Source organism: Pipistrellus hanaki (assembly GCF_964339955.1).
Source record: "Pipistrellus hanaki genome assembly, chromosome: 6".
NCBI lineage: Eukaryota > Metazoa > Chordata > Mammalia > Chiroptera > Vespertilionidae > Pipistrellus > Pipistrellus hanaki.
Genome location: NC_140508.1, coordinates 61,207,451 through 61,333,002, shown reverse-complemented (window position 1 = coordinate 61,333,002; position 125,552 = coordinate 61,207,451). Strand labels below are relative to the sequence as shown.

Sequence of the window (125,552 nt, the reverse complement as noted above, 5' to 3'; positions counted from 1 at the left end):
ATGTCAGCTTTCTACCAGGTCTACAACAAAGCCAAATCATAAGTACATATACTTACAAGTGTACAAATATAGCCACTTAAAATCTTATATAAGTAAAGTTGTTTTGTCATCCATTAGCTATTTTTTGTAATTTATTAATGTTTTCGTATTTGGGATACAATCTCAATCAGAGCTATATTTTTCTGGACAAGTTTTACATGCATGAATATTGTTTCATCTCCAGGTAGGAATGCTTTTTGAAAAACAGAAGCACATTGAGTTGTGGAAAGTTCTGGAATAACTTCCTTTGACTCCCTGTGCCTTTGGCTCACTGACGGTTCCGCTGGACTGCTCCACACAGCACACTCTCCCCTCTGCGGCCCAGAGGAGCTGCCCAGAACTTGACCTCTGAAGCTGCCAGCACATATGCACAGTGGTCCATGGACCAGACCATCATAAAACACTAATGATGCATTAGGAAACTGCATACCAACAGCATTAAATTATGAATTAGACTGCTTCGTGGCACCCAGACTGATGCAAGGCAGTGAATTATTAATGAACCTTGCAGATGGCTGTGTCTCACATTGTTCAGTACTGCCCTGAGCCTGCAGCAGTTAATAGCAAGCAGCTCTCTCCTGGGACAAAGAAACTTGGGACAAGAAATCCAGAAAACGTTAAAAAATAAATAAATAAATAAAAGAAAGAAAAGAAAAACAAGGGGAAAACCCAGAAAACATTAAAAATAAAACTTATGATATCAGTTTATATTCTGAAAACAAAATCTTTCTGAGGACCCTTGCAGATAACAATCATCTTGGGAACCTAACCATGCCATCAGGCTGCCTCCCCAAGCTAGGGTTTGGCCAGAGAGAATACAATGGAGTCAACCAGTCTCCACAGGAACACCAAAGGGGAAATGAGCCACAAGATTCAACAAGAGAGAGGTATGAGGTCTGCCTGTGGATCGTCAGGCTCAGGACAGCTATACGGGATCCCTCATGAGAATGACCTAGGAAATGAGCTACAGGAGGGATTACATATTCCCAGGAACAAACGAGAAGGAAGAAGATTACAAACTTGGAAAACCTCTCCATTAAATAGCTCATATTCCTTTCTCTCTTTTCGTTCTGGTGTTGCTAATCTCCACTACATGCTAAGGCACTAAAAAGGTATAGGACTTGCTTCAGTGGGGCTTTGGTGCTCACCAAATCTGCCCCTTGAGTGTGTTCCTTATGGATGTGGACACCACCCAGCATGAGCTCCAGAGCAATCTGCAGATGTCTGCTACTTGTTTTAGGCTTGGAGGTGCCCCGGATAGCCAAGCTGTGAACCAAGGCAGGCTGCTGTGAGTGCTGGACCTGAGGCCCCTTAGTGGAAGGTAGGGGAAACACTGAGGCCAGCTGCTGCTTGTTTTCAGATTTTAGAAGAGTCTCTTCTCCTCACACAATTTGAAAGTTCTATTAACCATGAGATAAAGTGTAGGCCAGATATTCCAAAGAGGATGAGTCAGGACTCGGGGCAAGAACTGAGGAAAGGTCAAGGTGACTTAATGAGGATTTCTGCAGACCCCATGCCTGCAGCTGGTTCCAGGGGCTCCCCTCCCAGTGTGAAGTCAAACTTATGTTTTTCAGTCAGCAGTCGGGTTTCTATTGATAAAGCAGATACATCTCTCCAGAGTTCTTAGGTCTTTCCAAGGTAACCTGAGCCAGTTTCTCCCATCCACCCCAACCCCATGATGGATCACTCAGCCTGATTTATGGGGGAACATCTCCAGACCATGAGTCCCTCCCCAGGCAGTGCTGTATCAACACCAACACCAGTCCTGACTGAGGCTGTGCCACGGGGAACTGCAGCTCCTCAGGATTCTCTCTGCAGCAGCCTCTGGGAGGGGGTGAGGTGCAAGGGGGTGTTTGGGGAGAGCCTTAAACATGGAACCCAACTCCTGCAATGGCCTTTGGGTATGTCCATTTAATGAGGCTGTAAGCCAAGGTTATTTAAATACCCATCCTCCTAAAGACAAACATTAATTCTCTGAGACTGGCTAAACTCAGAAAAAGAGAAATGTTATCCTAATTGCCTCATGATTCACAGGGGCATCGCAGCCATGGTAGAATAGATATTCACGTGCACTTTCAATGTTAGTTTCTTTCCTTCATCCCTACCCCTTCTAGTTGACTTTCAGACGATGTGCCCTCTCGCCTGTAAAGAACGAAATGAGCCATGCAGCTCCTGTGGGCTAGTTCCCCAGCTGCCACCGACGCGCTGACATTTTAATCACCGTGACAGAGGCTGACGGGGTGTGCGGACATGGGCCAGGCTTTTCCAGAGCTGCCTTGGCTGGGAGCCTGGGAAGAGGGAGATTCCATCTCTCATGCTGTCCTGGGGACTTTGTTCACATCATGACACATATTTTAATTTCTTTACTCCTATACTGAAAAAAAGAAAAAAAGAAAAAGAAAATGTCACCTTGACAGCAATGAAGGTTCTCTCTTGCAGGTCCCAGCCTGAATTCCTGATCCGCCATAAAGTCAGGCCCAGGCAGTTCTGAGATCCCACAAAGGGGGCTTCATGTGCTTGTGAATCAGCTCTTTATGTGTCTCCTTGACATTGGTCTGTGTCCTCTCCCCCTTGAAGAAAGTCTATGAGGCGGCAGGGTGGCCCTGCAGCCCTGGAGTCCTTGATGCCCACAGGCCTGGCTCCTGGGGAAATAGAGAGACGCCCCCTTTCCCAGGCAGTCTTCCTAGTCACTGTGTCTGTATGGACCACTGACGTGCTACCTTAAACCCTTGACGACACACAGAAGCTACAGAGCAGACGTCTTGTTTTTGTTTTGTTGTTGGAGTTCATCCTCTCCTTGGGACTCAGCTGTAGACTCTGGAAAGACAAGGCCGTGATCAAATCTGTGAGAGCTACTTGGTTCTACTAGAGCTGCCCTCTGGGTACCTCTCAGCAGGAAAGCCCTTTGGCAGGTAACAAGGTAAACCACTGGACAAAATACTGAGGAGGGAGAGAAAGAAGGAGAGAGAGGGAGGGAGGGAGGGAGGGAGGGAGAGAGAGAGAGAGAGAGAGAGAGAGAGAGAGAGAGAGAGAGAGAGAGAGAGAGAGGGAGAGAGAAGAAGAAGAAGGAGGAGGAGGAGGAGGAGGAGGAGGAGGAGGAGGAGGAGGAGGAGGAGAAGGGAGGGAGGGAAGGAGGGAAGGAGGGATGGAGGGAGGGAGGGAGGGAAGGAGAAAGGAAGGAAGGAAGGAAGGAAGGAAGGAAGGAAGGAAGGAAGGAAGGAAGGAAGGAAGGGAAGAAGGAAGGAAGGAAGGAAGGAACCCAGCTCAAAGGCACTGACTAGCACAGGAATGAAATAGGCTGGCATTTGAAGAATGGAAAGGCAAAGGGTAAGCCTGAGGCCCAAGTACAGAGCAACTCTCTGTCTTTCTGACTTGAAGACAAAGAGGTCTGGGTTCAGGGTTCCTGGAGAGGACAGTGAGGAAGGGGATCCTGGGAAGGAGAGAGCCAGAGAGGTGAGTGTGAGATTCCCTGGCCACTGGGATCTAAGCACTGCAGAGAGGCAGCCAGTTAAAGAGGAGAGAACCAAACTGAGATTGGAGCTGCTGTTCAAGAGACAGAGTTTGTGGTCTAAAACCAACCAAATTAATTTTGATAAAACAACACACACATTGGAGGAATATGTCAGAATCCAAAGTCTCCACAGCAGGCCATTGACCATGATCAGAACACAAACTAAAATCATCTGCATGTTAAAAAAAAAAAAAAAAAAAGACAATAGAGACTACCCTGATGTGAGTCAGATGTCAAAATTAGCAGACCAGTTTAAATCAGTGATGACAACTAGGGCCAATAAATAGCAAGCATCTAGTCATGCAAAGAGGAACTCTCAGCAGAGGGATGGAAAACATTAAAAAGTCCAAGTGGTAATTCTGAAACTAAAAGATAGTATACCTAAAATAAAATAAAAAATGGACATATTTATCAGCTTAATTGGAATGAAAGTGAAAACAGTCAGTGAACTTGAAGAAATATTAGCAGAAATTATCCAATCTGCAGAAGAGAGAAAATGGGTATGGAAAAACATTGACAACTTAAATAAAATGAGCAAATTCCTTGAAAAATAAGGCTTAGCAAAACTGGCGACAGGTAGTAGACAAATAAATCTCTGCATTGTCAGGTGTGGTGATCTGTGTGTGTTAGAAATATGGACCGAAGGCTTCTGACCAAGGACAGAGGGGTTCAGCAACTCAAGCCATTTCCACCCAAATCCCCCTCCTCCTGCTGCCTCACTGCCCCAGAGCCTTCTCTGTTCATATCCTCTTAATTCTTGAGGCTTAGTCCAAATTCTTAAGGCATGAGGTCTTCTTTAGCCATGCTGTTTTGTTTTCTTTAGAATTCCAAGCTTAAAATAGTTATAAAATAGATAAGGGATAGGTGAATGGAAACCTACCGGCTCTCACAGTGCAAGCTTTAAACTAAAAATAGGACCATCTAGTAAATTGCATTAAACGCTCTATCCCTATAACTGTGTGTGTTTTACCTCTTTATAAGCCTTCTACCTAACTCTGTAGGCGCTGCTGGTAACTCTGTAGGCTGTGCTGGTCACTTCGCAGGTTGTGATGGCAACTAGCACATGAAGGAAAGGGAGATGCAAAGCACATGAAGGAAAGGGAGAAAATGGTGACCCAACCTCTCTCAGTCATTACGCCACACATCCTCTTTGGCAGACAAACAAAAACTCTGCACTTCTGAGTTCCCCTGGAGCCCGGCTCACCCTCCTCCAAGGAACTGAGCCAATGGACACTTTTGTCCACAGCCTCTTGGCTGCCAAACCATGCAACTGACTATCTCCCCACTTCCTTAAGGAATGAAAATGGGCTGGCGTGTTGGCTTGAAGTTGGTAAATATTCTTTACTCTAGGACACATGTGTCAAACACAAGGCCCGCGGGCCAAATCCAGCCCGCCAGGCCTTGCAATGTGGCCCGCACCGCGCTGTCATCACTGCACTCCGCTGTCAGTTTATGACATTGTCAGTTTATGACTGTTCAGTAAATCATTCGGCCTGCGATTTAGGCTGGATTTTAGATTTTGGCCCCTTCTCTGATTGAGTTCGACACCTCTACTCTAGGAGGTAAAGGTGCATTCCTAGCATTGGGGACCGCGTGCCCCTCTATGATAAAAAACAAATGTAATTAATGCGTTGCCCTTGAGTTTGAGGCTACACGAACGAATGTATTTCTGTCTCAGTTGGTTGGGTTGTTTTTGTTAGCTTGACATTTTTCCTCCCAGTAACTAGAATATTAGCTATCAAGACAAAGAGGACAGGAGTGAGAAGATAGGGAGAGAGAAGGAAATTGAAAAGAAAAGGAAAGAAAACAAGATAGGAAAAAAGGAGGAAAAGTGGATGTGAAAGAAGAGGGAGGGAAAGGGAAGAGAAGGGAAAGAAATGCAAGGAAGAAAGAAGCATGAAAAGGAGGAAGAAAGGGAGGAAGGACAGAAGGGGGAGAGTAAAGGTAAGGAGAGAGAGAAAGGAGAAAAGAAAGAAAGCTTGATTTTGATAGACCCAGGCCTCTAATTTTCTATTGGGTCATGGGTTGCCCTTTGCATCTCCACCATGCGGCAAAGACATCAGTAGCCTGCCCTGAGTTTTACCCCCGCTGGGGAGATAAACGCTCTGGATAATAATTTGCAATTTGTTAAAAGCCTTGTCCTCTCCTTGTCACCTTCCCCATAAGTGAGTCTCTGGGCTTATACATAATTCACAACCCTTTTCTAGCTCTTAATCATATTTTTTTCAAGCCAAATTCAGGATTTACAATCAAAACAACTTTTTAACCCCCCCCCCCCCCGCAAAAAAAAAAAAAATCCATTAACTTGCTTTGGTATTTGTCCAAACTGAATTTGATGGACAGCATAATTGGAGTTATTTTGCCTTGAGTCTGAAAAAATAAATGGATTTGTATTTTCACTAAGTAACTAAATTCTCTGTGGTACACTGGTAAGGAAGTGTACATGCTGGTCATTTCCCTGAGATGTTCACTTAAGCCCCAAAGCGATGGCCAGAGGTGAGGATTTGCTAATTTCCAGCATTTACAGAGAGTCAACTGCATTCGTTTTCGGTGTTTTATGTAGCTGACACCATGGGTGACTGACAGTGGGGCGTTCCAGTCAATCTCTTCTCATCATTTGCTTCCCTAGTGAGGATACTCAGCATAAAACTGAAGCCATGGATGGCTTAGGATGGACCCCACAGAGCCATCTTGTGGTGCTGAGAGAGAACTGTCACCCAGGGTTCCCATCTGTGCCCAGTCCTGCCTGCTCTCTCCACATCTGCTGCCCTTGCAAAGGTCCCAGCAACACATCCTGCTGCTCCGTTTCAGGCCCTCCCATGCACTATGCTCAGGGAGCTGCCAGAAGGCAGAAAACAGCATGGAAGGCTTCTCCCCAGGGCCCTGCTGTCACCTTGACAGTGGGATTCTAGTCTCCAGAGCTGCAAGAGAGTACATTCCCATTGATTTGAGCCATCCAGTTTCCGGTTCTTTGTTATAGCAGCCCTAGGAACTGGGACACACACACACACACACACACACACACACACACACACACACACACCGCCCCCATTGTTTGGGCCCCATTATTGTCCAGGCTACTCATTTCCCACCAGGGTGTTTGTGATGGGGAAGGGCCGTGGGAATGGAAAGAGACAGTCTTACCCAATTGTATTTAAAATGCTTTACATTTGGACATTTTGCAAAAACTTATATGTGCACCGTGTTGAGGACCGTAGCCCAGTCTTAGAAGACCCCAGACATAAGCTGCTTTGGGAAACAAGCCTGGGACACTCTGCCTGGGAACCAAGCGCAGCTCTCTAGAGAGTATCTGTGTGAGGTTTGGATCGCAGATCAGCACTGCAGCTGTCAGGGCTCATGGGGCTAAGCCTCAAAGGTGGTGCACAGACTCTCGGAGGGAGCGGGTGAATGAAAAGGCAAGTTGACAGTACAACCTAGTCCCTGTCCTAAGTCCAGACAGTCTGACTGTATCATAGATTTTACCTAATTGTATCTAATTATCAGAATTAGATAAATAACACAGAGGGCACCTGTGCGAATGCTAAAGTGACCAGATGTCCCTATTTTTAACAATTTGTCCCGCAGAGTTTTAAAAAAGTCCCGATTTTGGGGGGGAAAAATCGAGACTTTTTTAAAACGCCGCGGGACGCAGGACAAATTGTTTGAAATCGGGACTGTCCCGCCAAAAGCGGGACGTCTGTTCACCATAGCGAATGCTCGTGGGAAGAAGGGGCAGGTGTGGGAGGTAGAAGCTAGACACAAAACCTTAATAAATGGACAAGTTTTAACGGGAGGTGCTGAGGCCCTTCCTCCAGCCTGACCCAGCGTGTTTCCAATACCCTAGCTGGCCGAGTCCCGGCTCTGCAGACCTGCCACTCTGCAAAGGGCCTTATCGCAGGCTTCCTGCAGCCACCTGCATGGAGAAGTCTGGCATGATGCCTAATGCCACCTTTAGTTCTTGAGCAGGGCTTACAGGTGCCGTAAATGTATGTGAGACGTGAGGAATGGAATTTTTATGCCCGTGAAAGCAGAGGGAAAATAACTTAACGCTGGACTGAAGAGGGCATGAGGTCATTTTTTTCATAAATCCTCCATTTTCAACATTTAGGGACCTTGAAGTGCACCTGGCCGCAGCCCCTCTTCTCACAGAAAAGTGAGACCCAGGGGTCCAATGCCCCCCCCCCGTCACAGCTGGAGGGTCAGTCCCTGCTTGATGTGCCTCTATTGCTGCTGTCACTCCAGACCAGGCGAACCCTGCAACACTAATGATTGCTTTCCCTGCTGTAGATTAATTAGAGGAGTGATATATTTTGAGCTTAATTTACCTCTGTATGAAGGAGGTGTTTTGTGGTGTGTTTTTTTGGCAGTTGTATTTTGCTTGTTTATGCTGAGTCTAGGGCAGGGTTCTTCAAACTACGGCCCGTGGGCCACATGCGGCCCGCAGAGGAGTCTGATCCGGCCCGCCAGGTTTTTTGGGCAGTGAGCGCAGCCGAGGTGTTACAGTAGGAATTAGTAGTTCATATAGTCCGGCCCTCCAGCTCTCTGAGGGACCGTGATCTGGCCCCCACTTTAAAAAGTTTGAGGACCCCTGGTAGGGCTTTGCTACTGCAGACTGATAATGTCTCCGTTTCTTTGCCTTAAACCTCTCTTCTCTCCCCATAGCTATATTTTCCCTTTACCCCCACGGCATCTCTTGGTTTAATTATTCCCAAAGCTGGATTATGAGAAGGGATCAATATTAGCACGAGGAAGGCTATTTGTGTTTATTTACTCGGCAGCAGGTCCTGGAAGGCCTTTGCCCACCCCTGCGTAGAACCGTGATCATCGGGCTGTAAGGATCCACCTCCACCCTCCCCCGATCGGCCCAGGGTCCACGGGGAACCCCTCTAGGATAAAAGAATATTGAGGGTGGGGGATACAGGGGGTTCCCTGGTGCACATCCTAATGTAGAAACTGCAGGCCCGAAGGGGAAACGTATAGCTGCCCTGAAGGCCCTGCCTGCCTGCTGTTTTGGCTTTGGGCAGGGAACCACTACAGCTGCACAGGGCACAGTCAGAGGGGCCCACGCCTGGGGTCATCTTGCATTTCTCCATCATTTTATCTTCGTATCTGTGGTTTTGTAAGCAGTCTGTGGGGACAGTGGAGGGTGTGCCAGGGACCCACCTCTTCCCAGGTTGGGTTCTCGGTAGTCCACTCCCTGTCCTGCCCTCCAACTCGCTGCTGCCCTCTGCTCTGGTGACCTGGGCATGAGGAGGGCCAATGTCATGGCAGGGCCCAAGCCCCCAGGAGAGTCTGCTCCCAAAGGACTGAAATTGAATAGCATGTGCAAAATACTATAATTGGCAGAGAGACACAGAGGAGCGAGGCTTTGTCTGGTATTTTCACAAAAAGCCCTGCGTTTTTATTTTGTAGCGGCCTCTCCAAATCATGTAACTGGTCTTGGCCGGAGAGCACCTACCAAGTCCAGATTCAGGACTGGCCGGAGCTGGGTAGGAGTCACGAGGGCTGGGCTGGGATCTTGGGCAGCTGTGGGGAAACTGCTGGGAGCCCTGAAGTTCTAGGTCACTCGAAGGATGGCATCTAGGCATATCCTGGGCCTGGATGCTCTGCAGCACAGAGATGATACACAACTTCCTCCAGATGCTCGGGCCAGTCTGCCTGCCACTAGGTCATCCTGCCCCTGACTTTGATTTTGTGGCAATCAACAGGACAATCTGTGCCCGTAAGTTTCCTGCCTTGGCTGCAGCTACACACAGGCACCCAGCTGATGCAAGGGGATCAGAAAATGGGGAGCAGGCGGAGTCAGCTAGACAGTGAGCACAGACCACAGCTCACTATTCTTTGTAGTCACATGGTTCCGTCTCAGTGTTTACTGAATGATTCAGAATTGATGGTGTAAGGAGTCTCCTGGGCTTCCATGGCAGTCAGGCCTTGGTAAGTTGTAACACTTCCATCCCACTCATTTCCTCTTGTGCATTCTATACTCTTCTCTGATAACAGATATGTAAGATCGCTGTTTTGCCAAGAGACTCTGGATTATGGCATTAAATTACTTAAGCCCATGTTCAGCTCTGAAAATAAAGTTGGATATCCCTCTTAAACATCCATGCAAGATGGCAGGATCATCTGGCTGCCAGTGGGTGTTTACCTGTTTATATGCACAGCTACGCCATGGGTATGGACCTCGGCCTAAGCATTTTGGGTGGAGGTAGGGGTGGGAAAGTTAAGGCTATGAAGAGGAAACATTCGGGGGAAACCCAACTCTGTTACAAACCACCCACTGTGCACACACATTCTACTGTTGGACAGGACAGTTCAAATCAACTTTGCTTCAGATTTCTTTTTTCTTTCCTAATCACCATTCCTCCAAAGTATCTCCCCTGTGAAATCACATGTTAGCTTCAAGCAATAAAACAACTTCATTGTTTGGCTCTGATATTTGGAAAACTTGGGATCCAAGAATCACCCGAGAGACCCTTGCTGGGCTCTGGGAGGCAGGTATCTGAATGCATTTCCATGTGCTCACTCGTTCCTCTGAGCACATCCCCATCCTCAGTGTGACTTGTCTGATGTCCAGTAGGGCATGTGTAGTCCCTCTAAGTCAGGCATGGGAGGTGGGAGAAGCAAAGAATTCTGTAAGTTAAAGAACATTTTCATGACCTTAGTAACGTTACATCTATTTGGTTTGAAAAGTGTGGATAAATGCTGATTAATAGAAATTAAGAGTGACGAAGAATATGACTAGGAGACCAGCCCATTTTAATAAACACAGAACAACATTCGTTGAGTGCTTCTATTCAAGTTAAGTGTTAATACGTATCCAATGCCCACTGTGTGCCAAGCACTGTTCTGGAAGATTCACTGGTGAGGAGGAGCATCAAGGTCCTCCTTTTATGGAGGTCGCATTTTAATTTAATGGAGCTCACATTTTATTCACAAAGTCTGAGCCAGGTCTCTAACGTTTTTAACAACACACTGCTCACAATCCTACTTAAAAATTAATTAGAAGCTCAAACTCCATATCCTCTCCAGTTTTGCTCTGTGGTTAGAGCATTGGCTTGTAGACTGAAGGGTCACGGGTTCGATTCCAGTCAACGGCACCTGCTGTGGTTGCAGGCTCAATCCTCATATGGAAAACATATCCTCATGTGAGGATTTAAAAAAAAACAAAACACAAAACTTAAATTCCAAGTTGGCCTGCTGAAGTTGTTTTTCTTTTCAAATAAATGATAGAAATTCAAGAAGCCAGTTCAAGCAACATCTCCAATTAAGAAACTTTACCGTGAAAACATTCAGAGCAAGTTAATTCCTCTAGGTTTGCTTACTCACCTGCAAATGGTGAGAGAATGCTTGTCAGGGCTACACGTGATACATGTGAAACCACTCTGCATGTTTATTTGAACTTATTTCCTATTAAAATCCTATAATGAGTATTAGGAAAAACCCATAATTGACCACAAGTGCTTTAAGGCTCAAGTAGACTTGGCATCCCCACGGTGGGTGAGTGGAAGGAAGTCAGTGTGTCACTTTGGGGAGGGACTGCTTAGAGCTGGCAGGATACTCGAGTTCCCTTTCCCCTGCCACTGTGATCCGTCATGGCCTGGCCCTCAGAGCGGAAAACAGGGAGCAGAGCCCTCGCTGACCCGAGATGCACATGGAGCATGAGTAAAATGAACCTTTGTGGGTTTAAACACAGACGATCCTCAGGTTGGTTGTTACTAAGCATGATCGGGCCCTTCCTGACTGGTTCACTTTTCAGGAAGTCATGCCTTTCCTATAATCCAGATTACACTATCATCTGTAGTAGCAATTGTTTCATTACGTTTATTAAAATGATGCCTAATGAATTATGAGTTTATCAATATAGAAACTACTGAATCATGGCCTAATCCATAAAATAGGAAAAGATGCAGAAACCAAATGTAACACTTCAAATCAAGGAGAAAATGATCTTCAAACTAGTTATAGGTGCTGAACTATATTCACCCAAATGAAGACTACAAAATGTTGAAAGAGGTTATAAAAACAAAACAAAACAAAAAAACAAACAAAAAAAAACCCCTAAAAACTGCGCAGGATAGTTCTAAAAATGCCGAAAGGGTGTGTGGTCCACAGTGCTGTGTGACTAAACCCTGAGCCAAAGTAAAGGCTTGCTGCCTTCTGTTGACTCAGTACAAGAACCGAAGGAAAGGCCAAGTTTGCTCCTCTGTGCTATGTGCCAACCATCCTACAAATATTTAGCAAACCAGGGCCGCATCTTAGTCTCCCAGACATTTTGGCCTATCCAAGATGGCAAATCTGTTCCCCTGAATTGGAACAAATTGGTAAGTTAGATGATTTACCCTTGGTAGACGAAGAAAAAAGTATTTCAAATTGACAAAGTAAGTCAACCCCATGGTGATCATACTTTATTAGGCTAGACATTTTATAACTAATGTGATAATCGGTGTATGTTTATATTTAAGGTTCCTGAAACATTTAACAGAACTTGACAAATTAACCTTCTGATTTTCTTTTGAAATATTTAATTGTAATTAATTTGAAAATTTAAGTTCACAAGCAGTACTTGAAAATTTGGAAACTTTATTTACTATACATTTAACTTGAATTTATTAGCTTTACAAGTAGTTAAGTGCCTGCAAAGATTTTGAAAACTTTAAGACTATCCTAATTATGTCCCTTTGAAAGCTTTGGAAAAATCAATTATAAAAAAAAAAAAAAAAAAAAAAAAAAAAGTTGTAAATGTAATTTAAAATGTTTAAGGTTTAAACTATATGGGGATTTAATTAACCTAGTTTATTAGCTGGAGCTAATTATTTAGGGAAATTTTATTCAAAGCCTTTTAATGTAACTAAAAGCCCTATAAGGAACCATTAAATAAAACAAAAAAAAACTCAAATGGAAGAGGTTTGCTCTCTTTTTCAAAATTGATACTGTATTTGCTTCAGTTCTTTTTATTTCAAGACATTTTTAATGTTCTTAAATTTAGCATCAAATTAAAGTCAGCATTGAGCCTTTTATTGATACTAGCCTAATAAAAACAATGGGGGGTTAGGGAAGAGGGAGACTAGCATTAAGATGAGACTACCAGTGTGACCACAGAGCAATTCAGAACAATCCAAGGTGTCCTCAAAGAAATGCAAAATCGCATTATGGCCAAGAGCTATTGCTTTCCCTGCATTTCTTCTATTAAGTCCAGTTATTAAATCATATTGATTCCCAGTCTATAAAAACATGGAAAAATGTCTGATTAATTATAAGCAAATCCACTGGTTTTTAATGTGCTAACTATGCTTAAATGTAAAAAAGAAATGTAATTTCACTTAGTTTTTTTTTTTAACATCCTAATCATGTTTTTTTATTTTTTTTTTACCTCACTTAATGAAAAAATTATTTCTTTTGGAAGATGTATTAAAGTTGTCCATCTCACCAAGTAACAGATAGTGCAGTCGTATATACAGTAACCGGATAACCAGAAGTCTGTGTAGTTCAAAGTTACTCCTATGGAGCAGAATATACAACTCAGACAAATACTGTTCTTGTAAAATATAACTGGAATCATATAAATAACAATGTGTCCTTTAAAAAAGGAAACAAGCAAAGCAAAATGAAGAACAATAAAAAGAATAATCGTATTTATATAGTTTCAGATTTTATTTTCATAATTATCTTATCATTAAAGCAGTAATCTGCATTTCCGTAACAACACATTTAATATCCTACTCATCAAAGAGCTGGAAAAAAATAGGAATAAAGCACAAATACTCTGCATATATACAAATAAATTCAATATATTAAATATATTTTGCAGGCTGGCTGCACTTACACTATAACAGAACATTGAATATTAGATTCTGAGCATGTTCATGCAGACTTCCACTTCGGTAAAAGTAATGACATGAGTTCTAGAAAACAATTTTTCCTTTTGTAAACACAAGTTATCCACTCTATCCTCCGAAAATAAAGACTTGTATAGGTGGAAAAACTGAATGCATAAATGTGGAAGCAATGCTTTTTACTGGACACCATAGAGAAATAACCCTGAAATCCACAAGTCCTTATGGTTCTGAGTTCTTAAATGTGGGCAGGGAGGGTGGTGAGAGGTTGTGCTTATGTAAACCTTTAACATTAAGACTCACTTGCATTGCTGGTACAGAATGCATTGAATCATTCTCACTTTGCTTAATATGTAAGAAAAGAATAAAAGTAAACAAAATTTTCCGAGGCTGTAATGGATAATATGGTCTATAAACAAATGGTATATCTTCTAAGCACTTCCAGGTCTGTTTAAACAGATTGCTAATTAGCTCAAATGAAAGCTTCTCACTGGATCTATAGGGTACAATAGCAATGATAGGATACTTGAAATATTATCATTCAACTCAACTGCCTAACAATAGTTTTACTGAGGTAACTCAAAGTTAACATCCAAACAATTGCTGAAAATTAGTTGCTACCTGCTAAATTATGCAAGCAACTTAAGGAAACAAAACATCAAATTTATTAGTGTTTTGAATGAGACCTTCAAAAAAGATTTCTATCCAAATATCCTCCCACCCCAAGCACACAAATAAGGAGGTTATACTATGTAAGCTCTCCCACAGAACCAACCGTGACTGAAACCACTCGTGTTAGAATCTTCCTTAGTGTTTTCGGAAGTCCAGCAAAGCTAAGCAGACTGCACCTGCATCAGCTAGGACTCTATGCAGAGAGACAGGGAGTGAATGAAGAGGAAACCACTCTGGGTAGCATCTGCCTGCAGAATGCACACGGCTGGTGTTTGGAGCCCCTTTCAAATGAATAGGTTGGGAGATGGATTTAAGCCACACAGGCTTAAAGAGGAATGCTTCAAAATACCTTTCAGGAAACATCAAAATATTGGCAGCACAGTACTTTTAATGTGCTGTGCATCGTCTATTCCCAAAAACGACTCACCCATTTCAGATAAATGGGGTACACAGTATTTCCCATGTCATGTTACCGTCCTATTATAACCCTAAGAGAATCAAATTATTTTGGAGGGAAAAATAAGTATATACAAATTGACAGAAACATTATTTCTTTGTTAGGATGCATAAAAAGGTCCAGGTTAGTTCTCATTTAGTCAAGAATCAAGTGATTTTGGAGACAGTAACTATGTGGGTTTTTTGATGGGACAAATACCCATATTTCCCAGAGAACTGAAGACACTGACAGAATTATTTTCATATGCTACTTTAAGAATGTTCAAACTTACATAGAAGACTTTAAATGCATCCTTTATTGGGCTAATTAACATCGTAAAGATCAAAATAGCTTCCTATTACAATCTCTCATCTAAAAAGATTTAATTTAAATGTAGCTAATATTACGGGAGATAAATTTCCTTTTCAAAATATAACAAAACAAATGTTTAAAATATTTTGTTTAACTAGTAAACTTCAATTTTAGCAGCAATTGTTTTAAAAAAATGCAAAGAAAATTCTCTAACAATAAATCACAAAAAAAAGAATATCTATACCTATTGGCTCTTTTGTTTTGCTTAGAACATAATTTGTCTTAGAATTTGGCTTGCAAACTTTAAAATCAACCATTAAAATGTGACACTGCTTTTTCCTGTTAATTCCTTCTGGTGTATTTAGAAAGAAAAAAGTGCTTCACAGGTAGCAGGTACAATGGGTGAGCTGAGGAAATGGTAAACAAAATTTACCTTTATTAGCATTCAAAGCCATGACTGCAATGAAATGTGGGTACCCTTAGACAAGTGCCAAGTCCATGGATGGAGTATGACCATGTTTCCCTTCGGCAAAGCCTAGCACAGCCCTCCCGCATATTCATCCTCCTCCTCGGTGGCAGTGGGAGCAGTGGTGCCTTCAGGTGTGGCCTCCGGCGCTGCTGCAGCTTTCTTCTTGATTCCTCCTCCCGGGACCACCAAACTCAGGCCCAGCTTAGCATACTGTCAACGACAAAGCAATGTCTCAAAAGCTGGGTAACTAGAACCTCCGCATGTGATCTCTCAACAAAAGGCAGATCCTAGCTTTCTACCTCATGAAAACCAACACTACCATTTAGACGGAAAAACAACCACAAGAAAACTCAACATTGCTCTGCCCTCGGATGGCTCATGACCATAATGTGACAGGTGCACAACCAGCAAAAATGTCAATTATACACTTAGAAATGAGATAATCGGGACACAGTGAGTTAAGTAACACTTATAGTTCATATGAGATACAGATCTTTGAGTAAATGAAGAGTATAAGCTATGAACAATTTTTTTTTAAATTTGCAAATTCATAAAACCTATTAAGAATTTATCGAGAGGAAAAAAAGTTTTCTCTATATACATTGTGGTAAAAAATAGAAGATCTTAAGCTGATCTGATGCCATAAAACTAAAGTTGCAAAATGAAATCAAACGAATTGGTGCTGTCCAGGTGGTGGGGCTCAGTGGTTGAGCATTGACCTATGAACTAGGATGTACTGAAGTTGTCCATCTCACCAAGTAACAATTAGTACAGTCATATATAGTAACTGAATAACCAGTATCTTAAGAAGCCCAAGTAGTTTAAAGTTACTCCTTTGGAGCAGGAGGTCATGGTTTGATTCCGGGTCAGGACACATGTCTGCATTGCATGCTGGATCCCCAGTGTGGAGTGTGCAGGAGGCAGCTGATCAATGATTCTCTCTCATCACTGAAGTTTCTTTCTCTCTCTGCCTTCCTCACTGAAATCAATAAAAATATATTTTAAAAAATTGGTGCTCACAAATCTAAAAAGGGAAATCTGAAAGAAGAGATACCCACTGTCATGGCTCACATTCTGTATATGGCAGCACAGGAGGCTGTTTTGGGAACACAGCCTAATCTACACATCACTACAGGATGGCAAGACAGAGATCAGTCTCTCCATTTCTCTTCATGAGTTAACTGAGGCTTACAGATAGTTAATTAATAACCTGCATCACACAGTTAGTCATCACTGAAGTGAGATTCCAACTAGTCTACTGAATTTCAGGCCAATAAATGATGGGTCTCTTTCAGACAATGAGTCTATAAGAATGGAAAAAAAAGCAACACTAAGTAACCTATAGAGGCCAACAAATGAAAGAAGCTGGAAAAATGGGGATGAATTAAAAAAAAAAATATATATATATATATATATATATATATATATATATATATATATATGGTCAACACAGATAGATAAGTAACTGGCTATAAACTTATATGGTTGACATTCAAACCCAAACCTATAATGTAAAAGTGCAAATGCAAAATGAGAAGTATCTTGAGGGGGAAAAACAGAAGAAAAATCTCAAAGTCCATTTATACTAATAAAAGGATAATATGCTAATTCGACTGGGAGACCTCTGGACATCCTTCCGGACAAAGCCATGGTGGCAGGGTTGAGGCAGAGGCAGTTAGGGGCAATCATGCCAAGAGAGGGGGGCAGTTGGAGGTGATCAGGTCAGCAGGGGGTGGCACTTGGGGGTGAGCAGGCCACCAGGGAGAGTGCAGGCCACCAGGGAGAGTGGTTAGGGGCGATCAGGCAGGCAGGCCAGCAGTTTGGAGCCAGCAATCTCAGATTGTAAGAGGGTGCAGGCCAGGCTGAGGAAACCACCTCACCCGCCGCCTATGCATGAATTTCGGGCACCAGGCCACTAGTAAAAGAGGTAATCTTGTTGGAAGCCTCTTCCATTCAAGAGGAAAGAAGAAAGCTAAGGCAAGGCCACTTACATCATTGTCCATGTACTTGAAGAGGGGCGAGTTGCAGACCTCTGACACTTGATCTTGGTCTTGCTGGTCATATCCCTCAAGCAGCTGCTCCAGTGCAGCACAGTCTTCACTCCCATTGAACCCTGGAATGCTACAGCAAGCACAAGTCACACAGCTCTACCTGCTCCCTCTCAACCAGGTACATCTGCCCCCCCAGCAGAAGTTTGGCAACATCTGGAGACGTTTTAACTGTTACAAGTGGGCAGAGATCAGGGACGATGTTAGATAGCCTACAATGCACAGAACAGGCCTGGCAACAAAGAATTATACAGTTCCAAGTCAACCGTGCCAAGATTGAGACTGCTCATTTTAAACATCTCTGACAGGAAAAGCCCTTATTCAGATCTTCCTGTTACATACGTTCTGAAAACTTTCCTTTTTGTATTTTTCTTTTTTTTCTTAGAATGCAAATATAATAAAAATCATCCATGTCAATCACCTCCACGGAAGTCCCCAGGGGAAAAACATAAGAAAGAACATAACTTGTAAAACTCCTGCTGTAAAAGCTGAAGTCAAGTGCTGCTGTCACTATGAAATTTATTTCTTTTTTAAAAAAACAGTCCGGTTTCACGGACAGGATTATTGTCTAAGCAGTCGCCTCAAATTGACAGAAATGTTAACATTCCAAGTCAGGACAGCACAGTCAGCGCCTTACCTGTAGCTCTCCCTGACGCATCTTTCTGCAGCCACGTAGTCATTTCTGTGAAGGTGAACTAAGACTTGAGCAATTGTTTTCTAAAACAAAAGATGTGATTATAGTCAAATTTATATCTACTTAATAAAGTTAATTTCCTTGCCAGGACTGGTTTGGCTCAATGGATAGAGCGTTGGCTTGGGGACTGAAGGGTCCCGGGTTCGATTCCGGTCAAGGGCATGTACCTTGGTTGCGTGCATATCCCCAGTAGGGGGTGTGCAAGAGGCAGCTGATCGATGACTCTCTCTCATCGATGTTTCTAACTCTCTATCTCCCTCCCTTCCTCTCTGTATAAAATCAATAAAATATATTTTTTATTTTTAATTTCCTGACACCTAGAATTTAATGTTCAGAGTTTTGGTTTTATACAGAAAGATTTATAATTTCTGCAGTGATTTCCACAGGACATCTGAGGAAAATATACTGACGTAGACATCTCAAACTCTACTGTGCACACAAATGACCCCAGGGTCTTGTTAAAATGAAGTCTTTGAGTCCGTGGACCCGCAGCAAGCCTGAGATCCTGCAGTGACTACTAACAAGCTCCCAGGTGGCCTTGGTACTGCTAGTCTAAGGACCACAGAGTAATAAAGCCTTAGACACCACCACACATTTTAAAGCAAATTTCTTTTAAAAACCTATATAGGTTTAATCTTGAAAAGGGAATTAAAACGAGAGGGGGCATAACTCTACTATTATTCATTGAAATTCTTAAAGAGATACTAGGAAAAACTTTAGATAACAGAAACAATGATACCATTTATAAGCCAAGAAAAGTATTAAGATTAAAGGTGTGACTTATCTTCTTGGCAAAATAGCTCTTCAATATTTTCTCTCTATTTTTCAGATAACTTTTATTGATCTACCTTCAAGTTCCTTGAATTTTTTAAATCTCAGTTGTCATATTAATTTTATTTTAGACACAGCTATTTTGGTTTCTCATTTGCTTCATTTTTATAGTTTCTATTTAAGAAGAGCTATCTCCCATTCATTCACATGTGTTTACCTTTGGCTCACTCGCATTTACGATAGCTGCTACAAAGCCCTGATTGATAAATCGCACACTTACGCCATGCCTGGGTATGCATCAGTTGTCCTTCCCCTGAAAACTGGTCCTGCTGTCCTGGTTCTTCTGTGCTCAGTCCTTTGGGACTGCACGCTGGACACTGTGACTGTTATGCTGCACAGACTGGCCTATCATTCTCAGGAGAGTTGGGTGCCTCCAGCAGGCAATCACCTCGGCAGGCTCAGACTGCATTTTTGTCTGCTGTTGGTGGGCAGTGGCTCTAATCTCCGTTCAGTCCCTCAGCTTTGCTGGCGGGCTCTGCCCCACGCATGAGCCTGGCAAGGGCGCTATGAGCCCTGAACAGTGGTTTAATCGTACTGCAGTCCTCAAAGCGCATGCTCTCCCCCTGGGTCTGTCCTGCACAGGTCCAGCTGGAGAGTAAACCCAACACCTGCGTGCCCATTTCTCTCCCCTCCCTGCCCCCAACACACACATACTCAGGGGATTCCCTGTTCCAGCTCCTTTTTCTGGGGTTTTCTCCTTGCTCTCTTAGCTCATCTTCCCAGTTCCTCTGACCAGAGATTAGGTTTTCATCAGCGTTTTAACTGGCCTGTGCCACCACCACAACCGTAGCTCCATGACTAGGACTTCCCCACATTGCAAAGCCAAGGGAGGGGAAAAAGAGGAAAACGGGAGCCTTTTTCTAACCAGACAAATCCAGTTCCTCTGGTTAGAAAGATGCGGTATTTGGGTTCTTTAGGCGTTTCAGCTGCCAGAGCCTCGGTGGCCCAGCTCCATGACTGGGGCTTCTAAACCAATGCCACAAGGGGAAACAGGAAAAATCCTGGAAACGCATTCCTCTATTGGTTGCTTCTGCAAGTGTTTACTTCTCTCCATCAATCTGTTCTATTTACTTTTCAAAGTAATTGCTTTTTTTATTTTGTCTGCAAGTTTTAGTTGTAATCAATAGAAGAGGCTGCAGTAGGCTCATTCCATCTTGGTTAAATACAGAGGCCAGAAAGTATTATTTAAAAAAAATAGACAAATATCCATGCAATCTGGTTATATGGACACCAATATAAAAAATTATCTAATGTAAAGCCAAAAATAAGCACTTTCAAAATATACCTTATAACAAGTTGGATAATTCTCAATTTCCTTATAGATATTTTTTTCTTTCTGAATAGAGAGTGCCGCCTCATCAAACCTAAAAATGAAAACAAAGAAATGTCAAACAAGGCAGGTCTAAATGATCTAGAGCACAGGCCATCCTTACAATGTATTTGATAGTACAGTTTTTAAAGACATAAAGAAGATACAGGCATTTCAGCAACAGCTCCATTTCCATGAGCTCTACTCATATGGCTTCTTTTAAATGCTCACCCTGCCCTTTTGGGCATCAAGCAGACAGTCAAAGCAAGAGAAGGTACGGATAGGATACTTCAAATGGAGAGTTTTAAGTCTGGTAAGGATCACTCATTAATCAGTATCTATCAAATTCAACAAACTACTTTATGAATGTTTGTGAAATGTCTTAGAGAGAGACAGCCCTCAATTTAATCCCCCCAGATTTCTTTCCTTCCACTGAGAGGCCATCCAGGTGCCCCGAGAGCACCGCCTCCCGCTGAAGAATCCCCTCTCCCTCTGCCCTCACCGTCCATGCTCACGGCTGCCCCGGTGACCCCAGCACCTGGTGCTGAAAAGGGCAGCAGTGGAGAGCAGACAAGTCGACACTAGAAATATCATTCTGCTACCTTTCATCCTCAACATTCATCTTTTCCTGCTACTCTCACACGTTTCCCTTTTCTCCCATCCCATTCAGATGGCAGAATGTAGAGAAAGGCATCACCGAAAACCTTCCTGTGATTCTGAGACCCCAGCCTTTTCTTTCCTCCCCAACCCTAATCCATCAAACCCTAATCAGAGCTTCTCCCAGCAAAGCTGTAGTAGACAGGGGTTGTTGGCAAAATTAGGTGTACAGTTGTGAGTACCTGAATCAGAGTTTATTCTTGCCTATTTATTATTGTATTATTTATTTGTGTTATTTGTCTTATTATTATTTTATATCCTTATGATTTATTTTTCAGGTAATGATGACTGGTAATTTAACCTACTTTTGCCTACCCCTGTACTCCTAATTCTAGGACTCCCTTACTAACATTGAACTTGTGACTGGGTAAATTTGAATCTTTAGTAAATTTGAATCTTTACCTATTTCTTTCATCCCAACAGCCAAAAAGAGAAAGCAGTCTGCACTGTGAGGATATATCTCCCTCTCTCATGCTGCCAAGCCAATAAGAATACAGCACATGACACTTTTTGAGATTACACCTTAGAAAAACAGCAGGTCTTTTAATATTTAACCCAATGTGGCCATCTTACAGACATCAATATTTACTGGGTCCCCTGGTGCGTCCATGGCTCACACTAAGAAGCTTAACAAGCTGTTCCCAAAATTACTGAACAGTTCCAACATGAACCACCGGTGTACACGGACACACATGAACACGGTTTAGAAAACTCACCTGCGTCCTCGTACTAGCAGTCTGGAGGCTTTTCCTAGTAATTCAACTGCCTGTCGTAAACGTTCCTCATTCTAAAGGAATCAAACAAAAGAGAGTGTTGGTAGCTTCAATGCAGGAATCTTTGTTCCCTCCAATAAGTATCTAATAAAAAAAAAGTAATGGCACTCAATGCGGGGGTAAGGGGGTGGTGCTGAGAGGACAACGCCAAAGCTGCTGACCCATTTCCTCACTCTCTAACAGAGACGGAGCTCAGCTGTGAGCACAGAAAAGGTTTAAAAAGTAGCCGCTACATTTCTCTATTTTCCCACATATTATGAATCTAAACATTCTAAGTGTATTTAAAGAAAAAGAAATAAAATTCAAACTTACTTCAAACACATTAGCTGTCTGCTGGTATAACTGTACAGCCTTTTCTGGATTTACATTTTCTATAAGCCTAAATTAGACAAGAAAAATTGATTTATGTGAGAAATAGAAAACTTGTTAAAACAAAAAGATGCTGACTCTGTGCAGAGCCTGCTGCACACACTCACTTCCCGGCTCGCTCCAAGGCCATGGCTGCTGTGTCGGGGGTGCCGTTTTCCAGGTACATCATGCTGGCCTTCTCAATCAGCTGCACAGCCTGTGGGAGCTGCTGCATCTCCTTCAGACGAAGGACAGAGTGTGATCGGTAAATGCATCAACTTAAAAATGCAAAGTTAACCTGAAATTCAATTATTTTATCCCTGATTCATAAAAGTAAATGACTCAAACTTTATACAAAAAATATACTTAAAATGAAATGCCTTCAACATGGTTACTCTTCCTATCAGGCTTTATTTAGCCAAACCAAATATGTATCAGTTAACTTCTACACAGAATTCATCATCACATGGCAGAATTTCAGGAAAACTATACAAATAAAAATCAAAATATTTGCTCTTTACTGTTTTGTAAGCATTCAAACCTCTAAATATTTGCCGAGTCCCTACTGTACACAAGGCCTATGCCAAAGTTGGCAAACTGCATCCCAAGGGCTGCATCTTATTTCCAAGTGCATCTTATGTGAACCATTCAATAATTTCATAAAAGTTGTTTTATGACTTTCTACGTTAAAAAAATATCAAAGGCTTTGGCATCAGCCCGCTTACATTCCCACATGGCCATAATACGCTGGGGCTGAGTAAGAGCTGTCCTGATGGAGGTATATTATCTCCTGTAGCCTCAATTCCCCCCATTCCCTACTGCCCTACACACCCAGGCCACCTCCTTCATTTCAGTCCCTCCATTATGCCCTGAGTTCATCTGGGTTTGCAACCATCTTCCCTGCTGAATGTCATCAATGGCATACCTTGAAAGTCAGTGTCATAAAGTAATGTGTTCTGTTGCACAACAGAATATTAATTTCCAACCTGTGTTTACGAAGAGAAATAAATAAGGGGCATAGCCACACTAGCCAAAATATTTCATTCAGGAAGAATCAGTTAAACAGCAACAGCTTAAGTCTGGTTCTCTTCAATGCCAACTGCTGTATGTGAAACAAGCAAAAAATCTCTCCTCTCTATAACACATGGGCAATAAAGATATATATACTTGTAAGCTGTCATAAATTTCTCAAAAGTAGGCGAACTTCCCACATAGCTCTGTTTAGCTTAGTGATACATCTCTCCTGGTTACAAGGCCTAGAAGCTTGGGATTCCGTTTCCTCCAACATGTTCTCTCTTAAATTTCACATTCAGAAATTCCTATATTATGACACACATTTTACCTTGTAGGCCCAATTAGCATTGCTTTTGGACAACATCTGTCACCCTACAAGGAGACTTTTCAACTTCAACACCATGCAGTTAATTCATTTTACTTACAGAACATTACTGACCTTCAACATCATGCCAGCTTGCTCATAAGCTCTGCAAAGAGAATATAATTTCCCGGATGAGATCTTAATGAAATAGGAGGAGGATACTACAGATAAAGGAAGCTATTTTATTTTTTAAAAATATATTTTTATTGATTTCAGAGAGGAAGGAAGAAAGAGATAGGAACCTCAATGATGAGAGAAAATCACTGATCAATTGCCTCCTGCACATCCCCCACTGGGGATTGAGCCTGAAACCTGGGCATGTGCCTTTGACTGGAATCGAACCTGGGACTCTTCAGTCTGCAGGCTGATGCTCTATTCACTGAGCCAAACCAGCTAGGGCAGTTATCTCATCACTTTTAACTGGCTTAAGCACTACACATTACTTTAGTCTTGTATTAGCACACATGTTTTTTTCTTTTTCTTTTCACAGACAATTCTGCCTTAGAAACATCAGGCACCTAAATTAAAGGGTTTTTATTTTGCAAATGCAAAATTAAGTATGATACAGAATGGATAAGTGAGCTTCTATTTGACAAGTCTAAATCTGGAACAAGTACTCTCCACAAAAGGAGGAGAAAGCTTCCTAGTTTTCTCCATAAACACTATTAACTATCAAGAAAGAGGGAAATAAATTCTAACTTACTTGGTTTTTCATAAGTTACTGAACAAAATGGTCCTAAAAATGCCGAGGTGAAACACTGCATATCTTAGGAAAGCTTATTTTTTAAGGTTCAGGTGAAGACTAAAACAAATGAAAATGATTTTTATTTAAATCAATACAAAATAATCCACTATTTACAAATTTATAATTTAGGAAAAATTTACTGACTTATGGAAAAACATTTAAAACATAATAATCTGCAAACACATGAAAACGTGAGAAAATATTTACTTACTTGGCAGCATGAAAAAGACTGAATGGATGTAACAAAGTCAAAATTAAGGAAAAAAAGCAAACCAATCATTTTTAAGTATTTACTGTTTAAAAGACAAAGGTAACTAAATAACTGCCTTTAGTTGTAATCCAAAAGGCAAATCCTAAAAACAGGTAAAGAAGAAATAATTTAGTGCCTACTAATGTTTGTTAAAACTACGTAATCCACAAGAACACCACACAGATTTTAAACTAGTTTCATTATGCATTAATCTGAAGAGCTGTACTAAAAATCAATGTTATTATAAGCATAATATTAGCAAGTGAGACAAAAGAAACATTTGCAGCATAAGTTTTACATAACTTCAGGAAAATGTATTGTTTTGAACTGCTTATAAACCATATTTCAAATGTCTGAGAAAGACTATGCCTTAAAAATATTAATTAAATATTTTTAAAATATTTATATAGTATTTATATATCTCCAATACCTGTGCTATCTCTTCATTCTTCAGTGCCTGTCTACAGATTTTCCTCACCTCATCCCAAATAAAACCATCATCAAGCAAATCCAAAAAACGAAAAGGAAATAAATTCTCAAATGTAGCTCTGGAAAGCTGTATGAACCTTATGATCAGAAGTTTCTATAAATGCTCCTTCAGAGTTTAAATATGCAGAATTTTATAACCATTTTCTAATTTAATAGCATTATACTCCACATGTAGCAAGTTTATAATAAGAAAAAATGTGCCTTTGTCAAAATTATTGGATCGTTAAATCCTTTTTAAAGGCTGAAAAAGATACGCCCTGTTATTCTCATGGGCCACAGCTTCTCTCAGGCAGGCATCTTTTGCTTGGTCAAACTGTTTGGCATTTTTAAAAGCAAGAGCTGAAATAAAACAACAGAAAGACTTTCTATTTTCACCATTTACAATTTCAAATGAATCATTACCAAAATCTGCATCATGTGTAAAGAATTGGAAAACATGTATACTTATTTTAATCAAATACTTTAAAAGTTTCATAAAACTATAAAGTATTACTAAAGCAATTTTCTTACCACTTTTTTCATGATCAATAACTTAGAAGTATTTTCAAAAGTTGTTTTAATTGTAGACTGTTCACTAAAAATCAGTGCTACTTCCACTCAAAACTAAGAAGTCTTTCTAATACCAATATCTAAGCTTTGAGAACTTAAGATCATATCAGCCAAATCAATGCTCCCAAATAAGAGGTACTATTACAAAAAGCAGTACCTTACTTCACCAGTCTTACATTTAATAATAGTAATTAAAAAAACTAGTGCTTTAGTTATAACTTATTCCATCTTTTAAATTATCTTAATATATAAATACCCTGGGTCTGTCACAACCAGAGGCTTAACCAACCGGTAATCAGTCCTGCAGTCAGCACTGGGTTGCCATGGCACAGGGACCCAGCACTGACTGCTGAGGGGACTACGAATCAGGCCCAGAGAGAAGCCTCAAGAGAGAAGCAGGGTCTGATCCGTAGCCTGTGTGGCAGCTGTTGATCAGCAGTTGCCTGCTCTTTCTCTCCCACCCGGGCCAGCAGCTGCACCTCCATTTCTCTCCAGGCCTCCACCGGGCTGCTGATCAGCCCAACCTTTCTGATCAGGCACTGTTGATAAGTCCAGAGTTGCTGACTGGCATAGAAACTGACCAATCAGAACCAAATCTGGGTGAAGTGTGAGGAGCCAATGGCTGCCTAGGAGGTGGAGCTTTTGACACTAATTGGCATAGAAACCAACCAATCAGAACCAAATTGGCTGGCAGAGGAGGGCAGTTGGGGGCAAGATTAGGCCTGCAGGGACGGGCAGTTGGGGCAATCAGGCTAGTAGGGGAGGGTAGTTGGGGGCGAGATCAGGCCAGCAGGGGAGGGCCGTTAGGAGGCAAAATCAGGCTGGCAAGGGAGGGCAATTGGGGCAACCAAGCAGGCAGGCAGAGGCAATTAGGGGCAATCAGGCAGGCAAGCAGTTGACTGGTTAAGAGCCAGCAGTCCCAAATGTCCGATTGGAGAGGGTGCAGGCTGGACTGAGGGAACCCCCCCCTCCCTCAAATGCACAAATTTCATGCACTGGGCCACTAGTTTAGAAATAATAAAAGCATAACATGCTAGAAATAATAAAAATGTAACATGCTAATGAGACTGGACAGCCAAACAACCTTCCGAAGGAAGCCACAGCTGCAAGGGCTTGGCCCTTGCAGGAATTTCATGCATCAGGCCTCTAGTTTAGAAATAAAGACCAATAAGCACATTAAATGTTTTTATAATAAGCCTTCCTCTTTGGAACAATCTTTAAATAAATTTCTAAAAAATTAAGACTGCATTTTTCAAAAATAAAGCTTTTGCATGGTTTAAGTTTCTTTGGGGGGGGGGGGAAAATCTCAATATCCAAAATGTTAAAATACATTGCTCATTGTTGTAAAATGTCATCATCAGAGCAAAGCTATGAGGACTAGCCCTAAAATATGATGCTGCAGATTTGGTAAACTTACCAATACCAAAGGTTATTTACAAATACATAAAAAGGATACAACTTTAAGAAAAAAGTTATTTGTTAAAAATGCACTCTTAAAATTCTCTTTAATAAAATATTGAAAATAAACTACTAAAACTAATTCCCTCGAATTTCCACATTTATTCCTATAAATGTATTATGCATAAGCCCTTAAAGAAAATAAACGAAAGACAGCTTTAGTCGGAAAATCTGACCTGAAATATTTATTTTTTGAAAGCAGCACATAGTCTCAGATGTATATACAACAAATCTGTGTCAAATTTCCCTTATGGAAATTTGCAAAATATGTGCCCTCCAGTTACAAAAGCTTCTTATACAAGGTGTTCATAAAACCCATTTAAAGTATGAACTGTTAATAATTTCCCCCTTAAAAATGATTTATAAATAAGAGAGAGAATTTACTCAGGGTAAATTCTTAAATAAAAGTGCTAAAGACTCATTTGTTGTCATTTCTTTTAATATCTAGAAAGTAACACGTATTGTACTAATTAGTTTCAATTTCTCCAATTCTGTTTTTCTTTTCTTTGGTGATATGCTAAGATAACAAAAGGGATCAGGTCTATCACTGAAACACAACTGTAAATGTATTCTGGGTACTTCAGACTGTACAGGCTTCATGTCCAAAATAATCATGAATATGCTGAAAGCTATCATTACATAAATATATTACAATAGTAAAGGCCCTGTCTATCCCATATTTCAAATCATTCTTATCTTACAGAAGATAAATGTATTCTAATATTTATGCAGCTTAACACTCATAATGGTTATCGCTGTCTCTCAAAGTGAAGCTCATAAAAAACACCACTGGTGTCAAATACATGATTTTAGATCTTCTTATAAGGCTAATTTTAAAAATTTAACAAAAGTCTTTATTCAATAAAGGAAGTGTAATAAAACCCTTAATTGTCCGAAACACTATGCAACCGACTGGAGTTTAGGAATACATAAACAATGCTAAAAACCTGCAGCTAGGTTCTGCCAATCTTACTCATCACTGCTCTCACAAGAGGCAGAATTATGGAGATCTCTTACCCAGCCCTCCACACATTTGAAAATAATGATGTAAAAAATGCAAGGGCCTGGGCAGGTTGTTGTTGTAGTTTAACTATCAGAATCTTATAGGAAGCATTGGGGGTAAGTATTATGCTGAGAGGAAGCTATCAGCCTACTAGATTATTACACTTTGGAGTTAATGGGCCAGTCACACATACCTGCTTTTCCATATTCAGAAGCAGCACTGTCATAATCTGGCTTCCACTTTAATAAACCAGTTTTCAGGCTAAAATGAAAGAAAGGCATGTATCTTAGAAGTTACCAACACATTTATAAGTCAGAACTCTGCTTGTAATGACTTCACGGGTCATTAAAAAAATAGGGGGAGGAGCCAGCAGGTAACAAGTCCCCATCTTGACAACCTCCATCCAACCTGACTTACAATTTAATACAACCTCACCTTTCTCCTTCTCACTACCATAGACATGGTTTCCCTCCTTTTGAAATACCTGCATAACTCCAACTATAGCAGACTCTGGGTGCATGGTCCCCACGCCAGCTGGAAATGTTCTAGTAAAGTAAATTGTTGAGCCCCATACCACACCCATGGAACCAAAAACTCTGGAAGTGCAGCAAAAACCCAGGGTGTAACAAGCCCTGAGGCACACTAAAGCTTGAACCCGCTAAAGCACAGCATCAAGTAAACGCTTGCTCGGAGTTGTATGACTGAAGCTCAGGAGAGGACAGAGAGATTAAATGAGGAGGCACATACTACAGTTTGGATGCCCTAGGAGGCCTTGGAGGGCAGATACAAACATTCAGATGAACAGCAGAGGGAATCACCAAAAACGGCTGCAAATTAGTCACCAGTGAACAGGAAGAAGAACCAGAAAGACAGGGATGTTATAAAAACAGAGATGCTGCTTTCAAGGATCACCACTGGCTTCTCAGATGCCAAACCAAAGGACTATCAATTTACCTTATTTGCCGTTTCTGCAATATTTTATTTTCTTGCTTTAATTTAGAATAATTTCATATTTCCAGTTTAAATTAACTAAGTGACTATCAAGCTTGGGTGTTAAACGCTAAGCCATCTTAGCTTCTACATTCCAACTCAATTAGCTTATATTTCACAGTGTTGGCTTCAAACCTTACCTGAGAGATGGGACATCCCCTAGGGCCCTCCCTCAGAAGTACACCTTCATCTGTGACAGCTGTGTGAGCTGCCCAGAGACCCCCAATTAAATGTATTTAATATTTGTATTTGCATATAAACTGGTATAAGATGCAAATCTGTAATGCAATTTCTAAAGCTTATCAAGAATATCTTTGCTCAGAAAAATCCTTACATTGTAGCCCACCATGCTAATCCATAAAATTAAGGAAGTATGCAATAAAACAAAAATGTATTCCTCCATCCCACTCCAAAGCATTCATTATATTCTGTATATCACCAAATTTTAAAAACTCCATCAAAAGCAAGGGATAATCATTCAATTGTCTAATGGGCTACATATGAAAGAGCTTGAGACTTAAAATATAGTAAATCATCCCCAGTCCACTAAGCATCTCTGATTTGGAAGGGAGAAGGTACTCTGGTTAATTTCATTTAATGGCTATAACTAAGTTTTTACTACTTCTGTCAAAAAAACTAGAAACAGAAATTCTGTTGAGGCCAACAGTTTAATCAATGTTCATAGGACCAAACCCCCCAAAATGATAATTACAAAACTACTTGGCAACATTGAACCATATTATCATTAGAAGACAGAAATATCAAATGGTCTCTCCTCAATTCCAGGCCCATGTTTCCTGCCACCTACCGAGCCTCAAACAGAACACATTCAGGCCTCAATCCAGCGCCTCCCGGCCCCACTCACCTCTGCACCCTGCTTGGGCTCAAGGTCTCTCCACCACTCCATCTCCCAAGTTAGAAACACAGGGGCCAAGCCTTTCCTGCCACATCCGGTCAAGTCACTGAAGCTTTTCAATTCTATCCTAGGAATGTCGCCCCCCTCATCCATTTCTCCACCCTGAGGAAAGCACCCTTTCCTTACTTGGCATCTCAAATGAAACTATGATATACTTCTAAACTCACCTGTTTACATGTCTGCTCTTCTGTGAATTCTAAGCTCTTAAGGAAAGACTTTTTTTTTTTTTTTTTTTTTTTTTTTTTTTTTTTTTTTTTTTTTTTTTTTACCTCAATAACCCCAGCAGCCAGTGTACAGGTACATGGTGACAACTCTGTAAATGTCTGCTTACTAAATATGCCAAAGTTCTCACTCTCCTCTCCTCCCAGGCCTTTCTCCACATTACCACATTTCTTTTGCCTAAATTAAATCTAACCGGCTCCCTCTGGCTTCTGATGGATCCCTGCAAAAGCTAAGGTTCAGTCCATCAGAAAAGAGATGCTGCCCCTTCACCATCTGGCCCCAACTCTTCTCCACTCCAGCTCATGCCCTGGCCCTCCTCTACGTTCCAGGCTCCCCCAGCATGTTTGCAGGCCTGCGCCCAACCTACATCCTGGGCCTAGATTCTCTCACAGAGAATTTCCTCCTCTGAAAATTTCTTCTTGGTCAGGCCCTGCTCAGCAATCACCTTTGTTAATAGGTTCCTACATTTCCCGGGGACAGAATACACTTCTCCCCGTGTTACCAAAGCACAGCTAACAGCTTTAGGGTGACCCTTATTACACACACTGTTCTAAGACTTCTGTGTTTGCTCTCAATTGAAAGGTAGGTGTTGTGGGCACGTGCACCAAGAGCACAAAATCAAGAGCTGGCGCTTCCACCAGCGGAGAACCGTCTCTGCCACCTTCCCGTGGCGCGGCCCTGGGTAAGGTATTAGCAGCCCTGGGTAAGGTATTTGAAGGCTTCTCGGAGTCTCGCTTCCTCTTTTGTAAAATGAGAGTCTCCATCGGGAAAGTTGTGGAGGTGTCAGATTAGGTATGCGAAGCATCTAACAACACAGAGCGCAATGCAGACCTTTCATTATCTCGAACAGCCAGGTACAGATCCGTTGGGTAATACAACCGAGAAGGATGGGAGTGTCAAAAGGAGGAGACAGCATAATTTAGATCTACCAAATACCGGGCCCAACACACACAAACAGGCTAAGGAAGCGCAGTCCTTGCTCCCAGGGAGTATACTAGACCATGACCAGGGGTCCCCGAGTTTCAGGGTAAATCTGCAGCCCACTCCCCGACACAGGGCAGGCTTTCTCTCCCGGGACAGTCTGGTTGTCACCCCGAGAGGGAGGAGAGGCGTGATGCTGCCATCGAGAAGGCGCAGGCCAGGGGTGCTGCTCATCACGCTCCAGGGCGCAGGGCGGCCCCTCCACGGGGTACCCCCAGCCCCAAGTGCCAGTGCCGAGGGTCAGCCACCCAGTTAGCAAAAGCAGCGGAGTCAGCATCCCAACGACCCCCGAAGGGGCGCGGGGATCACTTCCGGCGGGGGGTGGGGGCAACTATGCTTCCGGCCCCTCGCCGGTCTCGCCAACACACCCCCACTCTCACTTCCTCGCTCCTCCTTCCAACCGGGGTGCTAAGCCCGGGCCAGAGAGGGGCACGAGCCCAGGGCCACACCGAGGTCCAGGGTCCCTCACTCACTATTTCTCAGCTTTGGCGATGTGCTCCAGCCCCTCATTTATCTTCTGAGCCGCCATCTCCGGGGTCCAGCGGCTGACGTAGGAGGAAAAAGCCCAGGTCGGTAGGCGTGGGAGCGCCGAGTAGGAAGCCGGGACAGCAGGACACCCCTGCGGTTACAGGGGCCAGCAGGGCTCAAACCTAGTGGGGCGGGGCGGGGACGCCAGCCGGAGAGGCGCAGGGCTGCGGGCACTGCGCAGGCGCGGAGCGCAGGGGGCGTGGCAGACCCGTGAGCTCCTTGGACCTGGGCCCCGGCGTTGTGGGCCGACTACAGGAGATTGGCTCATTCATTCCTACATGCATTCATTCAACAAATACGTATTGAACAATTCAGATGTGCCAGGCACTGCTCTAAGCACCGGAAAAGCAGCAGGGAGCACACCAGAAGAGAAACCGCCGCCCTCCCGGAGACTGGCCTTCCCTTTCAAGTGAAAATGCGTTGGTGTGATCACATGTTACATTTGTTCCGCAGCTAGAAGTATTCATTATCTTCATTTTGCCTTTGGAGCGCCACCTATGCCAGTCAGTTAGCAAACACGAACTGTTACTGCTCATTACTGTCAATCACTCGACCTTTACAAACTTACCTAGTAATACAGTTGGCTCAATTCATAATTCATGGTGATTTCAATAGCCACATAGATGAGTTCTGCAATGTCTATGCAGCGTCTCAGTCTCTAACCCAGCAGGCTCAGCCACCAATCCCAGGATTATAACCTTGACCTTACTAATTACCCATCACTGTGTCCTCCACAGTATCAATTTCAAGCAGCCTTCTTCTGTCATTCCAGCTCACCTTTCCTAGTGCGAATAGATCTTCACCTTCAACAGAACCCTTACTCTTCCTCTTCCACCTGATATCATTTACTTATTACGTTTTTGTTTATTGTCTGTCTCTCCCCGTGGATTTAAGCTCCACAAGGTCAGGTGTTTGGGGATGTTTTGTTTGTTGGTGTTTAGAACTGTGTCTCACACGGAACAGGCACATAATACAAACATGTGGTTTTCGGTGATGAATTGTTCCCGTACCTGCAACTGCAGAGCCTGTTTACAATACGCTGATGGCACCTACTTCGGGCCTTGTCTGATGGCTTGTCATGTCTGCCCCACAATAACCCGCCCTGTCGTGGGAGGACAGAAGGGTGACTTAGAATGTTCAGAGGCTGTTTCCTCGGGAGCCTTGATGGGATGCTTCTTCAAAGTGATTTCTTTAGCTTGTCAACTGCTCCTGTTCGCTGGGCTTTCTCCACGGCTCCCCGAGCCTCTCCCCCTTTAAGCTTTCACGGACAGGTCATGTAAACATTCTTCATATTTTCAATAGAATTTCAAACACGGAGCAAGAAAGAGAGTGTGTGAAATGGAGTAAGACCAGCAGGGCTGCACCACACTTGCCAGGCCTCTTCCCTCTTAGCACAGGACAGCAAAGAGCATCACCTAAACCGAAGCACAGAGCCCAAGGTAGCCTCAGTGCCATGGTAGTCTCTGCCCGGCAGGGAGGAGTGGAGGAAGGTGGTGCTGGGAGTGGACCCAGCACTGTTCAGCTCGCCTGACCCTCCAGGCTCCTGATGGAGGCCAGCCGCTAAGACCCTGATCCTGGGCTCTCTGGCAATTGTGAGACAAACAACTCTTGAGCAACTAGCATTTGTCAGAGACTCTGCTAAGTGGATTATGTGGGCCACCCACAAAGCACTATTATTATCCCATTTCACATGTAAGGACACTGAGGCTCAGAAAAGCTAAGTACTAGTAGCTTGCCAAAAACAAAACAAACAAACGAACAAAAAAACAACCATACATGGGAAATCAGGGTTTGAATCCAGAACCATATGATTCCAAATCTACCCTCAAGCCACTCAAATGGACAGAGAAATGACCTCTTTTTTTGTAGCAGTTTAATTACAACGAACCTAACGTCTCTGCTTAGCTGCATGGACGAATGATAGATTTTCCAGATGTTTTTATAGGGAAAAAAAATATCACAGGGCACTTTACTATGCACAATGCACTATTATTGTTTTGAAATTTCGCTAGTAATTGAAAAATTAGACTTGGGAGTTTAATAGATATGACTGAAATAAGTTAACAATTAGTTGAGAAAGCAACATCCCTAACAGATGTGATAAGCATATTGCCCTGATGGCATTCATTAGTCTTTGCCTGCAGTTTTTGTAGTTCTCTCTACTAAACACACGGTGGCACTAGATGCACATGCTATTACGAACACAAGCCCCACACAGAAGTGATTGCTACTTTGGATTATAGAGTCCGAGTCTGGAAGCCTTTGCCTTCATAACTGAATTTTCCACATAAAAGTGATACCTCTCGTTATTTCGTACACAAAGGTAAGCATCGTTGCCCAGGAGTTCAGCATATAGTAAAGCTAGAAAGATCTGCTCATCAAAATATTTAATAACATGTTTCTTTTACATCCATTTTAGCCAACACAATTGTTTTGATGCATATTACTTTTAAGAAGAAAGAGAGTAAATATAGAACTTACTCTGCCAGTTATCTTCAAGTGAAAGTTGAAACCAATGTACTGAACTGGCTTACCAGTGTCCTAGTGTTTATTTTATTAGACAACTTCCAGATAAATGTTCTTTTTAAAACTGTATCCTACAGATATACCATAAAAAGGACTTCAGTCTTAAATTGTAATAATTTAGTTTTATTGCCAGGGGAATATATTCATGTGTGTTTGCATTTTGTGTAAATATAAATTATGCAAATTTGAAATAATAAACTTAAAATATTAATAATGCCTGACTTCATCAATGAAATTTTTTTTAATGACATGCATTTCCACATTAAAAATTCCCCAAGAAATGCACAATTTGAAACTGTCAGGAGTTAAGACTTGTGAGCTAGGCTTATCCTATTTACTCTCTAGACATTCATTCAACAAATACTCATGGAGTGGCTTCTGCAAAGCAGACACTATTCCAAGCTCAGGTTAGAGCCATGAACAGAACAGACAGAAATCCTGCCTGGTGCTCACACAGCTCACATGCAAGGGCAGGGAGGGTGCGGGTGAGGCGTGAGAGACAAGAGGAAATAAGGCAATGTAGATGGAATGCTAGGTGGTGTCCAGGCTTTAGGAAAAGTAAAGAGCAGAAAGAGGTGCTGGGACAATGCATGTGTGAGGGTGGCAGTTACCTCACTGGGTAGGTGACAGTTAGATGAAGAGCTGCAGACGTAATGGCCTGGGCCACAGGTCCATCTGAACAAGGAGCATTGCTGGTAAGGGATAGCATATGTAGGTGAGGCAGAGTGTGCCTGGCCTATTCCAGAGAGTCAGTGAGGACTGTCAGGGGGCCAGTGAGGACAGGGAGGACTGTCAGGGGGCCAGTGTGGACAGTGAGGACACAGTGGAGTGACCCCTTAGCAAGGGAGCCAACACACATCCTTTTTCAAGACTGGATGCAGGAAAAGTCTGGGCTCTGTTTGAAAATCTTCTTCAGGAACAGGTCTCTTACTCAAGTGCAACTTCCTTCTACGTGTGTGATTAGAAATTAGCACATATTGATAAGGAAGCCAAGAAAGCGATCACAGTCTATGATATGAACGATATTCAAACATGAAATTCAAACATGAAAGTGTCAAGCCCACAAAATACACTAGGATTGCAAAGCAGCCGCAGGAGACTTTTTGTGAAGATTCATATGTAGCTGATGAGATAGAATAGCAACACTCTGGCAGCACACATGCTAGAAGAGAGACATAAAAGATCCAGAGAGCAACTGTGATCCCGGTAATCCAGTGGAGCCTCTGAAATCCTCGATGAAACCCTGCAGCGCCACCTCCCCACCCCCCACCCCCGTCCCCGCTCCTCAGCACTGCCTTTCCCCTTCCTGCCACTGTGCGGAGCTCTTGGCCCACAGCTATGCAGGGGAGGGCTTGAATTCAGAACTAGTCTCCAATTAGGGAGGATTTAGTACTGCTCACATTTGAGAAGCGACTTTCCAGATTCTGGAAAAAGAAAAAAAAGAAAAAAACACAACCCTCTTCTCATCAGCCCCCAACAAAATCAGAGATGAAAGGAGACAGTTTTAGCCTGGAAAATAAGAAAATAAACAAGTGCTTGAAATGGGTAAGTTTTTCTTGTTTAAATTTGTTTTTGCAATAGGTTTTTCTTCCTTGAAAAACAAAATACTAAAATAGCAAGTTATGTTTTCATTTATAACTCCATCTTAAGAGGAAACCTAATAATAAGGGGTTCCCAATGGACTCGGCTTATTTCATTATATAAACATAATAGTGTCCTCTGGGGAAAGAAACCCACACTGAGCCAGGTATTTCTCTTTTAAGTTGGTGATTTTATTCATTTGTGTTTTTCCTCTTCCTTTACCTTGAACAACCTCTCAAGCTGTGCAGCTGTGCCTTGGACTGGGCCTGGCCAGCTAGTGAAATACGGTATGAAGAGGTGGTAGCAAAGTGATTTGCTATGTTTCATTCTAAGTCCTGTCAGAAAAGCAGTTTGCCCCTCACTAAGTTTTATCTTATTTATATCAAATGTTCACTCACATGTGTGCTGAAAAGCAAAAAGACCTATAGTTACTTATATTTTCCAACCTCAGTTGTGCTTCTCTTTTTCCTTTCTTATCATCTGAAGATATTTTTCCATTGACTTTTAAAGCAAGTGGAAAGGAGAAGGAGAGACAGATAGGAAGATACCAACATCCACGTGAGAAGACACATCGATTGGGTGCCTCCCACAAGGGCCCCAACCTGGCTAGTACGTGCCCTTGACCAGAATTGAACCCACTACCCTTCAGTCTGTAAGCCAAATCGCCTAGGGCTCAGCTATGTTTTTTATAGGAAGAAACACAGTGTCTTCCATTACTTGGCCTGCTGGAAGCCAATTCCAGCATGTCATAATTGCAAGAGTTTCAACAAAAGGTTGATGGAACTTGGGGGATTCAACAAGGGCTGAGTCTCATATGTTATAGCCTGCTGGAATGGCTAAATGCATTTCCCCAAACCTGAAAAGGATGCATTAAATTGATTATTTGCTGCCAGACAGCTCAGGGCATCTTAGTCTACATGTTATTGCCTTCTACTGGCTAACCACCTGAACAGCCATAGACTATTCTCCATTCTGACAATGTTTCTGTACAGAAACCTTACCCTTTGAAGTGTATATCTCCACCTTGCCTTAAAACAAATTGTGTTAATAAAAAGCAAGGGTCCCGAGATAAGAAAAACAGCTTTTTTAGCTAGGCTCCTCTGACCCCCAATGCCTTTCAAAATTATCTTTCATCTCTGGACTGCAGCCTTTCTCCAGATTGCTGAACCCTACTTAATGCTGAAACAAGAACCACGACATTGGCTTCAGTTTCTTCTATAAAATAGGGGTAATAATAATGGTGGAGGGTATGTCCCCTCCCTTGAACATGCCCCAGGGGAAAGTTTCTGTGACTACTTTGGCTGATAGAACTTAGAGGGAGTGATGCTGTTCCAGGGTCCAGGTCCTAGAGCAAGGCAGCTCCCACTTCCTGTCACTCTTGGAGCCCTGAACAGTCAACCACCCTGCCATGATGCCTTCGCTGCCAGCAGGTCTGTGTGTGGAGGGGGGGATGCCCATCAGCCCAGCCCCTTTGGCCCCAGCCACTAGTGCCTTCCCAGCTGTTGCCGCAGACACCATGCAGCAGAGTGAGCTCCTCTGGCTGTGCTCTCTCCAAACTTCTGTCCACACTATCGTTCACACAATAATAACCAATTCTTGCTTCAAGCCACTGAGCTTTGGGGCAGTGTGTTAAGCAGTGGTAGGTAAGTACAAGTGCTTGTCTTGGGGAGCTGTGTCAATTTTACTGATAACCCTCCGAAACACCAGGCCCAGAACTGGAACCTAGTGAGCCATAGTGACCATCATCATTACTGCCCTTCGCATTTCATTTTCACAGGACAGTGTTTGAGAAATGTGGGCAGAGAATCTTCTCTGAGCCCACCGAAGACATTAAAATCCCTCACACCTGACTCACGTGGGAGTCCACAGGCTTCGGGATTGCTAATATCCCTAGCTTACCAAGTCAGGCGACAGGAGAGCCACTAAACCCCACCATGGCTGGCACTTCCATTAAACATGTGCTATCTTCAGTAAATGAGACGTGCTGGCCCTGCATCCCAGGGACATCACAGCACGCACAGAGCAGTCCCATGCTTATCTTTTTTTTTTTTTTCTCCTGTGTATCTCCTTGACTACCTAAACTCAGCAGGCAACTAAACACAGTTGAGTTTAAAGAAGATATCTTCTTTAAGTGCAGCTGTTGAAACCCAGACTCCACGGGGGAGTTGAGAGCTCGCCAACAAGGCTGAGATCCTTTCCAGCTCTCACGGTCCCCAGAGCCCCCAAAGAACCTTCTCTTCTGGTGACAGGTATTTAGGAAGCACTTTCAATGATGACACTAGACCTCTTGGGACCACTGAAGCACTGGTAATACTAAGATATAACATATCCTTATATAGTAATCATACAGAACTGAAAATTCCAACAGAAGGTGTGTGCTGATCCATTAATCTATCATGCGTAGGCTCATTACTCTCCATCCTTGCTGCCATTGGCACCTTCTGGAGTACTGGTTAACCTGCTCTAACTGATTAGTCATCCAGCCACCACTCTAACCTCTAGAATCCTTCATCCACTCTTAATGTCACTGTATGATCTCACCATTCCCTGTTTCAACAGCTTCAGTAGTTCCTCAGGGTCAGGAGAAAATGCAACAACTCCCAAAGGTGGGATACCAGACTCAGCTTTCCAGACCCAGGCCCTGGGTGTGCCCCCACCTGCTGGACTGAAGGCTGAAGGCGAGCGGCCAGTGCTTTGCCCATCCCCAGAGGCGAGGGGAAATTGGAAAGTGTGAGGGAAAGGAAAATGAAGATGACACAGCCCAAAGGTGAAGGAAGCAGATGAACTTGGAGCTGAAGTGATAATGTTTTGCTTGACTTCATCATATTTCTCACAATCCACCTCTGGCTCCTAACCCGGGAATCTTGAGATCAGTTAAAATTACCAGGACTGGGACAGATAACTTTGAAAAATGTGCTTCTTCCATTCGTTCTTTGGGAACTGCTTGGAAAAAGGCGGGAATAGATAAAAGTAAAAACTGGGAGGGGAAAGACTACAGCCAACACTCGGGTGTCTCCAACAGCTGGGAACTGTCACTTTCGTCCTTGTTCCCCAAGGGCTGCAGCTCTTCCTTTGGGCTCCCACCTAGCCAGTGACCTCCTCCATCCCCACCCAGAAATCAAGCTTCTAGTTCCCTACTCTGCCCCACATCATGTTCTTGTGTGTCATGTTTCGGGTTTCTCCTGCCACTCCAGCTCGTGTTTTCAGCTCATCCTCGGAGTCATGGCAAACATTTTCAATATTCCCACAGGCCCTACCCGAGCTTCTTTTGTTGGCCTGGCATATTGGCTCCAGCTCATTGCTGCTCTCCTCACTGGCCTCATTATCCCTGGAAGGACACTCCTTGTGTGGCTTTCTACCACCCACCAAGGATTACCTGGGGACAGAAAAACTGAGCTGTACATTTTCATCTCGTAGGCAGCACATATAACACTGACAGCTGCATAGACAGATGGTTATGAGGGTGTAGTGTGCCTGCAGATGGTTCTAGGGAGAGTTTCTACCTTAGCAACAATTTTCTCTCTCTTCATTTCTGGGGATTTTGCTTATCCTACAAACACAGAGAGATCCCACTCCTAGGTCAGTATGATGAGACAGCAGCAATCCACCTGAGGAAGTAGATGTCCTGGAAGGGCTTCTGACAGCTGCCGCCTTTGCCATTGTAGAACTTTGATGTTATAGTTTTGATGTATAAATACAAGACTGTACCTATAAGCTAGGTAAGCATGAACTAGCAGGTGACTTTAGAATATAGGATTAAGTCTTTGGTATTGAAAATAGTCTCTTCAGTAAATTCTCTTACTGAATTATAACCTATATTTAACTTGTTAAAAATACAAATTTATAGAAATGGAAAAACTAAGCGACATTAACTTTTCTTGTATCAATTGATTGAAACAGCTTGGTTGTCTTTAGAAGCCTTACTGCAGGCATGGCTTCCCTCCTTTCACCGGCTCCGTATATTTCGGCCGAATTAGTGCTCTGGGCTCCTGGCGACTGGCTTTGGCTGCCTTGCTCTTTAGACATTGAACTGAAAAGGCATATATCTTCTCATTTGTTTCTGGGACTATCTGTGTGTAATTTCCCCAGGCAAGGTTCTTTTTTCTGCCTCCTGAGTAAAGAATTCCCTTTCTGTTTCTTAGACAAGCCATGGGTGTCTTTGCATAGGGAAGCTCTTACAATTAACTTTGCTCTTGACAAGAGTTCTGGATAAGAGAGTTAGAGCAACATCATCAAACATGCTGAATTGAATCAAAAGAAAGTTTTTTGAAGCTAGAGTTCTGCTGACTTTATTGCTAAAGCTATGGTAAAATCTGTTGGCTCTGTTTCAAATTCTGTCATATTCTGTAACTTTGAATTCTGTCTGAGGCAATTTGTAAAGAATTCAAGCTTTATGGTGAGTGGGAGAAAAGAGAGAGCACACTCGATGTGTAGTTATTGATCCAGAACACGTTTGCAACGAACTGAGGTCTAGGATGTGGACAAAGCATGAGCAAGGTAGACACACTTCCTTCCCTGAAAGATTTCCCTCTGTAGCAGAAGTGTCAGGTAGTAAATAACATGTTGTAAGGTGACAAATATGGAAATTGCCACCAAGGAAATGGAGCCTGCCTAGGGGTGAGTTAGGGAGGGATGGGCATGAGTGTAATCTCAAACAGCTCAGGAAAGTGTTAGTGAGGTGAGAGTCTAAGGAAGAGGATATATGGATTGATAAGTAAGGTACTGAGACTGGGGACCTGGTACCCAGGATCTCCACCTATACTTTAGGTGTAAATGAGGACCAGTGATAGGCAACCAGGCACTTGGACACTTATCAACTGAATAAAGGATGCTTGATTAGCATGCTACAGATTACATCTCAAATCCTGAAAAACTGGCAGAGAAGATTGAGGAATAAGAACATAAGAATTGGGGGAAAGAAACATCAGATAACTCTGGTATTTTTCACACTTGAAGGTTGATCTTTAGGATGAATGGTTTTGGAATAATCTGTGAATCCTATGTGGTTATTGTAATTATACAAAGATGAACTGAGGACAAACTGTGATTGGAAGAAGAAAATGGAGGGAAGAAGCTGACTGGAAATAGAGCCTTATTTGGGTTGACTCTTGAATTGTAAAGAATTTCAGGGGAGGCTGCTTCTTAACATTCAACAGTAAGAATAAAACAAAACGGAAACAGTGCTCATCGCTCAATGTGGTGCTTGCTGCTAGAGATGACATCCACCCCAGCTCATGCTGGCCCAAGGAAGATAAGGATGTGTAGGACTCTTTTTAAAACTAATTTAGAACTCATTAGGGGCCACTGCCTTTTCCTCCCCTTTGAGAGCTAGCTGAGATCCAGCCAAGAAGGAGTCATCCATTAAAGCCTAGGACACTAATTTGTAAGACAAAAGAAAGCTTTGTGATACAAATAAACACACACACACACACACACACACACACACACACACACACCCCTACCTCTGTTAGGGAGAGCAGGGAATTCTCAGAGAAGAAACTGGTTTGTATTGAGGACTTAAAAAAAAATACCTCTACAAAAAATTAGAAAAGAAAGAGAAGTTAGGAGAGAGCATGCATTTGAGGAACTCAGCTCTAAGGCCCACTACTTACGGGGTAATAAACAGTACAAGGGAATAACTTGTGACCTAGTGAAATAAAAATTCTCTCTGTAGTATTTCTGATATTACACCATGGCTCTGAGATCCAGCTGACTCTTCATTAAAAAAAAATACCATTAAGGTCTAACGTAATTGATTATGGCTAGGTTGCCTAGGCAGGGGAATACGAAAAGAAAATACATTTCCTATGCCAACCATTGTGTGAGATGGTTGGGGTGAAGGAGCATGACACTGAGGCAAATGGATTTGGTGGAGAGAGGAGACCATGAGGCTGGCCACATCAAGACCCACCTGTGGTTAAGTCAATAAGATGAACTCCCTGATTGGCACTTTACTCCCACTCTTTCCTCAACAATATAGTTTGTCTAAAAACATCCTTGGATACATCAGAAAAGCAAGCAACCTTCTACATGGAGGTTATAAAGTAAATGGTTTTGCTATAAAGTAGAGCAATTTAGGGTCTAAACTTGGATTGGCTTAACAAAAACCATCGTTTCAAATACTTGGTAGACTATTTTCTGCATGCAGACGGCATGTTTGGGCACTTACAGCACATGATAATAGCCATCATTATGAGAACACTCCAGGGACAGGTAATTAAGACCCTTTCATAGGAACACAGCCCGTGTTTATGACTTAAGGAACTGGGAGGCAATCTGCCTTTCATTAGCACATAATAACATCTCACTTTTATGGGACATTCCTTCAGTTGATTTTCTTAATTAGATTTAACTGAAGGATGAAAGTCAACTTTTGCTACAAAGAACTCTGGAATGGAAGACCACTGTGTTGCAAACAATAACGGAATGCTGGAGCCACATACATCAAATATACACACAAATAAGAGAACTGTGTTTTCTAAAAATCCCAAGACCAGGGAAGGCTAATGTAGGCATTCTGTCTTGCTCCTGATATGAAGAGGATAATTTTTCAGTGTTTCATCATTGAGTGTGATATTATAGTGTTTTTTTTTTAATTTGTCTATGAATGAGATAATATTGTTAAGATTGCAATATTCCCCAAAGCAATTTAAAGATTTAATGGAATTTCTATGACATTTCAATAGCTTTTATTTTGCGGAGATGGAAAAACCAGTCCTAAAGTTCACAAAAATTGCCAGTGACTATAAATAGCTAAAACAATATTGAAAAAGAAGAACCAAGTTTCAGTGCCTATATTTTTACATTGCAAAACTTACTAGAAAGCTACAATAATCAAAATAATGTGGTATTGACATAAGGATATATAATAAATAAAGGTATATATAAAATTACATATTTATTGATATTGGAATAGAATTGAGACTTTATAAATAGTTATACATCTATTGTCACTTGATTTCAAGAAGTGTGTCAAGACCATTCAGTGAGGAATAAAATAGTTTCTTCAACAAATCGTGCTAGGACAATTGAATATCCACAATGTAAAAAAAGAAAGTTAGACCTTTATCTCATACCAGATACAAAAATTAACTCAAAAAGGTTTGAAGACCTAAATGTAAGACCTAAAACTATAAGTCTCTTTGAAAAAAGGTAGGAGATCTTCATGACCTTTGACTTGGCAATGGTTTCTTACATACCATATCAAAAATACAAGCAAGAAAGTAAAAATAAATAAATTGGACTGCATTGAGATTAAAAACTTTGTGCATCGAAGGACACAATCAAGAAAGGAAAAGAAAACCCTTAAAATCATAAGAAATATTTGTAAATAATAAGCAGGCATACCTTGTTTTATTGTGCTTTGCTTTATTGAGATTCTCAAATACTGCATTTTCTTTAATATTGAGGCAAGACTCTCAACCAGCAAAAAGATTATGACTTGCTGAAGGCTCAGATGATGGTTAGCAATTTTTTAGCAATAAAGTTCTTTTAAATTAAGGTATGTATGGAGGCTTTTTTTTAGACATAATGCTATTGTACACATAATAGATCACAGTATAGTATAAACATAACTTTTATATGCACTGAGAAACAGAAAAATCATGTGACTCACTTTATTGTGATACTTTATTGTGATGGTTGAAATTGAACCAGCAACATCTCTAAGGTATACTTAAGACTGATAAAGGTCTAGGACCCAGAATATATAAGGAAATCACATAATTCAACAACCAAAACACAGAACAACCTTATACAAAATAGACTGGAAAAAGCTGTCCCAATAAGATACACATATGGCTGCCAAGCACATGAGAAGATGTGCAACATCAATAGTCATTAAGAAATACAAACTAAACTACAGTGCAAAACCAATTCACAGCCCCTAGTATGGCTATAACTTTAAAAAATAGAAAATTCAAATGTTAGCAAGGATGGAGAGAAATAGAAACCCTTATCCACTGCTGGTGGGAGTGTGAAGTTATGCACTTGCTTCTTAATAAGTGAACCATAGATTTATTCTATGACCTAACAACTTTCCTCTTAATAAGTGAACCATAGATTTATTCTATGACCTAACAACTTTCCTCTTAGATATATACCCCAAAGAACTGAAAACAGTTGTCCAAACAGAAACTTTTACATGAATGTTTATAACAGCACTGTTTGCAATACCCCCAGAATGAAAACAACCTAAATGCCCATGAGCTGATGAATAAATAAACAAAATAAAGTATACAGTGGAATATTATTCATCCATATAAAATAATGAAGTACTGTTAAATACTACAACATAATAAGTGAATTACCCAGATAGAAAAATGCAATATAATGCATGATTCCATTTAAATAAAATATCCAGAATAGACCAATCTATAGAGACCAGAACACAGATTTGTGGGTTCCTGGGGCTGGGGGAAGGGGTTTAGAGAGTGGCTGCTTAAAGAGTATTCATCTCCTTTGGGGATGATGAAAGTGTTCTGGAACCATATCGTGGTTATGTTTGCACAGCATTGTGAATGTACCAAATGCCACTGAACTATACACTTTAAAGCGGTTAAAACGATGAGTGTTAGGTTATGTGACTTTAAACACAATAGAATCAGTATTATTCAAATGGTTGTTTATAGACATTGTCTGTCTACACCTTATTGTGTGTCAAATTTTTCTAAAACTGAATAACTATCAAAATGCACACAAAACACCTTGACTTAAATGATTATTATTTCTGTTACCTTATCAATAAACTCCTGGAAGTTGGAGTCAGTGTGTTAATCTCTGCACTTTGCACAGTGCCACTTTCATCGTCTTACATATAATAGCCCCTAAAGTCAAATGCCTCACAAAGGAGAGGGGCCCCAAAGATGCATTAAAGTCCTAAGACGAACTATGACAAGCAGCATGACCACCTTCTAATAACTTTTATTTTTTGAGCAGCCACTCTGAACCATCCACATTCATCATTTCTAATCTTTACAACAATTCTGCAAGGTGGATAGCACAGGGGAGCACGCACCACTAGGAATGATTAACTGTTCAACTAATACCTAGAGTGAGTTAAAGTCAGAATATCATAGATGATGATCCAAACATACCTTGAATATTTTCTTTTTATTTTTAAATTATAGTTATTGGGGTGACATTAGTTAATAAGATTTCACAGGTTTCAAGTATATATTTCTATGACTTGTGACCTGTAGATTGTGTACCTATTATCTAAAGTTAAATTATCTTCCATCACCATATATTTGGCTCCTTTTACCCTTAACTACCCATGTACAAATTTTTTGTTGTTGTTAATTCTCACCTGAGGATATTTTTTCATTGATCTATAGAGAGAGTGGAAGGAAGTGGGAGAGAAAGAGAGAGGGAAACATCGATGTGAGAGAGACACTTTGATTGGTTGCCTCCCACATGCGTCCAGACGAGGGCCAAGGATCAAGCGTGCAACTGAGGAACATGACCTTGACCAGAATTGAACCCAGGACCCTTCAGTCCTCAGGCAGACACTCTACCCACTAAGCCAAACCAGCTAGGGCCCATAGTACAAAAATGTATTATAAATGGATCAAAGACCTAAATATAAGATCTGAAACAATAAATTCATATAGAAGAAAACATAAGTACTAAAATTATGAATCTTGGTCTCAGAGAAGATTTTATGAATTTGAATATTTTAATGAAAAATATATAAACATATTTACTCATCAATCTTTTTATAAGGAACTTTCCTTACTGATTGGTTCACCAACTTCTTGCAAACATCTCACTTATAAAGCATGGCCCACAATTTCCAGTTTTGGTTTCTCTCAAGGAGAAAGAAGAATGTAGAGATACTGTGAAATCATTAGAGCTCCGATCCCTTCTACATTTTTGTCCCCTGTCCTAACCAGTAATTTAAGTTCTCTTACTTATACCTTACTCAACAGCAATATTTTCATCACCTTTTATATTGTCTTCCCAATACATTCAATTTGGATTTCATGGAGAAAACACTCTTTAGAAACATATTTAATAATTGTTTTGTTTATTAATTTTCTCTTTTTAAACATCAGCTTTGAAATTAATTCTATAATTACAACATAAAAGCACAGCCAACATAAATAAGCTTGAGAATTCAAACAACTTAATGGGCATACAACTCAGCTGGTGGCATCTTTCAAACTTTAATGTGTACAAGAATGAGAGAGAGAGAGAGAGAGAGAGAGAGAGAGAGAGAGATTTAATTAAAACACAGATTCTGATTCTGCAGGTCTGGAATGGAGCTTGGGATTGTGCATCTCTAACAACCTCACATGAGATGCAATGCTAATGGTTCACACTCCAGGGAGCAAGGTGCTAAAGCACCAAGGTCATGGGCATTAGCCAGCATATTTCCATGCGGAAATGGGAGAGTCCATGAATCCAGGACACTGATAAATGCAGGTCTGTTATGAAAGCTTCTAACTAGGTCATGATTCTCATTACATAAGTGGGAATGTTGAGCAAAGAGAAGCTGAAGGACTTACCCAAAGGGGGCCAGAGGGGAGTGGGCAAGCAGGAATTCAAACACATGTCTGTTTGCTCCAAAGTTCATGCTCTTTCCACCACAAGTCTAAAAAAGCTAAAGCACAGAGCACAAGGCAACTCTAGAAAGGCTGCAGGAAATGACAGCTCTGCCCAACTTGATCAGATGAAGCAGCAAAATGAGAGAGCAGTTCCCACAACAAGATCTGTGTCTTTCTGGATTTCTTACAAATCATTAGATGGGTCAGCTAAGGTGAGAGATTTTATATTCTCTTCACAAAATTTATATATTGTTACAGAACTGTGGGCTTCCAGAGTTCCAATTACTTTTTAATTATTTTTAGCACCACCCTTCTCTCCAACATCTTGCTGCTCTTCAGCTGAATTAAAAGTGAAACATGAATTTATTGGCCCTCTATGGTCTGAAAAATGTTCAGAAACCAGGTACAAGTGGACAATTGGGCAGAGTACAGTGATGTTAATGCCTACATCATTCCCTAGGAGAATGGTTGCTCCAGAAATAGATAGTATTGTTTGTTTGTTTTTATTAAGTCAGGCTGCTCATTTGAATTCATATTCACTGCTTTATTATGCTGAAAGTTGCACATGACTTCTTTGGATCTTTGGCTCAATAATCACTTTGATGTTTTATTTATTGATTCAGAAAAGGACTTGCCTTTCAAGTTTGTTATCTCTGATTTCAATGGAATTTTTCAAAGTATTTAGAAACTAGCTCCATAGTACAGTCTACTCAGTTTAAAATTGGCACAATATTCTGAAGTATTATTGGTGCCCTGGGTGTTTCCTGCCATTTAGTTTCAAGCTAATAAGGAAATGCGGAGGTTGGCTAGAGTTTGCTATAAATATTGTAGATAGACATTTGTGCTGGAACACATTCAAAGAGGATTCTTTAGAGAGTACATTTTATTGTACCAGAGACTTTGTTTTCTTGGCTATTGAAATTATTTATATTTGGAAATCAGAGCTATTTCTCATCTTTGACCAACTGTTTTGTGAAGCCTCAACTTCCATATTTATGCAATCCATCTGTGACATCATTCCGTTGTTTCCATGGCAAAAAAAAAAAAAAAAAAAAAAAAAAAATCAAGAAAGACACAATATAAAATATAATTTTTTGGAAAAGGGCCTATTCAAATCCCTTGTGTTCGTTTGAGGTTTTGTTTCTTATACGTACTTTGAATATTAACCCCTTATTAGATATGGCTTGCAATATGTTCTCCCACCCCTAGGTTGCTCCTTCATGCTATTGCTTCCTTTGCTGTGCAAAAGGCCTTTTTGTTTTAATATAATCCCACTTGTTTACTTTTGCTTTTGTTGCCTGTGCTTTTTAGCCAAGAAATCATTGCCAAGACTAATGGCATGAAGCCTTTTTCCTATGTTTTTTGATAGGAGCTTTACAATTTTGGGTCTTCATATAAAAGCCTTTAATCAATTTTGAGTTGACTTTTGTGAATAGTGCAAGGGTCAAATTTTATTCTTTTTTATCTGGATATCCAGTTTTCCCAACACCTTTAGTTAATAGAAGAGACTATCCTTATGTATTTTGACAACCTTGTCAGAGAACAGTTGACCATATTAATGTAGATTTAAGTCTGGACTCTATTCTGTCTCATTGGTCTATGCCAGATGTTGTATCATACTGGTTTATAGCATACTATTTTAGTCACTATGGCTTTGCAATATATTTTGAAATCAGAAAGTATGGTACCTCCAGCTTTGTTTTTATTTCTCAAGATAGCTTTAGTTATTTAGGGTCCTTTGTGGTCCCAGATACATTTTAGAATTGTTTTCTCTTTCTGCAAAACATGCCTTTGAAATTTTAATAAAAATTGCATTGAGCCTGTACATCTCTCTGAGTAATATGGACATTTTAAAATATTAATTGTTCTAGTCCATGAACATGGGATCTCTTTCCATTTATTTGTGTCTTTAATAATTTCTTTCATCCGTGTTTTGCAGTTTTCAGGGTGCAAGTTTTTCACCTCCTCAGTTTATTCCTAGTGTGAAAAGGCAACCTTTGAAATTAGAGAAAATGTTTGCATATAATCTATATCTGACGAGGGGTTACTATTCAAAATATATCAGAAACTTCTACAACACAATAACAAAACAAAAAATATAGCCCTCTGATTTTAAAATGGGCAGAAGTCCTGCAGGGGTGGGGGGATGGGATGGACAGGGTCAAGGGGCTGGGGTCACTGATGGTGGCTCCGAGAAGCCACTGGGAGGGGAGGAGGTCATGGGAGCAGCTTCCTGGAACCAGCCCAGGCTGGGAGCAGCCGCAACTCCTGGGGCAGGGCCAGGGCTCCCAGGGCTTCACTGAAGCCCCAATGGTCCCCATCTTCTGGAGGACACTGAAGTTGGTGGTGACGGGTGCTGTAGCTGCACCCATCCTTCATGGCCCTGGGCTGGGATGATCCCTCTGCTTGTGCTGGGTCCGAGGTATCTGGTCTGCTCCAGTAGTTGCACCTGCCACACTGCCTCCTTTTGCACCTTGGGTGGCATAGGCACCAAGATGTCCAATTGAGTGATCTGCCATCGGGAAGCCAGCAGCTAGAACACAGCCTTCATGACAGCAGGGTTTTCACAAAACAAACTATAAAAAGATCTGTTAGAACCATTGTTGCACCCCACGCAGGATATACACACTGTGGGCCTTTTGTGCTGCTCATGCTTACAAACCAGTGAATCCATCAATTACTAAAAGAACTTTCATCCTCGGGCCTTCTCATCACGTGCCCCTCTCTGGAGGTGCCCTTGCCCATGTGGGTATATAGAGAACCCCTCTGTGTGACCTTGTATCCACCAAACAATGTGTAGAGAACTATGGAAGGCAGGAATGTCGGAACACAAGTCTCTGCAGACCGATGAAGGTGAACACAGTGTTGAAATGCATTTGCCTTATGCAGTGAAAGCCTGGGAAAAGTCAAAGGTCCTCTCATAATTGCTACAATCAATTCCAGAGGGAGATGTATAGATCCACTGAACATCTAGACAAAATGGGTGTGAGTATTATAAAATGGCCCTGTATCTTTTGGCAATTACTTGAAGAAATACCATAAATGCCATATGTGGAAGACATGCCAGGGTGTCAGTAAATGCTGTCACAGCGCTCCAGGAGAGTAGAATGAATAGGAGCTTTTCGTTTTTGGTTATGCCTAATCTAGCCAGCGTAGAGACTGGCGAGACAGTTCAGAGAATTATGAGCTGGACCACTCACGGTTTTCTGAAGCTCTGAGTCTTCAGGGATACCATCTGCACACACACACATTCTATTCCAGCTCTCACCAAGATACCTGTCCTGGCTTGGGGGAATGCTGATATCTCAAACTAACAGAACTTTCTTCTCTTCTAGTATATGTAGTGCTTCCTTAATTTCAACTCATTTAAAAAAAGTTTATAGTTTCAGGCAGTGGAAGGAAGGCTGGCATCAAATATTTTTATTAAAAAAAAAAAAAGAAAAGAAAGGCCACGTGAAGGCCCAGTTGTGGCCAACAGTTTTTTGAAAGTAACTTATAAATCACTTACCCTGGCCTAAATTTTCACTCTTAGCAGACTTGTGCACATTAATTCTGCTTTAGTTTTGCAAATTGTATACAAAAAAGATGGAAACTTTTTCATAAAAGGCATTTATGAATGATCTAGATTAGATTATAATAAATATCCTGTTACAGTCAATTGGTACTTGTGTTCTCCAGTCCCAGCAAGCCAGTGAAGTTTCCAACAGCCATCCTTTCACTACTCACTATATTCCCCAAACCTAGTATTTGCAAGTAGAACTACCTGCTACTAACTTAGGGGTAGACTTGCCAGCTCTGGGGTACTTATTATGGAGTATTTTAAGCTTGCTGTAGAATATTCTGTACTCAGTCATACTTTTCTCAGAAACAGCATCTTGGCCTTAAGTTAAAATTTCTGGCTCTTACCCCTGACTTTTGAAGATAAATCACTATATTTCTTCAAGATGATAGGAAAACTTGGAAAGATATTTAGGAGATACATGGGGGATTACTTTTTTAAAAAAGTATATTTCATTGATTTTTTTTTTTTACAGAGAGGAAGGGAGAGGGATAGTTAGAAACATCGATGAGAGAGAAACATCAATCAGCTGCTTCCAAGTACATGCCCTTGACTGGAATCGAATCTGGGACCCTTCAGTCCACAGGCCAAAGCTCTATGCACTGAGCCAAACTGGTTAGGGCAGGGGCTTACTTTTAAAGACACATATTTATATTAACATGACTGATATAAAACAAGATAAGATGTGATATATGTGGGTGATAAAACAAGCAACAGGTATAAGCTAATTGTATCACAAAACATATTGGTCATTTTCTGCATTAGGAAATGATATGATTGCATGAATTTCATGTTATTTCTAAATTATATACTACATTGTATATATGTTACTACATATATATTTGGGTTTATGTATATATGTGTGTATATATTTGTATGTACATATATATGAAATGTACTTTTTAAAGGTTTGAACAGATAAGTCTAAGCTGTGAATTAAGTGACTATAAGTCTACCACTTTTATAGTAAATCACTGAGGTATTCTTCAGCAGTGAATATAGATTTCATATAATTTTATTATATCCTTTAAAGATAGCATTAGTATTAATTAAATAGATCCACAGGTAAACTGTATCTTCTGGGAGGATTTTTGACATCTTTGTTTATTAAACTTGGCAGATATTAAGTTAGTACTTTCACTGGAATAAACCCCCATCGTATGCACCACAACTTAAAATACAACCTAGAGATAAAGCACTTTGGCACTCTGTGCCATCATTGTAACCTAACACCACAGCGAATGCTACAGCATCTCATAAATTTATTTCTTAAATACAAGTGTGATGCTTGAACTCGATCATGGTTTCCATGTTCGCCTGGAGCCACATCCAGGATTCCAGTTACTCATCATTTCCCCCCACCAGCCTCTCCTGGCAATCCCACGTGGTGTTCCGATAGCACCATTTGTAATGAGGCAAGGTAATGGGCAGACGTGATTCCTGCTCCCTTTCCTGGTCTGTGAGAAGGCAGCTCGCAGTCTGTACCAGGTGACCCGAGACTCGACAGTGACAGAGCCAAAGTAATGGCAGGACAGGAACTGAGTCAAGCTGGCATGTCCCCTGGTAAGGAGACTATACACAAAGTCCGGGTTTCACACGAGTCAACCCACTTCAGAAGCTACCCCAGCATCTCCTTGGGCAGCCCGGCCCTTGTACAACCGTGTGGTCTCTGTTGCTCATCTTCGGAGGCAGCAGACACACCAGAGTGAAACACCGTCTGATTGCCCTGGATAGATACAGCCTGAGCCAAGGCGAGGGCCCCCCGGAGAGGAAACTGTAGAACCAGGGGCACTCTGTTGTTTATGTGGCATTGAACACAGGCGCCATCCCATAGGCCGGCTGGTAACAGGACCGCTTTCCACATTTGCCCGGCTGCCCTTGTCTCCTTAGCAGGTAGGAAAGCAGCAAGCATTCTCCAACTGCCCAGAAAGCAGCGTCTGACCACCACCTGGGTTCCCAACAAGCTAAAACAACAACAGTTTAAATTACTTGGATACTTTAATCACAAGGACTTTTCCACTCAACATCTGAAAGGTTGGATTCTCCCCTCTTTTGCATCAAGGCTGTCAAGGTGGCTAAGGTAAATCGCGGGCCGTTCGCTATGTACATATCTACACCCAAGTCTCTTCCTGATTCCTAAAGAAGTGTCTGGTTTGCAGTCCCGAACCAACAACTCTCTGCCGGATCCCAGGCTGTAAAACACCGAGAGGAGACATCTTCCAAGGGAGACAGGAAGCAGCCACAATAAAAAGCTGTAGCCTGTTATTCGCTTCTCCCCTCAGAAACCAAATCATCATTAGGAGGAAGAAAAAGAAGAGGGCCTCGCTGGCCCTCTGCTCCCTCCACCCCACGCGCTGCGGTCTTAAAGTGCAATTACTACTGTGAAGGCACCCGGGCCAGGGCCCAGACAGGACAGAGTTCAAAGCAGAAACTTCAAACAGAGCTGCTCATGACTCAGGCTGGGGAGGAGGGGGTGAGGCGAGGAGAAAGGGCAGGACAGTTCCTGGGCACTCGAGTGCATCGGAAGCAATGTCCTCGCTTCTCCTAAGGGAAAAAAACACACACACACACAACTGCCAATTGTAAGGAAACCTGCTTTGGATCCAATAGAACTTTTAAAACATTTCTATCTGAGGATATTCCAGTGCAGTAGCGTCAAAAGGCAGGCAAGGGCAGCAAGCCATAGGGGACAGGTGCTCCCCCCAGGCGCCCGGCTCCTGAACTGGTGAGCCCTGTGGTCCTCGGAGAAGTCCTCGGGGCGGGACACAGAGGATGCGCACTGGACCAAGGGCATCTGGTAGGACGTGGCTCTCTTCTCGGGCCTGTCCGGGCTGGACCCGTCGCTGGGCCTCTGGCCGTTGAAGAGCAGGTAGCGGCCGCGGGCGTCCTGTTCCATTTTGAAGATCTCGTATTCCGTGTGAGGTAGCTTGATGCCCAGGGCCACGCAGCCGTTGGTGTGCGTCACGTCCTGCTGGACGCCCACCTGCCAGGAGCCCTCGGCCCCGCATTCGTTCCCGTTGAAGACGTTGAGGAGCGAGGCGGTGGCCGCGTCCATGGGGGTGACCTTCATGTGGTTCACTGCAAAGGAGAGGGGACAGTTCGGTGACTCTCGGAGAGTGAGCTTGCGGTGGGTGCAGAAAGCCCACGGGCACCTGCTCACAGCACTGTGTCCCCCAATGAGGCCTTCGGACCTAAACCAGCCCTGATGCCCACCTACCCGACCACCGCCCTCGGAAAAGCACCCTCGGGTGGGAAGATGAGCGTGTTGCTTTGGATGACAATCACATCAGATGTCTGTCAGTGAAAATGGCCTACATCTGGCGTACACGGGATGAGCCCAGGATGCAATGGGTCACAATTGTTTTCGGTGACACTGACTCTTTGGGATTGACAAAATATTCAACAAAACTGGATTTTTTTTTTTTTAATGAGAAGATTTTAAGGTTTTTAAATAGATTTGGTATCAAATAACCTATACTAGTTAGAAGTCTTGCAAGTTAATTCTGGCCCCGTAAATTGGGCAGCTAAAATAAATTAGGCTGCAAGCAAGAAAAATGAATACATATATTAAATACAAATCCCCGAACTAATGAGAGGACCTTTTTGGAAGGCCCTTCCAGGGGACTGCATTCTGTGGGTACCAGGAGAGCTTTGGGGTCGCATCAGACAAATGTGTCCATTCCCTTGGCCACAGTGATCAAAGGTCCATTCTTCTTGGAGCAGATCTCCCCTTCTTAAGATGAGGACTAAGATGCCCTAGGACTCATCTGGGTCATCAGAAATGCTTTAGAGTAAATAGACTGACTACTATCCTGAGAGCAGTCATCCCCAGGGTCCAGGCCATCCCCCTTCCGGGCTAACACCATCTTACAAAGGTGTACAAGCTTTAAAAAGATCTAGATGTAGAGCCCCAAAGACTCTCTTTCTGATTTGACAATAGCCCTGTGACCCTCATCCCTCACTTTCCTCACTCATTATGTATTCTAAGCCTCCCATCTTCGAGCACGTGACCATCACCTTGCGCAGGGCAAGCCCAGCTTGGAAACGACAGCTCCAAGCCCCTGAAGTGTCACTCACACCCGTTTTGTACCGCCCACTAAAAGAAGCACAGTGCATGCAGTCAGGGTGATGTTATCACAGGGGCAGCTCAGGATACGCCAGGAGCTGCACATAAGAAAGGAAATGTGCAGACCTGAGACTTTACTCCGCGTGGCATACTCCTGGGCCACACCTGGCACCCTGCAAAGGGTGAGGGCTCCCCGGCCCCACCCTGGCTGGCAGGGAGGAGCACAGAGGCTGTTGTAAGTGCTGACCTTGGGGCAGGAAGCGTTCCCTAATCTCTTCTCCAACATCTCCAGCAGAAAAGAGGACCTTTCCCCCGGGGTTAACTGCATCAACAAAAGTCACAACCCTGCTCCCTCTGCCTCATGCATCGGGCTGATTCGTTGGGATTTCAGGCAGAAGACCTACCTTTGAACACAAACTCCGTGCCCCCCATGACCCTGGAGGAGTGCACGCCCCGGCTGTAGCGGCCCTTGGCGTAGATGGTGAAGGTGGGATGCTTGCAGACGGGGTCAGAGTAGTGGTAGTAATGCCCTTCCCAGGTGTTGTTGTTGTCGTGGAAGATGAAGTGGCGCGTGAGGAAGAGGACCTCGGGCCGCACCTCGCAGCGCTGGCTCACCCATTCACCGTGCAGGCCGACGGTCAGGTCGGCCTTGGGGGGCAAGAGGGGAGGGTGGTGCTCATCCGACCGGTGGATGATCCGACAGGCGATGCAGGCGTGGTCGTGGTTCTGCGGCCAAGAGACAAACACAAGGCGAGACCTGACTTACGAGAGGGCAGTGCACGCGTGCTTTCTGCAATAGCGAGCACCGCAGCTGGGGTGGGTGAAGCCCCTGAGCCCCATGACTTGTGTGACCTGGATCCCCAAGAAGCACCTGGAGCCATGCTGCAAGGCACGGGCACACGGTGTGTATGTGTGTGCATGTGTGTGCGTGTGCATACTCACAAGTGCACACGTATTTGGCTGACATAAGAAACTCACTTAAATATTCCATAAAGAGATATAGTCTCTCTTTAGAATCACATTACATCTTCAGAATGTATTTATGCTAGATACTCTTTCAAAAAGAAGTATGAAAAAAACAGCCAGAAAATAACTGTCAATAAGGATATGGAGAAATTGGAACTCCTGTGCACACACTGCTGGTGGGAAGGTAAGATGTTGCAGCCACTGTGAAAAAGAATTACTGTATGATCCAGTAATTACACTTCTGATTTATACCCAACAGAGTTGAACCCAGGGTTTCAGAGAGATATTTTTCACCCTGTTCATAGCTATTATTCACAATAGCTAAAACTTTGAAATGACCCAATGTACATTGAGAGATAAGTGGATTAACAAAATGTGGTCTACCCATACAATGAAATACATACAATTTTACCAAGTGAAGGAAATTCTGACACCTGCTACAACATGGATGACCTGCTAAGTAAAATAAGCCAGATACAAAAGGACAAATTCCGTGTGATTCCACTTACACGAGGGACCTGGAGTAGTCAAATTCATAGGGAGAGGGAGGAGAATAGTGGTTCAGGGGCAAGGGGAGGGGAAACAGGGAGTTAGTGTTTCATGAACAGAGTTTCAGTTGGAAAGAGGAAAAAGTTCTGTTGATGGATGATGGTGACGGTTGCAAAATAATATGAATGTACTTAATGCCATTAAACTGTATGCTTAAACATGGCTAAGATGGTCAATCTTATGATATGTGCATTTTACCACGATTAGATATTTTTCATTAAAAACAATTAGGAGACAAGACACACAAGCGTTTTTGTTTTGACTTTTAAAGGACAGCATTCAGCTGCAGTGGCTGAGAAAGGGAGCTGTCCAGGAGGGCAGGGATGAAGGAGGGGCCGGAGGAGGGCAGGGCAGAGCCTCAGAAGGCAGCAGGCACCCCTTTGCTCATTTGTGTCTGCCGGCTTCGGGTCCGGGAGATTTATGGGCTCTTATTCTGCTTCCTGCTTTAGAGCTTTAAGCCATCTAGTGAGTGTGAGATAGCTGGGGCTCCCCTCTTGCCGAGTCTGCCTTCTCACACTAACCCAGGCCTGGAACAGGTTTGTGGCTAGAAAACCTCGTAGTAGGCTGGCCAGACGCCGTCAGCCACGTACATGCTGGTGGTCAGAGGGCTCAGAGAGTACATAGAAGGCTGGTTCCTGACTATTACTGGCAGAGTCCAGGTGTTTGCCCTACATCACAGCTACCTGCGAGCCTGCCTCCCCTGGGTGTGGGGACCATCTATCCCTCTGCTCTTCTCCCTCCCACACGGGGGGCTAAAAAGCCAGCTGGGCCAACAGGCACTGGCCATGGCAGAAGCAGGACTCCAATCTGACCATGCTCTGGTGGCGGTGCCGGCTGAGGCTCAGCGTTCTGAGGACAGCCCACAGACCCAGCCCTGCGCTCCCCTGCCCAGGGGTCCATGAGGTACAGCAGCTTGCTGGCAGGGGGGCGCTCTGACAGGCATGCAATTGTTTTCTAAAGTCAGAAAACAAAGCTCAAAGCCCTTTCATCCCAAGCGCTGACTCAATGTGATGTAGCTGCGGCTGCTGCTCAGAAAACGCTCAGCCGTCTCAGAGAGCGGAGGGCAGTGAGGAGAGGGCCTTCCGGCTGCCAGCTTCTACCTCCCCCCACGAGAGCTCAGCGCTCACTCACTGGGAGCTGTGCTCATTAGATGAGCTACAGCTGTGATTCAGGGACTAGAAGGGTTCCTTCGCTAACACTGTTTGCAACTAGTGGACAATGAGATCAAAGGGACAGCCACAGAGTGAGATGAAGGCAGAGGACCTGCTGTCCGGGGTCCCTGTACCTTGGTGGGCCTATGGTTTCCTACAAAGGGCGCCAGGGCACTCGGGAGAAGCTGCTCGGCAGCCGTGGTCAGCAGCGCGATGCTGTCTGAAACCTGCACACAGCCCTTGGGGCTGCTAACTGCACAGAAAGAGACAGTTACAGCCAGCTCCTGAGGGCCATTTGCCAGGCCCCACTGTCGCTTAGCAGCTGGTGACCTGGGGCAAGTTATTTACCTCTTTAGGTTTCAAAGCCGTCACCTATAATACGGGGTCACCTATAAAACGGGGATTGTTATATTTGCTCGCACAACTGCTGCAAGACATGAGCAGCAGATTAAGGGGGTTCCTCCCCGGTGCTCCAGGCCACTGTGAGAAGAGTTCCTCAGAGTGGCAGGCCAGGGGGTGGGACCACATACATGCATGGCCTTCCCAGGGAAACTAAACCGCATGTGCCATACTGCATGTGCCACTACCTTTCAAACGCATGTTACTAACACTTAGTTAAAAGAAAGCATCGCCAAATTCAGTAACTTTGGCATTCATTATGTATTTTCTTAGTAAACTGCCAGGAGGTGAAAGTTCATAAAAGGAAAAACAAAAACAAAGATGTTCTGACACAAATCTGGGTGGGAAGCTAGTATGAGTTCAGTGTAACATCATCTTAGCTGCCACGCCAGGAAATAGCCCCTTCACTGCTAACAAACCCCATCTACTGTCCCTGCTCCCCGGCCCCGGCCCCACGTGGCCTGAATAAATCCTGCCCGCGCTCAGCTTCAGATCTCTGAGACTTCACGGGCAGGAGAGGGTGTCCCGGTGCCGATGCCTGTTCACAAGGACACTGAGCTCTGCAGGAGGCAGCCCTGGAGACAGGAAGGACCCGAGGAGCACGGCTCCCCGTGAAGAGCTCCACGCCACTCCACTGGCAGCTCAGCAGCTGGCAGCTCCCTAACCGCTCCCCCACCTGCTCGCGGGCAGACCTAAACGGCCTGCTTACTTCTAGGCCCGCCCCGCCTCCACCTCCCCTTCCTCCTCTGGCCCACACTTGCTTTGCCACCTGCAATTTGGAAATTGAAAAACATCAGTGGAGACCACTTTATTTCTGGCCATTCTAAGAAGGCATGAGCCTTAATCTCTGAAAAGATTTGTTTCCTCCAGCACCAATTATCAACTCAGGAACTTCGCAGATCAGGAAAGGAATAGGTCTAGTAAGGGGAGCTGGGCACAGCTGTCAGGCCCAGGCTATTCGAGGAAGGTGCCACGCCAGCATGGTAGCATCTGGTGTTCACGTGGTACTTTTGAAAACAACAGGGCACAGCCGAAACTGGTTTGGCTCAATGGATAGAGCATCGGCTTGGGGACTGAAGGGTCCCGGGTTCGATTCCGGTCAAGGGCATGTACCTTGGTTGCGGGCATATCCCCAATAGGGGGTGTGAAAGAGGCAGCTGATCGATGACTCTCTCTCATCGATGTTTCTAACTCTCTATCTCTCTCCCTTCCTCTCTGTACAAAATCAATAAAATATATTAAAAAAAAAAAAAAAAAGAAGAATAAGAAGAAGAAAAAAAAAAAGAAAACAACAGGGCACAGGTCTTGAGCTGAAGCGTTTCTCAGCAGAGAAGAGTAGATCAGGTAGTTTCGGGGAAGCCTGCCATCCATCCATGCATCAGCTGGGTGTGTGAAGATTTAGGGAGGGAGTGAGGGACCTTTGGGTATTACTGGTCTTGCCAAATTCCTACACCAGTTAGTCTTTTTTATTGTGGTAAAATAAACATCATGTAAAACCTACCAACTTCACTATTTTATGTGTATGGTTCAGTGGTACAAGGTGCAACACCAACACCTAGAACTTCATCTCTAGAACTTCTCCATCTTTCCAAAAGGAAACTCAGTATCCATTAAACAGCAACTCTGCATTCTTGCCCCCGACCAGGCCTCGGCGAGCACCATTCTACTTCCTGTCTCTATGACTTTGACTACTCTAGGTACCTCATGTAAGTGAGATCACACAATATTTGTCCTTTTTGTGATTGGCTTCTTTCACTAAGCATAATGTCCTCAAGGTTCATCCATGTTACAGCCTATGTCAGAATGCCCTTCCTTGTTAAGGCTGAACAGTATCCCATTGCATGTATAAGCCACATTTTGTTTATACATTCATCTATTGGTGAATACATGGGTTGCTTTTAATTTGGGGCTGGTATAAATACTAATACTGTGAACATGGATAAACAATCTATTCCGAACCCTGCTTTTCATTCTTTTAAATATATGCCCAGAAGTGGAATTGCTGGATCATGTGTGGTACTTCTATGTTGAACCTTTTGAGGACTCCCATATTGTTTTTCCATAGTAGCTGCACCATTTCCCCCAGCCATGAACCAGGGGTCTAATTTCTCTCCATTCTCACAAACAATTGTCATTTTTCTCTAATAGCCATTCTAGTGGGTATGAGGTGATACCACATTGTAGCTTTGATTTACATTTCCCTAATAATTAGCGATGTTGAGCATCTTTTCATGTGCGTAGGGTCTATTTGTATATCTTCTTTGGAGAAATGTCTTGCCCATTTTCAATAGGATTTTTTTTAGTTGACTAGTTACATTTTAAAATAACTCTTTAGCTAATATTAAGGAATCAAAGATGTCATAAACAAGAGTGAATTCTGGCCCCACTGTGGTTACTGTCAACAAAGGGACAGGTTAGCCACAGTTGGATAAAGGAAACACCTTTCTGTTTTGTAGACAGATTTTTTTTTAAATGTATTCTCTTCATTTCTACGATTGAATAAAACCCAAAATACCTACAGGAACCACAAAGGGAAGCAGAAGTTAAAGCCTACATATTGCATTGAGCTCTAGTGTTTCTCTTTACCACGATGCTTTTTTTTTTTTTTTTTTTTTAATAGTAGTCTTCCAAGATTAATAAAAGGGAAGACTTTTCCAGCATGAGGAGTAATCTGTGCTATGAAAAATTGTCTGCTTCATGAAGTGACTCTCTTTTATTGGACCACGTTCTAACAAATGACTCTCCTGTGAGGGCTCATGCTCCCAGGCTTCGCGATGGGGCGTCACATCACTCCCCTCCCCTGAAGCTCAGAAAGGACTATTTTAAAGCCAGCATTTCTGTACCCAGAAGCTCTGAAGATTAAAGCAGAGACCAGAACGTGTTTCCTTGTAGCTATTCTTTACATCAAGGATTAAAAAGCTTTAATTCCAAAAGGGAAGGGGAGAAAAAGATCCTTATACAAAGAATTTCTTGTGGGGAGAGGGGGAACCAAACTCAATCTGAAAGTGAAAATTCAACCTTAAACTTTATAAGTGAGCAATGTTCTAGGGAAAGAGTGGGGTTTCCCCTCGTTCTCCTTTCGGACTCCTGCCCAGCGCCGTGGTCACATATGTAATAACTGCAGCCTGCACGGACAGGGCATTTGATTCTGAGGAAGTTCAAGTACATCGCCTCCTTAAGCTTTACAACCTCCCAAAGAGGCCATAGGAACACTTTAAAGATGAGTCCACCAAGGCAGAGAGGGAGAATAACGTGGCTCAGATGACTTTATAAGGCAAAAGTAGAAGATGGAACATAATTTGGTCTTGGGGCTTGCTGAGAGCTACTACCCAGCCCCCGGCCGCCTCTGAGGCTGAACACATGTCTCAGTGTCTGGAAAAGGTCTTCTCTGGCCAATGGCTGACAGGGATTCTCCAGGCTTGCTCCCATTCCCTGCCAATATTTATTTCTGGAGAGTTGGTTCGTCAACATTTGCTTACAGTATCCACTTGTTTCCAGCATCTTCCCAGAATGGAAGAAATTAGTTGATATGATTTTGTTGTGAATAGATCAACTAGAGAAGCAGGCTGAATAAAAAATTTCTTGGGCTAAACGTTTAGGTCAAGGAGAAGGAGAAATGGGAATAGATGATGAAAAGTCCCTTTCAGAGAGTTTTGTTCCCTGGGATAATACATGAATACATGAATGTTTCTCAGGAAGAAGCCTACCTTGGCCAGTGGTTGATGTTGAAAACTTTCTTTACCACTGCAATTTGCACGTCTTTGATTACATTGATTTTATTTAATTCCTACACATACATCCTTCCCAGATTCTCTCCATTTCATTATCCGTTTTCTAAGGCCAAGATCAACGTGCTCTCTTTTTTTCACATTTCCCATGACATCGAGGAGAGGGCAGTGCATATGACAAAGGTTCTGGACTGAGTGATTGACAGAAACATATCAGTGGGTACTTAAAAATAGGAATAGAATAAGGCAGCATTATCACAGATCATGATAGAGGACCTGCCTGATGGGGCAGCTCTTGGGATGCTTTTCAGATGTGGGATCCTGAGAGTTTATGATCGCAGGCTCGTTTTGAGCCCTGAGGTGATCATGATGACTCTACGCTACGAAAGGAGCAAGGTGAATAACCATGGCCATACACGTTGGGTCTCTATAACTGTCGCTTGAAGCGTCACCGCTAGGACCAGGTAGTCTGTCTGTCCTGGGAAGCAACACCACATTCCCAGATACGGGTTTTCTAAGAAGTTTAGAACCTAAGAAGTCAGGTTCTTATTTTAAAAGAAATCAGAAAATCACAAAAGATAATTTTGCCTCCACCATGCCTATGCATATATATATACTATGTATAGTCTCAACAGCTACATAAAAAGAACCATAATAAACAGGTTCTTTCATAGAAATAGCTTTCAAATGGTTTCAGAGGGAAAAAAATTATTTTTACTTGTTCTTTTCTATTAATTTAAATTGATTTAAATATTAAAACAGACTCATTTTAATAATTAAATTTGCTGTAAATGCAGTGGCCTCACAGTCTGGCCCATTTCTCCTCACCCTCTCTCCCGGCAGTGTGCAGCTAGTTCTCCCACACAGTAGGCACTTAATATCAATTTTCTGAACAGCTGACTTCCTACTTGCTCAGGCTTCCATTCTGCCTCTCAGCTTTCTTGCCTTTTAAGGGATGAAATGTTTACCACTTGCATTGCCCCTGACAACAAATATTTCCTGATCTGCTAATTCCTTAAAAAACAAAAAAAACAAAAAAAAAAAACAACTTTGCATGCCTGTTTAGCTGCTGAAATACTGTAGAATCAAGAAACAAAGAAACTGTTTCTGCAATAATTGTGTATGTGAGCATCTGTGCAGTGCAACAATGATGTGCCACTTCATACCTGGCCCACATAAAATGCTCAGACGAGCAAGCCCTTCAGAGTCAAAACCCCATCATTCAACCTCAATTTCACATAACATGCTACATTTGCTGCCTTACAGTAAAAACACCCAGCCCCTCTGACAGTAAGGATAACTCAAACCCTTTAAGGTCATGACGCCCTAAACCTCCTGGTCTTGTCATCTACCACCTCTTCCATCTCCCATCTCCCATCCCCCACCCCCTCTGAATCCCTCTCCTTTCCCCCACACTGGCAGAAAAAGAAGGGACACACATTCTCCTATGAGCACCTGGCACCTTCTGTTCTTGCTCACCCTCCCACCGGGAGCCACACCACGCACATGGCTACGGAGAGACCCCTTTCTGCTGCAGACCTGTCTCCTGGAGCGGGGCGGAGAAGTCTGCTGCCTCTGGCCACCTCATCCAAAGTCCCTCTGCTGTCACAGGCATCAGACAGTCTCACAGTTCATCTGCATTTTTCACATACTCTGAAAGGCAAGATTCCTCAGAAACAGACGCTTGTTCGTTCGCAGCTAGTTTTACACAGGTTTCTCTAGAATTTCAAGAAAGTGCACAAGTAATGCCTTCTTCATTCACAGGGCCCGGCTCCTCTTGAAAACATTGGTGCTTTCTCCCTCCAACGTGCAGTCCCCCTGCTGTATGCGTGCTGGGCAGAATGTTTAAGGTACACAGCTTGGGGAAAGCTGTCTGGTTTTCTGACAAACCCTTTGATTTACGACCCTGAGCCTAAGTCATGCAGGATTTTGGAGAAAGACCAACTCCGTTTGCTAACAAGTCTGATACCGAGGCTTGGCATTGCCAACAACCGCAGCAATCGTTTGTTTTTCATTACCCTTTGATTCCACCACGGGGCAAAACGCACCTCCCTAACCCTTCCTCGGCACAAGACTCTCTCGGTAGAGGCAGCTTGGATGTTAAACTCAGTTCAGGCAAAGCACCTTCTCTCAGGGTCATTTTAGGTGGCCTTGACTTTCTAAAATGAAGAGTAGCAATTTCATACCGAAAGAATCCTCTCCTCCCACACCTGATGTTCTTCAAACAATTTATTTGCCGAAGGACTCCGAGCCTCACAGAGAAGCTGTATAAAGCTTAGAAAAACAAGATGATTTAAAGTTTCTATTTTTACGTGGTGTCCCGTTTCCAGAGGGGCTGAGACTAGTGGTTTGAAACTCAATTTAGCATTTAAACTAATTTCAGCCAGGTCTCCACGGACCAGCAATTAGGGAAGGCAAGGAGTTCAAAGGTGGGGGAGGGGAAGGGGGTGCGTGTGGTCTTTCCGGATGCTCCTTCCCCGCAGACCCAGCGGGCAGGGAGCACCTGGGGCGTTGCATTTGGTGTCTGGAAAGGCACCAAGGGCCAAGTCCATTTATTCCTTCTCATAGCTGTCCTGGGGAAGGATCTGAAAACTTCCTGAAGACTCTGCTGCACGCTGCAGGCCAACACGTACAATGCCAGGGACAACAAGAGAAGAAGGAGCTCTTTCAGCTCGCAGGGCCTCTGGGCCTGGTCTTCCAGGGACCCCGCCCCCAGCGGGCAGGCCGGTGGTGGAGAGCACTCGCTGGGCCCTGGAGGCCTGCCTGCATCCTCCTCCCAGCCCCACTGCCATCGTCATCTGTGGCCACAGCACTCTGAGCCTTGGAGTCCGAGAGCTTTTGTAAATGTATTTTGATTTTGTGTGGTAATTGTATTTGGGTCATTTAAGATCAAGGCACAAATTTTAAAAGGTACAAAAGGGTTCCCTGAAGTAACTGATTGTCCCAGCTACTCACTCTTCCTCCTCGGAAGCAATTCTTACCCTTCCTAAGAACCCTTCCAGAACACGAATTCCTTTGGAAGCTTATCTTCTTCTTTTGTGGTTAGTTTTACCCAATGGTAGCATATATTTATTTTAAATATTTTTTTTTATTGATTTCAGAGAGGAAGGGAGAGGGAGAAAGTGATAGAAACATCAGTGATGAGAGAGAATCATTGATAGGCGCCTCCTGCACAGCCCGTAATGCGGATCCAGCCTGCCATTTGGGCATGCGCCCTGACTGGGAATGGAACTGTGACCTCCTGGGTCATAGGTCGATTCTCAACCATTGAGCTACACCATCTGAGCAATGGTATAATACTTTTCATGCTAATCTGTACTTTTTTTCTTCTTTTTTACTTAGCAGTACATCTTGGATAATATCGAAGACCCTTAATATTTCTTGAGTGAGGGGACAAAACAAAACAATAAAATGCTTCAACTTTTTTGTTTATAAAAATTCTGAGGTGGCCAGCCTTACAACTCTCATCTTAATTCTTCATGCCAATGTCAATAACTCACTTCCAGGACACTTTTCCTCCCAGAGCCACAACCGTATGCCTTTACTCTCCCCACAACCAGGCTCCATTTAGTGAGATGCCAACCGGAGAGGCCCTGTCTCCGGAGCCAGGGCAGGGAGTGAGAGAGAGTCGCCTGTAGCTACAAGTCTTAGGAATACTGGCTTCACCTTCTAGGTTTTGGAAAGGGCCATGCTAACAGAAGGACTGCGGTAAATTTGAGGGAGATGAGAAAGGGGTAAGAATACAAAACAGTTATAGTAATACTTCTTTTCTTAGAGTCCTAAAAAGAACTTAAGAGATCAAAGAGCCTATGTAGGCATCTGCAGGTGAGAAAATGGAATTGCAACCTGAGTGTGTGCACATGACCAGCCCAAGGTTAGGTACAGGGGTCCTGAATCCACCCAGGCAGCTCTGGGCTATACCTTACCTCCTTGAGCAACTCAGCCTCCTTCCTCCTTCCTCAACCCCTCGCCTCACTGCCCCCGAGTTGTGGAGTTGTGGCTGTTTTGCTGCTCATTAATGCCTCCCCTGCAGGGTGACGGGAATGAAAAGGACTCTGCTGGCTTAGCTGATCTCCCTAAAGGTTCAGAGTGAGACAGGCTGGCGTCCTTGGCTAGCAGGAGTTTTCTGAATTATCTGTGGACCATTTTTATTCATGACATTCTTACCTCCCATCACCAGAGATAATCTATAAGTTGGCTAGACTGAAGAAGCCAAATTTATGCATGAAAATCCCCTTTCCCAAAGATTTCAACGAAAGTGCTATTTAGCTGCAGCAGTCAACACAGACTCTGGATAATGCTACCAACCAGAAAGGTCCCGTGATGGAACCGGAAGCTCATTACTCCTCCATTTCCCCCCAAACCAGGCCCTTGCCCAGGTGCCACTCTGAGGAAGATTCTCCTCCTATGCCTTTGCACCCATGGGCAGAACCCTTCCCCACCTCACCCATCCCAAGAAGACGTCTGAAGTGGGCATGAAGGTGCCCTCTTGCTCACTGCCCTAATTCACCTTCTCTGCCTCAGTGCCTCTGGCACTTCATGGACCTGACTCCTGCTCTCCACCGAAGCTACCCCGAGGCATCAAGGCATCGTGAGCCGTGCTGGTGAGCTCCCTAAGAGCACAGAGCCTGGGGAGCACTGGGTCTGATGCCCACGGCCCTCCGTCGGCCTCACCTCACACAGGAGACCTGCCCTGACCAGCGTCCAGAGGAAGCAGCCTCTGCCAGCTGGGCTTCCTCAGCAGATGTCCCACCATTCTGATACCGGGGGACTTTCAGCACAGGAGCTCACAACAGCACAGCTAAAAAGACAACACTGAGTGGTTTTGGCACGGGAAGGATTCTGTGATCTCTCTACTAGTCATGAATGAGCTCAAAGGACTACGAAGAAAAAGCGAGTTTAAAAAAAAATGAATACACTGCCAAACCTAAGTCCAAGGAGACCCTGCAGTTAGAATTGCTGATCTAGAGAAAACGGCCTGCCACCCTGACCCTCTGTGATCTGAGCCACACGCCCCCTTTCCCCTCCCAGCCTGGAGCTTCCCTAACTTTCGAATGGAAACACTCGAGTTCCACGAATTCTGAGCCCCCGGGAAGAAAATGCTTTGTGAATTCCATATAGAGTCATTGGATAATCACTCACGAAAAGAACAGTGTAAGGTTGTCATTGTTTCCTGCCCCTACCAGACCCCCATCCTCCCTTTTGATCACAGTAACTTTAATTTAATTTAGTCAAGTGTGGGGTCTGGAGAAGGAGGTATGGGTTCAAGTTCCCCTGAAACTTACTGGGTGACCTGGGGCAGGAGGCTAAACCCTGGAACCTTAGCTGCCTCTTCTGCTATGAGGGTGCAAAGACCTTCCCCAGAGGGCTGCTGGGAAGTCTGAAAGCAGCCATGGGGGTGGGAGATCTTCACAGGGTCTACAGACCAGAGCACACAGCACAGTCACTGCTCCCAGGGTCCTCCTGCCTACCCCAGGGCTGGGATCCCCTCTTCTGTCTTCCCACGTGTGGTTAGAAGGTCTCCATGTTGCCTTCATGCTTTCCTTTTTTAATCACCCAACTCCAGAGAATGTTTCCAGAGAATTCAAGTTGAGAGGAACCTCTGGACCCTACCACACAACCACCCAAGACCCTACTACACCACCAACCCTAGAACCACCACCCACATCAAATATGAAACTTGAGGCCCCACATCACAGAGCACATTGGTGACTGACCCAGATCTCCAGACGCTGGCTATGTGTCCCCGTCCCAGAAGTCCTCTGAGATCCTTCTCAATTCCCACCACTACCTCCATCATGGCTCAGCGCCCGCTCTCTCTCTCTCTCTCTCTCTCTCTCTCTCTCTCTCTCTCTCTCTCTCTCTCTCCCCCCCCCCCCTCTTTCTCTTTCTCTGCCATGGGGTCCCTCCGACCCCATGGACACAACACACCTCATTTTGCTTCCCTGCAGGCCCTGAGACAGTCCACTTCGGGGTACCTTAGCGTTCTGCAGCGGGGGCTGGTAGCTGGACGGTCGGTAGAAGGTCCTCTGGGCGGCGTCGGTGTGGATGTCGCCGAGGAAGAGCTCCTCTACCAGGCGGTCCAGGTGGTGCTGCAGGTACTGCTTCTCCACGCGGAGGAGCTGCAGCTCGTGCATGGCGAAGTTCACGGCCCTGGTGCACTCGCAGCCGTCCTCCTCCTGCAGCAGGTCGTAGGCCACGTCCTGCACCCAGGCGCCTCCGGCGGGGACGAAGCCGGGGCATGTGCGGTTGACCAGCTGGCTGAGCCTCTCGGCCACGGCCTCCGTGTGGGAGATGACCTGCACGCTGTGCAGCTGGTAGTCGGCCTCCGTGCCCCCGCGGATGATCCAGGAGGCCTGGCGCAGGCGGATCTTGCCCCGGATGATGAGCGTGTAGGTGGGGCTGGTGCAGCGGTTGCCGCCATAGTAGAACTGGTAGGCCTTGAAGGTGTTGTTGTGGTAGAACCTGTAAGACCGTGTGATGAACTCTGGGCCTGACCTCACTTCACAGCTGGGGACGAAAAGAGAAAGGAAGACTTTATTTGAGCCCAAAGGCACGAGGTAGAGATTCCTTATAGTGTTAAGGTTCATTGTAGCGGTACAGTAATAATAACAACATGCTTACACGCTCCTAAGTCCTGTATAGGTACCAGTTCATGAAGTCCTCACGATAGCCTATGAGTTCGGCAGGCATCATTATTGCCCATATTTTACAGATGGGGAAGCAGAGGCACAAGCAATTTAGAAGCATGGCCAGGGTCATATAAGCAGCCAGCACCAGAGCCAGAGGGTGACCCAGGGCAACCCAGCCCCACGCTATGCGTCTACTCACTCTACAGCACAAAGCCTCTGTTTCACTTTACGAACAAGCCAGGAGAGTAGAAACCTGCCATCAGAAGTTCCACCCATAGGCCCAACTGATAGAACTGTCTCCCTTGTTGGTAGGAAGAAGGGAAAACAGTGTATTTCTGGCTGATAGAAGTTCCCTATGCAAGTTCAAAAAATGCCTGAATTCTGTTTCATGGAGCTTGTCTACATCAGGCAAGGGCTACATGTCCATTGTCCTGCAACGGAGTCTAGTCTTGGGGAGGCGTCACTTAAAGGCAATCAGAAATCCACCCTCCCAGCCAGTCAAAATCAATGTCCCCCTAGAAAGATAAAGAGGCAACTAGTAAAATAAAGCTAACATAACAGAAGTAATAAAAGTTCCTTTTGTTTTGCAGGTGTTGACAGCAAAATGTATTTTGCTGTGGCATGAGATAAATGCTAGATTCCTTGGCCAGAAATACTTGGACTGGGACAACAAGAGCACAAATGGCTCAGCAGGTTTTTCTGTGTTTGTTTTTTTAATTTCTTTCTTGATTAAGGTGTTACATTTGTGTTCTTATTCCCCCATTACCCCCCTGTTGTCTGTGTCCAGCAGGTTTTAACTTAGGTACATTTCTCCTCCAGAGAAAGAGGAGTTTAATATGAGCAGCGATTAACGTCCCTTGAGGTTTAGCTAAGAAGATCACTTATTTTTATTTAATTATTTTATTTAATTATTTTATTTAAGTACTGATAATCTGCTGATTTGGCCACTGGACTTTAGCACATGTCAAATCTGTCCACCTCTCTGTCCACCCTACCGCCATCCTTAACCTACGCCTCCTTCATCTCTAGCGGGCACTGCTGCAAGTCTTTTCATTGGTCATCCCCAAATCACGCTTTCTACCATCCATGTGCCACACGGCAGCCTGAGTGCCAGAGCTGGGTCATGTCTGAAGCATGGCCCTTGTTGAAAACGTATCAGTGACTTTTCATTCTCTTAGATTCAAAGCTAAATTCACAGAGGAGTCCTGGCTTCCAGGTACCTTGGGAGCCAAACTCGCCCTCTTCGGCAGCCTCCTTTGGAGCTGTTCTCCTTGGTGTACATGCCCCAGCCACAGGGCTCTGCACCAGCGCTCTCTCCACCCAGGCTCTGCTAGTTCTTCCAGATGGAGAGCCCCTCCCCTAGTCTTTGCATGGCCAACCACATCTCAGCTCAAGTGTCCTCTTCTTTGCTAACCTTTCCTGACCCCACCCTGTCCTAAAATAGGGCCCCTGGTATTCTCCTGTGGCACCTGTTGTTTTCACCCCTCATCATAGTACTTCTTTGTGTGTTTATTTGTAAAATTCCTGAAGACAGGGGCCATGTTTACTGGGTTCACTGTTATAAACACAAAGTCTAGAATAATACTTGGCACACAGTTATTATTTGTATACTCAGTAAATATTTGTTAAAGAAAATAATAAATTATTGAAAAAGAATATCACATTAACATTGTTTGAGCAAATATTTATCATGTATTTATTTTGAGAAACCCCATTTATTTAATGGGAAAAATAACCTCTGGGTCTTCATCATCTTATAAATTTCCTTTTTCTTCTGCATATTTATTTGATCCCTCCCCAAGGTACGCAGAGGCTGCAGGGGAGAAGTGATCAGATCCCAGAGTTAGCCTTGTTAATTCTCAACAATTTAAAGGGTAGGAGAAAAACTGCAAGTCTGCCACTAGGCTATTTTTAAAAGCTCTAATGGCAGATAAGCCGGAGCTCAAACTGGGATAAATCTCAGCTCCGCAGCCCGGAAAAGAATCCAAAACTCCAGCCAGCCTCGTCGAGGTAGCTTGAGAGCCTTTTAACGTACTCTTAGAACCCTAAAGCCGTCTATTAAATTACCAGAATATGGCTGGAATATTTAGACCATCAGAAACGTGCAAGTCATGTTTCAGGGTTGGGGAAACACAGACTCCTAATTTCACTTGCTAATGGTTTCTTTTTATACAGGAGTGGTCCCACCGATTTGGTAAACAAGGACCTATTCACTCACACCCTGTGGTGCAATACCATCTCTTGGCTTTAGCTGCTATTTCTACAGCACTCAGCTCTGTTTCTTTACCAACCAGAGCTTCAAAGCGTTGTTTGGCCCTTAGAATGTAGACAACACCTGAATCACTGTATATTATATAGTCTATATGCATCCGAGTCTGAGAAACCTTAAGAAGGGCCTCCCATAGAGGGGTGCTCCCGGGTCCCTCCTGCCCCGGCCCGCTTACCCAGTGGACACCCAGTGGCCCTCGATCGCCGGTGGCATCTGCACGGTGATCCTTGCACCATTGTGGAGGTGTTTGAGCATGTGATGACATTGGGATTCCTTAAACGCCCTCCAGGCACTTTTCTCTAAGGACCTCGGATGCGATCTGCTATCTGGATGAAGGAGGGCAGAACCCTCTCCCAGCCCTGAAAAAGAATAGCGGGAGTTAGCAGAAAGGTGGGTAACAACAGATGTGCATCAAGGCCGAAGACCCACCTCTGTGACAGGAAAATCACTGCCAGTGGGAAACACACACCTACCCTAACCCCACTAAGCTTTCTCACTGCCTCTACTTTCAGAAATACACAGCCCAAAGTGGGAAGTGTCCTGGAGATAATTTCCCAGGTGAGAAACCTGAGGTCCATGGTGATCATGAGCATGGACTTGCATGAGGTCACTTGGATGGCTCCTAACACAGCCTGAGCCCTGATCCATGCATCTATGAAATAACAAAAGGTCATGCCTCTACATGGGCAGTTGTGCAGTGCTGACAAACAAATGCCACTGGGCATGCAGAGGGGAAAAATGGGCCTGTTCTAGAGACTCCAAAGAGGAGGAGATGGCACTGAAGGGAGAGGTGAGAGAGGGGTCCTCAGGAAGGGTGACAAGTCAGTGGCACATTTAGGTGAGGAAGGGGGAGAGTGAGGAGACCAGCCTCAGTGAAAAGGGATTTTGATGGAAAAAGGCCCATGGAACAGCTCCCCAAACTCCTAACTGTGATCTGCTCCCTCATGTGGCTCCCATCTGCTCCCATCAGGGCATGCGTCTTCTGGTTTCTCGGTCTCCAAATGGATGCCCTGTCAGTGGAGCAAGTCATATACCTGCCCTACAATGGAGGCATGACATTCCCCCCAATATCCTCCAAGTAGGGCCCCATCTCACCCCCACAACATCGGTGACTAGATACACAATGCAGAGTTAAAAATCAAGAGTGATTACAAGAAGGCTGAACATTTTTTATTTCCCAGGGGAAAAGGAATACTAGGCCTAAGTTCATCTGCAGCATAAGTAGTTTACACTACAAACAGTAGTAAGCTCTCACCAGTCTAGTTGAGAATAAAGCAATAAAAACAAATGGAGTTATAATCTGAAAGCTCACTGTTTCCTTTGAGATTCACTCCTGAAGGAATTAACAACTCGATAGGTCTTTATTATGGATCTTCTACATTTTCAGCACTAAGTTAGCAAGGAATACACTAGTTAAACATATGTACAAAAATAAAATTTAAACGTAAGCAAAATAGATGAAATGCATTCATTAGCATGCTCCTTATGAGGAGGCAATTATATACACCTGAATAATTTCAAAAAGTAACCATGGTTTATCACAGATATTCTGAAAATGAAGTCAAACCCAGAATACAGCGATTTATACCAACATGAAAATCTACTGGAGAAACTCAGACCTGCCGGTTGATAATATGCAAATATTTATAAAATATGCAGAAATTTGCCAAGATTCAGAGGGTTGATCCGAGTGTTGACTTCTATCAAAGGTCTTTTGAAAAGTCTCATAGAAAGCACTGAGAAGATAAGTTTATGCAGGGGCAATCTCAGGTTCTTCCTCTGAGTAAAATGCTCCCCTAGGGTGGAACTGCAGCCTTGACTGTTCTCAAAGAGCTTAAATTAAGTGAAAGGCAATGAGGCAAAGATACTATGCGTATGATTCAACTAAATGAAAATTGTAAAGGGAGATTGGAAACCCACAGGATGGTAAGGACGCTGCCTCTTCAGTTGTTGAGCTATGTCACTGCACCAGGTGGAAATCCAGGAATGAACTATTCGCCATCCTACCATGGACAGCTGTCCATACCGTGTCTTCTGAACAAGTATTTATCATGGTTTCCAATGTGATCCCTATTTGCCTGACACCTGTGTGGATTTCTCAGTTAACTCTGAACTAGAGAGAAAGACACAACTCACTGGAACTCCACCAACCCCAAATAATTATCTTGATGATAGGAACCATTTCCTGAATTCCTTGTTAGGCAATCAAGAAATAAAACATAGCACAGCATGCTGTCTGGTAATCAATTATGATACAGCTAACAAAGAAGATTTTAATTCAAGTCATGAGGCACTGGGAGTTGAGGAAGGTTCTCCTCAAAATATGACACTAAACATTCAGTAAAAGATGCCATCAACTCACTATCAACCAAGCTATGTGCTAAAAATTGATTTGTAAAACCCTTTACACCCTGCAAATGTTTTCCTATGAAGATAAATAGCCTGGAGGATAGTGGATATGGGTGAAATCTCCAGAGCTAGGCTGATTGAGTTAAAAACTGGATGTGCCACTTAATGAATTTCATCCAACCCAAGACTTCCATAATAGTTAAGATACGCTGTCATTTTATTACAAGGCAAGAGCACTTGTGTTTAAATGATGACATGATGCGTTAACAGTCTTGAGATACCCATGAGTTAGCATAGCAGCCTCTGGCTGCTTTGACATTTCTTTGACCTGTTCAAAAAGATGTGGCACTCTCCTGCCTTTAGTTGCATGGCTTCATGTATAACAGATAATTCCTTTGCTTTGCACCTATCTCAATAACACAACACAAACACATCCTCATCTTTCTGTAGATATATTGTATCTTTTTTTAAGCACGTGATGGTTGCCCTGTGAGAAAATATTGAAGTTCTTTCTCCAGTGATCAATATTTTCTTCACTAATGTCAAACGACACTCCACTGCTTGGTCAAGAGGCCTGTCTGCCCTGGCTGGTGTGGCTCAGTTGATTGGAGCATCACCCCATGAACCGAAGGGTCACAGGTTCAATTCCTAGTCAGGGCACATCGCCAGGTTGTGGGTTTTATCTCCAGTCCAGGAGTGTACAGGAGGCAACATATCCTCAGGTAAGAATTAACAAAAGAGGCCTGATTTTCGCAGTGAGTCATTTTTCTTCGCTGCTGAAAATATAATTTATAAGAATTAGGGAGGGGGGAAAAAACAACTTGCTTGGCTCAAATGTTTACTCTATTTTCAAAACCAGCATATTTGCCACTAAAGTCAAGATACAGGTACGAGGGATGCACAGGAAGTTAGTGATGTAATGGCATCTGTGCATGTGATGATCAGCTGCGTCCAGGCAAAGACAGTGTCATCCTCTCATAACTGCAGTCTGCAGGCTAACAGAGACTGAAACCCTATTGACCTTAAGGTGTATATCCATTGCAAAGATCTTCAAATATTATATATGTGCGTGTGAGTGAGTGAGTGTGTGTGTGTGTGTGTGTGTGTGTGTGTATCTTACTACTGATGAAATACCCTGCTAGCACTGTGACCTTAAATTAACCTTTCCAAGCTTCAATCTGCTCATCTGCAAAGAGGAGGTGACACTACCCATCTCTTAGAGTTGGTTTCTTTTCTTTAACACAGGGCCTGGCACAGAGTTCTCATTAAATGCTAGCTATTTTAATTTTAAATAATAATAGGCTCTTAGACCGTTCTCAGAAAGTCCTCCATAGCTAACAGTACTGGTGCAATGATGGTGAAAGTCATCCAGAGCCAGGCTCACTCTGACTCTGGGGAGGAGTAAAGACACGGGGCTCTCGGGCATAGCTAACCAATGCAGAAGAGGGTAGGACTCAAAGTGCTGATTTCTGTGGTTGTTGACAAGTTCCACTCAGTTTAACAAATACCTACTCACTGTTACTCAACATAGTTTAGAGGCCAAAGGCATAAAGGAGAATACATTTTTCTTTATTCTTTGAAGCTCTTAAGGTCTCACTGGCCTAGATGTCAGAGAATAGGGGTAGAGATGATGAAGGAGGCTCTGCCTAATCACAGTATTTGGTTGTTGAAAATTCTGTCATTGTATGTTGAATGCAGCTGACAAGATGATCTTTCTCAGATGACTCGGGTTCTTAAGTGGCTCCAGGTTCTTAGGAACATCCCTGCCCAAAGGACAGAACTTTAGATACAGAGGTACTGGAGCGAACAGGGTAACAGCTCTGTGTAAACCATGAAGGGGTTCCCCCTCCCCTTGTTTTTCCTATAAGACAAGAGTGAGAAAGCGTGTGTGTTATTTGGTTAATTGAGGATTCTAAATATTTTGGCTAATTGAGAAGACTAATTAATTGGGTTCCCATTCATTAAGATTTTGCTGTAAATTAATCCAAGGAAAAAAAGTTTCTCTAAGAATTAAACTACAACCATAAAGTAAAAAAGTAGCTGTGAGTTTTCAGTCTTCAAGGTAGCTTTGGATTACATCATCTGATATGTGCCCTTTTTCCTATATAAAGTAATAATTATAATAATGGTGATAACTAAAGTTTGTAAACACCTATAATCCGCTTTATGCATATGTTGTCTCATTTGCCAAATGATGGTTACTATACAGGTAAAGAAAGGAGTAAGTGGAGAACCACATTTTATTGTCACATGTTTCACAAAGAGCTAGTCCATGATGCCAGCTACACTGGAAGCTCTCCTTAGCACTGTTCCTCATCCAGTGGAATTGTGAATCTGGAGGTTATCAAAACGCTTCACTATAAAATGGTCTCCAGCATCAGGGTCCATGACCTGGGCCCAGAAGAAGCTATTATGTACCACAAATACTATGACAAGTGTAGGAGAAAAAGAGTAGACTCTGGAAGGAAATTGTCCACCTGTTGCAAACAAATTAACTCCTGAAGACTTCAGGGTACAATTTCATTGATTACCACTTCCAGAGAACTGAATGAGATCCTGGGGTTCTGGAGTGTTTATTCTGTGTGCACCTGTTTGAGTGTGTGTGTGTGTGTGTGTGTGTGCCTATGTGTGTGTATTCATGCATGTGTGTGTGTATGCATGAGTGATTTACTCCAAGGAATAAATTACTCCACAATAATCGTAAATGACTGTAGAATGATCTTAATTATTGTCATCAATGCAATAGTCTACTCTTCTGAGAGCAAAAAATCCCAATGCTATCAAATAAAAAAACAGATTTCCTGAAAGCAAGCAAGCATGGGGTTGACCATTTCTGCAGAGATTTACATCCTAAATACAAAGCTTCTGTGACCAGCTAACTGAATTGGTCAGATTATGCATTCAGAAAGCAGTCCTTAGCAGTTTACACAGGGGCAAAGATAGGGCTTCTCCTGCAGTCCTCAGCAGTGAAGCTTATTCCTAAACCCATGGTGCCTTCCTTCACAGAGCAACCCAGGCCAATGATGGGACCACACAGAAGGGTGAAGGGGTACAGTGACTGCTTGCCTTTTGAAAGTCAATATTCATTCATTCAATAAAGAGTTGAGAGACTACTAGGTGTGAGGTTATCTTTTAGGCATGGACCATTGTTTTTTAACATGGGAGAGGAAAAAGTACAGACAGAATATTCCATACCCACATTCCCGATTTTTCTAGATATATTCTTTAGTTTTTCACCTGCCTATCTAGATTAGAACCAAAAGTTCCAAACCAAATGGTTACATATAATGAAATGTAAAATTAGTTGGGAAGGAAACAATTTTCAAGCACACTTTGAAAACTAACCTTTGATCGGATTAGTGTCTTTATAAGTACTTTAATGCTTAAAAAAAACACACACACCAACTAAAAAGGCTAAGTATAATATCAAAATAATAACAACAGTTGTCTCTGGGTAGAGGGTTTTAAATGATCATTTTCTTGCTCACTTTGCATATTTCTGTATTTTATATAATGTGACATGCAGTCCTTTGATAATCAGAGAGAGAAAATATTCTCAAGTTAGAACTGGTGTGATACCTCAAAACTTGAAGCAGATAAAATGAGACTGATTAGATTAAATGCAGGTAATTGCTTAGCCATGAAATTGCCCTGCCCAATTAAATAAGCAGTCATTACAGTAAATGTGTGCTTTGAAGTGGATACTTCTAGATAAACTCCAGCACAGCTTTTCATGTTGGGGAATAAAAGCATGTATGTATCACAGACTTACTAGATTTTACTACCATATGGGTACCTGTGCTTAACAAGCTCTTATTTTTATGTCAATTATTATTATTAGTAGTAGTAGTAGTATTAGTAGTAGTAGTAGAAAGAAGCAAAGAGAGCTGGTTTTGCAATCTTTAAAACTTCATATCTAAAGGAGAAGTATAATGAAGTCAAGATTTCAAATTCCTGGCTCCATTTGACTTTAGTTGACACCAGGTAATTTTCTATGTCTTTTTCTTCTAATGCCATGGTCCCCAGGCTAGACATCAGGGTTGGACCATCATTTGCTGAATTTACCATTTTGGGGTCTGTAGCTCACTACTGCTGCCACACCCATGATCTTCAGCACAGTTGTGTGCGTATGGTGTGTGTGTGTGTGTGTGTGTGTGTGTGTGTGTGTGGTGTGCTGGGACTCCCAGAGGAGAAAAGGCTGCAGCCAATGGTAGCGCCATCCTCCCAGCTCTGGGGCTCTGCAATAGGTCTTCTTCCTCACCCCTAGATATTCTGCAGGATTCTTCAGGAAAGGGGGACTGCTCCTCCTCACAACCCCTGTCCCTGGCAAGCAGTGACACGTGGCACATAGTAGGGCAGCTGAATGATCTGGAAAACCTCCGAGAACAGAATATCGTTAATTATTTTGGAGTGACATCATATCCTTTTCCACCTAGATACCTATCATGTGACTTTCTAGAATAGTTTTATTCCCAGATTGAAGAGAACTGAACGACCTTGACAGAGTGAGAAGCCACAATTGGACAATGATGGCAGGATTTTCACTGAAGTTTCCTCTGTCATCATTTCGACTCTATAGGCAGAGAATATTGACATGCCCTGCTATGTAAGCTTTCAGTAGAGGTACACAATCACTAACCTATCATTTTATGTTTCTAGTCTTAAACATTTTATGCTTTACTTTAATTGATTACATAAAGTTTGCAACCTGTCCCTAAACAATATGCAATTACACTGCTCTATTACCCACTCATGTTTAGTTCTTTTATCATTTAGGTAGAGAAAGAGTGAACATGGCAGCAGGCCAGTGTGGCTCAGTTGGTTGAATGCTATCCCATGTGCCAGGGGGTCGCTGTTTCAATTCCAGTCAGGGGACAATCAGAGGTTTCCGTCTCTATCCCCAGGGGGAAGAGGGGGGGGGGCAGTGCAGGAGGCACCCATTCACAGTTTCTCTCATTGATATTTCTATCTCTCTCTCCCTCTCCCTTCCTCTCTCTTTAAAAAAAGAATGAACATGGCGATTATAGATCTGTTTAACCATATGTTTGAAGCAAGTCAATTTATTTCACAAAATAATATTTAACATCTGCTAAGAACATTGCCCTGCTATGAAAAGATGAGTCATATTCCTTTTTAACATTTCATTTATGACTAAGGGGGGAAAGGAGCAGAAAAGACAATGTTTTCATATTTATAAGAGCTATCTACAGTAAAATGGCATTTCTAAGATTTTTTTTTTTTACCCTATTTAAAATATTTCCTCACTGCCAAAACCGGTTTGGCTCAGTGGATAGAGCGTCAGCCTGCAGACTGAAGGGTCTCAGGTTCGATTCCAGTCAAGGGCATGTACATTAGTTGTGGACACATCCCCAGTAGGGGGTGTGCAGGAGGCAGCTGATCGATGTTTCTCTTTCATCAATGTTTCAAGCTTCCTATCCCTCTTCCTTCCTCTCTGTAAAAAGTCAATAAAATATATATTTAAAATATTTCCTCACATTTTGTTGGGTAAGCTATCACTTGTTAATATAGTTTTTTAAAAAATTTGAGAGAATATATGCTTGAATAAAAGGGACTAACTAAAAAATGTCTTCACTTTTCAGAAAAGCCAATGAATTTTTCAAAAGTAAACAGCAGTGGGGAATAAGAACATCTCTGTCAACATCAGCTCCAAAACTTAAAATCAAAGAGGATTATCACTTTGCTCTACATTAAAGCGCCATTTATTCTGGAATACCTCATGCTAATCGGTGTTTTTGAAAGTGAATGATTTTCGTGGCTTTTCATCTAAGCAAAGAAAACAGTGATAATGGACATCTTCCAGCTGCATACCTTCACGACAGCCAATAGTTTTATTTGGATTAAGAAATGCAATTGTTTTTAGAAGTAAAGGGAGAGGAACGTAACACTGACATGTATACTTTTATGCCATCAAATTTGGAACTTGAGTTTGCACGACATTTCCAGTTTAAAAAAAAACCAAAAAACTGCAAAAATAAGCAATGGACTCTAGTCTTACCAGAGCTTAATTTTCTCACCAACAGGACCTAAAGGTGATTTATAACTTGCAATTAGTTGGAATAAAGGTAACCAAAAAAGAAAAAAGATTGGATGCCAAATCTAATAGCATTCTCACACAGAATCTTCATGATGGCCTGTGTACTTTTTAACCACACTAATGTGACTTGTCAATGTAACAATGTCTAATGATGTCTAAAACTAAATTTATGAATGTTTGTCACAGAGTATTTATAATCACAGAAGTACGTTTTTGCCTACTTATCACTGCCATTAATAGATAAAAGGTGTCCCATGGTTAGCAAAATAAAATGCTTATTTATCAGGAAGGAATCATTAAGCCATTCTAAGGAGATTTGAGGTAATTTCCTCAGACTCATAATGTCTACTAAAATATGTGATCAAGCACCATCTGTTACTACAGAATTTTAAATGCTTGCAAAACCCCCAACTACAGTACGACCCAGCCATTCTCTTAGGTTAGGCTAATACCCACTTTTTGTCAAAACTACTTCAAATCAGGCACAAAAAAAAGGGGGGGGGATACCCAATTCTTTCCTGGTGTTTTCCTTTATCCTAATGAGTTATGACAAGCCTTTCTTACGTCCTGAGGATTTACACATTGAATGACCACCCCCTGTTTATTTTCTTCCTTAGAGTCGGACATTCTCTGCAGGATCTAAGTAGATCCTTTGGGGGACTTCAATATTAATAACTTTGTCATAGTAGATTCACTTTAAAATGGGGATAACTTTTTGTAGGTTATCCATGTCATCCAAGTTAAACTTGGCAGACCTTTGTTTTTTAATCTTTTATCCTCTCTGTCATACGCACACATGCACATAGTGTGCACACACGTGTGCATACACACACAAGGTCTGGCCCCACCGTCCTCCAGGATCTGGAGTTCAGACCATTCTCCCAGCATAGGGCACAGCTGGGTCTGGGTAACCCCCGATCCCAAGGATTCAAGCCAACTCAGACTCAAATTTGGAGGTGTGGGGCTCTCCCCGGCCCTCACCGTGGACATACTTGGGCTCTTATGACCTGCCAGCTATTAAAATCCCAGCTGGGTAGAATAGGGAAGGAAGTATAATTACAACCCCCATCTCTCAGAGGCGGGAGAACAAGATCAGAATGAACTGGCCCAGGTTGCCTCTCTGAGGATGGCTTTTGTACTTCAAAAGTCAATGTTTCGTGCAAAATAAATAAATAAATAAATAAATAAAATAAAGAATCTGCTTTTGACAAATGTTAAGTAATTTTTCATTTTAAAGCCATTTCACCATGCTATCCCTTTTCTGCACAGATATTACAACAGATTTTTAAAAAGAGAACCATTTTCTCTGTTTCATCTCCCTCACCCTCTTTTTTTTTCCTGGTGTGTGTGGCAGCTGCTGTTTGATCTGTTCATTGGCTCTGATTTGTTTCATGTTTCAGCCAAAGATGAAAACTACTCTGTAATTCCAAGCAGATGGGCCTAGGAGTGCAACCCTATAATTATACCTTCTCTCTCTGGCCCTCGATTTGCAAGCCTTCCACCCTGACTTTTAAAGTCTGGGAATCACCAGAGTGCAGAATACACCTTGGCGATCAAGCAGGTCTGGCCCAGCCCCACATGTTTGCAAGGCCTGTGGACTGCACCGCCCAAGCCCCCTACCCCAAGTAGGACTCCAGGAAAAAAAAAAAAAAAAAAAGAAGGAAAAAAAAAAAAAAAAAAAAAAAACAGCCAGGGAAAGCGTGCAGGTTAACCTTCCTAGGTCTTCTAGTGTGGTCACAGCCTGCTGGGCAGTGCTCGCTACAATGAGCTCCATCCATCCATCCATCCGCTGTGGGTCCTACTCAGAAATGTCCTTGTCCTGGAGGGTGCTGAAGGGATCTGCAGAGGTTGGGGGCGGCTGTGGGAGGTACTGAGGACGGAGAGTCCCGCTCCTAGTGGAGACACTCCGCGGCACAGTCAGGTGTCCCCACGGAGGGAGCTGGCTCAGGACCTCTGCATCAGCACCCTGTGTCCTGAGGGTCAAACACCAGGCTAGCCCACAACTTGCCTTGGCGGCTCCCAGGCCAGTGTGTTCTTTTTCTCAGAGCCATTCCTGGAACGCTTTTAAGGCGCTGGTGTTCTCTGGGTAAGAGTTTATTAGAGCTCCTGAGAAAAATGTGGCACATGGAGCAACAGCCACAAAACGATCAAGCCACGGCATGAGGCGGGAAAGGAGTCAGGGCCCGGTGAACTTAGGAGACTGGTTTTCATTATCACCCCTTGGCCATCAGCAGTCCCCCTGCGCTTGGAGGCTGCGTCTGGTCTACTTGGGAGAGAACCCCATCACCAGCCTTTCAGAAAAACACTAGTCCTAGGAAGGGACCCAGAAACCCCGCGCGCGAGCAGTTTTTCTGCTTCAATAATCCCAGTTTCTCTTCCCGGTCCCCTAAAAGCGTGGACCCCATCAAGAGCCCGTCCTGCATTGACACTTTGGAAACAAGATCGCGGAGCCTGCGATTTCATGACAGCCTGCAGCTTGGAAATCCAGCAGTGGATAAAAGTTTTCCCGGGGGTGGAGGCAGCCGATGGAGGAGATAAAAAGTCCGTCTGGTGTGGGAGGCTCTGCGCGCTTCCAGAAGGAACGCTCCAGCCGCGGGCTCCGGGCGCTGCCGGGGGCGAGGGGCGCGCAGCCTGGGAACCGGGCGAGGAGGCAGCGGGGCTGCGCGGGGACCGGAGCCGCCGCGCTGGATTCAGGCTCCGCCGGGGGATGTCTGCGGCTCGCGGGGCTCCCACCCCCGGGCTCCGGCGGGCCATCCGTGGCCACCCGCCTCCTCCCCGGAACTCACCGTGGAGCAGGAGGGCCGGGAACAGGCAGGTGAGCAGGAGGCGGCACAGACAGGACATCTCCAGTCCTCCTCCGGGACCCCCGGCGCGCCCCGAACCGCTCGAGCCGCTAGGCGTCCGGGGCCCCTGCCTCCAGCCCGGGAAGACGGCAGCGAGCGGGGCGAGTGCTGGGGGGCGCGGGGACACCGGGGCGGACCGGCTCCTCCGCCCCAGCCTGCGGGCGGCCGGGCCAGGCCGGCGATCAGGCGGCCGCGGCGCGGGGCCCCATCCCCGGGGGGCGCGGCGCGGGGGCCGCGGGGGGCGCGCTCCCTCGGCGCCGGCGGGCCCCGCGCGCCCGGCCTGACCGTGTCCGCGCTCCGGGTCCCTCCGCGCCCGGCCCCGCCGCGTCCCGCCCCGGCCGCCGCCGCCGCCGCGCGCGTCTCTCCGAGCTGCCGGGGCCGCCACTGCCGCCGCGGCCGCAGCGCCGCTGCTTCATATTTCCCCGGCGCCGCCGGCGGGGCGGCCGGGCCGCGGGGCGGAGGAGGGGCCGGGGGAGGGGTCGGGAGGGAGGCGACGGGGGAGGCGACGCCGCGCCACCGCCCCCTGGGCCGCCCGCCGCTGGGGGATGGGGGCGCGGAGACTTGAAAAGGCGCGTCGGGCACCGCCTCTCCCTCCCTGGCCAGCCTCCTCCCTCCACCCTCTACTCCCCCCCTCTCATCTTCTCCCCTCCCCTCCTTCTCTCTCTCCTGCCTCTTCTCCCGCGCTCCTCCTCCCCATCCAAGGCCTCCTTCCCTCCGCCCACCTCATTCCGGACCCCTCTGCTCCCCAAGGTGCCCCTCTCCTGCCCCCGGGCTCCGCGCAACCTTTTCCCTCCTCCTCCCCAGCTGCCCACTCCTTGGGAGCTTCCTTCTGCGAAGGGCTGACAGCCTTGGCACCGCCTGGAGGGGGACAATGTGCCCTCATCTCCCGGCCGCCACTCCAAGCAGCTTGGGACCCTTTCTGTTCCCTCAACTGGGAGGGCGCGCCACCTGTGGAAGGTGCTCCAGAGGGAGGGTGGGGCGCCCCCCGCTGCGAGTCTCAAGTGGGGTCTGAGAAAAGGTGGGTTGCAAAGATTGGGGTGAGAGAGAAGAGAAAGAAGAGAAGAGAGAAGAGAAAGAAGAGAAGAGAGAAGAGAGAAGAGAAGAGAAGAGAAGAGAAGAGAAGAGAAGAGAAGAGAAGAGAAGAGAAGAGAAGAGAAGAGAAGAGAAGAGAAGAGAAGAGAAGAGAAGAGAAGTGTTGAGTCCTGGACAGTTGCTCAGGGTGGGGATGCCGCAGTGCCTTGCTCCCTCAGTAGGGCAGCGCTTGTTGTAACTGAAAATCCCCATCACAGCTTAGTGCCTGGGCTCCGGTGGAGAGCAGGGAGCCCTGCCGCAGGTCCCAACCTGTGAGGGAATGGTGTAGGCAGCAGGAGCCCTTTCTGCTTTCCTCCCCCTTCCAGAGGCAGAGGACTTGTTGAAACACGGGAGAAATCTCAGAGCAGACTGCTCCCTGTCAGTCCCCCACAAAGTGCACCCAAGCCCCTTCTGTGAGCAGTCCTCTCCTCCAGGACAGCTCTTGCTCTTAAGTCCCAAAGGCAAAATGACTTCCACCTCTTAGTTCCCCAGGAGCAGGTTTATTCAGTCTCCTGGGCAAAAGTTACCTCCTCCTCATGCTAAGGGGAGGCCATGGGACCAGATGGAATCAAGAGAACATGTTTTGACTCAATTGTGCTGGTGTTTTTCATAAATAAAGCATTTAAAAAAGAATGCCTGCTTTTCTAAGAGACTGCTCTGCCCCTTACAACAATGTCATCATTAACTCCTTAGGCTTTAGAGTTTCAAAACTAGTCAGACCTTAACATCAGTGTGCAACTTAGTAAAATAGATATGTAAGTTTCCACTTTTACTTTACTTGTGTTTCTTTCTTCCTTTCGTTCTTTGTTTCTTTCTTTTTCCCTGAGAAACCTATGGGTCTTTTGATGTGACAGAGCTGATACTGTTTGATGTGCTTTAATTTTTATCACCTTTCCATCTTTAATATGAAGGATCATAATTCATACCACCTGCCTAGCTCACAAGGATGTTGTGAGGATTAAAGTGCCGGTGTTTGCAAATCTTGAAGATGAAAGACTCCCTGCCTGTGAAAAAAGGGAAGATTGTCACCATAGTGCCTGTGAGCAGGAGCACTGTTTTGAGTTGGCCTTGCTCTGCAAGCATCTTTCTGGGTCAGCTTTGTTCCTCAACGCTTTGTGGTCACTCTCATTTGTCTCTGTTCCTGGGTTTGGTGATGACTTGTGGGTTTGAATGTTGCCCAAGGGTCAGTCAAGTTTCAAACAGCAACTTGATTTCCTCAAGAGTGCTGGGCAGTTGAAAATGATCTAAACAGCATCTTTAGCTGCTTAAGCAGAACATCAGCCTTATCATCAAGCACACACCTAGGCCGTGTCTAACTTTTCTAGGTCTTTTAGTCACTTGATGCCTTTTAGCCTGTCAGGGAATATTTGAAAGAAGCAAACAACAGAAGAGAGTATTAGGGATGATGTGTTTATGTATAAGCAACTGGGTTGACAGTAATTAAAAATGTTAAGGTCATTTACCACATGTTAGCAACAATTAAATAATACATTTACTTAATTATTTGATTCTATAAAAAAGAAGAAGAGGGAAACCAGCAGGTCAGCATAATTTGTGTCATCTTGACAGTCAAGATGATTCAATTTTTGTTTTTCCAACTGGTTTCACTGGTGTTATACAAACATAGACAGGCTGAAGTCACCAGTTTGAAATTTTTTTGCTAGTTTATTTTCTTCATGTAGCGGCGTCATAGATTTACATTCTCGACCTTCAACATAGCATCTACAGTGGTGCCTCGCATAACGAACGCCTCGCACAACGAACTTTGGACAGGTTTTTCATGAAACCATTGGCCAAAAAGCAGAAAATGGATGAAGATGTGCAAGATTCGGTAGACTCTACTTAGTCTGTCTTAAAATTAAAAAAATGTGTGTTTTTTTTTAAAAAAATTATGTTTTTAGATGTATCTAAATAAAAATATGTCATCGTAGCATATTTTTTTTTATGTCATCTTAGCATATTTTATGCTACAGAACGAATTATTTTTTTTAACATGTATTGTTATGGGAAAACGATTTTCACATAACAAACTTTTCGCATAACAAGCTTGCTCCTGGAACGAATTAAGTTCGTTGTGTGAGGCACCACTGTAGCTGCAATTGCTGCTCCCACTACTCCTGCTTGTCTACAGACTATAGCTCTAGGGTTCCCTTTCTAGATTCTTTTCACGTTCACTGTAGTGTACTCGCTTCTGGAGGAGAATGATGGGGGGGAATGCAGTCTACACTTGTCTTAGAGTGATTATATGTGGATATATGCTTAGAGTAATAGGATTGGGAGGAGGCATGTCCAAGAAGGTGTTATGAGCTCCTACTCGGAATCCATCCACCTGAAACCAGCACAGAATTTTTGAGATACACTTACTATAAGATTAGTCCTGTTATAAATAATTGCATATCAAACATTTATGATAAGTATTTCTTTAATTCACTGGATATGTTTTCATTATACAAAACAAAATTTATTTTAATTCAACTAAACATCTGCCATTTTAATTGTTCATATTTCTCCTCCTCCTCCTCTAACATAACATCATATTCAATATTGTTTATCTTTAACGTAGATACTTTTCTTCTTCTCCTCCTCCAGCATCTAACATAACATCACATTCAATATTGTTTATTTTTTACGTAAATACTTTGACTATTAGCCTCTCTTTACAAATGGGAAAAAGCTAAGGACAAAGAGATTGAGTGATTTGTCTGAAAATCATACAATTTATGAGGTAGAATCAATAGGTTTTATAACTCCCAGTAAAATGTTATTTTCAGCTCTAAGGTTGTACCCCCAAAAAATGTGGGGTTTTTTTTGTTTTTTTTTTTACTTCTCAGGAGTAGAAAGTTAATTTTTTTTGTGTGTTTTGAGACATTCAAGCTAAAAGGAAAATGCTGTATAAACTATCTGGACATTTATTATAGTTAGGTCCTGAATGCTTGGTGTGACATTTCATGGTCTTATGTGTAAAATATTCAAACAGTTTAGTTTTCAGAACAGATATTACAAATCTATAAAATATGTGTGTAGACCAGATAGCTACTAAAATGCATCCTACTAGCTGTTGTGAGTCTCTGAACTTTTCAGTATAGGACTTGACCAATCCTTTAAGGATGTACATGTCTGTGTTACTGTGTTTTGTGTTGTGCATATTCAAAGCAATTAACTGTGCCATACAGCCATTGTAAACACATTCCATCTACCTGAGCGCTAGGCTCTAACTCAGAGCTGAGATTAAACAAAACAGTCTTCTAGGCCAGCGGTCTCCAACCTTTCAGACTTCACGGACCACCGGTTGGCGACTGCTGTCCTAAGCCACTAAATTCAAGGTCACAAAATCCATAGCGATGCTTCATCTTTGTATTTTTAACACTTTGTAATTCTCAAAAGACTTCCAAATAGCTGGTCTCTTTTGATCTTCATGCAATTTTGTGAAGACCAGACGACAGCCAGGGCTGTTCTGATTTAGAGATGCAAGCTTGAAGTTGGGAGAGGTTTACAATGTCTCTACAGATCTTCTCAAGACATACAACACACCACAATCTGAATTTCTACAATACTTCATTTATGTGGGAGCATATCAGACCTTCACTTAGATTCTTTTTGGTTTTGTTTTTCCTTATACAGAAACTTTGTGTTTTTGCTGCCTCTAACCTTAGGCAGACAGCAGGGGGGAAGCTTTTATAAATAGACACAGGCACTCAAAAAGCCACAGAGTTCAGTTGAAAATAAATTAACCATATCAATCTAGGAAAACATCACATGCATATAAAGGTTAGTTTCTCACATTTTGTCTCTGGAATTTTTTGTATGCTTTAGCCTGGTAACAAAATTAGTAGCTATTCCTAAACTCTCAAAAGTTTCCTGCAATGGACCCACTGAGTCAAATGAAAAGCAACAAATATTACTGGAAAAATTATACTGGAAAATAAACAAGGAGGTAAAAAATTGGATCAAACACACCAACCAAGCTCATAGAGCAAGGGTCAACAAGATGGTAAACTCATCCCGAACAAGAGAGCCAGCTTGTTTAGGAAGGATTCTCTGTGTCAGAGCCTAACGCTGACTAGTTGGCTGACCCCCATGTCAGTGGGGATGGCCATACAGCTGTGGCAGAATAGCATGACTGCGAGCGAGGTTGGCTCACAGTCACCACCACACATGGTGTCCACAGATGCTCCAGAGATGGAGCAGGTGGTCAAGCTGCACTGTCGGGCTGTCTGCATTTACACCAGACCTCACTTCTTTCATCTTGGAATTTGAGAAGGGTTGAGCAACTCCAGAACAGTCAGAAGTGAAACCGTTGACCGTAAAATAGATGGGAGAAAGGCCAAGCAGATACTCTTGAACTTGGGGAGGTGGAGACTATCTGTGATGGGCGTTGAAGATCTTGGGTCACAGCCAGAGGGCTCAGAGCTATGAGAAGACTGAAGCCCCTTGAAGTCAGACTTTCCCAAAGTCACACAAACTGTGATTCAGGTCTGGAGCTGGGGCCAGACACTAGATTCCCCATCTCATTTTACAGCACCTTCCACTTTCACAGATCTATATTTTCTCTTCTGTAATGATTAAAAACTTGGAAGGCAGAACCACATGAGGCATTATGTTTGTTCAATTAATTGCAATTCAAATTTTCTCTTACATGTATATCTGCTTTACTATTCTTTCCTTTACTGCATCAATTCTGGTTTTGCTGCTCCCAGAGATCTAGGTTCTTCTATCCTACTATTCAAGTGCTTTCTGCTTCACAGTGCACTCTTGCTTATAATCATAAGTTTCTAACATTGTGAAACTTGTAAATTGAACCCTATTTGTAGTAATCACGATTTTTTTTTTTTGCCTCTGTTTCCCGGTGCCCCTCCTTACAGCATAGCCACTGTGACTTTGTGAGGGCAAGCCATGGGGAGAAGACTCCTGAAGCGTTTATTCTTGTTGCAGAGATGGATAAAAGACAGACATTAGAGGCTACATTCTGGTACACATTCCGTCTTGATTTCCCAGCATTCTGGTTTTCAATCGGAAAATTTAACCCATCTTTTCAGTAGGTTAGTGGACAAAGAAGCCTGGGAGACATTTTCTCTGCTGCTGCACAGCTGGAGATGCTGAGGATGCAAGGCTTAGCAGCCCTAAAGACATGGCCTATACAGAGGGCAGAGGTTGGTTCTGTGCCTCATGGAATGAGACTAAGGCATTGCCAGCACCGCTGAAGTTAACATGTGCTCCCTTGTCTTGAATTCCATAGAAGCTACTGCTGCAAACAGACCTCATGAGACATGACACTTTTAGAGGAGGGACTTCTTGCTAGAAGAAGGCCATTTGAAGATGGTTAATGCCACACATTGTATTGAATTCAGTAACAGGTTTAAAATAGACCTTGCACATAATTTTGCAATGACAACCCTCTCCTCTCCCTACACTCACCTGCTGCCCTGCCATAGAGAAATGTCCTTGCCACGGAGCCCAAGTGTTTGTGCAAGGTGGAGCCTGGTGTAGAAGGTGGGTGCTGGAGCTGAGGAGCCCTGAAGCACAGGGCAGACGTAAGTATTTATTACAGTGACCGCCAGGGTCATTTATCCAGCTCCATCACTTTTTAAGTCTTCACCTTGGATGATAAATGATGCTGATGTAGGTGCTCCCTTGCTGGCCAGGTTAACTCAAAGAGTAAGTTGATGGTAGAACATGTCTATGATCAGAGACTTTTGCAGAAACAATCACTAAAATTAGATTGTAGCAAAGCAGTTTGAAAACAAATATCGCTGTTTCCAATAAGCTAAAGAACAGGAACAAAAAAGAATAAGGAAAAATCACATTACAGAGCAATCTGAGAATTAAACGGACATAAAGTGAGAGCCAAACAGCATAGAAAGAGAAATATTTAAAACCTTTCTTCTTTTTTCAACAAATATGGCTGCCGTGGAGAAATGGAGGCACGTGTGGCTTGAGATCCAGGAAGGCTTCCAGGAAGAAGTGATACCTAAACTAAGACATGAGGGGAGTGTAAGAGGAGTAATAAGACTTGCTTCTCAATAGATATTTGTTGAATAAGAAAGGCTGTTCTCATTATTGGGAGGGTGTGGGAAGCCAGGGCCTCAAGCCAGCTTTCAGGACAGGGCATGGCACAATCATGCATTAAATAAATGTTTGCTCACTGATTGAAAGAATGAATACTATGCTCCAGGCATCTGGTTAGGTGCTAGAAATAAAAATGTGGATCCAATCAAATCCCTGTTCCTGGTAGCTCACAGCCAGTGTGAGGAGTGTGTTGAGAATCATTAACTTCTAAACACATTCAGTTGATAACCTAAGATGGGGTGACACAAGACCACAGGGAAAGCTGGAAGACAGTGAAGAGATAGGTAGGGGGGGGTTTATTTTTAATTCTGCTCCGAACAGTTCATGGTCTCAGTTTCCCCATTTGCAAGATTAGGGCTTCCTTAGTCCCATCCCTATTCTGAGTCTTGCCCCAAAGGAGAAGCAGAGAATTTTTATTTGGACTTTGCTGGGTGGAGAGAATGCAGCCACTAGCAATTCTAAAGCCGTCTTGATTTCCCAGCATTCTGGTTTTCAGTGTTCCAAAGCCATTGGAGGCATAACTGATGTTCTTTAAAGGATGTTACTTTTGAGAGAATGACATTTTTTTAATATATATTTTTATTGATTTTACACAGAGAGGAATTGAGAGGGATAGAGAGTTAGAAACGTCGATGGGAGAGAAACATCGACCAGCTGCCTCCTGCACACCCCCTACTGGGGATGTGCCCGCAACCAAGGTACATGCCCTTGACCGAAATTGAACCCAGGACCTTTCAGTCCGCAGGCCGATGCTCTATCCACTGAGCCAAACCGGTTTCGGCGAGAATGACATTTTTATTCAACCTCCTTAAATTTAGAACCAAGGATATGCATGACTAGGGTATATGCGATATAAAAAACTTACAACTCAATGTGACAGTGGCTCTCCAGGAAGGAGAGCACACTGGATCCTAATACCTACCTAGCCTTTTGGTATAGTAGCAGCATCCTTTATTTGGTGTGGGAATTTGACCTGCTAAAGTATTGTGTTTCCCAGTGACCCTGAAACAGAGACATGGAAATGAGATTTAAATATGTGTCAGGTTAAGGTGTAGAGACTATTTGTCCCTTATCTTTCACATTCCTGTGGATGCTGAACTGTGGCTGCCCCTGAATTAACATCTAATTCTTTTTTTAAAAATATATTTTATTGATTTTACACAGAGAGGAATTGAGAGGGATAGAGAGTTAGAAATGTCAATGAGAGAAACATCGACTAGCTGCCTCTTGCACACACCCTACTGGGGATGTGCCCTCAACCAAGGTACATGCCCTTGACCAGAATCGAACCCGGAACCTTTCAGTCCTCAGGCCGATGCTCAATCCACTGAGCCAAACCAGTCTCGGCTAACATCTAATTCTTATAACTGATGAGTAATAAGCCATTATCATCCCCATCTTACCCACAGAGAAATCCATTACTACTGGTGCTAATTGCCCATGGTTCCAAGGCTAAAAAGAGGCTGAACCAAGATTTGTATTCAGATGTCTAATTCCAGATTCTGGGGTCCTAACTACCACGCTGTACTTGACTCAACTTGGCATAGAGCTGGGCCTTGGAAGACAAGAAGCATGTGTGCTTCCCTGGGAGATGGAGCAAACGTGTGCCTGTCTGCAGGGCAGGAGAACTAGCTGCGCACATGGGAGCAACGGGTGGCTGCTGCAGGACAGGACAGAGAGGCGCCAAAGATCAACCAGGATAACATCCACGCACATTGTCCATCAGCTCATCCGAGTGCTCCACATTCTCTGAAGAGCCTGTGAAAGCTCATTGTAAAGAAGGTGATGTCAAAGATGAGACACGCACAGTACCCAAAGGCACAACACTTGCTCTCTCTGTTCTTGCATCCCTCTTTCACATGTATACAGCAACACACATGTGCACCATGCACACATGCATGCACCTTTGAGAATATATGTAGCTTGGAGAATATTTTTGAAAATTAAAATTTGCAGATACAAGTATATTCAAATGTATGTGGAAATTACTGCTGGCAAATATACTCCTGATTTGAAAATCATTGGTTTCCAATAATTTCCCATGAGTATCTACAAAATTATGTCTAGGACCTTTCCAAACAAGTGTGATAATAGTAGAAGGAAGCATAGTAATACACATGGCAGCATATTTTCACTTCTGCAACAACGAGGCAGTATAGCCCTGTGGTTAGCAGGGCAGGCCTTGGGTTCTATCAGAACCAGATTAAAATTATGTCTCTATTACCTACTGTCTGTGAGCCCTTGTGCAATCCAAGCCTTAGGCTTATCATCTGTGAAACCGTCATGATAGTGAAATGGTTACCTCTTCAAGCTGGTGGGTGGGATAAGGACGTGGATCATGTAAATCACTCAGCACAGTGCTTGGCTTCAGTAGCCTCACAGATGTTAAGACACCAGGAACCTGGAGGGTTAGGCCCCTCTGGGCTGTAGCTTGGATTATCTCTCATGTTTTCCCACATTGTGTGTCTCCCATTATGACTATTGCTTGAAACTGAAGCAATAGGTTAAGAAAGAGCCTTAGTATCTACTTTAAGTCATTTATTCATTCAATAAGCATTTATTGAGCATCGACTGTGGTTCAGACACTGCCTACACAAGTGTACCACTATTTCCCCCTAGAAAAGCACAGACGAGCATTAGGATCAGAGAAGAGACTTTCAAAAAGATGCATTTCCCATCTCCTCCCTGGCACAGCCCTGGGCTATGCTCCACTCTGCCAGGCCTAGAACTCGTCCGATGGGGCTTCCTTCTTTGTCCATAGATACCTGAGTGCCCTCATGTACTCTGCCCTTCCTCTTTAACAAAACAAGAATTGATCTCAGCAATCCATTAATGCTAAAATATAAACAATTGCTAAGCCCCAAGTGTTAGCTTTTAAACTATAGAGGAAACCCTGAGCTAGAATGAAACTGGAAAGGTGGAATTTCAGGGATCAGCTGGAAGGAGAGGGCAACACTGATACAAAGGCACCATCTGGAATAACCACCCAACCCTGGGGCATCTCACCTTTGCTAAGGCTTGCATTGCCTTGAGCCTCTGCACTCCCCAGTGGGGGTATGAGTGAGGGAGAGAAGGAGACTTGGCTTTGCTGTGTTTATTTTGAACTCAGGAAAGCCAGATTTCTCTTCCATTTACATTATGGCTCTGATGGTTTTATTTATTATTTTTAGCTGGTGGTGGAGAATTTGGTAATGCCACTGGAGTGTTGCCTTTTGGTTTTGTCCTAACTTGTTACTGTTATCTAGTTCTATTCTGTTTTCCACCTATGTAATATAAATTCAGGATCTATATTATCTGAAGCATTAATCAGGTTACAAAACTCTTCCCTTTCTCTTGTGAAAGCAAAGAGAAAGAGTGGGACTTGGCTACAGATAATCATCATAAATATTTATTTAGATAGGATTATTTACTTCTCATATTTTGTTCTTCTCTCTTCATCTCCTTCTCCCTCTCCCTCTCCCTTTCCATTTTCCTTTTCCTCCCCCACCCCTTCCTCTTCTCTCCTCTCTCCTTTTCTCCCACTTATTCAGTCCTAATATATTCTATAAGGTTTTACTTGGGAGAAGACAACATTCAGGGCAGTAACAAAAAATTCTATATACTTTCATTCCATGCTTTGTCCTGATAACTCTATCTCCCATTTTCTGGTGCTGATTTCTCAATCATCAGTAAGTTGAAGATTCAAGATTCCTGGTCCCTGTTCTCTGCTGGCCAGTGGCCTCACTGGTGGAATGTTGATGTATTTCAAGAGCTAGATAATGGTCCTGTTGGGGGCAGCGAGAACAGCACCAAGTGTTAGAACAGTGGAGTCAGACTGGACGTGGGTTCAGAAACCTTCATACTGAATCTAGCTGGGAAAGAATTCAGAGCCAAGACTCAAACTGTAAGTGAATATTTATTTGGAAAAACACAGAGCTGGAAGAAGTAATTGGTAGGAGAAATGGTCTTAGGAAACAAGTTATAGAGGTAAAGGAAGGGCCTTTGGTGCTTAGAAGTGAGGAAGGTAAAGATAGCCTTCCTGGGAACAGGGAGAGAGGGAGAAGGTAAAGAAAGGCATGAGAGTACTCCCAGGAGGGAGAGCCCACTGGGTCCTCTGTAATAAGGGTTTTAAAAGTAAGACTTTAGGGGAGGTCCCAGGGAAAGATTTCAATAGAATATTCATCAGCTTTCTAGGTGTATCCTTTCGGAGTTGGGGTCTCTACTAATTGATTGGTCATTGCCAGGGCAGGAGGTCATCATTCAATGCAGCTGGTCCTGAGGTCAGCTCTGGCATGGTGTTGCTTGTCTAGCTTTGGAGTTGAAATACAACTGAGGCCTAGATGTTCTCTCTAGGGAGAAAAGGTCAGGGGGTCCAAACCGAATGACCAGAGATATGCTAAGGGAAGAAAGGTCTCCCTGGGGACAAGCTTCCACCCTACAATTGTCCTTTGCTAGGCAACCAGGGCTTTCTTCCCTGGTGACCTTCTGTACCTGGCCCAATGTCCTTGCTCTGCTCATGTCTGTCTAACTGCCCACCACAATCCCATAATTGAATATTCTGCCAGTCCTTCGTGATGGCCAAGAATACTTTATGAAATGGGAAAATGCTGTAGGCATCTGGAAGTAGCACTTTGTGTCATGATGGACTTTGCAGACCCTAGACAGCTCCCGATGGGTCAAAGATCCAGAACGTGGTGATGGTGGCCTGGGGCTGGGGTATGGCTGAACCAAGACCCAAGTAATTTACTCTGACATACCAGTGTTACCTTAGGAAAAGATAAATCTATTTTCACATCCAGGACTTTGGTATGTAGATGTCGGCTATAACAAACTTATTTATAGCTCATCACGAGAATTGGTGTACCTGGCTTAAGTAAACCAACCAGACAGAGTCCTACAGATGCCTTCCGATTGCTTCTCTTTCTGTGGAAAGAGGTTTGTTATTGCAGGTGAGAGCAGAAATATTTTCTTAGCCAGAGTTCCAAAGTAATTTTTCACAATTTTTACTCCTTTTGGATACAAAACCCTTTCAAGTTAAAATAAATAGAAAAGTTAGAAAACAAACAGTAAAACTAGACTCGTTTGCCCGATTGCAGTAAGTCTTGTGGCTCTTCCACAGAGGAAATGCAGAGTTCCTTCTAGTCCTGCTGAGAGGTGGGTTTTTCCTGTTTGTTTAAAATAGCCCCTTGGTTTATTTTCTTCATTCAAAGTAGAACAACTTCTAATACTAGAAAGATGTGCATCTTCAATTTATTAAGTCAATTTAATCTCAAGTGGAGACAGACATGGTTACAAAGGAGAAATGGAAGAGTTCAGCTTTAACTCATTTGCTTTTTGACTTACAGTCTATAAAACATACGAAATGCCTAAAAACCAGTCAGTTACATACACAAAGAAAAATAATAGTATTAATTGGCATTGTATCATACTATGCAGTGAAGCCCATTTTCAGGCAACTGCTAACCAATCAAGCTGTATGTGGGTATGTGTGTGTGCATGTGTGTATGTTGTCTGCTATATATATTCACAGACTACACATGGTAATATGAACAAACTAGAAAAACAAAACAACTCAAAGTTAATATTGTCAGCCAGTTCACAACCTCCTTTGAGCATTTTAACACTAACATTCGTACAAAGAGAGAAAATATTAAAACCATATAGTCCAGAACCAACTCCTTTTAAGAAGTATATGCAGCGTAGATGGTGTCACTAGATTAGACAACATGGCTTTGTAAAACTTAAACCAAACCATCTGCTGGAAGGCAGCGCACAGGGAGGTGCTATTGGGGCTTGTGTCTGCATTCAATGAGCATCCAGAGCACTGATTTTCTATTGTCCCAACTCCTAGTGACGGCTACGTCCAGCCTCCAGACCGATAACAGAAGAGATGCTTGATTATGTAGCACCAATGTGGTTAGGACTCACTGGGACAAGACAGGAAGGAAGAGAGATGGGTCAGAGGCTTAGGAATAGTTCAGATAGTGTCTCCTGGTGACTTTTGGGTAAGATAAGACCACTAGGCTACCTTATTCGTTGCTGGGGTTTTGAGTACTTGGCCTCCAAGGCAGTGTGCTCAAAGGCTCTCAGGAGAGCATACCCACAGACCGCTGAATGGTGAAAAAATAGGTTTCTCTTCTGTTACTTAAGGGTATGGAGTCAATAATGGCTTAGGCTTTTTTCTTTTCTTTTTTTTTTTTTTTCTCAGTTACATTGCAGGTCACAACCACATCTACAGTGATCTGCACTGGCTGTTTTGACAGCTGTTTTTCAAACCAGCATTTTGGCAGCAGAGATCCAAATGTCCTGGTCGAAACTGCACCCCACTTCAAAATTAGTTCATACCGGATCAAATTGTGAGGTCCAGTCAGGCTCAGAGAAATGTTGCTGATAGGCATGGTAATAAATGCACGGGCTGGAATAGTACAGCTGGTAAGAGCATGGACTTTGTGGTCCCATGGGCCTGGATTCAAATCTTTAGTTATGCAACTTTGGCAAATTATCCAATCTTTCAAAAACCTTGGCAAATTAGCCAATCTTTTAAAAGCCCTGTTTTCTCATTTGTGACATGCTAACCACAGCAGTGTGAATCTCGTAGGGAATCTCACAGGATTGTTGTGAGGATGAGAGGCGATGACACAGAACGCTCTGCACAAGGTGCCTGGTGCCTCGTGAGTGCCAGCAAATGAGTGCTTGGTGGTAAGAGTTGAGCAGCCTTTTCGATAAACGGTCCAGACATGCCCCTGATGGTGCTAGCCCATGCGAGCACCCAACTCTGAGAGCTTATCGCAACTCTTCACCTTTGTCTTGAAATCACCTTGTTGAAATCCAATTGTGCGAGCTAGGGTTGTGGGCTGCAAAGGAACAGAGACCAACTTTAATTTTAACAGAAAGCATAGAGCTGGTCTAGTCAAGACAGCGCAGACTGCCTTGGGGATACCATTGGTACTGGACCCTGAAAATGGCCACTACAACTGCTGCCCCTGTCCCCTGTGAAGTGCTTATGGTCGCCCCTTTTGCCCACTCAAACCAGAATGGATTCCTGGAGGACAGGACCCATCCTGTCAGCACAGCTTCAGCTACAAATCTGGGCGGGGAGGTGAGTTGGTTTTGCATCCTTGGGACCCCTTGAGTTTACTCCTTGGGGAAGGTCAGGCTCTTGTTACTCAGGCAGTTTGCGCTGCTGCCCTCTAGGGGCTGCCTGATTTTGCCACCCGGGTCAGAGTCCATTGCAGCAGTAGGGAGCTTTGTCTTAAGGAATATTTGGGTACTGGACGGTGGCCAGGATTGGGATACCCCACCTACCTGTAACAGCCTCAAGTCTTCCCAGAAGTTCAAAAGGCAAACACTGGTGACCTCCTTGAAGAGGGCATATCGGGGCCTGAATGAGGGAAAATAAACTGGGAATAAAAAGCTGTGTGCATTTCCAAATCTTAGCTATGGTAAATGGTGCTGCTATGAACATAGGGGTGCACATATCCTTTCTGATTGGTGTTTCTAGTTTCTTGGCATATATTTCTAGATGTGGGATCAGTAGGTCAAATGGGAGTTCCATTTTAGTTTTTTGAGGAAACTCCATACTCTTCTGCACAGTGGCTGCACCAGTCTGCATTCCCACCAGCAGATGGGTGGATTAAAAAACTGTGGTACATCTACACAATGGAATACTACACTGCAGTAAAAAAGAAGGAATTCTTACCATTTGCAACAGCATTGATGGTAAGCATTATGCTAAGCAAAATAAGCCAGTCAGAGAAAGATAAATATCATAAGATCTCACTCATCTATGGAATATAATGAACAACATAAACTGTTAACAAAAACAGATCCAGAGACAGAGAAGCATCGATCAGACCATCAAACCTCAGAGGGAAAACAGGGGAGGTTGGGGGTAAAGGAGAGATCAACCAAAGGACTTGTATGCATGCATATAAGCCTAACCAATGGACACAGACACCGGGGGGGGGAGGGGGGAGGGCATGAGTGGGAGGGTGGGGGGACAATGGGGAGATAAGGACACATATGCAATACCTTAATCAATAAAGAAAAAAAGCTATGTGTGGGGATGTGAATATGGGTGAAGAGATCACTGTCTGTTGAGAAGAATGGTCAGCCGAGAGATCTGACTCAATACCCCCAGCACACAGGTGTGCATTCCTGAGCATGGTGAGCACCTGGGTTGCTGGGAAGGCAGCTCAGAACACTGGCTTCCTTATCAGCTGGCTCTGGCACGGACTCTCTGAGTTCCAACCCTGTGTACTGAGGAGGGTTGAAGAAGCTCCTTGTGCCACTACTGGAGGCCCATGGAATGTTTACTCCTAGCTAAGCCGGGACAGGAAAGACCACCGACACCTCCTTGACCTCAGGTTCTTCATATGGAGAGAAAATAGTTAACCAACATCAACTTTTCTGGGTATCACTGGTATGTTTAGACTTGACATCATACAACCTGATTATACTTTTTGCCTAGTCCCAGACCTTAGACTGGGGACGGGAGGACAGACCCACCCGAACATGATATTGGAATTTCTAGAGCAGTCCTTGTGCACTTCTGGCCTTGTGGGGGGATAGGGGAGCAGACAGAAGAAAATAGCAGCACTTCTACTGACTACTATTCTTACGTTAAAAGTAAGAAAAAATGAAGTTGTTCTAATTTTGTATACCCTCATTTGGTCTATCTATCAGGCGGTCTCAGGTCTCAGGTCACCTGTCAAAGGCACAGCCCCAGTGGGACCCTCACAGGCGGTGGGTGGCAGCCTCTCTCCCACTTCCTTTGCATTTCCATAGACTAAGAACTGCACATGGGAAATATTTACAAAGCTTTGCAATGAGGTTGTGGGTTCACATGAACATTTTGGGTATCACTTTAAGATTTACTGTTACGGTAAAGTTCTTAGGAGAGTTGCCTAATATAAGAATAAGTAGTGTGTTTTTTCTTCTTAATGAAAGGCAACATGTTTCAGAAATTTTATCTTCTCCTGTGATAACCACTCACCTCAGTGGGAAGTTACTTAGTCGGGTGTTGTTGTTTGGTGGGGAAGAGGAAAGCACTCTCTTAGATAAGCAAGGCTCAAAAATAAGTAATATTTATTAGTTTACTTTCAAAGCACAGGTGACGTTAACAAAATAAAGGAGGAAGAAACTCTTTTTCAGAAGAGACTCTTGCTGCCAACATAGTGAAAATAGATGTTTGCTATTGTTTCGATTATTATATGGTTTGTTGCAAAATTAATATAAAAGGCCTCAAATCTCTAGTCATAAAATACTTGGAAAGAAAAATTTCTAACCTGTCCTAATTAATCCCCAAACAGTAAATTACATAACTTTCTGATTAGCAAAGAAGCAGGACAATACAAAATCTTGATTGATATAAGAAAATGGACATTGTTTAGCCAATTTCAATAAAAACCTTAATAAAAATGATGGCTAGGATTGGAAAATGAATATCATGACTTAGAACAACTAATATAAAGTTTCTTTCATTTGAAGTTAATCATTTTGAGTAGTCAGCCAGCATAATTATCACAGGCAAGAATCAAGATAAGCAGTTAAAATCTCTTTATAACAAAGTACTAAAGCAAGATTCCAAAGATTCTTAAAAAAGGATGGTCAATGATAAAACAAAAAGGTTTTTGTACAATTAATAATAGATCTTGTTTAGTTTATCTTTTATTTCATCCTTTTAAAGTTATAATCTCTATTCATATCTTATTAAGGACATAGCAGAGTGATGCTTATTTTTTTTTTAAGTGATGGTATATAATAAAAAGTATTTTAGAGACCTCAGCTCCAGATGTTTTATAAAACTGGAAGAAATCCAATCACTTCCTACAGATTAAGCAAATGGAAGATGATCTTTTCTCTTTTGGTTAGAGGCTTTTTTCATGCCCCATATTAAGCAAAATTAAGAACTTGACTAATTTTGTGTCTCAAATAAAAAGTTAACCACAAAGTTAGAGTATTAACTTTCTAAAGTGTGTATAATTCTACATGTTGAATTATTTGTAAATATATTTATTGTTACATATTTTTAAACATTACCTAAATAAGTAAGGATCAAAAAGAAATTATAGCAATCCTATATAATAAAGATGTAATATGCAAATTGACCCTCACACCCTCACAAGATGGCTGCCTACCACCAGGCCAGCAGGGAGGTTTAGTGAGGGATGACCAAACAACTGAACAACAGGATGCATAGGAAGACCAGCCAGCAGGGGGGTTAGTGAAGGTCGACTAAACAACTGAACAGTAGGTTGCATGGGATGATCGGGCCAGCATGGTGTGGGGACAGTTGGGGGTGACCAGGCCAGCAGTTAGGGGTGACTAGGCTGGCAGGCATGTGAACTATTAGAAGCCAGCTAGTTCAGGATTATGAAAGGGATATTTGATGGGGCCTAAACTGGTAGTCGGACATCCCCTAAGGGGTCCTAAATTGAAGAGGGTGCAGGCTGGGTGAGGGGACCCCTCTTCACCCCCATGCATGAATTTCATGCACCAGGCCTCTAATAGATTATAATACAGAAGTTGTTAGCCAATTGAATATAGTAAAAGGAACTCTGGTCCATTGAATTTAATTTATTTTTTATTTTTTAATTAATTTCAGAGAGGAAGGGAGAGGGAGAGACAGAAAGATCAATGATGGGAGAAAATCATTTATTGGCCGTCGCCTCCTGCATACCTCCCACTGGGGACTGAGCCCACAACACGGGCATGTGCCCTGACTGGGAATTGAACCATGACCTCCCGGTTCATAGGTCAATGCTCAACCACTGGGCCATGCTGGCCGGACTAATTTCTATTTTCTTAAAAGGTCTGGTTTAATTTCTAATTTTGATACATTTAAATAAAGGGTTATTAAATAACATCAGAGCTCTTGTCAATAATACACTCTAAAGTGGAAGTTTAGAGAATGTTTATGGCACATCAACTTTATACAAAGATTTATATAGTCTACATGGTCAGTGAAATCTAGTTATTTTAAGATAGCTCTTTATGATTGATATTTTACTTGATTTTAATCACAGAATCCCATGGAGTTAGTAATAGAGCAAGCAGCATTTGGGTTTTCAATGTATTTACCCACTTATTTTTGATTCATCAATCTATTGTCACTACCAACCAGTTTCTCATTAATACCGCCCAGTCTATATATATTATATATGCTCTTTTCATATCATGTCCCTGAATACAGCCAAACTGGATAAATCTAAACTATTTCGTCTGTTCAACTCCTATACATAAAGTTACCAGTAAGTGGCAAAGGACATTGTATCTGTAAGGAATTTGCAGTAGTTACTAAACAATTTAAAATATCCAATCTATTGAGCATTTACAATGTACAAAACACTGTTTCGGTACCAAACAAATAAATGAATACTTTGGTACTAAACAAATAAATGAATGTGAAATTGCTCAATTGGTTCATCCTAAATAGAGAACTTTTTTTTTTTTTTTTTTTTTTTTTTTTTACTAAATTATATTGTAGATAATTACATGATTGCATATGGGTTTATTTTGTGTCTACTCAGCAAATTGGAATGACTAAGCTACTTCAACAAATATGATCAACGAACATGGTTAAACTGTACATGGTCAATCCCAAACTTTGTTATTAATGTCTTTAAGATAACTAAAATAAATTTTCCAACTTACTGCCTTCCAATCTTTCTACTTAATCCAAGTTTTGACCCTTAGTTTTTGAGTCCTTGAGAAACCCAGGGCTCTGGCGTAGGATTTGCTTCGTATTGGGTATCGGAGAACTCTTGTCCCAATTGCTTCCAGATGTCTTCCTGACCCACACCAGCAACTCTAGAACATATGCACTTGTTTGGGGAAGGACATAATCTTTTAAAATCATAATCTGCTTTTAAAATCTTCAGTGTATGAAACTGGACTATTAAGAACCTGAACATTTGATGTGGTCCAACTCACATCTCTTTTTCTTATGTATCTAATGAATGTTAATTAGTTGTTTTAGGTTTCCTCCTAATGATTTACTTTAAGAAATCTTCCCAAGTGTATACTCTTTCAAGATAATACCAAATAAAACATACATCTAAAATGTCACATGTGGTTTGCTGAAAACAATTATGTTTCTTCATTGAAAAGGTTTTTCTTTATTTTTTATAGTTTCATTGACTCTTAAAATGTCAAATAAAAATGCTAGGGAAAAAAGTTAAATTATATTCACAAGAACTATAGCAAACTGTCTCAGAAGGCAGAACTATTTGTTTGACCACAACAAGTAAATATCAATATCAGCGTAGAGCTATATCTTTCAGACACCAAAAGGCAATTATAAACTTTGAAAATGAAGTCTATTAAAAAAATACAAAAGCAAAAAAAAAAAAAAAAAAAACTATAAAGGAAGAATAAAGCTTTGAAACATGTCTGTAAAACCATGTGAAATGCATTTAGGTTTTTCAAAGAGAATTGAAGGCTTTCAATTTCAACAGAAGTAAATTGCTGTCATTATTAATAGCAGACATGTGGCAATGTTTTAAATTGAGACCAAAAGTGTAGTTCTTCCAAGTACAAAGACAGTGCAAACTCAGAGGCTGTGAAATATTCAATGTCAATTTTCAGTCCCCCAGAGTTTTCTTATGTCTAAAAATTCAGTGTGCAGCCTTAGAGCCCAAGAGATAAAATATTTTGAAAAGTAATGATAATCCTTTGAGCAAATAAATAAATAAATAAATAAATAAATAAATAAGAATGTCATCATGATTTAATGAGAGGAACTAAGAGGAGTGGTTTTTTAATGAAAATTAGGACAAAAACTCACAAATACAGACACTTTAAGCAGCATGTAAACACCTGCTCCTTGGTTATTCTCTGACACTTTCTCTTAGGACTGCACACGTCTCTGCAAAAATGGTTTGACTGAGGACACTAAATATAATTTAATAAGTCTGTTCCTTTAATACAAGAGTTAATACAACTGTCGTGGATTTGTAAACACAGGGTGATGCTTCCTGGAAAGCAACAGAAAGTGCAATGCTGCTTCAAAGAACTTGTAGTCAGATGGGGCAGCTAGATAAGTCAGCAAATTGTGGCAACTGAGTGTGATGAGCCTCCTGGTACTGCACAGTAGGGAACTGGCCAGGCTGCTCAGGGGAGGGGCCATTGCTCAGGGAGATTTTCTGGAGCAGTTCTCACCCTTCGCTTCAGGGAGCATCAGAACACCCTGCAGAGTTTGTTTCGCCTGGGTGTGGCCCATGGATTTGCATTTTCAACTGGTTTACAGGGAATGCTGGACCTGCTGGTGGGGAGGCAACCCTTTGAGAACTACTGCCCAGAGGATGAGATGCTCAGCTGGTTTTTGGTGGTTTTTTTTTTTTTTTTTTTTTTTTGAGAAGTAATAAAAAGGACTCTTCTAGGCTTATGGAATACCAAGGTGAAGGCCCAACATGGAGGCCCTTGGGCATTATAAATAGACTTTAGGGCTGTAAAGAAGGGCCCCATGGGGAGACCCATTATCCTAGTTTGTCGGGGCCTGGGGGCATTTCTAGAACACAGGACTAAAACCAGGACAAGCACCAGGGCAGTCCAGGCAAACCCAATGGTTGGCCACCTGGTAACAGGCGGGGACGAGGCCAGACAGGTGGGCATCACTCACACGCGCATCGCCCCTGGGTCAAGTCAAGGGGCTCTAACTTTAAGCAGGAAGCCACGGGCAACCAGAAAAGGGCTTCCGCAGAGGAGAATCCTATTAGGGTTTATGTTTTAGGAAAATCATTTCAGAAGTCATGGGGATGGTAGAAGAGGGTGAAATTCGGGCAGAGAGGAAGCTGCTGTGGTGAAGTCAGCGAGAGGAGGTAGGACCTGAGGCAAAGTGTTTGCGGTGGGATGGGGAGGAGGAAACGATGCAAAATATACTAGGAGACAGAGTGTACTGGACTCACTGACCCGCTGAAGAATCCAGGCATTGAAGACGGTAGGACGACGCCCAGGTCCGTGGTTTGGGGCTGAGTGGATGGCGATGACAAACAGTGCATCGTTTCACACATGAGCAAAGTGGGGCTTCAGGAGTTCAAATAATTGGCCGAGGCTAGACTGTAAGCTAGTGAAGGACTGTAATGAAACATTTCCTGACAGCACTCGTTTTCTACCACATGATTCTACCTCCTTCAGCTACAAATACTACTTACCGAGTATTTTTGCATCCTCATAGCTGGTAGGTAGGAATAGTGTTTGCACAGTGGTCTTCGCAGGGGCCACAGGACAGGAGTGAAAATGAGGAGCTGTTTTCAGCAGCTGAGCTTAGAACATCCCTTTGGTCCTGGACTTTCTTTAAAGGGAGACATCTTGCCTCTTCTCAGAGGGTAAACACTGTTGATTATACTCCATTCGTGGCTTACTCCTAATCTGGCCATGTGCACGCCTGTTTTCTCTAGTCTTTGTTCCAAGTTTCTCATCGGCGAGGCTGTGTGCATACATGGCCTTTGCCAATCCCTGGGTGTGCACTGACGTGACTAATGGTGGTTTTTAAATGAATTTCTCTTGCTGGAAACTAATCCCGCCTCCATTCTTGGCCCATTGCGTAAGAGAGCTCCCATGCACAGTCTCCCGGAACCGTGTTGACACTGGGAGTGTGCTGAGGCTGCTCGCGGAGCACCTTCTTCTTCACATCACTGCTAATGGGAACTAAATCCCGGGCTTCAGGGTGAGTCAGCTAGCTTAGCAGAAGCTCCGTGCCATTGTGCCTCTACGACGGCTGTGCAAACAGGGGCCGAGCAGGCTTTCAGCCTTGGGCTGGGGTCAACCAGTCTCAAATTCAGGAACAGGTGAGAGTCCTGCACGTGGCTGTGTGCACAGAGTGACCAGCATGGATCTGTCCCCTTCTTCCGGTCACAATGAAGCCAGCTGCTTGCTGCCTGAACACACCTTTTTCTAGTGGTTCTTAGGCATCTTCACCTTGGCTTCTTATAAGGCAGGGGAGGAGGGAGCGGTCTGTGTGTAAGACTATTTAGAAATAGAGGAAGGTATGAAGGCTGTGGAATGGATCTTTGGGGCTTCATTACACATTGCCTCTCTCTCCACACACACCCCTCTTTTCAAGACCACGCTGTGCTCCATTCCCAGGGGAGACTCAAATGTCTCTTTCTGCTCCCAGGCTATTTATGGGACCCTATCCAAACTTGCCCATCTCAGACCAGGCCTAACATATTAGCTTTATCACTACTTGTCTCAGGGGCCTACATTGGCAAGCTGAGCCTTTAATGGGAGCCTGGGGCCTCCTAAAGGAGAGTCTGGCGAATGACTCCTGCCCAAAGGAAATTATGCTTAGTGTCTGCCTCAAAGTTATTATTTCCTTCTATCTGCCCCTTAGTTCTTAAGTGACTTTGGTTCTCAAGCTGGCTACTTTTTTGGGGACTATACTCAGTCTTTGGGGATCTCTAGAATGCAAATACCTGTTCCATGGCCAGTTTAGTTTCTTTCCACCATCTCTGCTTTCTTCCACCTCATTATCCCAGGGTTCCAGCCCCCAGGCACCTGCTGACCTTGGGTGTTGCCTTTCTTAGCTCAACAGGCTGCCAGTGCACATCTGCCATCCCTTTGGATCTTTGTCTTTCAGCCACCAGCAGGTTAAAAGGGAATTTGTGAGTTCAAGTCAATATAACCACAGTTGATAATTCAAAGGGATGATAATTTTCTATGGACTGATGTCTTTTTGTGTTCTTCAAATAAATGTAGGCAAGTGTCTTCTCTGCTTGACTTTAAGGATAGTTCTGTGCCTCTAGGAACTCCTTTTAAATTTACTAGCCCTCTCCCTTTCCATCCCTTTACCTTGATGCCGATTTACTTTCCTTTAAGAATAATAACTTTTTTGTAAAAGTAATTCAAGCAATTCAGCAAAATACAAAGAAAGAAAAAGATCACCCCATCACTCATCACAAAAGATTAAGTAGCATTAGCATTAAGTAAACAAATTTCCTTATTTTATTATTATTGTGTGTTTTTTTTTTATAATCTTCACGGGAGAATATTTTTTCATTGATTTTTAGAAAGAGTGGAAGAGAAGGGGAGATACAGAGAAAGATCAATGTGTCTCACATTAATTGGTTGCCTCCTACACATGGCACATGCTCTGTCAGGGCTGGGAATCGAGCCTGCAACCAAAGTACGAGGTATATACCCTTGACAGGAATGAAACCTGGGACCGAGGACCGAGGCTCTATTTACTGAGCCAAATCGGCTAGGGAAAACTTTCAGATTTCAATGAACATATACAAATAAAAACAGACATACAACATCATCTTATAAACATGAGACCATACTGTTAATTAATTAATTTAATTGTTCTTAAATTTAGCAGAAGCATATGTAAACATAAAGGGATTTCAGGAATTCAGATTAATATTTTGCTTTGTTTTCTCCCTGAAAGATTATTTCCTTATGAGATTCATTCGTAATTAATGAAAAAGATCAGTAAGCCGAAACCGGTTTGGCTCAATGGATAGAGCATCGGCTTGGGGACTGAAGGGTCCCAGGTTCGATTCCGGTCAAGGGCATGTACCTTGGTTGCGGGCATATCCCCAGTAGGGGGTGTGCAAGAGGCAGCTGATCGATGACTCTCTCTCATCGATGTTTCTAGCTCTCTATCTCTCTCCCTTCCTCTCTGTACAAAATCAATAAAATATATTTAAAAAAAAAAAAGAAAGAAAGAAAAAGATCAGTAAAACAGTAAGTGGTAGGAGCTATTAGTTGTTTTAAAGTACATTTCATGTTTACACAAAATAAATTCACTCTCGTAAAAATTGGGACATTTGAGTTTTTTACTCTTCTTATATGTTCTATTATGATTTTAAGTTTTATAATATTTATATTTTACTTTGTAACTGTAGATTGTTTAGCCTCAGTTTTCTTTGTGAATGATTCCTTACTCACCATTAGCTCCTTTTCTAGAGCTATTCTACTCCTTGTTTCTTTATTTTATCACTTTGTTGGCTGGATTTCATTCGTAAATGCTTGAAAGGAAAACTTGGCTGGATATCATATTCCTGCATCACTTTCCTTAGAATCTTGTAAACATTGCTTCACTATCTCTGGCAGTAAATATCAGTCCTCAGTTTCTCCACTTATCCCTTGGCTACATCGATACATAACTTTTCAAGAAGGCCTCACGGGTGACCTATTTCTTAAGTTCTTTAATTTTCAAGACTTTTAGTACTTGAATGACATCTTGGTTGAGTGTAACACTCTTGGATTATCCTTCCTTTCCCTATAACATTGCTTCAATGTGTTTTGACTATGAATATTGTTGTGGACAAGTCTGAAGCCAGTTAGATATTCATGGAAGCTTCTCTGTTTGAGTGACTGAAGAAGAATTCTTCTTTTTCTTCTTCTTTTTTTCTTCTTTTTCTTTCTTTCTTTTTTCTTTAAATTTTTTTATTTATTTTTTATTTTTTTTCCATCTGAAAGGTTAATAACAACCAAAGTCTCTGTAGTCATCATTTTGTACCAGTTTTCTGGAAATTGTGTCCCATGATCCTGAGGTTCCCTTCTCCCTGCATCCTTTACTTGATGTATTCTGAAGACTTTCAGTTTTTCATTTGCTGACTTTTTTTCTATAAGGACACATTTTATTTATTACACTTTTTGTTGTGTCTGAAATCAGATACAACAAAAAGTGTAATAAATAAATTGTCTTTTTCCTTTTGATTTACTCTGATTATTTGAAGCCATTCTTTTATGTTAGCAATTGATTTCTGACCTTAACTATTTTGTTTCTTGCTGTTACTAATATATTTATTGATTCCATAATGGTATTATTTCCATGCTCCATTAATTTCTTCAGCTCTACAATTCTATAATCTTCAATCTATGCTTCATTTTTTTTCAAACCCTATTTTGCCTATTGTTTTATGGGGTTCTTTTTAATGTTAGAGCAGTGACTTTATGTATTGAAAGGATTCTTTATGAGTTCCTTGTCTGCAAATGAATATTTAATTAAAATTGCAATTTTACTGTTCTATTTATAAATATAAATTTAACACAAATAACTAATCTTATAAGTTTGAATTACTTCATCTCTATATTTTTTAAAGGCCCATGTATTGATACATTACTATATTCAACAAAGAGCGGTAACTGTGCCTCCTCAAGTGGCCTGGGGTTTCCTGGGTCAAAAATTCTAGGCAACATTGCAGTTGCTTGTCAACCAGGTGTCTGAGACTGAGGGTGGCATGGGTTACACTCTTGCAGGATGAATCTAGCCACCTAAAGAATTCAGGTACCATTGTGCAGGTTGTGTGCCCTGAACTAGGGTATATGCAAGGGGGCATCATGGGAGCTGAAACCCAGCCTGTACTCTCCCAAGCCATGGCCCCAGCAAAGTGTGCATCAGCCTGGAGGAAGGGTGCTTGTATGACTTTCTCTGCTCAGAGGGGCTGCCTTTTCTAACTGGTACAGTCTTATTCATCAATTTATTCTCCTAAAGTGGTGACTTTTTTCTAATTTGTACAAAGACACTTTACATCAGTGGTTCTCAACCTTCCTAATGCCTCGATCCTTTAATACAGTTCCTCATGTTGTGGTGACCCCCGACCATAAAATTATTTTCGTTGCTACTTCATAACTGTAATTTTGCTACTGTTATGAATCGTAATGTAAATATCTGTGTTTTCCGATGGCCTTAGGCAACCCTGTGTTTTCCTATGGCAGCGACCCACAGCTTGAGAACCGCTAGCAGGGTCGCCTAAGACCATCGGAAAACACAGATATTTACATTACGATTCATAACAGTAGCAAAATTACAGTTATGAAGTAGCAACAAAAATAATTTTATGGTTGGGGGTCACCACAACACGAGGAACTGTATTAAAGGGTTGTGGCATTAGAAAGGTTGAGAACCACTGCTTTACATGGTCAAGGGTTAGTGGTGGCCCCAAGCCACAGGAGAATATGCTCAACCTTTCTCATGGACACCATTAGGTCAGAACCCCAAACCCTCACTTTCAGGCGGGATTTAGCTTTACCACAAGCCCATCTAGTGTTCACTGTGCGTGTTTCCAGTTCTGCTCTTCTCGAGGTGCTAATCCGGCCTTGGATAGATGGAATTCTGCACTGCACTCATGTTACTGCCAATTTATTTTGTGACATGAGATTTAATTAACCTCTCTACTGCCTTGTTGGAATCAGTGTTATTTTACATTTTTCTTGGCTAGATCACAGTCACGTTCTAGATTCCTGCATTAGCATGTGTTTTGAAAATTCTGGGGTGTAAAGCACTTGGGGAATTTATTATTTTCCTTAAGTTATATTTGAAATTCTTCTATTTATTAAATTATGTGTTCTTCCTAATTGTTTTTTGTCATGTAATGTTTCTCTCTCTCCTCTTCCTCTCCTTTTCTTTTCCTCTCCCAGAATTGTTTAAAAGGAGGGCAGTGGAGGAGGATTTTTTCTTCATTGAAATACTCTTCTTTTATTTTAGCAGTTTTAAATATTTTTTTTCAAATATTTTAAATATAATTTATTGATTTTTTACAGAGAGGAAGGGAGAGAGATAGAGAGCTAGAAACGTTGATGAGAGAGAAACATCGACCAGCTGCCTCCTGCACACCCGCTACCGGGGATGTGCCCACAACCAAGGTACATGCCCTTGACCAGAATCCAACCTGGGACCTTTCAGTCCGCAGGCCTATGCTCTATCCACTGAGCCAAACTGGTTTCGGCTATTTTAGCAGTTTTAAACTTACAGGAAATTTTGAGGGAAAAGTACAGAGAGTTTTCCTGTACCCCCATGCCCCAGTTTCCCCTATTATTAACATCTTGCATTGGTGTGGTACATTTCTTATTATGATGAGCCAACGCTGATACACAATTATCAACTAAGCCCATGGTTTGCCTTAGGGTTCACGAGATGATCTAAAAATCTCTTCCAACTCTAAAATTTCACAATTCTTTAGCTTTTACAAAACCATTATTTCCAGGCACCGCTGGCATGGTTTGGGCTGCAGAATGACTCTTTTCACTCATTTGGGATACTTGTGTTGCTGTGGATGCCTCTTGCCTAGTTGTCATCACAATCTTCTACATCATTGTGTGTATTTCTTTAGGGGAAAATAATTCTATGGTAGCCCTGACTTCAGAGCACACCCTTCTGCCTCTTGTGGACACAAAAGGAGAGAACTGGGCAGCCTGGATCCCAATGGCATCACATGGAGGAGGAAGGACAGGGGCAGAGGGACACGCTCTTCCTCCCAGGAATCTCTGAAAGCGGTTCCCATTAAAGGCTGGGCACACCCATCGTCCTCACGTTCTCCTACCTCTGTTCTTTCCAAGTGTGTGCCTTGGATGTCATGCAATGGCAGGTGCTCATAGAGTCCATCCTCTGCAGGGCAGAGCGGTGCCCATTGCAGCCTGAATTCACGCATTAATCCACCCAACAAAAATGTACGCCCATAAACCAGCTCACCTTCTTGGTCACTGCAAAGGAAAACCCTCAGGGAATGCACAGCTGTAGATGATAACCGTCCTCGCAAGCAAAGATACCCTGAATGGTGCGTGCAGGAGGGTCAGGCGCAGTGGGCCTTTACGGCCTCTATGAGTAGGGGCTGGCAGGTGCTGGAAAAGTCTCCTGTAGCCATTTCCCAATCTGGAAAATCCAATAGTCTGCATCAGTATTTTTCAAAGTTGGGAAGAAATTATGTGAAATGAAAGGTGAAAGTCAGGTGAATTTCTTAGAGGGGAAAATAATTCTCTGGCAGCCCGACTGCATCTTGCTGCCTTTTGTGGAAATGAGAGGCGAGAACTGGGCAGCCTGGATCCGGATTCTTTAATATTGAGGAGCTAAGTATTGACCAGGGTTTTAGACAAGGGAAGGCAGGTCATCAGAAATGCTATCCAGCCGCAAGGAGGGATGTGACAGTGGCTCCGTTGTGTATCTTGCTATCAGACAGGGTAGTTTCACTGCCCTACACATCACCCATGGCCATGCTTCACCTATTCCTCTGCAGCTGGGAAATGCTCATCCTTGCAAAGGTTTTAGCACATCCTGTGAGGATATTTTAGAGAAAATCGCCGGGCAGCCTGAATGTTGGACTAAATTTTAGCAATTTAAGCTAGTGCCGGTTAGGTCTCCGCTTATAAAGAGTATTTTGCTCTCAAACTCTATATTCAACCCAAATTGCAAAATGAAAAGCGATCAGGGAAGTTTCGAATGCAATCATTCGGTTGACTGCCTGGGCTTGGCACTGCAGCATGTTCCAGAGCATCGTGGCTCAGAGTCAGGAGTTCTGCTAGAGGTCACCACTAAGGAAGGAGAAATCAAAAGCAGCAGCACAGAGTGATCTGAACGTGAAAATCCTGCCAAGATAGGTCCTTCCAGCGGCATAAAACTGAAGCAAGTCAGTAAATTCACTAGTGATGAAATGCATATTGCTTTCAGAGTGCGCTGTCTGTTCTGGAACTTTTATGATTTCTGAACTTGTACGTTCTTTTGTGTGTTTCCCATTTGAGAACATATCCTTTATCCCTGTGACTCCTGCGTGCTTCCTAATCTGCAGTGAAATTGGCCATTCAGTGGAATTCAAAGGCTCCCGTGCCCCACTGTCCACCACTCAGCCCCCACACTCTGCCTCACGGTGTCATCCCTGAGCAGCTTTAGGCTGAGAACTTTACTTTTATCTAAAACTAAACTTTGCCCTGGCTGGTTTGGTTCAGTGGATAGAGTGTTGGCCTGCAGACTAAAGGGTCCCGGGTTTGATTCCAGTCAAGGGCACAAGCCCGGATTGTGGACTCGACCCCCAGTGGGGGCATGTGGGAGTCAGCTGATCAGTGATTCTTTCTCATCATTGATGTATCTATCTCTCTCTCCCTCTCCCTTCCTCTCTGGAATCAATAATAAAAATGTATTGAACTTCAATTGAAGTCTGCCTAAAATCTGACCTTCAGATTCATCTCCTGGGAGTGCTTTTATTTCACCATATATCAGGCACTGCTTTTGAGATAAATAAAAATAAAACATTAGAAGCATTGCTAAAGTCCTCAGTTCTCTCTCTCTCTTCCAGAACATATTTGCTGGGGACTGGCTCTATGTGGGGCACTGTGCTTGGCACGATGGACACAATTTGAAGGAGTCCAGCAAAGAGGAGGCTTAAAGGCCAACATCAGGCAATCACCCTTCCCATTAGGGCTAGCTTCAAGGTTTGCAGGGCTCGGGAAAGCATTTTAGGGGGTGGGGGGAGGGCGGGGGCCCTGTCTATACAACTTGTTTTAAACATGTACTACAAAATTCATGGGCCCATGAGAGGTACAGCAATTGACTGAGAAAGAGTAAGAACAATGGAGAGAGAAAAGGTGCTTACTTACTTATCCTTGTCTGTCAGCGACTGTGCTTCAGAGTCCAGGCATCATCTCTTCCTGGGTGTCATTGCCAAGTCCTCGGCCCTGGCTAACGCATAGCTCCCGTGTGAGAAAAAGTAGCCACGTGGGAAGTGGGGCGGGGTTGTGGGCATAGGCCAGCGGGCTGGTCACCTTCTCTTCAGGCCAGGCCAACTCAGAAAAGTGCCCTTCGAGGTGTAGGAGGTGATGCCGCTGTCACCAAACAAAGGCCCCTGACCTCTGAGGCGACTGGGAGTGCTCTGCTGGGGAAACATGGCCACTTTGTATGGTCTGTCCTGTGAACCCATTCCATGGAACTGTATACCCAGCAACCTTTCCAGCACACTGCAGTGGATGACCAAAGCCTATTTCCATAAAGAAGTCCCTAGTAGGAGATGCATTTTACATCATAACCCAGGACTCATACACTTACTGAAATGAATGTTTCACAGGATGATCCATGCCCTTAGCACATATAATATAATCCTATCCTATCCATACTACCCTACCTTATCCTACCCTACTCTTTCTATTCCTCCTATTCTACTCTATCCATCCTCTTCTTCCTGTCCTATCCTTCAGAAGGCTGGCCTTGGATGTATTCTCATGCCTCAATGAATTATTCCAGGCGTTACCACTCATATTGGATTCCCCTCATACCGGCTTCTTCAGTCTGTCCTATCCCCCCTGGGAAGAACTGTCTCGATGTTGTTCTTTACATAAGGTGTTTTTTCTGTTGCCTGGTTCCCTTGTCTCTAAGCATCAGAGCCCAGAAGCAAGTCCTACCCAAACTGCCACACCTGGACTTGGCATTCAGACCCCACCCGCCCCAGCTCAGGTGCAGTGCCTCGGGTGCTTCTGTGTGGGAGGAAGGCTCAGACAGTGGGGGACATAGCTCATAGGCTGAGAGCTGGAAGTCCGGTCCATGCTTCCTGAATTAAGGCAGGCATACTCTGCAGCCCTGAATCTGGGCCCTGGGAGAGCACAGTAGCCAAGGATAAAGGGACGAAGGCACCTCTGAATGACCCAGGTGAACGATGGCCATTGTTGTTTGAGTCAAATTCATTCTATTTGTTGGTTTGGGCTTTTCATGCTGCCTGTCTGTCCTGGCTGACTTTTCCTTTAGGAATGTTTCAACTCCCAGCTGCTTGTACTTTTCATTTACTATTCATATACTCTGCACAAAGTTGCCCCAGAGGTAGGTGTAGCTCTCACATAGCTCAGGACTGACTGACTGAACAAATCAGGGGCAACATCTGTCCTCCTGAGGACCTGAGTGCTCTTTCTCAAACCACCCACTAAGAGTGTACACATAAAGTCTGGTATTTCTTGTTCTTTCCTTAAACCTAGAATAAATATCATACGTTATTGGTTCAGATTCCTTCTCTGAATGTCTTAAACATTCCCTTTTGAATTCTAGGGCTTACCTTGTATTGAGAACTAATGAGTCCATTAATTCTAGTGTGTATCTAGCCATTTAACTTTGACCTTGGAATTCTCTGCTGGGATTATCATCTCATAAAATCCCTTTCCTCTGTGTATAAGATCTTAGATCTGCGGGTCATTATCTTTGAGGAAATGTGAAAAAACACACACACTGATTTCACTGTAATTACCCATCTGGGCACAATGCTCTGTACCTGTGTGCACACTCTGCCAAGTTCAGGGTCTGCGTTTTAGGAGTGCCATTAACTCTGGGGGGTCCTTTTGGATCAGCCAATGTTCTGACTGAGAAATGACATCATCTATATGGCATCAGCAACTGGACCTTGTCTACAAACTGCTAATTGTTGAGCACTGCCTACATGTCTTGGCTCCAAAAGACAACACTGTAATGCAGCGATTTCAACCGGTGTGCTACAAGAATTTTTAAAGCAGGTAATACATGACTATTTAGTCAGGAGTACTGACTTCTTTTCCCTCAGATTGTCAAATAAAAAAGAATAGACAATAACCAATATAATAATAGCTGTCCAATGTGAATGAATCAAAATTATACCTATCGTTTTGTCAGAACGGCAATATATATATATATATATATATATATATATATATATATATATATATATATATATTTGGTGTGATACAGAATTTTAGCAACTAATTTATGTGTGTCATGAGATGAAAAGTTTGAGAATCACTGTTTTAATGAATGGAATTTCTTACTGGAGAGGTGAAGCAGGTGTTCCGATAGGAACTGTAAGCCCCATGTTGGGCTCTATCCAAGTTCTTCACTAGCTATTGAACCCTAGGCAATTCACAAGTTCTGGGCTGTGCTTTCTTCTTTGCAAGAAAAAGACTCAAATCAGTCTTTTCAAACTGTAGGTTATAAACCATTACTGGGTTGTAAAGTCAGGGTTATGAGTTAGGGCCAGCCTTTTGAAAAATGTAATAGAACAGAACAAAAATATAGGAGAATATTATATATAGTAAGGGTACAAATGGTCTGTGAATCATTAACTTCAATAATATACTAGAGGCCCAGTGCAAGAAATTCACACACTGGAGTGGGGGTCCCCTCAGCTCCGCCTGCACTCTCCCGCAGTCCAGGACCCCCTGGGGGATGTCTGACTGCTGGCTTGTGGCTGGATGGCCTTCTGCTGCTGCACGGCCTGCTGCTTGAGCTTCAGCAGCTGCTGCATGTGCAAGGGCTAGGCCACCACGGTCTGTCCTGTGAACACCGTTGAGAGGGTGAGTCAAGCGTGGAGGCAGGCTTACCCTGAGTTCCCTGTGCTTCCCTGAGTCACTGAGTTGTTCAGATTGACTGCCCTCTCCAGAGAATGGCATCAGGATCAATTGGGCCTAAACCGGTAGTCAGACATCCCTCAAGGAATGTAGCAGCAGGCCAAGTGGCAGGCAGCCAGGGAGAGCCTAAATCAGGGCCGGGTGTTGCACTGCTCATGCTCATCTGGTCCACTGTGCCTACTGCTGCTGCTTGGTAGTGCTGCTGTGGAGTCAGGAGGGGCTCCCGACTCCCTGGCAGCTGCACCCTTCAGCCTTGAGCCTGGTTTCTTTTTTCTCCCTGCTGTGGGAGCTCACTGACACCAGGGGGAAGCTCTTGTGTTAAGCATCTGCCCCTTAGTGGCCAGTGTGCATTATAGCAACTGGTCGTTTGGGTCATTCCACTGGACCAGTCGCTTAGGCTTTTATATAGAGAGATATGTATGGATTCTAGGTTATGATATAAAGTTCAATTCTTACTGTGAGTCTTGATTGAGAAAAAAAAGAGTTTAAAAATATCTGAGTTCAATAAAAAATCCCAAGTGTACTTTCAGTTCTGATTATTTCTTCAATAATAAATGAAGACCTGAAAATTGCCTGTTCCTTAGTTATCAATATATTTCAAGCCAAAATACCTTCAGGTCCCTAAAGATGAGTAACATATGGAATGGGATATATTTTTGTCATGGAAGCATTTTTTTTTTTTTTTAATGCCAAAGAACGGGGTTTCCGGTAGGAGAGATTAAGGAATAGAATGCTTGTGTTAAGACCTAAAGACAAACACATGGTCATTAGGATGGTATCCTTACCCACTTGGGGGTTCAAATTGTCATTTATGTAGTGCAATTGAATTTTAAAAGTTCATTCACATGGAGAACATCACGTTCTTACAAGGTTGTGAATAAATAATTGTGCCTGTCTTGAGAGTGACATGTGCACTGAAAATGGGTGGTGGTGGTGGTGGGGGAATGCATCGTGTTCTTTATATTCATTTGTTCCTCAAAAAAGAATGACTGAGTTTATCTCCCCCCGCCCCCTGACTGTCTTAAACTCCAAGGATACAATTGTCCTGTTTTCATAGAGTGGGAGAGAGAGGATAATATACAAAGAAAGAAAACACCATGTAGTGGCAAGAGCAAGGCAAAGAATGAAAAAGGGGAGTTGTGACTAGATCGTTCCATGTGGATGATCAAGAAAGCCCTCCCTGATGGGTTAACCTATAAGCTGAGATGTAAAAAGCAAGAAGAGTAACTACGTGAAGATCAGGAAAGATAAGTTAAAAGTTGTTGCCACAAATCCCTTGCTATATTAGCATTGTTTAAATAAAATCAGGGGAAGAACATTCTTAGGCCAAGGGAATAGAGAGTTAAAGCTCTGAGGTGAGAATATGCTTGTCAACTTCAAAAAAAAAAAAAAAGAAAGAAAGAAGCCCGGGTGCTGGGAGATGTGGCAGGTCACATCATGTAGGATTTTGTAAATCAGGGTGAAGAAGAGTGTGACCTGTATTCTGAAAGGGAAGTGAAGCAAAGGAGGGGTATGTTAGAAAATAAGTGTTAAGAAAATGACTCTGGCTGCTGGGTAGAGAAATGGTTTTGGAGAAGCCTAGCTGAAGCAGGGAGACCAGCTGGATCCCATGTTGTTGCTCAAGGAGCAGTGGAAGAGCACTTGAAGCATCCTGGCTAGTGTGGCCCAGGTGGTTGGGTGTTGTATGTGCACCAAAAGGTTGCTGGCTCAATCATGAGGGACATGAGGGGCATGCAGGAGGCAGCAGTAGAATCAATGTCGTGCTCTCACATCAATGTTTTTCTTTCTCTCTTCCTCTCTCTCTAAAAATAAACTATTCCTTGTGGGGGGAAAGCCATGGGAAAGGCAGTTGCTCTCAACTCTAGGCAGTCAGAAGGCCAAGCTTTCTTTCCTGGCTAATTGGTGAAGTTTGCTTGTCTCCTGCGGACAACATCTGGATTCATCTCTGCAGCTTCCTTAGTGTTCCATTTTGGAAGGGAAAGCCAAAGCCCACTGCCTTAGGATAACGCGCACCACCTGGGATTGGAAGAACAGCACCACTGCGGGAAACTTGAGAATGCCAAGCATACTGGCTGCTTAACCAAGGAGCAGGAACATTTCCCCCCAGGAGACAATCAGGTTAGAGCACAGAGCCGCCACCGGGGAGAAGCCACGGAAGGCCGGCAGTCATGATTCATGTGTGCACAGCTGCTGACAAGGCCTGCACAGGTAACTCCCAAGATCAAAACAGCCATTCGTACTTAAAATCATTGCTTTGGTGCCATTTCCAAGTTACTTCTGAATGCTTTTGAATGCCATTAACTTCAAAGAGCCTACTTCCCCTATTTGGAAAAAAAAAAAAAAGAAAAAATGGGCATTTTAATGTCTGCCAAGCCATAGTTCCATTAGGCATGATAGTGTACAGAATGTTCTGAAGATTTCTGATGGAAGCTCTCGAAGACCCAGAACTTACTGCACTCATGTAGGCCACCACTGAAAAAAGGCAAGGCTCAAAGGTAAATGCCGCAGAAAGAAAAGTCCTTTGGCATAAGACACCACCTACCATTCAGCCTTGCTCCAACCAGAGCTGTTTTTGGCAACTGAAGGGAAGCAAAGACATTCTTGATTTGGTGAAGGAGGGAAGAGCACTATGATCAGATGGGCGTGATTCTCCCCAGAGTGGTGGTCGATAGGAGGATCAATAGGAAGTTCGGAACTCAGGAATACCATGTGCTTTCACTAGCTGTGTGCGAGCCAACACACCCTTTCAGGTTTGGTGGATAATTTAAGTGCAGGTCAATGCCATCCTGCAATAAAGGCAAAGGAAATATTTCTCAACCTTTTTTTTATAAATTAGAGAGACAAATGTGATGTGGGATTTACCAGGGTTGAGACTTGACTGAGAAGATTTCCATCTCAGACTTGTTTGCTCAGTTTCAACAGCCACTTTCAATGGCCACCTTTAATATGAGCCCAGGGGCAAAAGGGGCACCTACATGAATAAGATACTGAATTTAGCCAAGATCATTAGGCAAGGGTGCCCTTCCCACACAGCGGTGCCTCGCAGGCACAAGGATGGGGAATTATGCGAGGAATGTGATATCACCAAGTCTGAACAGAGGACGGGACGTTGGCACAGACCTGCTCAGTCTTGATTTCAGAGGAGCTGCAGGAGGTTGGCAAACTATCTGCCTCACAGATGGGATTGCTGGGCTGCCAGTGGCTTTTCTGCCTTCTGCCCATGTAACTGTCTTTGCAGAGGACATATTACATGGCTTGTGATTTTGAATCCATCATGTTAATGGGCAAGATAAAGGGTTGGGCTGAGCCACTATCGGGATTGGCTGAGGGGCGCAGCAATGGGGGGATAGCAAAGAGACCCCTTGTGCAAGCACCTGGGTCTCCCATTGGACTTGCTGCTTTACTTCTGTGCATCCTGGGATGGGATCTGTATCATGTTTTTAGAAGGACACACTAAAGTGTCCAAGGGAGAGAAGAGGCAGCTGCTTCTATGAGATCCTGGCTACACACAAGAGGGGACAATAACTAATGGCAAATGTTGAAGGCTGTTAAGAAGAAAGGGAATGAGATTCACTTTTATCACTAAATAGGTAGAAATGCCATCAAAAAGGTTCAATTCAATATACATACATGTTTTCTGAGGATTAAGACAGGAGAATGGGAGAGTATGGGGTTCCAGGCCAAGATGCCCAGAGTTCAAATCCCTGGTCTGTGATTAACCAGCTCTGTGACTTTGGGTAAGGTAGACCATTACTCTGAGTTTGTTTTCTCATCTGTAAAATAGGTATTTGTTTTACGGTTTTTATTCAGCACCAATACATTCATATAACATTATAATAATAAATACATTACATTATAAATGCATTACATACTTGTTCTAGATATGAGAAACTCACAAGTGGAGGGGGGAAAATCCTAATGGGGAAGAATGAGTAAAGAACCAAACAAAATATACACTATATTAGTGATAAGTATAATGAGAATAATAAAGCAAAAAAGGACAAAAGAACTGTGTGTGTGTGTGTGTGTGTGTGTGTGTGTGTGAGAGAGAGAGAGAGAGAGAGAGAGAGAGAGAGAGAGAGTGTGTCTTTCTGCCTGTCTCTACCTCCTAGAGTTTTAAGATTAACAAAAACAAAACAAAAAAGAGATATATCCATTAAAGTCCTCAACACATAGTAAAGAGCAAATCCTAGTTCCTTTCCTGTCCTGCCCAGCAATGGAAAGGCTGTAAAAAGAGCTCGTGACCTCCTGGCCCTTTGGATCCCACGACTCTGCCACTTACTGTGTGACCATGGCAAGTTACTCTCACCTTTAAAAAGTAACACCGAGGAATAAATGAGCCAGATGTGTGCACCAGCTTAGAGCAGTGCCTGGCATGTAGTGGGTGCTATGTAGATGACAGCTAGTCCTTAACTGCTTCCCCTTGAGTAGAGGACTCCCTCTCTCCAAAATATTATCCTGACACCCCAAAGAGAATTCTGGGCCACACTGAGGCCTTCCATTGGCAAAGGGCTGGTTTTGTGAATGACGGAGAGTAGGCCTTTCAGGCCCTCTGAGAGCAGAGATGGTGAGAGGGAGACCCGCTGGGAATGCTGTGCGGGTCCTCCCATGAAGACATCACGGGAGGGGACTTGCTGTTCAGATGGGTGGACAGTGGTGGAAGAAGGAGTTTGCTGACTGGAAAGCTGGATTCTCTTTGCCCTTAGTAGTCACCCAGATCCTTCCTGGTCTCCACCAGTTGCTTGTTTAATCTATGTTTCAGTAACAGCTGGAGAACGGAGACAAGCAGCACTCCTGTCCCTTGTTCCAGGCTTCGTCATCTCCACCCTGAGGCCAGAGGACTGCCCTTGGTCTTGAAGCCCTTACTCAGCTCAGACATTGTACAGTTCTCAGATGCTCACATAGGCCCAAGGAAGATGAGTGGCTGAGACAAGCTATTGCCCAAGGGCTCTAGGATGAGGGGAGACTAACATGTACCACTAGGGAAGAGGTTCTGCTCCACTTTGCAGATGCTCTTGGAACGGCCATTGTGACCACATTTCAGTGACACACCAGCGGGTCAAACCACCTTGTTCACAGCACTTCTGCTACTAATGAATGGTGATATTCATTACACACTTCCTGTGCTCCAGACCCGAGAGCACTTTATATTTTTGCCCTTATTAACATTCACAATGACCCTAGGAGGCCAGTGCCACTCATTTCCCCACTTGCTGCGCTGACAGATGAGGCATGAAAAGGATGAACAGTCTACTTTCACCCTCTTGGGAACTCAGAGGCCATATCTGTTTATGAGGCTGAGACCCTCTGCCCTTCGTATGAGTTACCTATTTCAGCGCAAGAAATCAGGACAAGGTAATGACTTAAAAGGAAACCCACTTAGCTTACTTCTGTAGACTAGCAGTTGGAGCATGGCTTGATGGGTCCCGCTGCTCAGGGTCTCTCAAGTCTGCGGTCAGAGTACCAGCTGTGCCATCGTCTCATTTGGAGTTTCCAAGCTCATTCATCTGATGGTGGAAGCCAGTTCCTTGCAGTTGTAGTACTGAGGTCTCTGCTCGAGGGTCTGTTTACTGGTGACCACTTTCAGCTCATACAGCCTGCTTGCAGATCCTGGCCAGCGAGGGGAGACTTGGAAAAGTCCATTTTGTTTACCTTAATATTGCTTATTTATTACATGAACATTATTTTTAATATATTTTATTGATTTTTACAGAGGGGAAGGGAGAGGAAGAGAGAATTAGAAACATCGATGAGAGAGAAACATCCATCAGCTGCCTCCTGCATACCCTTCACTGGAGGTGTGCCCCTAACCAAGGTACATGCCCTTGACCAAAATTGAACCTGAGACCCTTCAGTCCGCAGGCCAACACTCTATCCACTGAGCCAAACCAGTTAGGGCTACATGAACATTATTTAGCAAGGACATAATAGATGCTTGGAAAATTTTAAGAGCTTCACAGATATTAAATCCTAACAAGACAGTAGGGGGTAGGCACTATTATGCTTGCTATTTTACAGATGAGAAAAACTGAGGCGCAAAGATTGTTGCCCATGACCACACAGCTGGCAAATGAAGCCTAGGTGCTGACTCTCAAATCTGTGCTCTTAAACTCTGCCTGACACTGCCTACAGCGGATGCCAACTGGTGATCTGTGGACCACTGGTGGTCCGTGAGGTCCAAAAGGTTGGCGACCGCTGGTCTATACTCTCCTCCTGGGAGATGGTTCCTTCCCACCTTGGGCACCGGAGGGATAGGCACTGTTATAACAGCTTTCGGGGGCTGGTGGGGTCAGCACAGCTTCTTTGGAAAAGAGACATTTGCCCTGCTTCAGTTCATTCTCTCACTTGGATACGCCATCATATAACCATCTCCTCATGCTTGAACCTTCACTCTCATTCTTTTGAAAGCCCTAGTACATTACATGCATCCCAATGGTTTGGATGGTGTTTGAGTTGATTTTAATTTTCCTTTCATTCTCTACAAGTCACTTACGTTTTTTTTTATGTTATTTCTGGGGATGGTTATTTGGAACGATAAGGCTAATCTGAATGGTGAGTTTACTCTTAATATATATAGCATCAGAAATATTGAAACAATTAACATTGCCACAAAAAATTGAATGGTTTACTCAAATCCTACTGATTATGCTAGGTTTTATCATTCTTAGATTTTCAGTTAGGTTTATAATGATTATAATAATACCTTGAAGTTGGTTAAATTCATGTTTCCTTTATTGTTAGTGATATTGTTAGTGTGCACTTGAGGGATGATCTTTTTACCTTTCAAATTTATTTCTTTGTGTACTTACTTAAATGGCATTAAGAAACTTTGAACTCTGAAGAGCAATCTGCATGGTAGAATACACTTTCTCTTAATATAAGTTGTTATCCACAAAACGGAGTTTTGACTTTGGATTTCAGGAAAGCCAAAACTGGAAAGGTCACACTGTTGTGTGTTTTGGAAGGCACTTATATATGCCTGCTACTTGATTGACTTATTGACTGTGCTTTCATGCATCAGTTCAGCACATATCAATTTCTCCTCACATGTGTTGAAAATGACACGTCACATCACCCATGACTGAGCAGGCAGGAAAGTGATGGAGGGCAGGTGGGAAATGTTGAAAAGGGAGTATTTGAGAACCACCGGAGTTCAAATGTGCTTGAAAAACAACCTTTCCTCTGAGTGTGTAAACCCGGACTCTGAATTTACTTTACAAACAATGGATTCCAGGCTCCTGAGCAAGCTGGCTGAAAGTGCTGACGCGTCAGAAGAGAGCACCCAGCTGGGGTCTCTCCAAGTGAAGGTCTTGATGTCAGGACTGAGCCGGGTGTTCCCCCCACCTCAGGAGAGGAGGGGAAGCTCCCGCAATGGGGCTGTGGGGCTGCCCTGAGCTGGGAGATTCGACTGGCTTCCTCCCAGGAAGGGGAGGCACGGACATACAGCTAAAACCAGGCTCAGGTTGATGGGGAACTTGTGCTTGAACAAGGTCGAGGTGATTACGGGGTCGGTCACTCTAGCTGCGACGGACATTTACACAGGTGCCAGACGGCCGGTACCTCCGGGCTCCTTTGTCAGCTCCCAGCCAGCATTTCCTGGACACATCAACAGATGGTTCTCTGAAGCTGGCTGGGGAAGAAAGACCGCTTGGTAATGAGCTCAGGGCTCTCCAAAGCATGCACTCTCTCTTGCAATTTATTTCTTGGCATGAGAGATGGAAGCACTTTTGTCTTGCCCTTCTGACCAGCCCACTTCCTCTCCCCACCCCAGCGCCCATTTGTGATTTTGCCACACCTGTCTGTTAATGCAGGTAGAGGGTAGGAAATTGCAGGTGCAGGATGCACCTTCTGCTCCTGCAGGCTGGTGTTTGGGCAGGGGCCATCTTCCCAGCAGGACTGCACATTCTGAGCACCAAACTATAAGGTTTTCAGAAACCAGAGTGGATTCGCAGGAGGAATAGCTCTTTTTGGAAGGTCCATTGCCATCCCAGGTTGGTGGGCGGATCCGAGGTCAGGCCCTCTAGGAACAACAGGGCCTCGGCTCTTGGATCAATGGTCTGTAAGGAAGTTGGGTGCCGCGGGCAGCATCCATGGGAAATATTTTCTTTGAGAGCCCAGACTGCTTTGGGGGAGGGTCTCTCTCAGAAAGGGGGTGCTTGTTTAGGTTTTCCCTTTGTAGATAACAATATGCCAAAAGCCAGGCTCTGTGGCTCTGCGACAGACTTTCCGAGTGCCATTTCAAACATGCGTCAGCTCAGACCTTGGCCTTGCTTCTTCTCGCATATGACTGAGCCAAATTTCTTATCTTCCGCTGATGTAAAAAGTCCTCTAAAAGCCATTGCATTTAAGAAAACACACAACACTTGTCTCCTTGTCACCATCACCAGAACTCAGCTTTCATTTTAGATCCCTTTTTTCATCCTTAATTATTTCCTCTTCGTTGTGATTTAAAACATTCTTCACCATCAGTTGATAATTGATAATGAATTCGAGAGAACATAATGGATCCACAGAAAGGATGAGGCTATTTAATGTTTTCCAGATGCAGGCGGCTGTCAGGAGAACGGAGCCATCTGAGAGCCCCGGGGGCCCTCCAGCCCGGCTTCTCACGTGACCAGGACCCTAGGTCCACGCTCTCGTTTCCAGAATCCACATTCAAACCACGGGATGGGGTTAAAATGAGTCAAATGATTGGGAGTGTTTGTGAAGTTCCACCAACACGTTGTCAAGTTTTATTCCAGTCTCCTACTTAACAAATAATATCATGCACTGTTTCTATCGCACTGTTGAGAGTTGCATTTTGATCAAAAGTATAGTCACAAAATTGACAGATGAGAGTTTACAGACTTGAAGCATGGAAGGGAATAAATAGCACACTTGATAAGCACATGTTATGAATATCCCAATACAAATTCGACCATCTTTAGCTTCCACATTTATTTTTCTTTGGTAAGTGATAAATCATTTTATAATTAAAATTTGTTTTTGAGCTAGAAGATGACACACAATGACCCCTAATCCCAGCTGCAAAAAGTCTTTGTTGAACCAATTCTTATTTCTAATTGCAACATTGATGCAATACTTTAAGGTTTGATTTTATTGCAAGCCATAACAATGCAAATTTAAAAATTGATGGTCCCTATAAATAAAATTGTTCTTGAAGGTACTTTTGAAGCCTGGCATGTTTTCAAACTGTTTTTTCTAGTTATCACATATGTAAGCAAAAGGAGTTGGCTGGTAATTATGTACAATTTTAGAACTGGATCTACAACTCAGCATCTTCATTTCCTAATTTGCCACTGGAATTGGAGGTGAGATAAAGTACAAAACGTGCAGCCTTCTGACTGTGTGGCTCCCCGTGCCCTTTTCCTCTCTTCAGCTCCTGCCCTTTGTTTTCGGCATCTCTCCTCACTACACATCTAATCCTCTTAGGGTTTCTATCTCTCTAGCTGCACCTCCGGGAACAGAGCAGGAATTGGCTCTGGTCAAATCGATTGGCAAGAAACCAGACTGGGCTTCACATTCTGCTCAGGACTTCTGTGCTCAGTGAGAAGGCCTGGAGAGATAGTGGCGGACTTTAAGACACCAAGCTGGGGGCAGAGAGATTTGGGCTGTGCCTTCTCACTCCCCACATGGATGAACCAGGCTGGCAGGGATGGCTGAGTAAAGAGCCAAAGCCTTAATATGCAAGCTGCTCTAAAGGCTAGAATGAAATGATGTTCTTAAAAATACCCTACCCAAAACTTTGACTTGCAATGGGCTTTAGGGATAAGGATTTCTCCAGTATATTTTTATTATGTTTTATTTTATTTTATTATTTTATTTTATTTTATTTTATTTTATTTTATTTTATTTTATTTTATTTTATTTTATTTTATTTTATTTCTAATGAGTCAAAGTGCTTTTGAGTTCCTTGGGAGCACGGCACTCCAAGCATTTCAAGGATATGTAGTGTTAGTGTGATTTTGATGGGTGGAGTGCAAGCAACTCCTTCAAAGCCTCAGGAAAGGAAACCCATGCAATAAATTAGTCACAGCCTCATTGAAGCACCCAGCCTGAGCCCAGCTATTCACACTACTCCCCGCGTCACATGTTTCGGCTGCTCTTTTCTCTGCCCTCCATGTAATCCCTGAAAAAATAGAAGCCTTTTTGTGTGCCTGGGATGGGGTGGGGGTGGGGACTGGCTGTGCAAATCCCCCTGCGTGGATGCAAAGCGGGACTGGGTTGCCAGGGAGTTTTCCAGCCTTTGCGGAAATTAAGGAGCTCATGGAAGGAGCTTATTCTTCATTTATGGTGAGCTCAAGTGGGACAATGGGTCTGTGTGGCAAAGGATTACTCAGCCAATCTCAAAAGCATCAGGACCTTTTAATCTGAAAATCAAAATGGTGCACCCAGTGACCTCATCACCGGAGGAGGACATAATGCTAAAATGAAGAAACTTTTTTTTTTCTTCTCAGTATGGAAATATCACCGGTAAGCTTCTGACCTTCACCAGCCTTTTCAGAACACAGGCTATGTAATTCCTTCTCATTCTTCAAGGGTGAGATTCCATTGAGAGGAGCAGTGGGCACTGCCCTTCTCTATGCCCAAGGCCTGCGATGTCAGGGGGAATGTAGAATTCGTCTTAGAGGTAGGAAGGATGCCAGGGTCTTCAGATAGGGACTGGTGTGTGAAAATTCATGCAATGGATGAGGGTCCCTCAGCCTGGCCTGTCCCCTCTCATAGTCCGGGAGTCCTCAGGGGCAGGAGATGACCCAGTGATCAGGGTTAGGCAATGCCCCATCACACCTCTGTTGCTGCCACTGCCTTGGCCAGCCCTGGTTACCTGAGCCTTGGGCAGCCCTGGGTGGCTGGGGGGCTGAAGGGACTGAGAGACTCTGGAGGCAGACACATGGCAAGGCTGGGCCCACCTGGGGATGGGCCAGGCCTTGCCAGGAAGGGCTGAGGGGACTAGGTGCCACCATCTTGTGGCTATGGGCACTGCCATATTTGAGGGCAGGGCAGTCAATTAGCATATTCCCTCTTTATTATATAGGATAATGTATTTGTGAAATGGATTCCAAAGCCAAGAGTAAATTCTTACTGACTCTTCTTGGCTAGGATCTAGTCATTCCTACTCCCCTTTGTGTTTATGGATAGTTTTGTATGTCAGGAAGATGTTAAATCCTACAAATGGCATTGAACCTCTTGAACTAATCCTGTTTTAATCTATGTATCAGGAGACAGGGGTACACCTCTCTATATATTTTGTCAATGTTGAAGTCTCCAAGACTATCCTGTGATGTTTGAGAATCCTATCAACAAGGTGGAAAGACTCTCACATGCTGATCATGGGTGTTTAGAAGTTTGTTTTAAAGGTTGTGGAGTGGCTGCTCCTGCTTTATAAATACTAGTGTGTGCTGAGAAGACCAAGGCTGATTTAAGTGCCACCCCCTGAGACCCAGAGAAATGTAGCAGATGAGTCCAGGTGTGCAAAGGCTACAATAATGCCTTTTAGGGAGTAAATTATTCTTTCATCTGGGCTCTGAGCTCTTCATCGTGGGAGTCATTGTAGATGTGCTTCTGAGAGGCATCAGCCCATCATTTTGTCATCATCCTCTGGAAGACCAACAGGAGTCTCCGATCGCCACACCTGAAGGGTCCTAAGGGAGGCCAGGAAGGCACCGAACAGGCAGTTCCATGCCAGTACTCCTCCGGCACCGCTGCTTTAGGAGATGACACCTGGGTGATGGTGTTCTCCAAGCCCACTGTCACTTGGAATGTGACAACAGCCTGTAAGGGCAAGCAAGACAAATATGGCTGCCTCCACTTTTCATGAAAAAGACTAAAAACTCAGATAGTTTAAGTTATTTTCAATAGGACAGCAGGTCTCCAGGGCTGTGCTAAAATGGGAATCCAGGGTTCATCAATTCTATTGGTTTTGTCATTACAACTGTGAATTGAATGAACTATTGGATACTTTTTCCTCGGATCACAGAACACTATAATTTAATAAAACCATTTTGTCTTGTCATTTTTTGCTCAACTAAAAGAAAAAAAAACAAATGCTAATAAGTATATGTATTATTTCAAGAGCTGTTTTAGCCTAAAAATCCATATCATGAAAGCAAATGCTATTTCCTCTCCCACCCCTTCTACTCCACCTCCCTCCCCTCTGCTCCCCATCAGTGTGGGTACCTTCAATTGGCCAGGACAGCTTTTTCCAATGAGCTCAGAGGAAGGCCCAGAACATCACACCAGGCAGCAATTTCCAGTGTTTGGTGTTAGCCCCCAAAATGGCAAATCAACTGCAGTATTTGCAAATGTATTTGCTTAATTTTTATTAGATAGTACATTAACATGTTTTATAAATCATAAAATATAAAAATCTTCCTCCCAACACGTTCCACATCTTCTCAGTTTTCTCCTTTACCAAATTAGAAGGAAGCAACAAGTAACCATAATTGCTTGCTTCTTGTATATCTTCTCAGAGGTTTTCTTCATGTTTGCATCAGCAAGTGCAAATATAATATATATTCCCTCCTTTTGCAGATGTAATCTATGCTGTCTGTACCTAACATAGCAATATATCATGTGGATATTTACCTCAGGACATACAGAGCTTCTTTAGGCTTTTTGCAGTTGCATCATATTGCATTGCATGTATGCATCATAATATACTTCGGATCATTGGTGAATGCACCAATCCTCTGCTAATG

The 125,552-nt window shown here is 43.2% G+C and overlaps 2 protein-coding genes across 3 annotated transcripts; both read right to left on the bottom strand.

Moving 5' to 3' along the window:
* Window positions 1-13,180: 13,180 nt before the first annotated feature.
* On the bottom strand, window positions 13,181-31,555 carry NAPG (NSF attachment protein gamma). 2 transcript variants are annotated; one of them, XM_084888155.1, is made up of 12 exons: window positions 31,390-31,555; window positions 28,001-28,068; window positions 25,052-25,136; window positions 24,270-24,287; window positions 23,389-23,419; window positions 22,064-22,173; window positions 21,900-21,966; window positions 21,531-21,601; window positions 20,134-20,212; window positions 17,961-18,040; window positions 17,267-17,396; window positions 13,181-15,485 (listed from the first exon to the last, which is right to left on the bottom strand). In XM_084888155.1, the coding sequence occupies exons 1-12, from the start codon at window positions 31,443-31,445 to the stop codon at window positions 15,342-15,344; spliced, it is 939 nt and encodes a 312-aa protein (XP_084744281.1). In that variant the 5' UTR covers window positions 31,446-31,555; the 3' UTR covers window positions 13,181-15,341. The 2 variants fall into 2 exon arrangements, with proteins under 2 accessions (XP_084744281.1, XP_084744282.1); XM_084888156.1 differs by lacking the exons at window positions 24,270-24,287; window positions 25,052-25,136 and having other exon boundaries at window positions 31,390-31,545.
* Window positions 31,556-50,656: 19,101 nt separating this feature from the next.
* APCDD1 (APC down-regulated 1) lies at window positions 50,657-81,141 on the bottom strand. The gene is made up of 5 exons (XM_084887764.1): window positions 80,608-81,141; window positions 69,593-69,776; window positions 66,495-67,026; window positions 54,128-54,449; window positions 50,657-52,735 (listed from the first exon to the last, which is right to left on the bottom strand). The coding sequence occupies exons 1-5, from the start codon at window positions 80,663-80,665 to the stop codon at window positions 52,284-52,286; spliced, it is 1,548 nt and encodes a 515-aa protein (XP_084743890.1). The 5' UTR covers window positions 80,666-81,141; the 3' UTR covers window positions 50,657-52,283.
* Between the last annotated feature and the right edge of the window lie 44,411 nt (window positions 81,142-125,552).

Excerpts from the sequence above, each read along its gene's own strand:
- APCDD1 (XM_084887764.1), bottom strand. The coding sequence starts at position 80,665 with ATGTCCTGTCTGTGCCGCCTCCTGCTCACCTGCCTGTTCCCGGCCCTC. Across the intron at positions 69,777-80,607 it reads CCCGGCCCTCCTGCTCCACG|GGCTGGGAGAGGGTTCTGCC; the intron begins GTGAGTTCCGGG and ends ATTCTTTTTCAG. Across the intron at positions 54,450-66,494 it reads CCCCGCTGCAGAACGCTAAG|AACCACGACCACGCCTGCAT; the intron begins GTACCCCGAAGT and ends TCTTGGCCGCAG.
- NAPG (XM_084888155.1), bottom strand. The coding sequence starts at position 31,445 with ATGGCGGCTCAGAAGATAAATGAGGGGCTGGAGCACATCGCCAAAGCT. Across the intron at positions 22,174-23,388 it reads AAGCTGGCATGATGTTGAAG|GAGATGCAGCAGCTCCCACA; the intron begins GTCAGTAATGTT and ends CTTCGTCTGAAG. Across the intron at positions 20,213-21,530 it reads CTGCTAGTACGAGGACGCAG|GTTTGATGAGGCGGCACTCT; the intron begins GTGAGTTTTCTA and ends TTTCATTTTTAG.